Source organism: Anomaloglossus baeobatrachus, chromosome 3, assembly GCF_048569485.1.
Source record: "Anomaloglossus baeobatrachus isolate aAnoBae1 chromosome 3, aAnoBae1.hap1, whole genome shotgun sequence".
Lineage (NCBI taxonomy): Eukaryota > Metazoa > Chordata > Amphibia > Anura > Aromobatidae > Anomaloglossus > Anomaloglossus baeobatrachus.
The window spans coordinates 325266447-325405642 of record NC_134355.1 but is presented as its reverse complement, the minus strand read 5'-3'; the positions used below and the strand labels follow the sequence as shown (position 1 = coordinate 325405642).

The 139196-nt window shown below is 45.1% G+C and overlaps 1 protein-coding gene across 1 annotated transcript; it reads right to left on the bottom strand.

Moving 5' to 3' along the window:
* Window positions 1-19141: 19141 nt before the first annotated feature.
* Window positions 19142-103479, bottom strand: SLC22A16 (solute carrier family 22 member 16). Its single transcript, XM_075340050.1, has 8 exons — window positions 103164-103479; window positions 63816-64292; window positions 37971-38088; window positions 36022-36559; window positions 35334-35461; window positions 27898-28007; window positions 25966-26065; window positions 19142-21488 (listed from the first exon to the last, which is right to left on the bottom strand). The coding sequence occupies exons 1-8, from the start codon at window positions 103199-103201 to the stop codon at window positions 21267-21269; spliced, it is 1731 nt and encodes a 576-aa protein (XP_075196165.1). The 5' UTR covers window positions 103202-103479; the 3' UTR covers window positions 19142-21266.
* Between the last annotated feature and the right edge of the window lie 35717 nt (window positions 103480-139196).

Here is a 139196-nt window from a genome sequence, read left to right as displayed (position 1 = left end):
GTCCAGGCATGGTGACTAGAACAGGCAGGTAGACTGGAACTTACTGGTACAGCAGGTAGTGGCAGGTTCGGTAGGTACAACAGGTACTGACAGGTATGGCAAGTTGGCAAATACTGGCGGGTATACGACAGGTACAGCAGGTACATCAGATACTGATAGGTACGGCAGGTACTGGTGGGTACAGCAGGTATAGCAGGTGGCAGGTACAGCAGGTATGGCAAGTATTGGTAGGTACGACAGGTACAGCAGGAATGGTAGGTACTAGAACACAGATACGGGTTAGCAGACACAGGGAATGGGACCCAGAATATAGTGAACAGGACCCAGGTTTGGGCACACTGGCCCTTTAATCGCAGGGAGGAGTGTGACCACATGGCATAAGTGCACTCCTGGGAGACCTGTGTGGCGTGCGCAGGCACCGGGAGCCGGCCGCCATAACAGGGGCAGGAACTACCGCTGAGCAGCTGGGAAGATGAGTGTGCAGGTGTCCCTTAAGTGAGGAGGAAGCAGGACAAAGCAGGGCATTACAGTACCCCCCCTTACACTCCATCTTTTCCAAGCCTGAAAGGAATCTCTTCAGGAGAAGAGGGGCCATAATATTCTCCTCAGGCTCCCACTACCACTCCTCAGGACCAAAACTCCTCCAAGCTACTAGGAGAAGGGTTTTACCTCTCACTTTTTTCATCGCCAACATGTTTATTACCTTGAAGATGTGCGTCCAAGCTGATTGGTGAGGGCAGGGTACCGGGATTCTTAAAGTAGCAGCTCAAGACGACAGGCTTGAGGAGAAACACGTGGAAGGAATTAAGGATATGCAAGGAGACAGAAAGCTTAAGATTGTAGGATACGACATTAATCTGGTGGAGTACTTCGAAGGGAGCTATAAAGCGGGGACCCAACTTGTAGGAAGGCTTCTTGGGGTGAACATACTTGTAAGAGAGCCATACCTTGTTTCCAGGCCAGAAAGAGGATCCGTGCATCTCTTATCCTCATGCCTTTTCATCCACACAGAGGACCACTCCAGAGTGGTCTTGGTATCCACCCAGATTTTGGAGAAACTCTTGGTGAGATCATTGGCTATAGATTTGCCAGAGGTGATAGTCACAGGGATAAGAATATTGGGTTGTTGTCCATATACTATATACATTGGAGATTTTATGGAAGACTCACTCAGATGATTGTTGTAGGAGAATTCAACCCAAGGTGCAAGTTTCACCCAGTTGCTTTGGTGTGCATTGAAAAATTGCCACAGTAAGTATGTCAAAATTTGATTAACCTGCTCCACTTTGTGATTGGACTGAGGATGATAGGCCGAAGAGAAGTCCAGAGATACATTCAGCAGTTTGCAGGTGACCCTCCAGAACTAAATGTCTATATCAGAAACTACGTGGAGGAGTAGACCGTGAAGGCGGAAGTGATAGTGAAGGAACTGCTTAGCAAACATGGGAGCAGAAGGAAGGACAGACAAAGGAGTGACGGGGGCCATTTTGGAGAATCGGTCCACTACACCCCATATGGCGGAAAGTGATGTGTTGCCAGGCAGCAGAAGGCACAGGAAGTGGTAGTGACTGATCTGATGGAAGCTGTTTGGGAGTCTTATTCTGGGCACACGAAGGCCAGGCAGAAATAAAGTCCACAATGACTTTACTCAGTGATTGCCGCCAGTAATGTCATGGGATTAGAAGTGCTGTCTTCTTTTGACCGCGATGGCTGGCCAACATGGAAGAGTGACTCTACTGTAAAACTAGCTTACTGTTGGCTTCTGCGACAAAGGTCGTTTTGGGTAGTACCTGAGATAGGCTTACTGGAGCTAACAAGAGCATTCTGGAGGGCTCGAAGAGGTGTTGAGACTCCTCTTCTTGGTCGGAAGACAAAAAGAGAGCATGTGCACCTTGACAATGTTGTCAGCTGGACAGAAATGGAGAACAAAGTTGAAGCATGCAAAGAACAGCAACCAACGGGCTTGGCAAGGGTTCAGCCTCTGCAGGTAGGCAAAGACTGCAGGTAGGCCAAGTTCTTGAAGTTGGTGTAGATAACAACAGGATGCACAGACCCTTCAAGTAGATACCACCACTCCTATAAAGCTGATTGCCAACAACTTTCAGTCGCTGATTGAGTAGTTGTGCTCTGGAGCAGAGAGTGCCTTGGAAAAGAAGCCACAGATTACATATTGGCTGGTTGGGGCTTTCAGCTTGAGAACCTAACTGACCTCTGAGAATGAAGCATCCACTTCTAAGAACAACTGTTTGTTGATCTAAGGTCTATGCAGTGCAAGAGCCAATTAGAAAGCTTGCTTAAGGTAGATAACAGCGCTCTATGCTTCTGGAGACTACATTTTAGGTTTCACCCCCTTATGGATCATGGCAGTGACAGGAACTGTATGGAATGAAAATGTGGAATAAATTGACAGTAGTAATTGGGGAATCCCAGAAACCACTGTATTTCCCTCACACTGTCAGGATGAGGCGACTTCAGGACCACTGACACCTTCTCCAGATCCATCCTTAATCTGGTGTTGAAGATTATGTAGCCCAGGAAGGGAAGGGAGGTCTGTTCAAAGATGCACTTCTCAAACTTGGCGTACAGACGGTTCTCCCTCGGTCTCTGCAAGACCTTATGAACATTCTTCCTGTTTATTGGCAGGTCGGGAGAGAACACCAAGATGTTGTCCAGGTACATGACCACACATCAGTAGACAAGATCCCAAAAAAAAATATAATTTATAAAATCTTGGAAGAACACAGGACCATTGCTAAACCAGAATGGCATTACTCGATACTTGTGGCCGCCGCTAGTGTTAAAGGCTATCTTCCATTTGTCCCCCAACCATATACAGAGCTCAATAAATGCTCCACAGAAAATTATCTGCCTACCAACCAACCGAAAACCTTTTGGCACTGTTCAGCCTTCAGGAGTGTTATCTCCCGCCACCCTGCTAAGTGGTACAGTAAGGTTGGTCTGAGGTATGAGAGATTTTGTTCCGCTCATGCATCAGGTACAATTTCCCTTGTCTGACTATTGTGACCTGTGCTTGTGCCATCAGCAGCACATCCATTTCTCCATCCCTTACCGCACAGCCAGGGCATATTAAATTATGGAGGCAGCTAACAGTGGTATTAATAGATAAACTGGTAAGGATTTGCAGTCAGTGCAAGTCCTAGCCAAAATAACTATGAGGCACAGGTGATATTATGGGACACGAAGTTGTGTAAGGCGGGGACAACACACCTTAAGAAATAGTGAGGGCTGGGGATCAGGTACTGAAGGATGGTCATCAGGTTGCGGAAATCTGTGTCCACAAGCCTAAACACCACAATTTGCAGGGAAAGCAGTCTGGAAATGTAGCCATTTATTTATTGCCTACTCTGGATCATCCAGATGGACTTTGCATGCCCTGCAGGATTTTAATCCATGATGGCGTATTTTGTTACTAATGGTAATTTTTGAGACTGTATTCCCAGCTCTCTTCAGGTCATTGACCAGGTCATCCCATGAAGTTTTGAGCTGATTCCTGTCTTTTCTAAGAATCATCCTTACCCCACACGGCAAAATCTTGTGTGGAGCCCTAGACCAAGTGAGATTAACAGTCATCTTGTGTTTCTTCCATTTTCTAATAATTGCATCAACGTTGTTCAGTTGTGGCCATCTCACCAAACTGCTTGCATATTGTCCTAAAGCGCATCCCAGCCTTGTGCAGGTCTACAATTTTGTCCCTGGAGTCCTTAGTAACCTCTTTGGTCTTGGCAATGGTGGAGAGGTTGAAGTTTGATAGTTTATGTGGACAAGTGTCTTATATACAGTTAATGAGTTCAAACAGGTGCAATGAATACAGATAATGAGTGCAGAGTAGGAGGGTTTCTTAAAGAAAAAATAACAGGTGTGTGAGAACCAGAATTTTTGCTGGTTGCTAGCTGATCAAATACTTATTTCATGCAATAAAATGCAAATTAACTATTTAAAAAATCATACAATGTAATATTCTGCATTTTTTAATCTGTCTGTCACAGTTGAAGTGTAAAAATTACAGACCTCTCCATTCTTTGTAGGTTGGAAAACTTGAAAAATCAGCAGTGTATCAAATACTTATTCTCCCACTGTATTTGTTCCACATTTTTTTTATGACCTGTTTTGAATATTCTTATTTTTTGTGCTAATTTAATATACAAATGTATTCAGAGATGTTCCCTACTTCATGCCAAATGGTTAACAATGACACTTGTATTTGTAATTTTCTAGTTTTGACATAGGTACTCAAAACTATGCATTTAGTGGAGTAAATGATTAAAAAATGTAGTGTACACATTTATGACAAGAATGCAAATTGTGCAGTATTTATCCCACCTCAGAAAAGTTCCAGCTGTAACTCAAGATTTGTACAAGTTAATAGATGAAAATACATTTCTGTACATTTATAGTATGTAAAGATAAGTAACTGTTAAACAGTTTAAGTTGTTAAAGTAATAGTTTCAGTGTGTGTTAACCTATGAGGTGTTTATGTTGTAAAGGTTGACGGAAATATAAATCATTGTTTAACCGTGACTAAAAAATAAACTAACTTTTCCTAACTAACAAGTCCATTAAGGCCGGTTTCACACATCCGGCTTTTCGCCGGTTTGCCGGATCCGGCGCTCTCCCGTACAGACAATACAGTACAGTGACAGCGCTGTAACTTCCGGGTCACATGCGCCGGTCACATGACAGCATGTGACCGGCGCTTCTTGCGCTGTCACTGTACTGTAGTCACTGTATGGGAGAGCGCCGGATCCGGCAAACCGGCGAAAAGCCGGATGTGTGAAACCGGCCTTAGACTTTAGACAATATTGAGTACTGTTAAAATGCTACTAATTAAATGGGAAAAAAGTGTCAGATTTATTGAATTTTTTATTTGTACTAAGACACAATAGTAATGCTATGTTCTGTGGACATAATTCAAATAACCTTATGTAAATTAGGCGTAGCAAAGTAATGTGCAAGGACAAAAAAAGCTAAAAATGTAGCATCAATAATGAAAGCAAATATGCAAATTGTCTCTTTAGAGAGGAAGAAAACTTGAACATTATTGCCACCTATTCTCACATGGCGTTTTGCACAAACTTTACCGACTGTCATGGCGGCATTGGAATATGTTCAGATTGCAGATTCTGACACTCCCCCAATGCTTTCTCTGGTGTATTAGATCAACATGCGCTAGAGTTTGTCTCCATTCCTGGAGAGATAATTTGGATCAACATAGGCAGACTCGGGCGTTGACCTTCTGTGTGCTGATTTATAGGCAGGTTAAGTAACCTCTGCTAGTCTGCATGTGTGACCCCAAGGGTCACAGGTCACAACACTCACCACATACACCCCCACACTAGAAAGGTACCATCAGTCAACCACAAAGACCTGATTGCCTCCCTCAGTGTTAGACAGGCACACCAGGTGGGTGGAGTCAGAAAGAAAGACACACACCCCGAGGAGTCTGCTGGCCTGAGGCAGGGAAAACACAAAGAGTTGAGTCGAGTCAGTGAAGGACAGTGGAGTGGAGAGTGAGTCCAAAACAGTCAGGCAGGCAGACGGCAGTGACCGCCTGCAGGAATCCGGGAACACGACCAGCGGAACCGTAAGGGACCGGGACAGGGTAGTGGCCCACCGGAACCGAACCGGGGAGCTAACAGGATACCAGAGCACCAGGCAGGATACTCAGACCCCGAACTAGGCTATATGCCACCACCATAGTCGAATTAACTGATTGCAGTCTGGACCTCAGGGGTTCATTCCCACCAGGAGCAGGCATGTGTTTCTGTGTACATGCACGCTCATGTTCAGAGAGCGCAGGCTGTGCCTACTGATGTCATGTCAGACTTGTGCAAGTCTGACAGCGCATCACCGGCACAGCCACGCACACTTGTGACAGTAGCGTGCATGTGTTTCTGTGTACATGCTTGCTCATGCTCAGAGAACGACAGGCCGTGTCGCGTGATGTCATGTCACACTTGTATGAATCTGACATCGCATCACCGGCATAGCCGCGCACACTTCTGACAGGAGCGTGTATGTGTTTCTGTGTACATGCATGCTCATGCTCAGAGAACGATTGGCCGTGTTGGGTGATGTCATGTCATACTTGTACGAGTCTGACATCGCATCACCGACACAACTGTGCACACTTCTGACAGGAGCGTGCATGTGTTTCTGTTTACAGGCACGCTCATGTTCAGAGAGCACATACACTTGCACTGCTTTCCCCGCCCACTGGCCGTCCTGCCGCCTGCGTTTGGTTGCAGTCAGCTGACATGCTGCCACTCAGGGTGGGGGCGTGTCTAGCTGCAACCAATTACATGCGCCGGTGGGCAGGCAAAACAATGAATATTGAATTATCGGCTCTGGAAGGGAGAAGCGTGACCCGGAAGGAGTTTGCAGCCATGACACAGCCTCGGATGAGTACACCACGTGCGCTCCTACCCCCAATCCCTTCCACAAACGTTTTTAATTTCCGGATTCTGGTCCTTATAGACTTATAGGGGCACCGGAATCCGGCGCGGATCTGGATTTTTTTTTCAATCCGCCAGTGATCTGCCAGTCCCGGATTTTGGCGGATTCGATCAACTCTAGAAATGTATGAAACTACTATCTACTTCTCTTAAGTGTGCCACATCTCTAGTAATATGTATTGATTGCTATTTTTGGTAGAGGTCTCGAGAAATCTAAGACTCTATGGGAGGTGGTTAGTGTACCAACATTACCTCTGGAGGCCTCACCCAGGCCCAGGCAGCTTGGCATGACATCCTGGGGGGGAAGAAACTCCTCTACTCCTAAAATGGGAGGAGTTTGTGTTTATCTGTGGCTAAAAGGGGCACTTTCTTAGTACCTTTCCCCTGCTTGCCCAAGGAAAAACGTCAGTCAGAAAACCTTTAGACCCAGGCCAGTTGGGGGATTCGTATTTCCTCCACTATGGTGTCTCAATGTTTATTACTTGCAGGGTTAAGGTTGGGGGCGAAGATATCTCTATTACAGTTTTTCTGGATAGTGGTTCAGGGGAAAACAATATTGATGAACAGTTTTCTCATTTTTCTGGGTTAGAGGTGAAGGAGTTAAATCCAATAGGGCTTTTTGCCATTGATTCATCCCTTCTTTCCCAGGGGGGTTTTGTTGAGTGTGTACAGGGGCCGGAACTCCATATAGGGGTACTCTATTCGGAGCTCATTTCTTGTTATGTGCTTAAGGACCTCCCTGTAGAAATTGTATTAGGGTTCCCCTGGTTTGCATTATATAACCTCACTGTTGACTAGAAAACCCAAAACATAATTAAATGGAGCACATATTGTAAAGAACACTGTCTAGGAACCTATATCCCGGTGTTTACCTCTAGGCTGCCGGATCCTCTACAGAATTTTGTGACATGTTTTCTGAGAAGGGTTTTCAGGAGTTGCCACCATAGAGACTTTATAACTGCACCATAAGGTTGAGGGCAGGGGAAAAATTGCCCAAGTGCAGATATACCGCCCCGCGCTCGGCCGCAGCCGAGCCGCTCGGGTCCGGGCTCGTTCGGTGGGTGGCTCAAGCCACCGGCACCCGGGGGTCACGTCGCTCTGAAGGGAAGCTGGCGCTACGTGAAGGAGGGTGATCTTCGGTGGGGATGTTCACGGCCGGGGCCGTGGGGTTTAGAGATGTGAGTTTGTGACGCCACCCACGGTTTGTGGTGAATGTGGACACCACCGCTGCCGTTAACTAGGCTCCTGGGGACGGTGTTGTGCAGCCTGGTGTTGTTGACCCCTCCGTGGGCAGGGGGTGATGGTCCCGGGGCCCGGTGGTTGTGAGGTGCGGGCGTGTTGGTGCGGCGTGGTGCGCGGCCCGAGGGCACTGTTGTACTCACTATGACAGATACACCGGAGTCTCTGGTAAACCAAAAGGATTAAGTGGAGTAAATGATTAAAAAATGTAGTGTACACATTTATGACAAGAATGCAAATCGTGCAGTATTTATCCCACCTATCCCAAAAGGATGGTGGTCGGTGCCCGCAGCCGGCTGCGCTTGGTCCCCCACCCGGTTCGGTGGTTCCCGCCTTTCTCCTGCACCTCGTTTTGTAGAACTTGATTGCCTATGCTTCAGCAACGGTAGTCCGCTCCCCGGCTTTATGTGTGTCGGGGAACCCATTTGCCAGCAGGCGCTGGCCCGTGGGATCTCTCTGCCTGTGCGGTGGCTTTCTATCCCCCTCGATAGGCTGTTGCCATCTTTCGAGGCTTGGGACGGGAAAGGACCTAAGGTCCAGACCTCAATCAGTAAATTCGACGTGGTCCAGTGGCTTCTGCACCTCGTTCTGGGTCTGAGTACCCCTCCTGGTGCTCTGGTTTCCAGTTGGTTCCCCGGTTCGATACCGGCGGGCCACTACCCTGTCCCAGTCCCTTACGGTTCCACCAGCTGTCTTCCCGGCTCCTGCAGGCGGCAACCACCGTCTGCCTCCTGATCACAGGGTATCTGGGCTACGACCCAGACCCCTGACAGACGTTTACTCTCCACTACTACACTCTTTCACCTCCAAAACTGATCTGTTTGTGCTTTTCCCACCTCAGGCTATCCGAACTCCTCGGTGGGCGTGGTTAACCGCCTGGCTACGCCCCCTGGTGTGAACATCAAGACCTGAGAGGGGTGACTCAGGGTTTTTCAGGTTGGCTGCTGTTACCTTGTTAGGGGACGGGTGTTTGTGCAAGGGCCTACCTGTGACTACCTGGCTAGTCCAGGGCGTCACACAGACAGTGTAACTTGTCGGGCCCTGAGAGATTAGCTCTTAAGGAGAATATAATAAAGAGTTTGGGACTCAGTAAGTATAACCCTCCTGCTTTATTCCTTATTTTCTTTCTTTTTCTTTCATTTGTTTTTTAATTATCCAGATGGCCAGATCGCCAAATCTGAACAGTTACACGGAGTTCCCTGAGAACTCCGTGTTTGAGATCTGTACACGGACACTAGGTATCCGGTACGGACCACTAACTTTACAGTTCGGGTTCGCCCATTACTAATAGGCAATGATTTTAATATTTATCTTGTGTGATATGATATGTTGAGTTTAGAATCTTTGATATATGATCCTGGACTCCTGGAGTGCATGTAGGACACACATTCACTGAGCTCCTGCAGGAGAGCTAAAAAACAGCAGCTAACATTTACAGGAAAGAGGACCAAATTACTCTAAGCCAAAATTACTCATTAAGGCTACTCCGCTGCACAGGAATTGTAGCCCTACTCGTGTCTCCCAGTCCCTGCCCCAACCACAAAGAGCTTCCCATTGGGTTGAGGCTGCAGCCAAGTGCCTGACCCTGCCATGCCCCACGGAGGTGGCCGAGGCTTCCTTTGACCTGGGAGCTTCTGCAGGGGTGGAAACATATCGAGACACTTGGCCATGATTAGAAGATGAGATCCGCTGCCTCCCTGACCTCCAAGACGTCGTCAAGCAGTGAGAAAGGTGCAGGAGATCCCAGGGCCGCCGCAATCTGCATCATGTACTGAAGTCTCCACGGCTCAGGGAGACCTGCGCATGGAAGGGACAGTGAACAGACCCCTGAGCAGTGTATTGGGGTAGGGATTGGCTCCCTCTTAACCTTTCAAAGTGGGGCAACTGACCCAAAGCATCTTGTGAGGGATCCTGGGGCTTCCCTTTCTCTGGGAGCTTCAGGCATGATGGAGGGCATGATCAGACTTCCTGGCATTCATATGAGAGTGAGATCAGTCTACTCCAATCCCTCCAAAATAGGACATAGGGCGGATGGAGTCAATGTGACAGGTGGAGATAATGCTGTAATAGCACCAGCAGCTGCAGAGGATGTATGTGGAGAGAAGTCATCCTCTGCAGTAAAAAGCATAGCAAAGCCCAGTGTGTGCAGTTAAGTTAAATGAGACAGCACCACAGGTTATCTGCAACAGCTCTATATGGCTCCTAAAAGTTAAAAGTGATCCAATAACAAGGCTTGCCACATAACTTAGGATACAAAACCAAACCAGAATCTCCATTTGTAGACACATTTTTTGGGGTGTTGCCTCACCTGCGTGCAAAGCAGATCTGACTTGGCTAGATGAGAGGCCTCTGACTGTGGGTCTAGAGGGAACATTTCTCCTACTGGAGAGTGACATGCCTGATATGCTAATGTAAGGAATGATTAAATATGTAAATAGTCTTTTCTGAAGGAAGAGGATTTGATCTCTAGCGCCATCTATTGACTTATAGGTCATACAATGACGTAGGGTAAGAAAACAAATCAGAAACTCCATTTTGGGGTTTTGCCCCCCCCTTCCCCCCACACTCAAAGTACTCTCATGTAACCAAATCAGATCTCCTGCTTTGCAATAAAGAGGGGAAACACCCCAAAACATGTGCCTGGAAATAGAATTTCTGGTTTGACACCTTATCCTAAGTCTAAGGCAAGGCTTTTTAAAGGGTCAGTATTGAGCTTTTGGATTTCTATATCCAATAGATGGCATCAGAGATCACATCCTCTTCCTTCTGAAAAGGCAATTTACTTGTTTAATTTCCCAGAGGAGCATTGCATGGCCTTTAAGCCTCCTTATACTGGCATGTCACTCTCCACAAGGAGAAACATTCCTTTTAGACTCTCATTGTTTTTCATGAAATGCTGCATCTCTCTCTAATGTGCGAGCCTTTCTAAAGTATGTTCTGCCTGTGGTTCAAGCAGGATAAACCTCCTGACAGTGTGAGGCTCCTTTTATACCGTTTTTTTCTACTTTGTTATATTGTAAACCTTCCTCACTGTCTTCACTTCATTGTTTCTGATAGTAGTAGCATCAGTTGGCATTATTTAGCTTCAATTTTGTTATATTCTCCTTTGATCAAATATAAAACTTAAAAACTGAATCTATGATGACAGTTTGAGCATTTTGTGAACTGGACATGCCACTAACTTTCAATTAAAATTACTTTAGCAAATATTATTGGGGTTTATTATTTATATAGCGACCATACTAATTGCAGTGTTTTACAGTATGCTGCAAAGCAAACCTGTCAGAAATTTTTACCAACCCAAACTATTTACAGCCATGGCCAAAAGTGTTGTCACCCATGAAATTGTTCCAGAAAATTAAGTATTCCTCCCAAAAAAATTGCAATTACACATGTTTTGATATGCACATGTTTATTTCCTTTGTGTGTATTGGAACACACAAAAAAAATGAAAAATGCCAAATAGGACATAATTTCACACAAAACTCAAAAATGGACAGGACAAAATTATTGTCACTACTACAAAATTGTGGCTAACCAACTTTATTTCAAGCATGTGATGCTCGTTCAAACTCACCTGTGGCAAGTAACAGGTATGGGAAACATGAAATCACACCTAAAACCTGATAAAAAGAGAAGTTGACTCAATCTTTGCATTGTGTGACTGTGTGTGCCACAATAACCATGTAGAATAGAAAGAGAAGATAACTGTCTGAGGGCTTGATACCAAACTTGTTGAAAAATATCAACAATCTGAAGGTTAGAAGTCCATCTCCAGAGATCTTGATGTTCTTTTGTCCATGGTGTACAACATAAACAAGAAGTTTACAACTCGTGGCACTTTAGCTAATCTCCCTGGACGTTGTCAGCAGAGAAAAATTGATAAAAGGTTGCATCGCAGGCTAGTTCAGATGGTGGATAAGCAACCCTAATCAAATTCCAAAGAATTTTAAGCTGTCCTGCCGGCTCAGGGTGCATCAGTGTCTGAACAAACTATCCGTCAACATTTGAATGTACTGAAATGCTGTGGCAGGAGACCCAGGAGGATCCTACTTCTGACACAGAAACATAAAAAGCTTGACTGCAGTATGACAAAATGTTTGTGAGTAATCCAAAATCCTTCTGGGAAAGTGTCTTGTGGACAGAGGATACCAAGATAGAGCTTTTTGGTAAAGCACATCATTCTACTTTTTTAATGAAAACTAAATGAGGCCTACAAAGAAAATAACACAGTACCTACAGTCAAATATGGTGGCGCTTCATAGATATTTTGGTGTTGCTTTGCTGCCTCTGGCAAGTCTTCATGAAATCTGAAGATTTTCAGAGGATTTTGAGTCGCAATGTAGTGCCCAGTGTACAAAAGCTGGGTTTGTGTCCTAGGTCATCGATCTTTCAGCAGGACAATGACCCAAACATACTTCAAGAAGCACCCAGAAATGGATGGAAACAAATTGTTTTAGAGTTTTGATTTGGCCAGTAATGAGTCTGGATCAAAATCCCATTGAACACCTGGGGAGACATCTTAAAATTGCTTTTGGATGAAGGTACCTTTCAAATGAGAGACAGAGCAGTTTGCAATATAATGGACAAACAAAACTTTTAAAAAGGATTATAAATAAATATTGGCATTTATTAAAGTAGACAAGTTTTTAGGTGACCTCATACCCCCCCATAATTCATGTAGCATTGGGGATCTTACTAGTATTAAAGGGTTCTACCCATGTTGGAAATTAATTATTTGCAAAAATATATCTAACAAATGAAGAAAATCATTTATAAAAGGGAATAAGATAGTTCACATCAGAGACCCCATTACATGCCGTACAAAGGGGGTTATTTACTACTTACAGTGCCCTTATAAAAAGAAATACATAGGGAGAACTATTGAACCCCTCTACCAAAAGTGGAGGAAGATTGGAGGGGGGCAAGTTTTATTAAAAAAATGTCCAGAACAGAAAGTGAATAGATATTCAAATTAAGTTCATTATATCCTAATGGGTTAAATAATGAAATTGAATTGTTTGCATTTAATTAATCAATTTTGACATACCCTAAAAATCCCAAGATTATTTTAAGAAATAATAATTTGTTTTTTTGTTTTTTTTCTTCTTTATACATCGGCATATTTTAAATGCTTATTGGATTTAGTTTTTATGTTGTAAAATTCATATGTAAAAAAATGAAAAAAATCGTAAAGAAATTTTCCTTCCCTTCTTTTGTTCTTAGGATAGGCATTTATTTATGTATTTATCCATACATCGGCATATTTTAAATGTCTTTTGGATATTATGCTGAGTTTTTATGTATATTTCTTGATAAAACTTATATACACAATGTAGTTAGTAGTTCTAAATAATAATGATTATATACCCATGCGTTTCAGCAAATTATGTATGCAGTCATATATCTAGGCATAGAAGGTGCCTTGTGAAATTATAAACAGAAGAGGACCCTATAAAAGAGGCCAATTTTTTAAAGCTGAGCTATTCTTGAGGAAGGAAACCGATAAAGTCCCCGAAACGTGCGTCGGAGTACAGCCTAGTTTTATCTACCCTCCTTGAGACAACTCGCTAATAGTTTTATTTAACTAACGGACATTAATCCAGCAGACAATCCAGCAGATACTCTGCCCAGAATCATCCACGCCCTGAGTGGTGACGAGATCCACCTAATCCTATTCCAGGAGTATGATCCTCAATCCTTAGCCTGCAGACAAGCAGTTTACTCAGCAGCAAGGGTCCAGGGAGTGAACTGAATATTCAAACCGGGGAGCAAGCAGTGTGGAGCAGCTGGACGCCCTGTGGCCATAACAATACCAGATAGCTGTTTGATTTAATCCTCTCTTATACCAGGAGCACTCCGGTGTGGGCCTGGAGGACATTACACAGTAGAGTGCGGACATACGAGATTACAGCAGTAGAGACACGGAGGACAACGCATTGCCCAGGGTAAGCGCTCGCAATATTCACCCTATTCACCTGACTTGACTAGAATGCAGTCTCCATGATTTAAGGAGCAGAAAGGATAATGCCAATCTATTAAAATGTAAAAAATTATTACAGCTTCCTCTAACCGCAGAGAATCACTATTAGACTTATGTTTTATATTTTAGTTTTTGGTCAGCTACTGGCCGAAGCGACCCTCAGAGTGTAATATAATTAGCTCAATTGTGAGTGATTTATTTTTTTCCTTTGTCTGTACTATACATTAGACAATATGCAATGATCAAAGACCTGTGCAGACTAACCAGACATCTAGGCGCACAGAACATCATTGCACTTCTGTTTTTACACTCTACTGCTAGTAACATTCATTTTAATGCATGAATTATCTAATCACCTGCTCGTTTGTGTAATCGTTCGATTACACAGGCTGATAGAATCGGATGTCATGAAATCTTCTGAAGATGCCCAAATATTATTGTTCATATAGATTAGCAAATATAACATTCAGACTGAAGTTAACTTACATTGAAATTCACCAAATAGAATTGACCGTGCAATATTATAGATTAGGCCTAAGACACACGGCGAGAAAAACGGTGTAAGTGGAGTGCATTCCACTCGGACCAGTATTAGCCTGTGTGTCAGCACACACGAGCGATTATTTTGTCAGCCCTAATCGGACCGAGAAAACAATCGCAGCATGCTGCACTTGTAATGCGAGACTCTTTCTCTCGCACCCATTTAAGTGAATGTGGCGAGAAAAAAAAAATCGCACTGCGCTCCCGGTACACCGGTGTACCGCGAGTGCAGTGCGAGAATGGCAATAGCCAGCTACGGCGAACAGAGGGAGATAAATCCCTCCCTCCCCTCCTCAGAGCCGGCCTGTCCCCCGCAGCTGAGGTCCGCTCGCACATTCGGACCTCAGTCGCAGGGACACTAGCATGACACTCGGCTCTGCTGTACTGCCAGCGTGAGCCGAGTGTCATGCGTGGGGATCGCAGTAATCCCCGTGTGGCCCCATCCTATACATGGGATATAGGGGTGTATTATACATGGAGGAGTATGGGGCTGTATAATACAATATGAAGGACACCTTATACATGGACTATAGGCGTGCATTATACATGGACGACTATGGTTCTGCATAATACAATATGAAGGTCTATTGGGCTGCATTATAATACATATAGGACTATGGGAGCTGCATTATTATAATATATGGAGTACTATGGGGTCTACCTTATACATGGTGCAATATAAAACATGGAGGACTATGGGGATGTATCATAATACATGCAAGGCTATGGGGGCTGCATTATAATATATGGAGGACTATGTGGTGCAGTATAATATATGGAGCACTATAGGATGCAGTATAATATATGGAGCACTATGGGTTGAATTATAATACATGGATGACTATGGGAGTTGCATTATAATATGGAGGGCTATGAGGGCTACTTTATAATACATGGAGGACTATAGGGATGCATTCTAATATATGAAAGGTTATATGGGACCCTTTATACTATATGGAAGGCTTTGTGGGGCCATTACTGTATTTGGAGAACTATATATGAGGGGGGACAAAGATACAAACATGGGATGGGAAAGTTTTGTGCTGAGGGAAAGAGGTTCTTTCCCTCAGCACCCAGCTTTCCCTTGCTCTGCTATACATCTTCCCTCAGCACCCAGCTTTCCCATGCTCTAATATGGGAAAGCTGGGTGCTGAGGGAAAGATGTATAGCAGATCATGGGGAAGCTGGGTGCTAAGGACAAGGTGGATATCAGGAGATAGGAAAGCTGGGTGCTGATAGAAAAAGGGATTTCAGATCACGGAAAACCTGGGTGCCGAGGGAAAGAGCCAAGTGTGAGCATCATTATCCCGTACCCCGAGTGTCGGTGTCATTATCCTGTACCCCGAGTGTCTGTGTACATGGAGGGGGTGCTCCATGTCCATACTTTGCATTGGGCCCATCAAACTCTAGTTATACCACTGCCTTTTAGCTGACTTAACCTATGCATTTGAGTGTTGTAAACAAGTTAGTCAACAAGAAAGCACAAATGGTAATATATAAGTACTTTAGTAAAGTGCAGAGCTCCAGTTTTATTTTAACGTCCCAATATCTGCTGACTGTCATATTATGCACAGAATATATGAGTACAACTATCAGGGTAGAATGCATAATTACTGCCATTAGGTCCTGTTAAGTGGAGAGAGGGTCACATTCCATGTAAAAATGCTCACAAATAGCTTTTGTCTGTCTTTTTTGATACGTTTTTGGGTTTTTTTCATGCATGTTTGGTTCTACTCATTTTGTGGAAAAACTGCATTAAAAACAATGAAAGAATTGATTTTTGAAAAAAGCACCACAGGTGAAAAAAAAATTCAAGGAAAAATATGCACTGCATGAATAAAACTTGAGAAATCTCATTCATTTTGGCTGTATTTTTGTCTGCATGACAAAGTAAGTAGAAAAAAAATAGTCAAAAACACTATGGTGATGAAGGAAGCAAAGATATTTTTGTTATGCCAGAGAAGGCAGTGAATGTAGCTGCCATGCCGGGAATGAGAGAACCTCCGGCAAGTGACGCAAAACAAAGGTTACATCTGGGGAACAATACAATGGATGGCCTCCGCACTAGGGAGAGGTGTCACCTCCTAATAGGGGAAAGACACAGCAATAAGTTCTCCACAGGTACTTAAGAAGGCAGCTTCTCAGCTGCAACAGTAACATCTCAGCTGCTCCAAGGCCAGGCTCCTTCAAAGTGGTCAGTTATAGAATAAGCTATAGCCGGCATAGTAGAGAGTAAGGAGTGAGTTTATATAGCGGATGACCGTGGCTGCAGCTGAGATTAAAGTTACAAGTCAATCTCATCAAGACAGAAAAGAGAACTTAACCCCTTCAACGTCAAATGGAATTAAATATGCTCCTACTTAGGATAAGAGATGAGCGAATTCTAAAATGGATCTGCAATAAACCAAACGCTCAGACCTTCTGATCCCTGATCCCCCAGAGGTCTCAGCACGGCGTTACACACTCGTGACAGTAGGATAGAGAGATCTAGGAAGGAAAAAAGCACAAGCCATTTTTTTGCCTCCATTCCATCTAAGAATTATCAGTTAAACTTATGCAAGAATGTTTTCTTTTCAGTTAATGGTGGGTATATGCAGACATATAGACGAACTCACATGCACTAAATGCAAAATGATGGTGGATATGTGTAAATGAAGCCTAAAATGGTTAGTAGTTGAGCTTGTAGTTTCAGAGAATTTTTTAAAGAGTGCAACAATAATTTTATAATATTTTATTACTATTAACAGAAGCTGGTTTATATAGGCACAGTTTGGCAGTCATATTCCTTTTTAAACCTTCCAAATTATTTCACATTACACAAATTATGATATAGTTGAACAAAAAAAATGTCAAAACTTGAATATCCTAAAGGTTTTTTAGCTAAATCAAATTGCTCTTAGTATTTGACTGTCTTACTATATGGTATAGCTTAGAGATGCTTTGCGCCAAACTAATCTGGAATTATAGGCTCTGGAAAATTGGTAGTTTGTCTAGCAGACAATTTGCAGATAAATTAGAGATCAAAGATTTTTACAAGTGCAGTACACCGAAGTGTGGTTTAATCAATGGATAAGAGAACAATTGAGGAGTGTTATAAACCCCACTACTTGAACTGCTACGTCCCAACATTTTGCCCAACAACACAATGGTAAACTTGATAATTTCACAATCATTGACATAGAAAACATTCTATTAAATACCTTGTTTTTCTAAAAATAAGACTTCCCCCAAAAATAAGCCCTAGCAGGAATTTTCAGCATTTTTGTGTAAAGCTTAAATATAAGCCCTAGCAAGAAAATAAGCCCTAGTCGCAGTTCAATAATGAAGTATCCATGCAGCATGCAGCTAAAAAAAGTTAAGGATACTGCAGACACTTCATTATAGAAAGCGGACACCCCAAAAGAGAAAGGATAGAAGCCCCCGCAATTATACTCACCAGACGTCGAATGGGAGGACCCACAGTGGAACACACCCACACACATCAGATCGCACATACAATCAGATCACACACACATCAAATTGCACACACACATCAGATCGCTACAGAGACACTCATACACACACACACATCAGATCACGTACACAATCACACATCAGATTGCACACACACTCACCAGATTGCTTCTGGCCGTCAGGGGAACCTGGGATGCAGTACAGTGGAACGCATAGAGGACCTGTGGTGGAACGCATGGATGTGTTCCACCTCCGAGTCCTCCATGCTTTCCACCACACTGCATCCTCGCGCTCCACTACACTGCGTCCCATCTTCCTTTGCTGGCCGGAAGCAATTGGTATTGCCAGATGTGGTGAGTGAGTGTGTGTGCGATTTGATGTGTGATTGTGTGTGCAACCTGATGTGTATGGGTGTATGGGTGTGTGTGCGATCTAATGTATGTGGGTGTGTTAGCCAGAAGCAGGGGAGGACTGCTGTGGAGCACACCTGCAGGGAGCATCCGCCAAAGATTGCAGAAGGACCTAGGAGCCATGAAAACGTCTGGGGTCTGGTAAGTATAATTCTCCTGGGAAGAGGTGTCTGCTTTTTTGGGGGATAAACTTACCCTGAACAATAAGCCCTACTTTATAATAAGCCCTTGTTCTTTTTTCGGGGCAAAAAAAGACAGTGTTTTATTTTTCGAAAAACACGGTAGTAGCGGGGGAGACTGGCAAAAGAAAGAGAGGCATGAAATGCTGTAAAGATCTTACTTATATTTATTGAAGATATATTTTACTAATTCCATTTCATTATTTTGTATTTTTAGTGCTATACTCTAAAGTGTTTCCCACTATATAGTGGGATTGTAGCAAACCTTTTTCGATTTGCTACTTATGAACTTGTTAATTAACTGAACATGCTTATGCCCATATTGTATCGGGCTCCCTAGCTAATTTACTGAGTTCAGATACATATAGAAAACAGAATATCGCTTACTCATCTAGGTTCAAAACGCGTAGGATCTCAGGAGATTTTTTTTGAGGATGTACTGTTTTTAAACTTGTATGTTTTTCTATTTTTTTTAAATGGACCAATAAGATGTCTACTTATTTTTATCTGGAGATTCAGTGCTGGACAGATTACCAATTTTTCATAGACTTCGTATCCATCCTTCCCAGGATTCATTGTTCAAGAACAAGTTTGTCTTTTTTCAATATTTTTTATGAATGAGGTGAGATGAACAAAGCCTATCTTTGTGGATTAATTATAGACTGTGCATTTTTTACATACATTTCATTTCACACTATAAGACGCGCTAACGCAAACCCCCTCCACAGTCTAATCTATGTCCCTCACAGAATGACCTGCAAGACATTCTAAACTTGTACTTGTTAAAAAAACATTTATTAACTTATCTCCATTCTACTGATCTTTGCCACTATTAAAAAAAAAACCAAAACGTTAAAAGCTAAATAAATTTGAAACAAATTTTAGATCATAAAACTAAAAATGTTTGTCTTATAGACATTGTGGTTCAGAGTTTATTAGTCCATTAGTTCAAGAAATAATAGAATGATCCCATTAATAATTAGTTACAGCTATAAAGTAACTATCAGAATATACATCAAGTGTTACGGTATGAGTTTGTCCTTATGGTACTCAGGTGAGAGGCATTAAAGGCTATGAACACCTTTGCCTTGCCTTAGTGGCTACCTTTAGTAAAAAAAAAAAAACTAAAATCTTAATTCCTTCATTCATTTTCAACCCTGCCAACCCAACCATATCCAGTTTACAACCTGCTCAAAGTTACTATTGTGGGAGTTTCCCTCCCAGGAGTACATGCTGGACATGAACTCTGTGTATATACTGGTTACTTCTGTCTTCACTAGCTCAAATATCAGCATAAGGGCTCTTTTTCACTTGCGTACCACTACCGATGCGAGTGCGAGCATCAGAAGCGATATGCTAATGACTCTCTGCTGCATGAGTCAGCCGAGGGTCATGCAACTGTGATGCGATCTTGTGATCGTATCACAGCCTCAGAGAAGATGGAGGGAACACTTTCTCCCCATCTCATCTGCTGTCTGTCTCTGTATATATCGCACTGCATCGCATTACATGTGAGTGCAGTGCGATGTTTCACATGCTCCCATAGGCTTGTATGGGGGTGCGTGAGCCGAGACTCGCTGTAAAACGCAGCATGCTGCGATTGCACCAAGAGCACGATTCGTGTCAAGAAATAAAAGGCAAGAGGACACTGCCTCATTGATTAACACTGGTGTGAGTGCGATCCGATGTTTTATCGGATCGCACTCGCACATGAAAATCGCAAGTGGAAAAGAACTCTATCTCTAATAGTGTGCATATTTCCTCTTTGTGTGCTTTCCTCCTTATTTTATTTTTTCTTTCCCCTCCCTCTACTTTATCCAGGAAACCATAGATACTTTCTCCTCTCTACACATTTGCGGAGACATGAAAATAATCACCTTACCTAGTCAACTCTCTAAGACCACCTTCACACTTCCATGAAAAATGTTCATGTTTTGCACAGCTGTGTTGAAGGTGCATATGGCGCATCCGGGTACCATGATTTTGGAACACGTGTGTTCACCATGTGCTATCCGTGATAGCAAACCAAGAACAGGAACTTTTTACTGCTGCTGTCCCCGGTGCTGATGTCTCTGGCGCTTCTGCTTCCGGGTCCATGGTGCAGAGAATGTTCAAGAGCATAATGAGCGGGCCCAGAAGCAAGTGACAGCAGTGCCGAAGACAGACGAGTAGCGCTGGAGACAGACGAGTATAGAAAATAATATTATTTCAAAGACACCTGTTTGTACGTGTCACACTGATGTCACACAAATCACATCAGAGCTGCCAGAGAAAAACGGACTTGTCTCTGTGCGGAATACATGGACACGCGTGTGCTCTAAAAGGACACAAGGACCCTCTGAAAACACTGATGTGTATGCAGACACATTGATTTTAATGGGTCTATGTATTTCCATGTCTCCGATACGTATGAAAACGGACGTCATACGAACCGGAATCACTGACCTGTGAAGGGGGCCTAAGGCAGGTTTCACAAATCCAACATATGGACCACAATGTCTGGACCGACCGCAGTCTCATAGGTACCGTATATATGAATCTGACGAGTGTGGATCAGGAGACATTTGGCTGGTCCAGACTTCCAAGTCAGCACCCGGAAGACATAGATAGCCATCAAAACTGGTTGCAGGAGCTCTGATTTAAAACAGTTTTGAAAACCAGGCCACTAGATAAAGGACTAGCAGATAAAATAACAAAACAATCATGAAGACTTTGGAACGTTACCTCATTTTACATGTAGGAAGCAAATGAAAAATAACATTCTGTGTGGAAGTGTTCATAGCCTTTAACCATTTCTCTTTTGCAGATTCAAACACCGCAAGTACTTGAGTTCTATCACAAAACCTGATTTTTTTTTTCACTTTAATTTTGACTGTTATATAGAATGTTTCAGTCTGTCCTGCAAACTTTTTACGCCATACAAAAAAGAACATTGGTTTCCAGGAAGATAATTGTGTATGTGAGAATGTATATGACATGGTCAGAAGATTTAGAATTTGTGCATCAGAGATTCATCAGAGATATCTGCGCCGGAAGATTCTAGTTTTTCCATCACAACGCCATTAGGTTCCAATAATGATTTCTGTTTGCTTTCTTCCATTTTCTCTACTTCTGTAGCGTCTTCCATAGTGTTCATAAGTGGTTTTCCAAGTGTTTCCGGCAGCATAAGAGTTAAAATACCAGTAACTAACGCCATAATGCCTACAAGTAGCTGAGAAAACACAAATTCAAAATGTTACTTTTGGCTAATAAAGCATGAAAAATCACTATAAAGTTACAAGGGCACAATTATTAAGGCTGATATCTCATGTGCAAGTCTAAAGAGTGCTTTACACGCTGCGACATCGCTAACGATATATCGTCGGGGTCACGTCGTTAGTGACGCACATCCGGCACAGTTAGCGACATCGCAGCATGTGACACCAAGGAGCAACGATCAACGTGCACAAAAACGTGAAAAATCGTTGCTCGTTGACACGTCACTCCTTTCCCAAATATCGTTGTTGCTGCAGGTACGATGTTGTTCGTCGTCCCTGCGGCAGCACACATCGCTATGTGTGACACCGCAGGAACGACGAACATCTCCTTACCTGCGTCCACCGGCAATGAGGAAGGAAGGAGGTGGGCGGCATGTTCCGGCCGCTCATCTCCGCCCCTCCTCTGCTATTGGATGGCTGCCGTGTGACGTCGCTGTGACGCCGCACAAACCGCCCCCTTAGAAAGGAGGCGGTTCGCCGGACAGAGCGACGTCGCAGGGAAGGTAATTCCATGTGACGGGTGTTAGCGATGTTGTGCGCCATGGGCAGCGATTTGCCTGTGACGCACAACCGAAGGGGGCGGGTACGCTCGCTAGCGATATTGGTACCAATATCGCAGCGTGTAAAGTACCCTTTACACTATCCCTCAGTGGATTATAATGTTCCAAATCTATTACGAGGTGCACACCTTGAAATGTTAAGACAACAAAATGAAATGTATGCCTTTAAAAACCAGGCACACTTTTACACATTTTGGCAAACACATCACAAGCAGTATTGACACAACCCATAATTTACATGAATTTTTAGCTCAGTTTAAACTAAAAGTGGACAAATTGATTGATGGCTTTCCTCAATAAAATAAATTGTGACTGTGTAAGGAAGTGAAGTGAGATGCTGCCCATACCCACCTTGAAGAAAATGTGGAATTATGTAAAGTATTGCACAGTTTTAAATATGTTTTTTATCTGTATGGTGATTTGCATGCACATGGTTGAGTCCACATAGGGTTCATAGTTGGGAATAGCCCAGGATGAGAGGAGCTGCATGGGCCTGTAGGATGTAACTTCCTGGTAGTGGGGCAGTTGGAGTTTTTAGCATTGAGAAGTGACAGACTTTTAGGGGTGCTTCACACATAGCGAGATCGCTACCGAAATCGCTGCTACGGCACGGTTTTGGTGACGCAACAGTGACCTCATTAGCGATCTCGCTGTGTGTGACACTGAGCAGCAATCTGGCCCCTGCTGCGAGATCGCTGCTCGTTACACACAGCCCTGGTTCGTTTTCTTCAAAGGCGCTCTCCCGCTGTGACACACAGAGCGACGAAATGAAGCGAGCAGGGAGCAGGAGCCGGCATCTGCGGTAAGCTGTAACCAGGGTAAATATCGGGTAACCAAGGTGGTTACCCGATATTTACCTTAGTTACCAGCCTCCGCAGCTCTCACGCTGCCTGTGTTGCCGGCTCCGGCTCTCTGCACATGTAGCTGCTGTACACATCGGGTTAATTAACCCGATGTGTACTGTAGCTAGGAGAGCAAGGAGCCAGCGCTAAGCAGTGTGCGCGGCTCCCTGCTCTCTGCACATGTAGCTGCAGTACACATCGGGTTAATTAACCCGATGTGTACTGTAGCTAGGAGAGCAAGGAGCCAGCACTAAGCAGTGTGCGCGGCTCCCTGCTCTCTGCACATGTAGCGATGTTATGATCGCTGCTGCGTCGCTGTGTTTGACAGCTAAGCAGTGATCATAACAGCGACTTACCAGGTCGCTGTTACGTCACAGAAAATGGTGACGTAACAGCGACGTCGCTGTCGCTATGTGTGAAGCACCCCTTAGTCTAACTACTTGCAGACCTGTATCTAAAAGGGTTCATGTTCATATGCAAAGATAGGAGAGCACAATGTATCAGATAGTACGTCTTAAGGAATAAAAAATGAGATTGGCAAAAGTGGATTTCAGGCATGAAGCCAAGAGGAGATTCAAGGGAAGGATGAGGTCCTGAGTGCAGGCCATTGAGGCCATTGAAAAGGTTAAGAACTTTGCTCAGGTGAAGCAGAAGGCCCAACTAAAGAGAATTGAATGGACGTAATTGGATAAATAGGATTTTAGCAAACGATTGTCTATACTATAGATGATGCTACATGGTCACCATATTGAAACATACAAGTGCATTTCAATAAATTAGAATATATTCAAAAAGTTAATTTATTTCAGTAATTCAATACAAAAAAGGAAAAACATATTATATAGAGTCATTACAAACAGAGTGATGTATTTCAAGTGTTTATTGCTGTTAATGTTGATGATTATGGCTTACAGCCAATGAAAACCCAAAAGTCATTATCTCAGAAAATTAGAATAATTACCACAAAACACCTCCTAAGCATTTAAAATGGTCCCTTAGTCCGGTATAGTAGGCTACACAATCATGTGGAAGAATGCTGATGTGACGCCCTGGCAAAAACCAGGTAATCACACAGATTAGGCCCCCTCACAACACCGCACCCACACAGGGTTAAATCAGCCGACCTGAAACCCTAGTCACCCCCCAGGGAAGGACAGGCACACCAGTGGGCGGGACCAGGCGGAAAGAAAACGCCCACCTAGGGGTCTGTAGAGCCCGGGGCGGGAAAAAGGTCAGATAAGTTTAGACAGAGTGGAGTGTGGAGTTAAGTTTGGAGGAGTGAAAGGAGAAACTGACAGGTGTCAGGGTCGGAGCCCTGACACATTGGCTAGGTGGCAGACGGTAGTCACCGCCAGCAGGAGACGGGAAGACGGCTCGGCAGATCCGAGGTGGACTGGGGCAGGGTTGTAGCCCGCTGGTACCGACACCAGAAAACTGACCCGGAAACCGTGCACACCAGGGGGTACTCGGACCCTGAAGCTAGGACCGTCACCGACGGCCTAGCTAATTAACCGATTGAGGGCAGGATTCTAGGTCCTGTCCCAACCTAAGTCCTAAAAAGTAGACATGCACCCGCAGAGATGGATAGGGTATCCGCCAGGGCACGGTAGATCCCACGGGTCAGCATGTGACGGGCACGGCTCTCAACCATAGGACCGGCAGCAAACTCCTGCGTTACACACCGGGAAGTCTACACAAGGAAACACAAAGTGCAAAGGAAAGGGGCAGTGACCATCAGCCCGGGTGTGGGACCAGATACACCCATCTGCGGCAGCCGGCACCATCACCTTGGTTTACCAAAAGACTTGTGTGATTGATTCAACAGTGAGTAACTTTCCCGGCCTGACCGGGTGCGCCAGCCCCTGCCATTATCATCCCCTGCACAGAGACATTGGTCCCCGGGGCATCCATCCCTGCCCACGCAGGGGTTAACATCCAGCTGCCAGCCCATGACCCCCGGGAGCCCCACAACAGCAGTGGTGGTGCTACATCTCACCACACACCGTGGGTGGCGTCACAGACAGTTTTCAACAACCCCCGTACAAATACGACCCCCTTTTATTCGGAGTGTCCGCGTGACCCCCGGGTCCGGTAGAGTCCCTCGAGCCATACCGCAGATCTGGATCCGAGCAGCGCGGCTGCTGGCACGGGGGTGGCACACTGACTTGACAGATGTACAGAAGGCAGTCATTGACACACTCCACAAGGAGGATAAGCTACAAAAGGTCATTGCTAAAGAAGCTGGCTGTTCACAGACTGCTGTATCCAAGCATATTAATGGAAAGTTGAGTGGAAAGAAAAAGTGTGGTATAAAGAAGTGCAATAGATCCCTCTGTGTGTAATGACTCTATATAGTATACAGTATATGTTTCCTTCTTGTATTGAATTACAGAAATATATAAACTTTTTGATGATATTCTAATTTATTGAGATGCACATGTAAGTTCTCCTATCTGAGGGTGCATTACATCCAGTAGTCTGTAGGGGCCTTACAATTCATCTGGGTACTGTGAGTAGCATTACACCTCACCCATGCGGTCCTCACAGTGAGAGATGGAGCTTCCCTTAATGGTTTACTGGACTTTTGTTAATTGTACGAAAAGTAACGTATCATTATATGTAACTGGAAAGTTCGTACATCAGCATACAGCAAATTAAGCATTTGTGAAGTAAGTGTTGTGCCTACAATCTGAAGTACATAGTGTTTATCATGGTATTGTTGTGTAAAGAGAAGTTTTTTCAGACTTTGGTCTCCCTAAATTTGTTCTATTCCGTCTGGTCTTGGCCTGCCAGAACAATGGCAGCATGCAGTCTACAGAGGTGTATCGCCCAGGTAAAACCAACAGCACACACACCCAGGCAGGACCCCCATTTTTACATAGCAGGGTTTGGAAGACGAGTAACCTTGTGCACGAATGCAACCCCCGACCACATTACAACTGTTACATAAAATTTTGAATCCATAGAAATATAGTAGAGTTATTATGACACATAAGACAGAAAGGTTAGAGATGTCTAAGAGCCAGTACCTGTGGCATGAATATCCATACTTCTGTCAGGTAGACACAGAATGGAGCAACCACACTGCCAATACGACACATCATGCTCCCGCTACCAACAGCCAAGGATCTAGAAATGTAACAAAAAGAACTCAAAATGACACCTGATAACTGTTGTAAATAACATCTTAAATTAAGTCTTTCACCCTCAAAATGTCTATTAGACTAAATATACAGTGATATTCAGTAGAGGACTTCACCCCTATAAAAATGAAACTAGCACTGTGCCTGTTACTAGTACCATGCTTGTGAAAATAAATATTAACCCATATAATAATAACTTTTATTTCTATAGCGCCAATATATTCTGCAGCACTTTACAATTCATAGGGTACTTGTACAGACAATAAAGACATTACAGAGTAAACACATAATTCAGATACCAGAGGAGAAAGGATCCTACTCGAAAGCTTACGATCTGTTAGGAAATAGTGGAGACACAATAACTCAATGGTAAAAGTATCTGTCATGTATGGTCCAGCTATTAATATAATAAATATGGTATTCAACAACGCTGCATGAACCGGTCACCATCCAGTATCTTTATAAGTATAGATACAGGTGCTATTAAGCATGGAGCGTGTGTAAACAGATGCTATAAGGGACCAAATTTGAAGGAAAATTTTGTAGGGGCAAAATGGGAAAAGTTAGATAAGTGAGGTCAGGCAATAAGCCAGGCTAAAGAAATGCATTTTTAGGGCACTCTTAAAACTGTGGGTATTGAGAGTTAATTAAATGGTCATGGGTAGTGTATTCCACAAAATTGACACAGTTTGCGAGAAATCTTGGCGATGAGAGTGGGAGGTTCGGATTATTGAGGATGTTACTCAGGTTATCAGCAGAATGAAGTACAGTACATGGATATTGTGATAGGCAGAGATGGGGACGAGATGTAGAATGGTGCAGACCTGTGGAGGGCTTTGTGGGTGAGAGTGATACGTTTATAATGGACTCTGTAGCATATAGGCAACCAATGCAATGACTGGCACAGGGTAGAGGCATCAGTGTAGCAGTTGGACAGGAATATGATCATGGCTATTGCATTCAGGAAGAATTGTAGAGGGAAGTGTTTAGTAAGAGAGAGGCAGATTAGTAAAGAGTTCCAATAGTCCAGGTTAGTGGAGGGAGGAAACACAAGGAGTTCTGTTTCAGATAGGAGGGAGGACACAATGTTAAGGACAGCAGTCAATCACTTATATTTGTAGTAATGCAGGGATGATATCAAGAGATTATATATTGAACGTTTTCAGCAGAGAGATGGTACTGAAAACCAAATATACTGATGGTTTGTCCATATGTAATAAGAGGACTTCGGTGCATCTATAGTATGTCCATGAGCTGGGTGCACTGTTACACCCCCTTGAAATTGCACCATGGGGCCTGCCCTAGCTTGTAATGGAAAACGCTCACTCCTTGAGCAAACGGTACCCTGCTTGTATATGTGTATGCACGGATACTGTCTTTAAAGGCCAGATTTCCTTCCTGGTTTTTCTCTAGTGATGCTGCTCGTACACCAGGAAGTGTAGTGAGCATCATCTGCAGAGAATGTAGGTAGGAGAATGTGCTCAGCCGCTGTGTGCATGTATAGTCGGCACAGCTAGTAATACTGTGCATGCGCACTTACATAAGGCATTATTCACTGTAGGAGTGAACGTTGTTCATCACAAACTAATGTAGGCCCCAATTAAGAGGGCATAAGGTGCATCCAGCTCAAGTCACGTCATGGGTGCACTAAAGCCCTCTGATTTGCATATGGATTTAAAATAATTTTCACAAGCACTGTACCAGTAACAGGTACAGGGCTAGTATCACTGTATAGATAGTCTAAAAGGCATTTTGGCAGACTCCTTTTAAATACAAGTTATAATTCATAAGTCATAACAATACAGCACATCTTCTTACCGTATGACTGTTGGATACAGTTCAGCTGTATATAGGTAAATTAATCCAAAAGCAATACCTATTGAAAACTTTCCTGCCATGCTCATAACAATGGTTATTGTATTGTATTCCTGTAATACAAACAAATGTGTTAGTCTCACGGGTAGGTGTTAAGATGTGGAGATGTGTGATATATATAATAAGGATATTCTGTAAAAATACTCAAGACTTCCATTATACTTTGTAAATGAGTACAGAGCACCCGAGTATCAATATGCTTGCTTCCCTACCGAGTACCAAGCCGTTCGCTCATTCCTAGTCAGATCACTTGTTTTAACTGATTGATGTCTTTGGAAACCTGTAGCAGTTAGAGGATGCACAAAAGACTGAACAGATGAACAGCAAGCCATTTTTACATAGAAATGCATGTTCATTCTTATAGGCAATGACTTTTTCAGGATGTTTTTAGAACGGCTTCACCTGAAAAAACCTTGTGCGCATATAAACTAAGCAGCATATTCAGCCATTTGTATATGTTATAATCTAGCTCTACATATTAGTTTCTTTGATTTGTTTTTTTTTTCAAATTTAATTTACTTATCATGAGAACCTAATTTATATAGAGCCATAACAATTAATAATGTTCTACATATGGATTCCTCAATGATTGAGAGGTAAAGTAATAGCTTTTACACATTGCCTCAAATTTTACTATGTAGAATCCACGTGGCCTTGATTTTACTATTTTAGGGCCTTTTCTGGGATTCATTTATTTTTTTTAATAAAATCAACCCATATGCACTCATCCTCAACATTTTAAAGTAACTCTGGCTAAATAAACTATCCCCAGATTTTCAATGGCGTTGCCTGTCTCACTTCCTGTAGTTCCTTTCTCACTGGTTATTAAACACTATTTATTGCACATTTGATATATCCAGGCTTACGCTATACTGACTGTACTTGTCGTCAATAGCCATGACAGGTACATGGGTCAACTCTGTTGATGTTTGGCACTACATATGTATTAGAAACCAGGTAGGAGAGAGAACAAGACACTGTTCAAATTGTAATACAGAGACTGTTAGTTATGGATATCAGCTCTGGAAAAATAAGAAACAAACTAATCAACACATAGTCGATATTTATTTAAATAGGACAACTAATTTTACAGTAAGTTTTCCATTTTTAAATCCTGTAAAAGCCTCTTAAAGACTATGAACTCCTTTGGTATGGGACTAATAATTTTTCTATGTGTTAACAGGTGTTACTTTCTGTTTAAAATAAAGTTGTACTACGTTTTAGGCTGCAATCTCAACTGCTTAATTAATTTTTAAACTCTTGTTATGCAATGTACAACCTGCATCGTGTTTCAGATAAGTATATTACACCCCAATGAGGACCTGTCCATTCTAGTAATAAGTTCTGAATGTGAGGTCTTTGGGCTCAATTATTCAAGAATGTCATTTTTCATGTCAGTCTTGATGATGGATGATTAGGTACTTGACTCATTGAGAGGTGCACGCCCAGTGGCTTAACTAGAGTCCAATGGGCCCCGGAGCAAAATGCGGACCTGGCCCACCACATGTTGGTCAGATGCATGGGCCCTTACAGCATTCTAAATTCTATAAAGAGATAAGTGTTGTTCCACCTCTCTCTTAATTATGTAGTAATACCCCCATCCTGGTCTATATGTCCCCCATCCTGGGTCCCTTCCTAGTAAATATGTCCCCCATTCTGATATATGTCCCTAGCCTGCGTGTCATCCTGGTAAATATGTCCCCCATCCTGGTGTACATGTCCCTATTCTGTTATAAATGTCCCCATCCTGGTAAATAGGTATCCCATCCTGGTACATATGTCTCCAATCCTGGGCACCTTCCTGGTAAATATGTCCCCCATCTTGGTCTATTTGTCTCCCATCCTGGGGCCCTGCCTGTTATATAAGTCCCCCATCCTGATATATATGTCTCCAATCCTGGCATATATGTCCTTATCCTGGGCCACTTCCTGGTAAAATGTCCCTCATCCTGGACTATATGTCCCCCATCCAGGTCTATATGTTCCCCATCCTGGTCCCCTTCATGGTAAGCATATCCCCTATCCTGGTATATATGCAGTGTGCCCCCTCTACCCCCAGGCCGAGTTGCAGCCTCTGCAACCACTATCATTACGCCCCTGCGCATGTCTCTTAAAGAATCAGGCCAGACATGAAATCACAAGCTCCTTCGTGTGCGCTTTGCATAAATCTTATTTTAATGAGGGAATAGAGTAAGATTTGTGGCATAAGATTTGTCACTGCTCGTCATGGGTTTGATGAGCAGGAGTCAACAGTAGTGTCCAGGGCTCAAACCTGTCCAAGTTCAGAGTTTGGGTGCTGTTCAATACTAATAAAGTTTGCTACAAGGCTTCAGTGCAGTGAATCAACAAGCTTTTCATCATGGGAAAGATGCCTATATGCTGCTACGAACAATAAACAAAACATGGGGTCCCGTCTATTTTTGATAAACAATGCAGATAAAGTAAACAGCTAAGGGCTGCAGCCCTCTACTGTGTGCTTTGCCTTAGCTGGTTAACAAAACTAGAGGGGACCCCAAGCCATTTTTTTTAAATTATTTAAATAAATAATTTTTAAAAAATTATGTAGAATCCCCCCTATTTTTGATAACCAGCTAAGGTAAATCAGATAGCTGGGGGCTGGTGTTATCAGTCTGCGAAAGCCCATGATTATTTGGCCCTTCACTGCATAAAAATAGCAGCCTGCAGCTGCCCCAGAAGTGGCACATTCATAAGATGTGCCAAGTCTGGCGCTTTGCTTGGTTCTTCCCAATTGCCCTGGTGCAGTGGCAATTGGAGTAATATTTTTGGGGTTGAGGTCAGCTGTGAACTGACAGCTGGCATCAAGTCCAGAGTTAGAAAAGGGGAGGCGTCAATAAGACACCCTAATTACTAATCTGGTAAGAGTTAAAAAACACATAAACAGTAAAACATTTTTTTTTTAATAAAGACTCCCTCATTCACCAAATTATTAATTAAAAAGAAATCCTTCAACTTCTGACATAATCCGGAGGTGTAATGCCCCACGATGCTCATTGATTCCTATTGAGCTTCATTCTCAGAATGTTCTCAGAATGAGGCTCTAGAGGTCACAGCCAGTCAGCAGCAGACCCAGAATTTCTCTTGATCGTGCTAAATTCCATGCCTACCACTGACTGGGAGTGACCTATGTTGCCTCATTCTTAGAACGTTTTCAGAACGAAGCTCCTTAGGAATCTATGGTTATCGTGGGACATTAAACCACTGGATTATAACAGAATTTTGAGTATTTTTTTCATTATTATATTGTTGAAAAATGTAGTGTGGGAGTCTTTATTCACGATTGGATAATGTTAGAACTTTGGATTTATTAAAAATTAATACATTGTTGAATGAGAGAGTGTGGGGGAGTCTTTATTCACATAAACTATTTTTTTCCTGTATGTGTGTGTTTTTTTAACTCTACACTTACTGGGTTAGTAATGGGGGTGTCTTTTAGATGCCCATCCATTGGTAACCCAGGGGCATGATGCCAGCTGTCAATTCACAGCTGTCCTCAATCCCAAAAGTATTACCTCAATTGCCACTGCACCAGGGCAATCGGGAAGTGTTTGTCAAAGCACCAGAATTTGCACATCTACAGTCATATGAAAAAGTTTGGGCACCCCTATTAATGTTAACCTTTTTTCTTTATAACAATTTGGGTTTTTGAAACAGCTATTTCAGTTTCATATATCTAATAACTGATGGACTGAGTAAAACTTCTGGATTGAAATGAGGTTTATTGTACTAACAGAAAATGTGCAATCCGCATTTAAACAAAATTTGACCGGTGCAAAAGTATGGGCACCCTTATTAATTTCTTGATTTGAACACTCCTAACTACTTTTTACTGACTTACTAAAGCACTAAATTGGATTTGTAACCTCATTGAACTTTGAACTTCATAGGCAGGTGTATCCAATCATGAGAAAAGGTATTTAAGGTGGTCACTTGCAAGTTGGTCTCCTATTTGAATCTCCTATGAAGAGTGGCATCATGGTCTCCTCAAAACAACTCTCAAATGATCTGAAAACAAAGATTATTCAACATAGTTGTTCAGGGGAAGGATACAAAAAGTTGTCTCAGAGATTTAAACTGTCAGTTTCCACTGTGAGGAACATAGTAAGGAAATGGAAGAACACAGGTACAGTTCTTGTTAAGCCCAGAAGTGGCAGGCCAAGAAAAATATCAGAAAGGCAGAGAAGAAGAATGGTGAGAACAGTCAAAGACAATACACAGACCACCTCCAAAGACCTGCAGCTTCATCTTGCTGCAGATGGTGTCAATGTGCATCGGTCAACAATACAGCGCACTTTGCACAAGGAGAAGCTGTATGGGAGAGTGATGCGAAAGAAGCCGTTTCTGCAAGCACACCACAAACAGAGTCGCCTGAGGTATGCAAAAGCACATTTGGACAAGCCAGTTACATTTTGGAAGAAGGTGCTGTGGACTGATGAAACAAAGATTGAGTTGTTTGGTCATACAAAAAGGCATTATGCATGGAGGCAAAAAACCACGGCATTCCAAGAAAAGCACTTGCTACCCACAGTAAAATTTGGTGGAGGTTCCATCATGCTTTGGGGCTGTGTGGCCAATACCGGCACCGGGAATCTTGTTAAAGTTGAGGGTCACATGGATTCAACTCAGTATCAGCAGATTCTTGACAATAATGTGCAAGAATGAGTGACGAAGTTGAAGTTACGCAGGGGATGGATATTTCAGCAAGACAACGATCCAAAACACCGCTCCAAATCTACTCAGGCATTCATGCAGAGGAACAATTACAATGTTCTGGAATGGCTATCCCAGTCCCCAGACCTGAATATCATTGAACATCTGTGGGATGATTTGAAGCGTGCTGTCCATGCTCGGCGACCATTAAACTTAACTGAACTGGAATTGTTTTGTAAACAGGAATGGTCAAATATACCTTCATCCAGGATCCAGGAACTCATTAAAACTACAGGAAGTGACTAGAGGCTATTTTTGCAAAAGGAGGATCTACAAAATATTAATGTCACTTTTATGTTGAGGTGCCCATACGTTTGCACCGGTCAAATTTTGTTTAAATGCGGATTGAACATATTCTGTTAGTACAATAAACCTAATTTCAATCCAGAAATATTACTCAGTACATCAGTTATTAGCTATATGAAACTGAAATAGCTGTTGCAAAAACCCAAATTGTTATAAAGAAAAAAGGTTAACATCAATAGGGGTGACCAAACGTTTTCATATGACTGTAATAAATATAAAGTATACAGCTGACTACATGGAACCAAGAAGCAAGCCACTTGTGAGATGCTCATCTTTGGAGGAAGATGGTGGCAGACCTGTATATACACAGCGTACAAGAGAATTCTTCTTCTACCATCTTTGCCAGTGCAAGAGAAACATCCTGGAGCTGGCAGGGATGAAAATAGAGTAAAAGCGACTGTTATACTTAAGGGGTTGTCTACCACTAAAAACCCAGGCTAATCAATTTAGAGCCCAAATTTAATAAAAAACAGTCAATACCTGTTCCCTGCAGTAGTGCCTTTCCAGCTATGTTGGCACACTGAGAGAGTAAGTGACTTGGCTTTGGCTGCAGTTCATTAATTTAATTATCAGGACAGATCTCCAATCTGACAAAAAGGTAAAGCAGATGATAATTGGCTGCAGCATGCGCATGACACAACAAGTTACGTCACTCTCCAGGAATAGCGGTGGTTATATCACTGGAACGGTGTTACTTGAGGAAGTGACTATACCCTTTTTTGTTTTAACTGATGTACTGAGTTGATTAAGTGGAGGTTGTCCAGTAGTAGACCCCTTCAGAAAGAAATCTGAAGCACTTTTTTTAGTTTCAACATGTAGTCACTTCTGAAGAAAATAAATATATAGCTTATAGAACTCATGCGTGTTAGTAACAACTTCAATGAGCCACAATCTGACAGCTGATACAAGCTGCTTGAACCATGGACAGCATGTGTAAGACTGGCTGTATGATCTCAGCTAAGGTGGTTGCGACCGCTGCTACTGTTTTATGCTAATTGTCTTTGTTGTAAAGATAATGTACTTTAGATACCAAGTACACTGTTAATGTATGTGATAAAATTACGTGGTAAGATGCAGCATGAAGTAAGGGCCAGTCAGGGAACCCTGAGGTAGCCTCCTAAAGGTCCGGAGCCTATGGCTCACCTTAACGGGCTCAGAGAAGCCACCAGACTAGACATTCATTTGGGCCCAGAAGTGGACAGCAGTAAGAAGAAGATCGGGGAATGGAGACACATGTGCCCAGCAGCAGGACTAGTGATAGTTAGAATGAGAGTACCCCAAAGAAATAGTAACTGCAAAACTGTAAGGAGTGAGGCCATGTCATAGTGGTGGAAAGGAAAAAAAAAGTATTCAAGTTTTAGTTGCCAAGAATACTCCAGTGTCACATGTTTGTCTACTGTGTCTACGATGGGGACCAGCTGTGGGATGATGGACACTAACCTGAAGACAATAGTAAGTGTAGCACACCCCTCCCGAAGACATACACATACACTGTCTCTCTCTGGTGAAGGAGTGCAGAGACCCTATAGCCCTGCATCCGTACCATCCTTCATATCTTTGACTCTGAATGGCTGCAGGATTTCAGAGAAGAACATACTTTAAAAGCCACTGGGGACAAAGCCATACACGAGACTAGGTGGGTTTAAACCGTGGCTTTGCTGACTTACTAGTTGTATGGTGGCAGGGAAAAAAATAAGTTTTATTCTTCCTGCAGCCACTCGTATCCAGTCATCAGGGTGGTGCAGAGAATAATTACAGGCTATACTATGAGCGGGACTGTAATCACTCCCCTGCACTTTGTTTGACAGCCCATCATGAACACACTATACTGCACATACACGCTACAGAGCAGGCTGTCAATCAAAGTATCGGGGAGTGAATACAGCCCCGCTCATAGTACAGTCAACAATGACTATAATTGTTTTCTGCACCACAATGACTGAAATTGAGCTGCCATAGGAAGAATAAAACTTAATACTCTCTCTCTGCTAACCGGATGTTAAACGCTATTTAGCTGCCGCTTAACCGTATATTGGCAGATATATAGTTGCTCAATGTGACAGGTTCCCTTTAGGCAGTAATGATAACTGTATACTGTGTTAAGGTGAAGAATAATTTACAAATTCTTATAAATACATCTATATGCTGGAAAGCTGCTGAAAACCTGAACCATTCTGGAGAGAGTATGTATTGGTCGTGAGGGACACTTCACAAAAACACAGTGCAAAAGATAAATTAATTATGGGTAGATAACTGATCATAACAATATGAATCAGATGTTTTTCAATAATGAAAAAAATTATACCGTAACTTTTACATAGCGCAAGACAGAATAGTATGTATACCTCTGGAATGACCATAATCGCTACACAAATGGCAGTACTCAGTAAAAGGAATGGAGCCAGCGTATTTCTTCTGCCAAGTTTGTCCATACTAAGACAACAGACAATATAGGATGGGATTTCCACAGCACCTACAAAATAATGTTAGCCAATTAGTTAATTTCTGAATTGAATGTGCAGAAATGATAATTAGGAATTACAATGGACATAGACATTACAGTTTAGTCATGTTGATGTCGGTTGTTGGTTAACACCAGAACTTTACTTAGTAGGGTCAGGATATTCGGTGGTATAGTTAACCCCAGAACTCTACGTTGTAGGTCAGGATATTCGGTGGTATAGTTAACCCCAGAACTCTACATAGTAGGGTAACGACATTCAGTGGTATAGTTAACCCCAGAATTCTACATAGTGGGGTCAGGATATTCGGTGGTATAGTCAACTCTAGAACTCTACATAGTAGGGTCAGGATATTCGGTGGTATAGTTAACTCCAGAACTCTACATAGTAGGGTCAGGATATTCGGTGGTATAGTTGGGTGCTACATAAAGTTTGTACATGCAAGAAGGACAATTGTGGAATCCACCTTCCTATAATATGCAATTATTACATTAGTATTGTTATATTGTGTGCATGTGGTATACAGTATATGGCAGCTTATAATTTGATTTCTATGACAAACTGTCAATACCTGAAAGAAAAAGGTTTAAATATTCATTTCCTCCTAAGTTGACTGAGTTTAAAGCGAATACATAGTATCCCAAGCTTCCAGTAAACCAGATGAGCCACACAGAAATGGTCCTTCTTGCAAAAGTGCAGTTGTGAAAGAGGGCAAGCACATTGTGTCTTTTGGGAGGCTGAGTATCGTTTCCACTAAGCTCCCCGGCCTCCTCCACGGGGCATATTTCGGACAGCTTGCATGGAGTGCTCACTTTGTTCCACTTTTCCATTGTCGTGATTATCTTTTCTACTTCTTTATATCTTCCCTGGGCGTGTAGCCAGAATGTAGTCTCAGGAAGCATCCAGCAGCAGAGGATGAATGGCAGCGTGATGACAGACAGAACTATTTGATATATCCACCAGGTACGCACCAAATAACCGACAAGAGCCACAACCATAACACCAACGGCAAAGAAAGCATGAATGTGTATGGATGCCCAAGTGCGAGCCTTAATTCCTACATATTCTGTCACATAAACAAACACCACAACTAGGTATCCACTGGACGCCTGAAAAGATAAAGAACATGATTATTGATTATATACAGCCAATTCTAAATAAAAATAAGTATACACAAATTAAGCAAATTAAGTTATTTGTTAGAATAAAGGATTATCAGAGTATTACAGCTCTACAACGTCTCAGTTGCATCAGCTAATTGACTTTTATAAGGGTCATTGTTGGAAAATAAATGTTTCGGTGTCTGGATTCAAATATCCCTCTCTCTGAAAATAATCTGCCGTGAAAGTGTCAGGAAGCCCCAATAATACACATCAGATTGTTGGCCCTACACACTATATCCAGTTTATTTCTTGGATGTCGACATTGTGGACTTCAGTTATCTAATTTAGCCTCACGAGGAACCTCATTATTGCAGGGGGAAACGCATTGCGGCAGAAGAATACGGAGTGAGGCCACAATATATGCACAGTAAGGTGATCCGGACAAATATTGAATTCACTGACTGAACTGTGGGCTAAGGAGCACCTAAAGAGACATCGGACTGTACTGATATAATCTTTGGCCTTTAATAATATTTTGGGGAAGTCATTTATGGATACAAATACCAATAAGTAATGGAAAGAATAATGCAGGTGGACTGTCTGGTACACTATTGATAAGATTACTCTGACAGGGGTCTTGCTTAAAACAATCTTATGTTTATCTTGGGGTTAGTGAACATTTATAACCCTATTAAGGTCATTACTAAAACCTGTTCCTGTTATCCTGTCCATAATCATTTTTGTGTCATACATACGGGTTCATCATCGAAGGGCGTTTTAAGAAGTGATAGGAAGACGGATCCGTCAGTTAGGCAATGATAAATAATTATATTTCTTCCCTATCTTATGTAGAAGGGTACGTGAGGATAAGTGAAGGGAGAGCCACCGTGGAGCAGGGGCATCAAGTAACATTAGGTTGTCTATCTCTGCTGGCAGGCAGCAATATCAGTGTTAGGGAATTCATTAGGGACAGCTTTAGAGCCAACCATAAGGATACTTATCTCTAAGACTATTGGTATTTTTATATTTCTGATTTATATGTGTTTTGATATGGGTGTTTTTTATCTTTACTTAATAAAAGTTAATTTTTAATTCTGGGATAAAATCATTTTCTTTATCTGATTTTAAAAGGACTCTGGACAGATTATCTGTTTAAATATTTTGTTGATCCTGTAAAAATCAGACTATAAATGCTGATAATAAATGGAGATAAATTTGCACCAACCTTTCAATACATCACTCATTGCTGTCTATGGTAAAAAAAAATATACACCATGATGGATTATGGGATATATAATTTGTGATAAAGTAATTTCTAACAAAACATACAAAGTCTAAAATATTTCCCATCTCCAATTACCTAGGTTTTTTTTGTAGAACTTGATATACTGTTACATATAATAAAATAGAAACAAACCATAGCCAGGAAAAAACGGACAATGACAAAGCTGTAGTAGTTGAAAGTAAATGCCACCGCAACACCGAATATAAACTGGCATGTGCTTGTGATCCACATTATTGGTCGTCTTCCCACTCTGGAGATAATGAGAAAAACAATCATTTTGGTATAGAAACATTAAATAAACTGAACCCTACATTATAATAGAAAAAAGTCCAAAAAGATAACTTAGATGACTTAACAAAAAGGTAACTTAGATGACTTGCTTTCCACATTCTCTTACATAGATTATAAAGAGGTTTTCCACTACTAATTTAACCCATTTCCATTTTTTTCTAATGTACTTCTAGCATCTGCCCTCCTTCTGTATGCTCATCTCTGTGTGGGTCATATAGTTCTCTGTTGTGATGCAGTCACTGCTAATCCCGATCTGGGGAATCAGATGAACTGAGTAGCGCTCGTCATTGGTGGTGGGCAGGGCTGCCTCTCAGTGAGTGACAGCAATCTGAACACACATGCTCAGATCAGACTTCATGCTCCTCTGCCTGGATCCTGGCAATTCTTTAGAGAGCCCTCTCTTTTGCTGACAAGCTCTGGGATATGCTTTCTAATGATCAACAGCGCTTGTCAGCTGAAGAGACATTACTCCAAAGGATCGCCAGGATCCAGGCAGAGGAGGAGCGTGAAGTCTGATCTGAGCATGTGTGTTCAGATTGCTGTCACTCACTGAGAGGTAGCCCTGCCCCCATTAATGATGTGCACTACTCAGAGTTCATCTGATTCCCCGGATCGGAAGAAGAAGTGGCTGCAACACAACAGAGATCTACATGACCCACACAGAGATGAGTGTACAGTAGCAGGAGCAAAATACTCAAAAAGGATAATCAAACGGCAGTAAATCAAAGGCTAACAGAATCTACCCAAATACAGATATATTAATACACAAGTTTATTAAATAAATCTAAAAAACTAGCTACCATATATCCCACATTTAATAAGACACACAGTGATACAAACATAGACTACCTCAATTATAGCAAAGGACTTATCAAAAAAACCCTACTAGATAATATAGCAGGGTCACCGATGATCCTAGAAAATGTGATAATATAGGGGTAATAATATACTAAATGTCCCTAGGAGAACGCTGTCCACTACCTATCAATGGAGATATAACATGAATGGGTTCAAGTGGTGCCCCCATTCCACGATTCCCTGATTAATATCCCTAAACTCCCTCTTCAACTTCAGACAAGATAAACTATGACACAGATACAAACAACCTATTCCATCTTGTCCAGTAATATAAGTAAGGCAAAAATGCCAAAAAAAAATTATCTTAGGAGTAATCCGGAGAGCATTGTCATGGATATCTTTCATATGGCACAGTAAACAAACCAGGGCATTCCTAGATGGGTATCAAACAAGAGGATTCTCCCAAGCTCGACATGTTTCCCCCCACTTATATATTGGGGTTCATCAGGAGTCCAGGATATAGCACAATCACTGTTATTCCCAGGAACTGCATGCGTAGCAGAAGGAGTCCCCCAGTGCTGCATGTGCGGCAAACAAGCACGTGCAGTACGGGGAGAAGGGCAGGTAATAGCAGTATGATAGAAAACTGATTAGTAGGAAGAGTTAAGAACTTAGGACATATGAAAGAGGGTTAATTAGTGGAAAACCCCTTTAGCTACATTTACACTTTAATTATGGACCATTGTCCATGATATTCTTATATTGTAAACAGAACCGATTAACAAGCAAAACACTTATTCATTGAGTGAAATTATCTTTCGTGTAAAGATCTTCTGCGCAGCGCAAAAGATCATCGTACTCTGTAGTGCAGCATCCCATGTAAACAGCACCTGTGCTGCCGAGAACAATGGCAGACGCCTGTGCACATTAAATGATTGACTATACATTGTTCAATGTGCATCATTAATCGAGGTCCGGCTGTGTAAACAGGCTTTTCAATGCCAATTGGTTGTTTAGTGCTGCTGGTTGGTCCGTATAAAAGGACCAATAGATATGCCCAACAGTTAGGTATATATCAATGCCTAAGACCTATCTCCTATTGCTTTCTTCCTTGGAAATAAACTTTCTATCCTTATTTGAGGTCATTTAAAGCAACAATAAGGTTATCTTATTTGATAAAATTATTGTCTTATTTCAGACACCTGGGATCACGTCTCTAAAGTATGAAACCCACTGATTGATAGGAATCAGTCCCCAAGTGCCTCAAACTCTGTGGTTGGGCATGAACAGAAGTAAGGGCTCATACAGACAACCGTATTCTTGGACAATTGCACTGCCTCATTGGAAAATAAAAAATCACAACATGCACGATTTGCCTTCGAGAATTGGATGGCATTCGACCATTCAACTATATGAAAAAAATTGGACCACATTGAGATGACCCCCAAGTGCAGTCCAATTTTCACAAACTGACAGAATGGAGAATATGGGGAAACTTTTTATTTTTTTATTCTCCACCTCCGAGAAAAACGGATCCCACTCTGATCTGAGTCCATTTACCGTATCTAGGATGGAGAAAATACAGTAGTGTGAACCCAGCCTCACTGAGACCACTTTAAATGTCTTCAAACTGTAAACTTCCATTAATAAAATAGTATCCAGAAGAACTTGTGCAACTCGCACTCAGAATGTCACAGTAAATTAATTCCACCAACATTCTTAATTTGCCAGTTCTAAGAAAAACCTTTGCACTTTTGTACTCTTGTCTTATGCGAGTCATAAGATGTTGGCTTCACTTGGTTTGCTAGTGTACCTGAGACGGCCTCATTAAGTTCTGGCAAACACATCAAGGGTAGCTTATATTTATATATAAGCATGTTTCTACCATTAGTATGAACTTGCGTGTGACTCTGCTTCCTTGTTTCTTGGCGGCAATCCAAATCTTATTTTTTATAAGAAGACCCTTAAAATCCTTCATAGCAATTGGTTTACCACATACTGTACTGAATGTTCACACACAGCTGGATCTCCTGATTTTCTGCCTGCAGTCTTGTTCATATTTTAATGTTCATATTCCACCTTTGTTTTACCCTTTAATGACCAGGTTATTTTCCATTTTTGTGCTTCTATTGAATCCTTGTACCAAAAGACAACTTTTTTCTTATTTTTCCGCTGATATGGCTGCATTAGGGCCTATTTTTTGCAGAACAAGTTATAGTTTTGAATGACACCATTTATTTTACCATGCAATATACTGGAAAAAGGTGAACACAATTCAAAGTGCAGTGAAATGATTAAAAACCCTACAATGTTGTCATGTTATTGTTTTTTGTTTTTGTTTTGTTGATATGGAGTTTTGTATATGGACTTTTCAAAGCATTTGATACGGTGCCACATAAAAGGTTGGTACATAAAATGAGAATAATGGTATAAATATGTGTAACTGGGTTAACAACTAGTTCAGTAATAGGAAACAAAGAATGGTTATGATTGGATACATTTGGACTGGGTAACAGTTAACAGTGGGGTACCACAGGGGTCAGTTTTGGGCTCTCTTCTTTTTAAAGTATTTATCAATGAGTAGAATTTCCATATTTTCAGATGATACTAAATCTGTAAGTAATCAACACAAAAAGATTACAGAAGGATTTATGTAAAGCTCCGCACTCGCACCAGTGTTAAACAATGAGGCAGTGTCTAGCTACAATTTGTTTACCAAATCGGCATGAGAAAAAAATTGCAGCATATTGCATTTTGCAGCGATTCTTGCACACATGCACCCATACAAATCTATGGGTGCGTGTGTAACATTGGACTGCACTCGGATGACATCTGAGTGCAGTGTGATATGCGTACAGACAGGCAGCATAGAACATAGAGAGATTAATTTCTCCCTCTTCTCTGCACCTGTGATCCCATTGCAAAATCAGATTGCAGTTGCATGACACTCTGCTCACACTTGCAGCAGAGCCTAAGCAGAGGGTCATTAGCATATCGCTTCCGATGCTCTCACAACAGATGTCATATGCAAGTGGGAGCAAGATCTAAACTGGAGGCTTGGGACAAGAAATAAAAATTAAAGTTTAATGTAGATAAATGTAAGGTTATGCACTTGGGCAGAGGGAATAAAATGTATAATTATATAGTAAATGTACTATTTATCCACAGTTTAAATGTGGCCTAAAAACACCTTTCTTTAGACTGGCTTACCACCTCAATAATCTAACTATTCCCTGTTCTCTCTTCTTACATTTTTTTCAGAATTTGGTCCCACTATCATCTGTTTCCTCACTCTCCATTCACTCAGTAGCACTTAACCCCTTCACAACATATAATGTATATTTACGTCATATGTGATGTCCCTACCTTTGATGTGGCTCAAACACCGAGCTCACATCTTTCCCAACACCGTCAGCTGATTTAATCAGCCAATATTTGTCTCTAACAGCCAGTTTAAGCAGTTAAATCCCGCTATAAATCTCTAACATACCCAAAAAAACATTTTGGAATTGCCCTATTTTTAAAAAATCACTGCACTTGGAATGTTTTCCCATTTTGCAGTACACTATGTGACAGAATGAATGATGTTATACAAAAGTTCATCCTGTCTCGCAAAAATCAAGCCCCCATACTCTAGGTGACTGCAGAATTGTGAATCCTCACATTGCATGCACTCTGTGCTGTTAGGGTTTTCTGGTGTCAGAGCCAAGATCATCTGTCATTGAGTGCAAGCAAGTATGCCATATGTATACTTTTGGACAGAATCCGACTAGATGGTTGCAAACTTGCTCAATGCACTTGGACCATAGTTTACATTCAGAAGAAGTAAGAAAAAGTTTTCCTCATGCCCCAACCATTAAGGAATGTAATAAAATAGCACCCATCACATAATTCTAATGGCGGCCTGATGTAGCCACATGTCAGGACAGGCTGCAGTTTGAAGAAACACTGCTCATAAGACCTGTGACTGAGACCCAGTTATCTACACTATGAAAGCAGAAGGCTTAATTTCCCCTGTAACTGGGGCTAATATGCCAAGCCTCAGTTACAGTCACAATCAAAAAGAAAAAGAATATATTAATAAGTTAAAATGCCCCTAAAGATCTTATAATATCTTATGAGGGCACAGTGTGTGATAGAAATTAAAAAAGTAAATAAGTTAAAACTTACAAAAAAGACACACTGCTAGTTCCAAATCACTGTTTCTAGTCCTGTCCCAGTGAAAAAAAACCCCAATATATAAAATAGAATTTCTATGAAAAAAGGCGCGTAATTTGAAAATGTTCTAAAAAATAAAAAAAGTATGTGAACGTATTTCTTATTTTTCTTAACATTATCTCTGATATCAAGGAAAAAAGGAAACTACAAATTACATAATAATGAAGCCCGTTATATTGCATAAAAGAGGCAAAATTATATTTGAATATCAGAACAAGAAAACCTTAAACATAAATGTCTGATAAAATCCGACCTGTGTCTTGTCAGGAAAGGAGGAAAGTGTTCCGCACCTTTACTGGTTAAACTACAGCAAATGGAGCCGACTGATGGTTACAGGCAGATAACACATGTCGCTTACAGTAGTTATCAGAAAAAGTGACACACTTTATTTTTACTTTGTAATCATAAGATTGGCATAATTGCTTAAATAAATATTGGTCATGTTGTCCTTTAAATTAAATTACTAATGAACATTACTAGATTGACAAATTAGTGACATCACTGTGTGCATTACACAGAAGTGCCTATGACATCAGAGGGTTTATTCACCAGGTGTAAAGATATCACTTTTATTTGTCGGTGTATTGTGGAATACTGAGAGATATGACAAGATAAATTCTCTAGAATTGTGGCACAATTTGAAACAAAAAATGTCCTTCATGACATGCCCCATATTTCTTGTGTGTTTTATTTATTATGTATACATAACACTCAACCGTCCCGGATTCAGCAGGACTGTCCCGATTTGAGGAAAAAATAGGAAAAAATAGCGGAAAACCTCGGCACATCCAATCCAGGGTGGATATTAAAAATTAGTAACTTAAATTCAAAAACATATTACAAACACAATACCCGCTGGACAGGGTACACCTTATGTGAGGGGTACCCTGTTCAGCAAGTCTTCTGTTTTTAATATGTTTTTTTAATTACTGTTAAAAAATTAATAATATTCACCATGGATTGGATGTGCCGAGATTTTCCTCTATCCTTTTTCTAATCTGCTGTGCCACATCAGTATCATCAGCACCTGTCCAGGAAAATTCAACATGAACTTGGTATTGACAGTGCGACAAGCCTACTTCGTTTGCTTTTCTAGATTAACAATTCTCTTCTTCTCTTGAGATCTGGTGTCTTCCAGGAATCAAACCCACTGCTAAATATTTGAACCATAGCCAGCATTGAAGAATATTGGTATACATAAAGCTACATTGCAAGCAGTGAACGCAGAAGCAGATTATACTGGTGCAAAGAAATACATCTGTACATAGCAGTGTATTTCTATGTACTTGTATTTTAGAGATGAAGAAAAACTCAGATTTTGTTATGTTATAAAACTACTAAATATAATGAAAAACAATTACAAAAATGTAATTTTCTCTTTTTTTGCGAACATGGTAAAAATGATAAAAAAATGTTGTGATTGATTTATTTTTCGATTAAAACCATAAAAAAGTACTAAAGATGTTGCGCTGAGGCCAGGTTCACATGTATTGTGAAAGCTGTGTTTTTCTACTGATTTTTTTTTCTATGTTATATATGGTTATATGGTGTCCGCACCACAGAACGCAATAACAATCGTCCATGATTATTGCGTGTTTGCAGCGTTTCTTTTGTGCATTTTCCCTGGTATTTGATGTGTTTTTGCTGCAGATGTGAAGAGTTTTTAATGCTTTTTTACAGTACAGTAAAGGTTTGATTCTGCCTTAAAAATGAAACTGCCTTTTTTAACATGTGCTTTTTTCATTCTCCACATAGAAGGCTATTTACGAAATAAGCACCAAAACCGCACAGTTCAGCAGCATCGTTAGATGCACCAAAACACAAGTTTTCATTAACTCACATCCACTTGAGAAATTTAGGCCGTGTTCACATGTAGTGTAAATGCTGCATATTTTCTATTGCTTTTTTGCACTAGAAATTCTGCTGTGTTTAACTGTTCAAGCAAAGTTGATGTGTTTTCATGAAAACTGTGCCCACTCTGCATTTAAAGATGCTGCTGAACTGTGTGGTGTGGTTTTTTTTTCTAGAGGTTTCTATATGGATATTAAAAACAAGCATGTAAAAAACTGCAGTTACTTCAAAGCTTTTCTGTAATAAAAAAAAACACATTAAAATGCTGCTTTACATCTGCACCAAAAAAGCATCAAATAAAGGTGAAAAGGCATAAAAAATGCAGAAAACAAAAAAACACATCCTTTTTGACACGTGTGAACACGGCCTTACAGACGCACATATGGAAAATGTCATATAGTGAAGCTTAATATAAATGAGAAAGTTCTGGATGCTACAACTATGAATGAATGAACTAAAAAATAAATCCACAGGTCCAACTAGAGATGAGCACGACACACAGATGATGTTGCACCAGCCCTGACTAATCAAACGTTGCGTTGAGGACTCCAGAAGGTAAGAAATCTGCAAGCCTCCCTTCCAACCACTAGGTACCTCTGACCTGGATGGTGGGCCAGAGTCCTGTGCATCAATCCACTCATCTTTAGTCCCAACCGTTCCGTATTTGAATCTACACCCTGCAGTCTCGAGTGTCTGCTGAATGTCCCTCAATGACACCTTCCCTCTGACATCTCTCCCGGCCAGGATAGAAAGAAATGGCAAATGGGTGTGGCTTGAAGTTTGGCTAGGGATGTAGTTAGAATGTGTATGATCTGTCCCTCTTTCCGTTCTTCAAAAGTTGGGAAGTATGGATAAGTATGCCCCATTGTGCTTATTGTTCCTGTAAAGTAACATAGAGATGTGTTCTTCTTTATCTATATAGAGACCAAGTCTGTCAAAGTTTTTGCTAGGATATATTAAGCAATTGGGGTCCTCAACAGAATTTACAAGAAAGGTAAAGGTGGACACATCTAAATCTGTGTGTGTGGAAGGAAAACTTGTGTAAGGGGTTCTTTGAGTAGAAGCTCAGCTCAGGTTGTCCTCTGTTCCTCAAAGATTTTGCCAGTCATAGACCGTTTTATCTACCAAGCCACTGCAACCAGGGTTGCTTTCTATAATACCAGGCTCTTAGGGCCGCTTTACACACTGTGACATCGCTAGCATTTGCTGGCATGTGGAGCGCGATAGCACCTGCCCCCGTCGTACGGCCGATATGTGGTGATCGCTGATGTAGCGAACATTATCACTACGGTAGCGTCACACGCACATACCTGTTCAGCGATGTCGCTGTGACTGCCGAACAATCCCTCCCTCAAGGGGGAGGTGCGTTCGGCGTCACCGCGACGTCACTAAGCGGCCGGCCAATAGCAGCGGAGGGGCGGAGATGTGCGGGACGTAACATCCCGCCCACCTCTTTCCTTCCTCATTGCCGGCGGACGCAGGTAAGGTGAGGTTCCTCGTTCCTGCAGTGTCACACATAGCGATGTGTGCTGCCGCAGGAACGGCGAACAACATCGTACCTGCAGCTGCAACGATAATTGGGAATGGACCCCCATGTCACCGATTAGCGATTTTGAACGTTTTTGCAACTATTCAAAATAGCTCATAGGTGTCACACACAACGACATCGCTAACAAGGCCGGATGTGCGTCACAAATTCTGTGACCCCAACAACATCGCTTTAGCGATGTCGTAGCGTGTAAAGCGGCTCTTAGTCCCCCCTTCACATGTCCATGATAAAAATGCACGTTTTCATGGTCCATGGTGTGGATGCATATGTGTGCGTGTTCCGTGTGTGTCTTCAGCGTGTGTTGTCAGTGTACGCTCTGTGTGCTATCTGTGATAGCACACGGACAGCAGGAACTTCTATACTCTCCTGTCACCATCGCTGCTGTCGCCGGCGCTGCTTTGCTTCCAGGTCCGGGGTGCAGTGAATATTCATGAGCATAATGAGCGGGCCTGGAAGCAAGTGACAGCAGTACCGAAGACAGCAGGGCTAGAGACAAGTGAGTATAGAAAATCATTTTATTTCAAAGATATGTGTTTTCTTCGGTATGTGTCACACTGATGTCACACGAATTATATCAGTGTGTGGTCCATGGGACACCCGTGCTGCTGAAGAAAAACAGACACTCCTGTGCGCCACACGGACACATGTCCATGAGAAAACAGGGATGTGTGTACAGATCCATTGATTTTAATGCGTCTGCATATGTCCGTGTCTTCGGTACATATGAAAATGGATGTCATAATTACCGGAATCATGGACGTATAAAGGAGGCCTTATACAGACAAATGGTTAGGGCACCTTAAGTGTTCTTTCCCCTCTCCTTTATTTCAGACAAAGTGTTTACTTTTGGAGGACACTTGGATTAAATATTAATCAGCATAATTCTTACCACATATTTGATAAGTCTCTGTAGAAGGGAAAAATAGACTGATTTTGCACAGTTTTATGTAGCTGAAAAAAATGGGCTTACTTTTTAGAATTTACTAATAGGACCACATTAATAATAGAACCATAATAAAGGTGCCATTAGGCAAGCAAGCGATGATGGTCAGAGTGGAACCATTTTTAAACTTCTTTACAGTAACAGATTACCAATTGAGCATAGTAGGCACCAGGTGGAGGAGCTTCAAGATTTCAACTGCTTAGTGGTCTCCACAGAGTTTAATCGAGCACTACTTATTTGCAATGGTTTTGAGTATAGATTGGTCAGCTCACCAGTTATACAAATCTGTTGGTGCTGCCTGATTAAAAAGTCTTCAAGGCAAGTACTGAGAAGCAGGGCTGGTACCCCAGGCAGACAATAGGATAATAAAGATCCAGTACTTGAGCAAACCCGATAAAAACATTTATTTTATTTTTTTTAAATAGTCCACAAAAAGCAATTTGCTTTAAATGGATATACCACCCTTACTCATGGTTACATACAAGTATACAGTAACATGCATAAGTTTGGGCACCCCTGGTCAAAATTACTGTTATTGTGAACAGTCAAGCGATAGAGGCATAGAATTTTACAGTGGGTATGAAAAGTATTAAGACCCCTTTAAAGTTTTCACTCTTTGTTTCATTGAAGCCATTTGGTAAATTCAAAAAAAATCATTTTTTACCATTAATGTACACTCTGCACCCCATGTTGACAGAAAAAAAACAGAAATGCAGATATTTTTGCAAATTTATTAAACAAGAAAAACTGAAATATCACATGGTCACAAGTATTCTGACCCTTTGCTCAGACACTCATATTTAAGTCACATGATGTCCATATCCTTGTGGTCCTCCTTGAGATGGTTCTACTCCTTCATTGGAGTTTAGTTGTGTTTAATTAAAACAATAAGACTTGATTTGGAAAGGCACACATGTGTCTATATATAGTCTTGAGGCTGCAATTCACATGCTTGTAATGTTGCATGTTTATTGAACATTTGTCACAGCTCAGTTTTTTGTTTTTTTTGTCTGTTATCTTGCTTTAATGCAAGTTGGGGGTGCAGCCCTCCTGATACTGAGGCTGAACAATTACCTGCTTCTCACTTTTTGCTGTGTATTTATTCTGGGACCCAGCTAACCACTTTACCATCCATATTGAAGTTTTGACATGACACTAGTCAGGTACAGAATATGTTTTTAACTTTAGTAGGTTAGGGACTGTCTCAGATGGGTACACTGTGACGAGGTGAGACAGCTTCTTACCTTTTTGCAAAAATGTATATACTAAGTACCCTGTTTATTAAGCACTTGCAATTTATTTATTTATAGTCAGGGTATTTTTTCTACAATTTTCTCCTTGTTTTTTTCTAGTCTTGAGGCTGCAATTCACATGCTTGTAATGTTGCATGTTTATTGAACATTTGTCACAGCTCAGTTTTTTGTTTTTTTTGTCTGTTATCTTGCTTTAATGCAAGTTGGGGGTGCAGCCCTCCTGATACTGAGGCTGAACAATTACCTGCTTCTCACTTTTTGCTGTGTATTTATTCTGGGACCCAGCTAACCACTTTACCATCCATATTGAAGTTTTGACATGACACTAGTCAGGTACAGAATATGTTTTTAACTTTAGTAGGTTAGGGACTGTCTCAGATGGGTACACTGTGACGAGGTGAGACAGCTTCTTACCTTTTTGCAAAAATGTATATACTAAGTACCCTGTTTATTAAGCACTTGCAATTTATTTATTTATAGTCAGGGTATTTTTTCTACAATTTTCTCCTTGTTTTTTTCTAGTCTTGAGGCTGCAATTCACATGCTTGTAATGTTGCATGTTTATTGAACATTTGTCACACCTCAGTTTTTTGGTTTTTTTGTCTGTTATCTTGCTTTAATGCAAGTTGGGGGTGCAGCCCTCCTGATACTGAGGCTGAACAATTACCTGCTTCTCACTTTTTGCTGTGTATTTATTCTGGGACCCAGCTAACCACTTTACCATCCATATTAAAGTTTTGACATGACACTAGTCAGGTACAGAATATGTTTTTAACTTTAGTAGGTTAGGGACTGTCTCAGATGGGTACACCGTGACGAGGTGAGACAGCTTCTTACCTTTTTGCAAAAATGTATATACTAAGTACCCTGTTTATTAAGCACTTGCAATTTATTTATTTATAGTCAGGGTATTTTTTCTACAATTTTCTCCTTGTTTTTTTTTCTAGTCTTGAGGCTGCAATTCACATGCTTGTAATGTTGCATGTTTATTGAACATTTGTTACAGCTCAGTTTTTTTTTGTTTTTTGTCTGTTATCTTGCTTTAAAGCAAGTTGGGGGTGCAGCCCTCCTGATACTGAGGCTGAACAATTACCTGCTTCTCACTTTTTGCTGTGTATTTAATCTGGGACCCAGCTAACCACTTTACCATCCATATTGAAGTTTTGACATGACACTAGTCAGGTACAGAATATGTTTTTAACTTTAGTAGGTTAGGGACTGTCTCAGATGGGTACACCGTGACGAGGTGAGACAGCTTCTTACCTTTTTGCAAAAATGTATATACTAAGTACCCTGTTTATTAAGCACTTGCAATTTATTTATTTATAGTCAGGGTATTTTTTCTACAATTTTCTCCTTGTTTTTTTTTCTAGTCTTGAGGCTGCAATTCACATGCTTGTAATGTTGCATGTTTATTGAACATTTGTCACAGCTCAGTTTTTTGGTTTTTACGTGTCTATATAAGACCTTGCAGCTCACAGTGCATGTCAGAACAAAGGAGAATCATGAGGTCAAAGGAACTGCCCAAAGAACTCAGAGACAGAATTGTGCCAAGGCACAATCTGGCCAAGGTTACAAATTAATTTTTGCAGTCCTCAAGGTTCCTTAAATGCCAGAAGTTTGAGACCACCAAAACTCTTCCTAGACCTGGCCGTCCAGCCAAACTGAGCAATCGTGGGAGAAGAGACTTGGTGAGAGAGTTAAAGAAGAACCCCAAGATCACTGTCGCTGAGCTCCAGAGATGCAGTAGGGAGATCAAAGAAAGTTTCACAAAGTCAACTATTACTGCAGCCCTCTACCAGTTGAGCCTTTATGGCAGAGTGGCCTGACAGACGCCTCTCCTCAGTGTAAGACATATGAAAGCCCGCATAGATTTTGCAAAAAAACCACATGAAGGACTCCGAGACTATGAGAAATAAGGTTCTCTGGTCTGATGAGATGAAGATAGAACTTTTTGGTGATAATTCTAAGCAGTATGTATGGAGAAAACCAAGCACTGTTCATCACCTGCCCAATACAAACCCAACAGTGAAACATGGTGGTGGCAGCATTATGCTATGGGGGTGTTTTTGCAGGGACAGGACGACTGGTTGCAATTGATGGAAAGATGAATGTGGCCAAGTACAGAGATATCCTGGCTGGCCCAGCCAGAGCCCTGACCTAAACCCAATTGAGCATCTCTGGAGAGACCTGAAAATGGCTGTCCACCAACGTTCACCATCCAACCTGATGGAACTGGATAGCATCTGCAAGGAAGAATGGCAGAGAATCCTCAAATCCAGGTATGGAAAACCTTGTTGCATCATTCCCAAGAAGACTCATGGCTGTACTAGCTCAAAAGGGTGCTTCCACTCAATACTGAGCAACGGGTCTGAATACTTATGACTATGTGATATTTCAGTTTTTCTTGTTTGATAAATTTGCAAACATTTCTACATTTCTGGGTTTTTCTGTCTAGATGGGGCGCAGTGTAAATTAATGAGAAAAAAATGAACTTTTTTGAATTTACCAGATGGCTGCAATGAAACAGAGTGGAGAAAATATATATATATATACTAGAAGGTGGCCCGATTCTACGCATCGGTTATTCTAGAATTTACGTATTGTGTAGTTCATGTATGATTTTTGTTATATATATATATATATAGATGTTGTTGTGTGTAGTTACCAAGTGTTTGTGTAGGGCGCTGTACATGTTCTGGATGTTGTCTGGGTGTGATGGGGGGTGAGAGGGGTGTTGTTTGTGTGTTGTGTTGTTTGGGGAGCGCTGTGTGTCTGTAGCGTTGTGTGTGTGTTGCGCGGTTTGTGTGTGTGTGGTGTGTTTTGGGGGGAGGTATGTTTTGTGCAATGTGTGTGTTGTGCGGTATGTGCGTATATTTGTGTGTGCAGCTTTGTCTGTGTGTGTGGGTGTCTGTGTAGGGCAGTTGTTTGTGGTTCCCAGTGTGTGTGTGGTGTGTTGTGCAGTGCGCGCGCGTGTGTGTGTGTGTGTTGGGGGTAGGTGTGCACTTCCCATCATGCTCCATCCCCCATGCAGCGCACTCCCCATCGTGCTCCATCCCCCATGCTGCGCACCCCCCCATCGTGCTCCATCTCCCATCCTGCGCACTCCCAAACGTGCTCCATCCGCCATGCTGCGCACTACCAAACGTGCTCCATCCGCCATGCTGCGCACTCCCAAACGTGCTCCATCCGCCATACTCCGCACTCCCCATCGTGCTCCATCCCCCATGCAGCGCACTCCCCATCGTGCTCCATCCCCTATGCTGCGCACCCCCCATCGTGCTCCATCTCCCATGCTGCGCACTCCCAAACGTGCTCCATCCGCCATGCTGCGCACTCCCAAACGTGGTCCATCCGCCATGCTGCGCACTCCCAAACGTGCTCCATCCGCCATACTCCGCACTCCCCATCGTGCTGCATCCCCCATGCTGCGCTCTCCCAAACGTGCTCCATCCGCCATGCTGCGCACTCCCAAACGTGCTCCATCCCCTATGCTGCGCACCCCCCATCGTGCTCCATCTCCCATCCTGCGCACTCCAAAACGTGCTCCATTCGCCATGCTGCGCACTCCGACACGTGCTCCATTCGCCATGCTGCGCACTCCCAAACGTGCTCCATCCGCCATGCTGCGCACTCCCCATCGTGCTCCATCCCCCATGCTGCGCACTCCCAAACGTGCTCCATCCGCCATGCTGCGCACTCCCCATCGTGCTCCATCCGCCATGCTGCGCACTCCCAAACGTGCTCCATCCGCCATGCTGCGCACTCCCAAACGTGGTCCATCCGCCATGCTGCGCACTCCCAAACGTGCTCCATCCGCCATACTCCGCACTCCCCATCGTGCTGCATACCCCATGCTGCGCACTCCCAAACGTGCTCCATCCGCAATGCTGCGCACTCCCAAACGTGCTCCAGCCGCCATGCTGCGCACTCCCAAACGTGCTCCATCCGCCATGCTGCGCACTCCCAAACGTGCTCCATCCGCCATGCTGCGCACTCCCAAACGTGCTCCATCCGCTATGCTGCGCACTCCCAAACGTGCTCCATCCGCCATGCTGCGCACTCCCAAACGTGCTCCATCCGCCATGCTGCGCACTCCCAAACGTGCTCCATCCGCCATGCTGCGCACTCCCAAACGTGCACCATCCGCCATGCTGCGCCAGCATCAGCCTCTCTGTCCCCAGCATCAGCCTCTCTGTCCCCAGCATCAGCCTCTCTGTCTCCAGCATCAGCCTCTCTGTCTCCAGCATCAGCCTCTCTCCTCCCAGCATCAGCCTCTCTGTCCCCAGCATCAGCCTCTCTGTCCCCAGCATCAGCCTCTCTGTCCCCAGCATCAGCCTCTCTGTCTCCAGCATCAGCCTCTCTGTCCCCAGCATCAGCCTCTCTGTCCCCAGCCTCAGCCTCTCTGTCCCCAGCATCAGCCTCTCTGTCCCCAGCATCAGCTTCTCTGTCCCCAGCATCAGCCTCTCTGTCCCCAGCATCAGCCTCTCTGTCTCCAGCATCAGCCTCTCTGTCTCCAGCATCAGCCTCTCTGTCCCCAGCATCAGCCTCTCTGTCCCCAGCATCAGCCTCTCTGTCTCCAGCATCAGCCTCTCTGTCCCCAGCATCAGCCTCTCTGTCCCCAGCATCAGCCTCTCTGTCTCCAGCATCAGCCTCTCTGTCTCCAGCATCAGCCTCTCTGTCCCCAGCATCAGCCTCTCTGTCTCCAGCATCAGCCTCTCTGTCTCCAGCATCAGCCTCTCTGTCCCCAGCATCAGCCTCTCTCATCCCAGCATCAGCCTCTCTGTCTCCAGCATCAGCCTCCCTGTCCCCAGCATCAGCCTCTCTGTCCCCAGCATCAGCCTCTCTGTCTCCAGCATCAGCCTCCCTGTCCCCAGCATCAGCCTCTCTGTCTCCAGCATCAGCCTCTCTCTCCCCAGCATCAGCCTCTCTGTCTCCAGCATCAGCCTCTCTGTCCCCAGCATCAGCCTCTCTGTCTCCAGCATCAGCCTCCCTGTCCCCAGCATCAGCCTCTCTGTCCCCAGTATCAGCCTCTCTGTCTCCAGCATCAGCCTCTCTGTCCCCAGCATCAGCCTCTCTGTCTCCAGCATCAGCCTCTCTGTCCCCAGCATCAGCCTCTCTGTCTCCAGCATCAGCCTCTCTGTCTCCAGCATCAGCCTCTCTGTCCCCAGCATCAGCCTCTCTGTCCCCAGCATCAGCCTCTGTGTCCCCAGCATCAGCCTCTCTGTCCCCAGCATCAGCCTCTCTGTCTCCAGCATCAGCCTCTCTGTCCCCAGCATCAGCCTCTCTGTCTCCAGCATCAGCCTCTCCGTCTCCAGCATCAGCCTCCCCATCCCAGCCTTCCCCAGGATCAGCCTCTCTCCTCCCAGCCTCCTCCAGCACGCCGTGCTCCTCTGCCGACACTCACAGATCCGATCGCATACACTCACACCCACACCCACACACACACACCCACACACACACACACACCCGATCGCATACACTCACACACATCCGATCGCATACACTCACACACACCTGATCGCATACACTCACGCACACACACACTGACGATATTGCACATACGCGCTCATACTCACAACATCCGGAGATACCACATGCTTCTGGCCATGTGATCCTCCGGCAGGTCCTGGAAGCTCACAGCACAGTATCGCCGCCGAGAAGCAAGCGATATCTCCGGATGCTGTGAGTATGTGGATGCGATGTGATGTATGTGTGATGTGTGTGTGTGTGAGAGTGAGTGTGAGCCGGTGTACACTGGTAACTATGATACACATCGGGTAACTAAGGGACCTTAGTTACCCGATGTGTATAATGGTTACCAGCGTTCACGGGCTCCGTCAAGATCCCAGCATCGCAAGGTTATGTCTGGCGCTGCTGGGATCGTGACGGAGCCGGTGTAGAAGCAAGCGATATCCCAGGATGTTGTGAGTGTGTGGATGTGATGTGTGAGGTGTGTGTGAGAGTGAGTGTGATCTGATGTGTGTGTGTGTACTCACCTGGGAGTCGGAGCTACGTGTCAGTTGGGCCAGAGCGAGCGTGCATTGCGTGAGGGGGGCGGGGCCTGCAGAGAGCCGGGGCGAGAGGCCAATCCGTGTGGGGGGGCGGGGCCATGGCGAGCCCAGCGGCCAATCAGCTTTGTGTCACCGTAAGGACACAATGTCACCGTAAGGACACAATTTTGAAGCATGACAGACAGACAGACAGACAGACAGAATAAGGCAATTATATATATATATATATATATATTAATCTTTTACATTTTAAAAATTTCAAGAAGGAAAATGATGGGCTGATGCAAAAGTAAGGACACCCTTGGAGATTTGTGTGCTCAGATAGCTTTGACCAAGATTTCAGACCTTAGTTACCCTGTGAGGGTTATGGCTTGTTCACTATTTTCCTTAGGAAAGGCCAGGTAATGCAAATTTTACAGCCTTCTAAAAATACAGGCTCCTTTAACTTTGTGCCAAAAAAACAACAGCCAATGTTTTTCTAACCAGCTGCCTAGCACTCCGAAAATTAAAATGATGAATGATGGAGGTCCACAGAGCAGAAGAAGGCTTAAGAAGATAGCAAAGTGTTTTCAAATTGCCCTTTCCTCAGTTCAAAATATAATTAAGGACTGGCAGTTAACAGGAACAGTGGAGCTCAAGTTAAGGCCTGGAAGACCAATCACAATTTCTGTGAGAGCTGCTTGTAGGATTGCTAGAGAAGCAAATCGAAACCCTCGCTTGACTGAAAAAAACCTTCAATATGATTTAGCAGATTCTGGAGTTGTGGTACATTATGTCCCACTCTTGGGAGACCTCTGGCCGGTCTGGGACCAGAGGGTTACAGTACCTTATTGTTCGCAGGTCTACAATTTGTATTTGAGTGAATCTGCTTTGTTTTAGTGCTGTAGGGGTTAAGGATTATTTCAATCTGGTTGTCCTCTGTAGCCTTAATCTCAGGTGCAGCTCTATTGTGACCACTCCCCTTCACTATAAAAAGTCACGTGTCTTACCATCTGACACTGGTTATAGATTTTAAATCTATTGCTGACCACTTTGGAAGAAGCCTGTCTCTGAAAGAAGCTGAGGAGCATGACTTGGAGCTATGGTGTTTAGCTGCATTGGAGGAGCTTGAAGTGTTTTTCCTTTTTGCTTCTATTTTCTCTTTGTATGTCTCCCTTACCTTGTGTTGTATTATTGCAGTGGTGATATTAGTGTTCTTGCTGGCCTGCTCACTAGCCAGGGTGAGTTCATGGCGAGCGAGGGCCTAGGCATGTGATGGCGATGGGGTAAAGCACCAGTATAGATATGTTAGGGAGCGCAGGGTACAGACTCAGGTGAGGAGCAGGAAGTGTCCCCTCCCCCCTCTCCCTATCACCAGGGCCTTCCTTCTATATCATTCCCATTGTTACCCCTGTATTGCGCTGCAAGCTAAGCATCTGTACGATTTGATGTGACAACATTGTTCTACTGTTCAAAGACCTGGAAATGTTTTGCTATGGGCCAAAAGCAAAACATTTCCGGAGGTGTGTGGCCGGTGTTTGATATTTTTTTTATTCTCCATGAACAAAACATCTGAGAATGCTGAATGTAAGCTAAATTTGAGCTAAACAAACACTAACCGCAGCGCGCACAATATAGGCTATCACTCACACACAAGCACAGCGCTATACTCACCTTGGTGATTTTCATGTCATTTTCCAAGCCCGAACACCGAGCCTCGAGCCCAAAGGCTGCTTTACACACAGCGACATCACTAGCGATGTCGCTGCAGATCGCACCAGCCCCCGTTGTTTGTGCGTCACGGGCAAATCGCTGCCCGTGGCGCACAATATCGTCCGTCACACATACTTACCTGCCTAGCGACGTCGCTGTGGCCGGCAAACTGCCTCTTTTCTCGGTGGGCGGTTCGTGCGGCATCACAGTGACGTCACACGACAGGCGGCCAATAGAAGCAGAGGGGCGGAGAGCAGCCGAAGGAAAAAAACGCCCACCTCGTTGCCGAAGGACGCAGGTACGGTGTTGTTCGCTGTTCCTGGGGTGTCACACGTAGCGATGTGTGCTGCCTCAGGAACGACGAACAACCTGCGTCCACAACGAGCAACGATATTATGAAAATGAACGACGTGTCAACGATAAGGTGAGTATTTTTGATCGTTGGCGGTCGCTTGTACGTGTCACACGCAACGACGTCGCTAACAAGGCCGGATGTGCGTCACGAATTCCGTGACCCCCAACGACAACCTTAAGGTTCGCTCATCTCTATTTACAAGCTGTCATACTTGTCAAAGGGGTTGTTACTACCGTAGGTACTAACCATACTGGATACCCAAACTTTTCCATCGGCTCATTTTCATTTTTTGTTAATTTTAACATTTCAAAGTATTTTTTTTGCCTAAAGGAAATGTGTCATTTTTACCTTTAGAGATCATTTCATCTTAAAATTGCTTAACTGAACTGTTCACAATAACATTAATTTTTACCAGGGGTGCCCAAAGTTTGACATGACAATATATATTAATGATTAAGGATGGTGTATTTACTTATTTCTTCTTGGATTTCAACCTTTTTCTTGTCATGTGCTTTTTGTGGACTAATTAAGGCCTCCGCCACACATCCGTGAAAACCACGTCCGTGTAAAACGGGCCGTTTTTCGGGTCCGTTTTCCGTTTTTTAGTTCCGTTTTTATGGTATGTATGGCCTGCGTGTGTATCCCGTATGCTAGCCGTATGTGCGTGTGGAATGTCCGTGTGTGCGTGAGTGAAATAACTGACATGTGTGTGTGTTGTCCGTGTGAAATGTACGTGTGTGATGCAAAATGTCGTTACTACATGTCGGAAGACAGAGTAGCCATTCTCATGCCGCGGCTCTGTCTTTGTGCCGTGTACTGATTAGCGGTCACCTGTGAAGGATTCACCGGTGACCGCTAATCCCCCGAGTGTCTGAAGTGTCCCCCCCTCTCTCATACCACACCGTTCCCCGATCACCGGCACTGCACGGCATTCACACTGTTCCGGCGGCTTTTTCTAATTTGAAAAAGCCGGCCGCTCATTAATCAATCTCGTATTCCCTGCTTTCCCCGCCCACCGGCGCCTGTGATTGGTTGCAGTCACACACGCCCACCACGCTGAGTGACAGCTGTCTCACTGCACCCAATCACAGCAGCCTGTGGGCGTGTCTATACTGTGCAGTGAAATAAATAAATAAATAATTAAAAAAAACGGCGTGCGGTCCCCCCCCCATTTTAATACCAGCCAGATAAAGCCATACGGCTGAAGGCTGGTATTCTCAGGATGGGGAGCTCCACGTTATGGGGAGCCCCCCACCCTAACAATATCAGTCAGCAGCCGCCCAGAATTGCCGCATACATTATATGCGACAGTTCTGGGGCTGTACCCGGCTCTTCCCGATTTACCCTGGTGTGTTGGCAAATCGGGGTAATAAGGAGTTATTGGCAGCCCATAGCTGCCAATAAGTCCTAGATTAATCATGTCAGGCGTCTATGAGACACCCTCCATGATTAATCTGTAAGTGACAGTAAAAAAACACACACACCCGAAAAAATCCTTTATTAGAAATAAAAAACACAAACAAATTCCCTCATTACCAATTTATTAACCCCGACAAACCCTCCATGTCCGGCGTAATCCACGGACTCCAGCGTCGCTTCCAGCTCTGCTGCATGGAGGTGACACTGAGGTTACCCGCGGCCACCGCTGGATCCAGCGGTGGCCGCGAGTTACCTGACTGACAGCAGCTGATCGCGCTACTCATCTCATTAGCTGCGTGGAGGTGACCGGAGCGGCGGTGTCTTCTGCTGCTCCTGTCACCTCCATGCAGCAGAGCTGGAAGCGACGCTGGAGTCCGTGGATTACGCCGGACATGGAGGGTTTGTCGGGGTTAATAAATTGGTAATGAGGGAATTTGTTTGTGTTTTTTATTTCTAATAAAGGATTTTTTCGGGTGTGTGTGTTTTTTTACTGTCACTTACAGATTAATCATGGAGGGTGTCTCATAGACGCCTGACATGATTAATCTAGGACTTATTGGCAGCTATGGGCTGCCAATAACTCCTTATTACCCCGATTTGCCAACGCACCAGGGTAAATCGGGAAGAGCCGGGTACAGCCCCAGAACTGTCGCATATAATGTATGCGGCAATTCTAGGCGGCTGCTGACTGATATTGTTAGGGTGGGGGGCTCCCCATAACGTGGGGCTCCCCATCCTGAGAATACCAGCCTTCAGCCGTATGGCTTTATCTGGCTGGTATTAAAATGGGGGGGGACCGCACGCCGTTTTTTTAAATTATTTATTTATTTATTTCACTGCACAGTATAGACACGCCCACCGGCTGCTGTGATTGGGTGCAGTGAGACAGCTGTCACTCAGCGTGGTGGGCGTGTGTGACTGCAACCAATCACAGGCGCCGGTGGGCGGGGAAAGCAGGGAATACGAGATTGATTAATGGGCGGCCGGCTTTTTCAAAATAGTAAAAGCCGCCGGAGTTATTATAACAGCCGTGCAGCGCCGCGCCGGAGATCGGGGAATGGTAAGTATGAGAGAGGGGGGGGAACTGACCGACAGACAGCTAGAGGGACAGATAAGACACAGAGACCGACCGACAGACATAGAGACCGACCGACGGGCTGAGGGAGAGAACGAAACAGAAAAAGAAAAAAGACCGACATCACATGAAAAAAGCACAAAATGTACAGGGAGCAAACAGAGATGCGTCTGTGTCACTCGGACGTGCGCACAGACCCATTGACTTTCATTGGGTCCGTGCTGCGTGTTGCGTGCAGAAAACGGACATGCTGGCGTGAGACACGGACCAAAAAACGCATCACGGAGACGGACTCACGGAGATAACCAAAAACGCAATTGTAACCGCTGAGATATAGTAACATTGGTGCACGTTTGGCCGTGTCTCCAGTATACACGGAAACGGACCAAACACGCACGTGTTTCACGAATGTGTGTTTCAGGCCTAAAAGAAGATGTGAAAATGGTTTTATAAGATTTGCTTGAACGTTGGAATACACCTCTATTATCTTATTTGCATTGGACCTGACAGCAGCACCACATTTATTGCCATGGCTCTAGGACATTACTGGGCATACTGGGATAGGGTTCATTATTCATGCACAGTCACTCCACTGTAAATTTGATTCCCATTCATTGACATATCTACGAGCATTGTCCACTTACTGTGAGAACGGTGTATCAATTATTCCTGTACAGCAGCCTCATTGTGTGCATGGTTTTAGTGCAATGACGTAACTGTCCTACCAATGTCCTCCTATTATGATACTGCTTAGTGTAATATTACTTGACTGTGAAATTACTGAATTCATCCCTCTTTTATGATCTCAGCTATGGTTACTGGGAAGAATGAAATAGGTTATAGTTAATACTGATGTTGAGCATTCTGTGCTACTTTGTAGACAATCATGATCTCAGTAAACTTTAATGCACCACTGGCTCTTTTCCAGAGTAATGTTTTTTGAGTTCAATGAAAATCAAATAAAACAAAAGAACACATAATCCCAGGCTTCCATGAGCTGACAGTGCGTGCAAAGTTCTGCAGAATGGTTGTGAAAGAGAATGTTGTAAATGGTAAACATCCCATTACTTTCTCCTTTTTTCTTTAATACAGTATCATACTTAACAACTTTTATAGATCGTCACCAGGGACAAACCGTAAACCCAGCAGGACTGTACCACTGTATCTGAAATGGCTGGGACTAGAGATGGGTGGATCTATTCACAGGACTCTGGTCCAGAGTCCAAGTTTGTGGTACCTGGTGGCTGGACAGAGGGCCCAAATACTTTTACCTTCGGTGTCCTCAGCACAGCTATTGATTATCCAGGGCTGGCACAACGGCATCTCTACATCCTGCTCATCTCTAGTTCGGTCCTATGGATTTATTTTTTGTTCATTAATTCATAGTCGTAGAAGCCAGAACCTAATTTTATTTACATAAGCTTCACTATATGACTAGTGATGGGCGAACTTGCAGATATCGGAGATTGGCGGGACTAACCCGACTTAAAAAAATCTGTTCAGGCCCAGAATTCAGGTCACTACCGTGACATTCCCAATAAAGACTCTGCCCGGAACCGAGTACCCCATATCCCTGGGAGCTACAACCCTTTTTCCTGGCGTCACGAACAGGATTGAACTGGACCCAGTCAAACCGGGTGACGTGTGCCCTAAACATCGTATCATATGGACTGAACTTTATTGTTTGATAAACCACCGCCATTTTGCTCTGAAAAATAACTGCGCCACAGAAGACTAAAAGACGCGAAAAGAAAGCCCTGCCCCCTGGGAGTATCCGGAATGTAAAACTAAACCGGAAGCAGGGAGCCTAGAGGCCCTGCACCAAAATGCCTCTAGGTGCCAGTGTCCCAGTTCAACCAGGGACATGGACCACGGAGAGGCTAGAGGCAGGGGTACAGCGGCTGTGCTGGACTCTGCGAGCAGGACACTTGCAGCGAGTCGTCTGATCCAGTGATGGCAGCCCAGGCGATGACATCATCAAGAGCCGCGGAGGAGGCCGCCACCAGTGCTGACAACTGTCCTCAGGTACTGTGCCCGGTGGCTGTAGGGGGCCCAGCTGACGAGCTGCCCGCAGTGGAGTGGATCCCACCTGCAGATAGTGAGGTTGCGAGGTTGTTAGTGTCATGCTAAAAAGCTACAAAACCCGGAACTGAATACCCCATATCCCTGGGTGCTACACACCGGAGGTCGGAGTAGACCACCAGGGGAGAAAGATGTTGTTTTGTTTTTGGTTTTTTTTTCGTGTGTGGGATGTTTGTTTATATGTAGAAGGCTGTGTGAGTGCTCTAAATGTATATAGGATACTAAGTAGGGCCCATCTATATATATAATTGCCTTATTCTGTCTGTCTGTCTTGGTCCAAAATGACGTCATTACAGTGACAACCGTCGCATTGGCCGCTCGGCTCGGCCTGGCCCTGCCCCCCTCACGCATTGGACACTCGGCCTGGCCCCGCCCCCCGCACGCATTTCCCGAATCCACACGGAGCCCCGACTCCCAGGTGACTGCTGCACCCCCACGAGCCCACACCGGCAACCCAGCCGAGACATACCCTTGCATTGCTGGGATCGTGCCGGAGCCGGCGTACGCTGGTAACCATAGTACACATCGGGTAACCATGGAAACCACTTTGCTTAATTACCCGATTGTGTACCATGGTTACCAGCGTATGCCAGCTCCCTGCCCATTCAGATCATTGGTCTCCCGCTGTCAAACCCGCCGATGCGTGCTGCACAGCAGGAGACCAACAAACAAAAAATGAACCAGCACTGTTGCTTTAAATAGTTACCTGATGTTTACCATGGTTAGTAGCTTACCCCGGCTCCCGGCACACGTGTGACGGAGCCGGCATATGCTGGTAACCATGGTACACCTCCTCCTATTATACTCCTCCCCCCCAGGACTACTCCTCCTATTATCCTCCTCTCCCCCCAGGACTACTCCTCCTATTATACTGCTTTCCCCCCAGGACTACTCCTATTATCCTCCTCTCTCCCCAGGACTACTTCTCCTATTATACTCCTCTCCCCCCAGGACTACTCCTCCTATTATCCTCCTCTCTCCCCAGGACTACTCCTCCTATTATATTCCTCACCTCCTGGACTACTCCTCCTATTATCCTCCTCTCCCCCCAGGACTACTCCTCCAACACACACACACACTGCATAAAACATACCTCCCCCAAAACACACGCACACACCTACACAAACCGCGCAACACACACACAGCACCACACACACAATGCTGCAGACACACAGAGATCCACAAACAACGCAACACACACAATGCAACACACAAACAACACCGCTCTCACACACCCCACACCCAGACAACACCCAGAACATTTACAGCGCCCTACACAAACACTTGGCAACTACACACAACAACATCTATATATATATATATATATATATATATAACAAAAATCATACATTAACTACATAATAAATTCTAGAATACCCGATGCCTTAGAATCGGGCCACCTTCTAGTAATGTATATAATAGGCTATGTGGGGCTCAATGTATTTACGAGGCTATGTCGGCTCATAATATATGTAAGAGACTATGTGGGTGCTCATACTGCATAGGAGGCTATGTAGGGGCTCACACTGCATATAGAGAGCTATGTGGGGCTCATAATGTATTCAGAAATCTATGTGAGGGCTTATGTTGTATGTTGTATTTAAGAGGCTATGTGGGGCACACTAGTCACAGTCTCTTACGTGGCCCCTCGAAAAAATTAATTGTCCACTCCTAAAGTAGGGTATACTTTACACATTGCACAATAGACCTTATTCTCACCAATGTTTTACAATGTCAACTGCCTGTTGCTTCAGAGAGCTATGTTTTTTTTGTTTTAATATTTACTTTACATGAATAATTTATAGTTTAACCATCATTTTAATCTTCATTTCATAAATCAATAGTACACATGAAAATAAACAACTTTGTACTTTATCTTATCAGACAAATCTGCTTTTTCTCTACTGGAATTGATCGGTCATTATCAAAATTCTGAAATCTAAGGTAAAATCTGTATTCAGTGAAGACTTTCCCATTACTGAGATAGGAGATGGCAGCTGTTACTGATAAGATAATATGTAGATAGAAGAGGCAGGAGCTAGAGGGTGGTGCTAGAGACAAAGGGAGGAGCTAGAGACAAAGAGAGGAGCTAGAGGCAGAAGGAAGAAATAGAATCAGAGGGAGGAGCTGAAGGCAGGGCGTGGAGCTAGAGCCAGAACTCCGCCCCCTTATATAGAATCTCATCAGTAACATCTCCTATCTCACTAATGGGAAAGTCTTCACTGAATTCAGATTTTACCTCAGAATTGAAAATTTTGATAATGACTGTTCAATTTTGACAGAGAAAGAAGCAAATTTGTCTGATAAAAAAATATTACAGAGTTGTTTATTTTCTTGTGTACTATTGATTAATTAAATCAAAATTAAAACGACATTAACACTTTTGCATTTGCATTATCACTGTGTGTCAATTACATTTCTTTCATAAATAAATTACCTGTCTGCGATATCACCGAAAACTACTGCACCGATAAGTACTCCAATCATGAAAGTTGGTTGAGCCAATTTAGCAAGCCATTCATGGTCACATACCAGATCCCAGTCCGTTACTATGCTGCTTTCCAAATTTCTGTGATCATACTGATATCCATCAGAACAAGAATATAAAGTTTTATTTCCATGATATGTATATGTTGGAGTAAATATACCCTCACGCTTAAACCGGTTGCAGCGATTTAGTTCCCAAATTTCCCCATTTTCTTGTTGTACAACAAGGTGATCTTTTGGTGATGTCCATAAATCCCAAACTTGATTAATCTGAGATAGAGTTTCATTATGAAGCAGCAGCAGGCTCACATTTCCTGGGGGTCGGCAAATATACTTCGGAGTAACAGCAATGAACACTGAAGCCAAGTAGTGGATGCCACAAGAGGTAGCTTGAAAAGCACATGTAAAATATACATATGCTTGGAATCTGTGGAAAATACAAAACAAAGCATTAGACTATTCACAGAAATGTAAAATATAATGAGAAAGAAACAAAGATAGAAACAAAGAAAGACACAAAGAGCAGGAAAGAAGGATAGAGCAAGAGAGAAAGAAAGAAAACGCAAGAATGAGAGAAAGAGCAAGAAAGCAAGAAAAAAAAGAGCAAGAATGGAAGACAGAAAGAGAGAAAGAAAAAAAGAGAAAGAAAGAAAAAGAGGGAGGAAAAGAAAGAAAAAGAGAGAGAAAGAAAGAAAGAGAGAGAAAAAGAGAAAGAAAAAGAGCAAGAACGAAAGAGAAAGAAAGAGCAAGAATTAGAGAAAGAGAAAGAAAGAGAAGAAAGTAAGAAAGAAAGAAAGCAAAAAAATAAAAAGCAAGCAAGAAAAATAAGAAGCAAGAAAGAAAAAGAGAAAACAAGAAAGAGAGAAAGTAAGAAAGAAAGAGAAGGAAAGAGGTAAATATCAAGAAAAAGCAAGAAAGAAAGAGAAAGAGCAAGAGAGAAAGAAAGAGAGAAGGCAAGAAAGAGAGAAAGAAATAGAAAGCGAGAATGAGAGAAAGAAATAGAAAGCAAGAATGAGAGAAAGAAAGCGTAAAAGAAAGAGCAAGAATCAGAGAGAGCAAGAAAGCAAGAGAGAAAGCAAGAAAGAGAGAGAGAAAGAAAGAGAAAGCAAGAAAGAAAGAGAGAAACAAAGAAAGAGAGGAAGGTTGAAGTCCAACAAGTGGTGAGAACAAACAATGTTGTGTATTTTGAAGAGGTAAATAAAACATATATTTCTTTATTGGGGTCCATCCTAACATACAGGCAGTTTGGACTCTGCAGGGTGCGGCCAGAAGACGGTGTTATAGGTAATAATGTTTTAATGGACTTCAATAAAAATAATACTTTATATTTATGGTGAGTGTCCCTTATTTTGTCAAGGTACAATTTGAAAAATAAAGGTGGGCCTCTTGCTTTGGCCCACCAGAACAGTCACGGTCTCTCATTTGGTCCCTTGGGAAAATGAATTGCCCACCCCTGCACAAGAGTAATAAGCAGCAAAAGGAATATTATGAAACACTTCACCCCACAGTGCAAGTAAAATGGACAACTGAAGCAAACTGTCTATTTGACACAAACTCATTTTTGTCTTGGCATCTGAGAACAGTTGCAATGCTGTGAAAATAGATAAAAGTAGGCAGTTGGTTTCCATGAGCAATTGCTTTTTATAAAGCTCATGTAAAAATACATTTAAGATTACGACTACTGCTAGAGCCGCGCCCTTCCTCAGCCTACATGATCCTATAAGGATTAAAATTCTAAAAGAATATTTAATAATATGCATAAAATCTAGTTCAGACAAGAACTGGAGGAACTGGAGCTGTTAGTAATCCCAAACTATCTAGCCAACACATTTACCTTCAGTATTATCAATATAACAAGTACATTTTAGAGGGTTTGTCCACTACTGCGATACTGATGGCCTATCCTTAGGATATTCCAACACAAAACAGAAGGAAAAGATTAGATGGCCTATCCTTAGGATATACTTTGGAGTAACAGTAATGAACACTGAAGACAATTAGTGGATGGCACAAGCAATAGCATCAAAGGTAGACATAAAGTATATACACATTTGGAATCTGTAGACAGCATAAGGCATGACATCAGGCTGCACACAAAATGTAAAACATAATGAGTAAAAAAAATAGGATAGATCATTAATATCAAATCAGTGGAAGTCTGGTCTTCCACCAGTCACCCCAACAATCAGCAGTTATTACTGCTGGCGGTAAACGGTGTGTAGAGCGGATCAGCACAGCTCCACACACAGCTTAGTGACCGTTCCTGAGAACTACAGATCACTTTCCATACATAGTCTACATCTGGCCACCATTGGAGCTGATCACAAATGATCAGTGGTGATTTAAGGGGGTGGTCGGTGTGTGAAGAAGCCCCCTCTTAAGACCCCAACCAAGATTTTTTATTATATTTTAGGCTGGTATTTTATAAGGACATTACTGTAGGTGCGGCCGGTGCCATCTAGTGGCCGAATGGGTACATTGTCATATGTAATGCTAAATGTGTGTTTCAAGCCTTAAATCTGTAATGTCTTTTGTATCTTTTATATTTGAATACTGCATTGTGTAAAGAATAAGGATGTTTTAGATAGAACAGATGTAGCAGAGTTATATAAGTGCAGGTAGATACCGTAATCGTGCTGGTGGGGTGCAGTATATCCGGGTAGCTCGGTGGAATTTACACAGCAAGAACAACAGCGGTTAAGGAAAGGTTTAGCCCCTGGGAGGAGCTTGGGAACTAGGTCCCTGGGATGAAGGAAATGTTTAAGGCGAAGATGGCTGCCTGAAGGGCAGGGTGTGCATGGTGCCAGGGTTCAATCGGTCCCCCTAAGAGCAGGTCTGTTGTTGGCGGCCTGCTGGGCGGCATAGGGGTTTCATAGGACGCACCAGGCACAAGGAAAAGAGCCAAGCTAGGACCTCAGGTGTTGGACGGGGTTAGACTAGTCAGCTCGTAACAGAACGTAGCCAAGAGAAGAGACAGTATTCGAGACAGTCAGAAGAAGTGCAGTATAGTGCTAGTGTGCACAGGAAAAAAGGAACAGCTTGAAAGTAACTACTAAAGGGACATATATAGGAATTGATAGAGGAAATAATTTAAAGTGACTGTATCTTGTATGAGAACCCTGCCACAAAAGTACAGTAAAGTTGTGTTAAAGAAAAAAGAATTTGATTGTTGTCATCCTTTTGATTGACCCTGAACTATAAGACAGAAGGAGCCAAAGAGTCCCCAGGTGGCAAGTAAGTAGATGAACCCCAGACATCTACTGGGCCCTCAATCTGCCTGTAGTAGGGCCAGGGGGTTACACGACATACTGACCATGACTACAGCGCCCCCTGTGCCCCTGTTTACAGTGATGCCGGACCTCATTGATCTAACATTGATGACTCATCCTAAGAATAAACCACAATATCAAAATAGAGAATATTTCCTTTAATGGGGAAACTAAGGGCAACACAATCCATGTTATGGGGCCATTGGAGTGAAAATCCCTCCACTAGAGTAAAGCGATAAATATGTAAGTAGGAAAAAAAATGATTCACCTTTGTTTTGCATCATAGTACACCAAGTATCTATAGTCATCAGTTGCTTAGAAAGACAAACAGTTGAATACTTTTGGCATTCACTTATTGGCTTAGGTTGCTACTAAGAAATGTATTCTCTGCCAAGATACTGTCTATTCCTACTTGAAAACAAATGACCATACCTCCAAGGTGCAAGTCTTCAATTACACTGGCTAGTATTTTCCCATTTCCAACTTTAAAACATCCAAAGGGGAGTTAGAACTCTATAAAAACATTTTCGTGCATCATTCTCTACCTTTGTCACTTTAATGTGTACATGTTTTCAACTTCTTATTACATAATATCATTTTCAAACTAATTTCATTTTGTACTATTCCACTATCTGGAAACCATTACAATAAAAAGACATAACACATGATAACCATACAGCACTTTGTTATAGGTGAGATAGAAGTGGGAACTTATCTGTTACAGTTTAGTCACTGTGTAGGATAGTGGAGAGGATTTCTTGTAAATATCATCTAGTCAACGCATCTTTAATAATGATCCTTAAGTCGTGATTAAAGAATACTATTCAAAACGCGTTGACTACAGCTTGTTTTCCATTCACTGTGCAATTGTTATGTGCGTTTTTACCGTTAGGTCCAGAAATACTTGGACAGTGACACAAATTTTGGCATTTTACCTGTTTACCAAAACATACACAATATACAGTTATGTAGTCAATATGCATTTTTAAGTGCATATTCTTAGCTCTAATTTGAGGGGATTCACATCCTAATTGGTGTAAGGGGTTAGAGCTCTTCAACATTTAGCTGCCTCTTTTTCAAGGGACCAAAAGTAATTGAACATTTATCTCAAAAGCTCTTTAATGGGTTGCATTAACTATTCCCTCATTAATCCATCATCAATTAAGCAGTTAAAAGGTCTGGAGCTGTTTCTAGGTGTGACATTTGTATTTAGAAGCTGTTCTTGTGAACCCATAACATGCGGTCAAAGGATCTCTCAATGGAGGAGAAACAGAACATCATTGGGCTGGGTAAAAAAAAAGAAAAAAACATCAGAGAGATAGCAGCAATGTTAGGGATTGCCAAATCAAGAGTTTAGTATATTCTGGGGAAAAAATAAGCACACTGGAGAGATTGGAAACTCAAAGAGGCCTAGATGTCCAAGAAGATAATAGTGGTGGATGATCACAGAATCCTTTGATTAGTGAAGGAAACTCAATCACAACATCCACCCAAGAGAAGAACACTCTCCGGGTAGTAGGTGTTTAGTATCTAAGTCTACCATAAAGAGAAGACATGATGAGAGCAAATACAAAGGGTTCACCCCAAGGTGCAAACCATTAATCAGCCCTAAAAATAGAAAGGTCAGATTAGACTTTGTCAAAAAACATCTAAAGCCAGCCCAGTTATAGAAAAGCATTGTATGGACCGTGAAACTAAGTTAACCTGTATCAGAATGATGGGAAGAAGAAAGTATGGAGAAGGCTTGGAACAGCTCATGATCCATGATGCCAATGTATGTAAAGCGCTTTGGAATTAATAGCGCTATATAAATGAATAAATATTATTATTATTATCCAAAGCACACCACATCCTCTGTAAAACATGGTGGAAGCAATGTGATGGCATGGCTATGTATGGCTTATAATGGCCCTGGGTCACTAGTGTTTATTGATGTGACTAAAGACAGAAGCAGACAGATTAATTCTGAAGTGTACAGGAGTATATTTTCTGCTCAGATTCCACCAAATGCAGCAAGGTTCATTGGACGGTGCTTCACATTACAGATGGATAATGACCAAAACATACTGCATAAGCAATCCAGGATTTTTTTAAGCAAAGAAGGCAAAGAAGTGGAATATTCTGCAATGGCCAAGTCAATCACAAGCCCATTGAGCATGTATTTCACATGCTTAAGACAAAACTGAAGGCAGAAAGACCCACAGACAAGCATCAACTGAAGTCAGCTGCAGTAAAGACCTGGCAAAGCATCACAAAGGAGGAAACCCAATGTTTAGTGATGTTGTCATGATTCGCCTCCCTATCCACATGGCTAGGGGGCGGAGCCTTCTCTCGGGCCTCACTTCCGGCCCCTGGATGCCTTAAAAGCTGACACTTCCAGTGACCCAGCTCCGGCTATAAGCTTAGCTCTGCTTTGCCTGTGATTGCTGGTCCTGTGAGTGATATCCTGATCTGTCTGTTCCTGTGCCCCCGTGCCCTTGTCTGTGTTCTGTCCCCTGGTCGTCCCTCCTGTCCTGTGTCCCCCCTCCTATTCCCCACTCGGCTGCTTCCTCCGGTACTGACCTTAGCCTGACTTTGACTTCGCTTCTGCTTGCTCCTCCGGTCCTGCTTTTGCCCGTACGGTGTTTGACCCAGCCTGTCTGACTATTCCTCACAAACCCTGCAGTTCTGCCTCTCAGCTGTGCTGATTAGGCAGTGCATGAGAACACTGTGCATTTCCTTCCTGGTTCTCATTGCTCTGTGTAGTGTCGTCTGCTGCAGAGCTCTGGCTCCCCCTGGTGGCAGCATTACAGTATAGCCGGCCCCAATAGGCTTTATCTCCCATAGGAAAAAAAAAAAGCCATTTAATTCTTGGTAGTGGGATCCAACTTTGCAGGATAACAAACTGTTATGGATCCACTCAGTACTTTATGCAAGCAAGTAGCCAACCTTACGCAGCTGGTGCAGGATTTGGCTGCAGAGCATCGCACCCTGGTAGCTTCACACAACATTCTGCAGAGTGAGGTTTCTGCTTCTGCAAGGGCCACCTCAGTGGCAGTTACCTCACAAACCGTAGGACAGCATAGTCCCACTGATGTCCAACTGACCTCCCCCGAACCCACGGTGATGCTCCCCGATAAATTCTCGGGGGAGAAAAACCTATTATGGACATTTAGGGAGAGTTGCAGGCTTCTTTTCACTCTCCGGCCTCGGTCCTCGGGGAATGAGACCCAGCGGGTGGGGATCATCATGTCGTTACTTAGAGGGGGTCCCCTGACCTGGGCGTTTTCCCTACCCCCTTCGGCCCCGGAACGGCGTTCGGTTGACCTCTTCTTTGACTCCCTCGGGGTGATATATGACGAACCAGACTGTGTACGGGTGGCTGAGGACAGGATCATGTGTCTCACTCAGGGAAACCACACTGCTGAGCTATATTGTTCTGAGTTTCGGCAGTGGTCCACTGAGGTACGATGGAATGATTCTGCACTCAGGTGCCAATTCCGGAGAGGTCTTTCAGACTCCCTGAAAGACGCTTTGGCTCTGCACCCTCCTCCCAGCACCTTGGATGATGCGATGACGGAGGCAGTTCGTATGGACCGCAGATTACGGGAAAGAAGGGGAACCATGCGTGAGATTCTGCCCCCTCTACCTAGGGCACCTTCTTTGCCGGCTATGGAACAGATGGAAGTTGGAGCCATCAGTCCAGATGAGAAGGAGAGGAGAAGACGCCGGGATTTCAAGCTGTACTTCTATTGTGGACACCATGGACACTGGAGGAAAGACTGCCCGGCTTGCCCCTCCGCTAAACAGTCGTCGGGAAACTTCTAAGTCTGGGTAATGGTCGAGGAGGTTGCCCAGACTATCAGGTACCTTTCCTCTCCTTAACAACCAAACAAAATAAGACTAGGAGTGTACGTGCAGAAAAACCAAAAAGAAAAAAAAATCCTAAAATCAATGTTTATTAAGGTAAAATATTAAAATTGCTCAAAGATACAGAGCATAATAACTCTCATATTTATAAGGTAGTAAATTGGTCACGTGAAGTGAGTGGGAAAACAAGAAATGTACAAACCAGCTGGTGAGGGAAGGGGCTCTGATTATCTCAACGTTAATAGGTAAGCCCTAGGTAACATGGCTCCAAATTTATTTATTTTTTTCAAAGATGAAGAAGTGAATAGCCTATTATCCTTAGGGATATATCGGGGATAGTCTCTCCCTCCCTTATAGCTACCTACCAGCGGAGGTGCACCTTAAGGAATTGGGTACCCCCCGCTCCTCGTCGGCTTTCCCTAAGCTGTCCCTTTGACCCGCAAGTCGCAAAAAGACCCACCACCAAGAGTAAGAGTGCCAAGTAGTCAATAGGTCATTGTCAAAAATATGGTTACTTATAAAAATTGGCAACCATAATACGTCTTATCCTTAAATAAGGAAAAGAAAAGGGCAAAACAACCAACTATATAGTATATTTTTTGCCTCAAAAATGGGAATCCATACACAGTTTTTATCGTATGCTCTTAATGCAATAATAGCCAATTTTCACTGTACATGTATACATTCATGCGCAGTAAAATAGGATGATATTAAGATACCAATGTACCGATGATGCATAAATATAACAAATGTAATCCCAGCAGGGAACTTATCTGCTGAGGTCACTGGTGACAATCCAACATCCCGACGCGTTTCCCCCCTAAAATTCTTATCCTAGGGGTTCATCAGGGGAAGAAGAACCAAGGATTTCATCATATCCAATTACATCAATTTCATCAGTTTTTGTATCTAAACAAAGAAGAGACATGTTTTCCAGAAATTAGGGCATACAATAACATCCAAAGAATAAACATACATTCTCCATAGGATAATGTATAAAGGATTATCATTTTAAATACCTTGGTGAATTTGGCTTTCTGAATGTAAGCAGACCGACCTCAATGGCCAAAAATGAAGGGCAAGTCGTCTGGCAGATGTTCCCAGTTCATATTCTAGGTACAGTGACCATGGTGTACTGAGACGCAAAAGCAGTGCAGCCATCTCTATAGTGTCTATTTATATATGAGAGCCAGCTACTACCACAAAGGTACTTCCTGTCCTCGTGGCAGTAAACCAGAAATGGCCGCTATGCAAACTATACGTCGTACCAAAAACCACATGGCAGAGCCGGAAGTGACAACAGAATAGTAAATCGTCACTTCCGCTCCCACGCGCAGGGATATGAGCAAACTGATGCCAAAAATCCTCGCGGTCAATCCCGCCATCTAGACCTGTGATAGGTGGACCGCGCGCCAACCGGAAGTAACATAAGCGGTGTAAGTCGTCACCTCCGCTCCTGCGCGGCAAAGCAACAGCCAAACAGGAAGCGGCATCAGGGTCATCAGACGCCACTTCCGCTCCTGCGCGAGACAGCATCGGCCAGACCGGAAGTGACATCGGAGTTACCAGACGTCACTTCCGTTCCTGCGCAAAACGGACCCAATATTGACGCGGTAAATATCGCTATCTGTACTATAGTGGGCAGAACCGGAAATAGCAAAAAGCGAGCCACCAGTCAAACCCGCTCACATGCGCAGCGACTCCACATGGCTAGTACAAAAAAACCAGCCACTGTGAACAAGAACTGCAAAACCGTTGCCATCAATTATAGAGAATGATAACAACATCAATCAAAAATATGTCTCGTACCACCATAGGAATTAGTATTTAAAAATGGGGCTTAAAGAAAGAAAAAATAGTAATAATAGTAACAAAAGCCAATATAATGACCACCTCGCCAAAAAATGTTAGAAAAGTGATCAAATGGAGAATGCATGTTGACTATATGACCGCACTAGAAATGAACTTAATAGAGTAAATACTCCAAAAGTACTGAACTCGAACCTGGCTATATAGATAACCTCTCAGAAGATAAGCAATGGCTATGGTATGTTTATTCTTTGGATGTTATTGTATGCCCTAATTTCTGGGAAACATGTCTCTTCTTTGTTTAGATACAAAAACTGATGAAATTGATGTAATTGGATATGATGAAATCCTTGGTTCTTCTTCCCCTGATGAACCCCTAGAATAAGAATTTTAGGGGGGAAACGCGTCGGGATGTTGGATTGTCACCAGTGACCTCAGCAGATAAGTTCCCTGCTGGGATTACATTTGTTATATTTATGCATCATCGGTACATTGGTATCTTAATATCATCCTATTTTACTGCGCATGAATGTATACATGTACAGTGAAAATTGGCTATTATTGCATTAAGAGCATACGATAAAAACTGTGTATGGATTCCCATTTTTGAGGCAAAAAATATACTATATAGTTGGTTGTTTTGCCCTTTTCTTTTCCTTATTTAAGGATAAGACGTATTATGGTTGCCAATTTTTATAAGTAACCATATTTTTGACAATGACCTATTGACTACTTGGCACTCTTACTCTTGGTGGTGGGTCTTTTTGCGACTTGCGGGTCAAAGGGACAGCTTAGGGAAAGCCGACGAGGAGCGGGGGGTACCCAATACCTTAAGGTGCACCTCCGCTGGTAGGTAGCTATAAGGGAGGGAGAGACTATCCCCGATATATCCCTAAGGATAATAGGCTATTCACTTCTTCATCTTTGAAAAAAAAAAAAAAAATTTGGAGCCATGTTACCTAGGGCTTACCTATTAACGTTGAGATAATCAGAGCCCCTTCCCTCACCAGCTGGTTTGTACATTTCTTGTTTTCCCACTCACTTCACGTGACCAATTTACTACCTTATAAATATGAGAGTTATTATGCTCTGTATCTTTGAGCAATTTTAATATTTTACCTTAATAAACATTGATTTTAGGAGTATTTTTTCTTTTTGGTTTTTTTACCTTTCCTCTCCTCCAATAAGATACTTCTGAATGTCGACCTCCGGGTCAAGGAGTCGGTCTGGTCTGCTACTGCCTTTGTTGACTGTGGGTCCGCTATGAACTTCATTGACTCTGAGTTGGTCCAAAGATTAGAGTTAGGGACAGTGAGGTTAGAAGGACCCATTCAACTCCTGGCAATTGATAAAACACCGCTGCCTCAAAACCTCATTCGGTTTGCTACAGAAAAATTGACTCTGGTGATCGGGTCTCTGCATTCTGAAACTATTTCTTGTTTTGTAATGCCCAATCTCCCTGCTGGATTAGTGTTGGGGTATCCATGGTTAAGGTTACATAATCCCGTTATTGATTGGGAGTGTCGTACCATAGTCAAATGGAGTCCTGCTTGTCATGAAAGGTGTTTACAATCTGTACCTGTGTTCTCCGTAAGTCCTGAGGGTCTTCCGGAATACCTGAGGGACTACGGAGACGTATTCTCGGAAACAGAGGCCGAGGTTTTGCCGCCTCATCACCCATATGACTGTGCCATTGATTTACTTCCCAATACCAAATTGCCCAAGGCCCGTTTATATCACCTCTCGGGTCCAGAAAGGGCTGCTATGAAATCATACATATCTGATAGTATACGTAAAGGGCATATCCGTCCTTCTTCTTCCCCTGTGGCTGCTGGGTTCTTTTTTGTAAAGAAGAAGGACGGAGGATTAAGGCCATGTCTCGATTTCCGAGAATTAATCAAAATTACTGTGAAAAACACGTATCCGCTTCCACTCATCCCTGATCTCTACAACCAACTCTCTGAAGCCCGGTGGTTTACCAAACTAGATCTCAGGGGGGCCTATAATCTTATCCGTATTAGAGAAGGGGATGAGTGGAAAACGGCCTTTCTGACGTCAGAGGGGTTATTCGAGAATTTGGTGATGCCTTTTGGTCTAACAAATGCCCCTGCGGTGTTTCAAAAGTTCATCAACGATATCATCTCTGATTTTCTTGGTCGTTTTGTGGTCATCTATCTCGATGACATTTTGATTTATTCTGCCGATAGAGATACGCATATTATGCATGTTCGCTCAGTATTACAGAGATTACGTGATAACCATCTGTTTGCCAAGCTTGAAAAATGTGTTTTCTCTGTTCAGGAAATAGCCTTTCTTGGGTTATTCCTTTCTCGTCATGGGATTAAAATGGATCCAGGAAAGGTGCAGGCTATCGTGGATTGGGTGCAACCCAGGGATATCAAGGCGCTACAACGCTTTTTGGGTTTCAGTAATTATTATCGAAGGTTCATTAAGGGGTTTTCTCAAATTGCCAAGCCATTGACTGACCTTACACGGAAAGGGGCGGATCTGCAGAACTGGTCGCAAATGGCTGTCCAGGCCTTTCTTGAGTTAAAGGACCGGTTCATGTCCGCCCCAGTCCTGGTACAGCCTGACCTCGAGGCGCCGTTTGTTGTTGAGGTGGACGCCTCAGAGGTGGGGGTGGGAGCTGTTCTCTCTCAGGGCCCTGCCACTCTGACTAATCTGCGACCATGTGCGTTCTTCTCCAAGAAATTCACTCCAGCTGAGAGGAACTATCATGTGGGTAACCGTGAATTATTGGCGGTAAAGTTGGCATTCGAAGAATGGAGGCATTTTTTGGAGGGTGCTGTTTACCGTATTACTGTCATCACTGATCATAAAAACCTTGCGTATATCGAGTCCGCCAAGAGATTGACACCTCGACAAGCGAGGTGGGCTCTTTTCTTTTCTAGATTTCATTTTTGTATTACTTTTCGGCCGGTGTCTAAAAACGTGAGGGCAGATGCACTGTCCCGTAGTTTGGACCCAGTGTCACCTCCAGAGCCTCCTTCCTCCATTCTTCCACGAGGGGTGGTGGTCGCTGCCTTGTCGTCCGAGTTAGAGGCTGAGGTCAGGGAGGCCCAGTCCTCAGCGCCATCTTCCGCTCCAGACACTAAACTGTTTGTCCCTTTGCACCTCCGGTTACGAGTACTTCAAGAGTTCCATGAGTCCGTACTTAGTGGCCATCCTGGAGTTAAAGCCACTCGCAGGGCTGTTGCTCGACTGTTTTGGTGTCCGTCTCTTCACTCAGATGTTGCTCGATTTGTGTCTGACTGTGCTACATGTGCCCGTGCTAAGGTATGTCGTAACCGGCCGGCCGGGGAACTGGTTCCATTACCTGTTCCTGAAAGACCATGGACCCACTTGTCCATGGATTTCATTACGGACCTCCCTGTCTCAAATGGTATGACTGTAATCTGGGTGGTGGTGGATCGTTTTAGTAAACAGGCACATTTTGTTCCCCTCTCCAGTCTACCTTCTGCTGCGACCCTTGCCAACCACTTAATTGACCAGGTGGTTCGGTTACATGGGTTGCCCCTGAATATTGTGTCTGACAGGGGGGTAAAATTCATTTCTCGGTTTTGGAGGGCCTTGTGCAGGCGGTTGGGAATTGAGTTGTCCTTCTCGTCCGCCTATCATCCCGAGTCTAATGGGCAGACGGAAAGGACGAATCAGACCCTTGAGCAAATCCTGCGGTGCTTGGTTTCTGCTCAGCAGGAGGATTGGTGTACGTTTTTGCCCCTTGCGGAGTTTGCATTCAATAGCAGAGTCCATCAGTCTACGGGAACTTCTCCCTTCTTCTGTAATTACGGGTTTCACCCTCACTTCGGGACCTTCTCTAGAGTGGATTCGGGGTGTCCAGGGGCCGACTCCATCGTTCAGCATCTGGGGGCGGTGTGGAAGGAGGTACGGCGGTGCATCGTGATGGCGCAACAGTCCCAGAAACGCCAAGCGGACAATTGCCGTTCTCTGGGACCCCCCTTTCAGGTGGGGGACAAAGTGTGGCTGTCCACTCAGACACTCAGAATATCAGGCTCAGGGTTCCGTCTGCTAAGTTGGGTCCTAAGTTTATAGGGCCCTATGAGATCATCGAAGTGATCAACCCGGTGGCCTTTCGGTTGCAACTGCCCCAGACCTTGCGTATTCCCAATGTATTTCATACCTCCTTGCTTAAGCCATTTGTCCCTTCAGTGGTGGATTCTCAGATCCCTCCGGATCCGATACTGGTGGACGGTGAGGAGAACGAAATTCAGCGTATTATCGACTCTCGTTGGGTTCGTAGTTCCCTCCAGTATCTGATTCATTGGAAGGGTTATGGTCCGGAGGACCGGTCCTGGGTGCCGGCTTGCTCCGTGCGGGCCGATTGGTTAATTGCGGCTTTCCACCGTAAGTATCCTGGGAAGCCTGCGGGTCCGGTGGCCCCCCCCCTTGAGGAGGGGGTTCTGTCATGATTCGCCTCCCTATCCACATGGCTAGGGGGCGGAGCCTTCTCTCGGGCCTCACTTCCGGCCCCTCGATGCCTTAAAAGCTGACACTTCCAGTGAACCAGCTCCGGCTATAAGCTTAGCTCTGCTTTGCCTGTGATTGCTGGTCCTGTGAGTGATATCCTGATCTGTCTGTTCCTGTGCCCCTGTGCCCTTGTCTGTGTTCTGTCCCCTGGTCGTCCCTTCTGTCCTGTGTCCCCCCTCCTATTCCCCACTCGGTTGCTTCCTCCGGTACTGACCTTAGCCTGACTTTGACTTCGCTTCTGCTTGCTCCTCCGGTCCTGCTTCTGCCCGTACGGTGTTTGGCCCAGCCTGTCTGACTATTCCTCACAAACCCTGCAGTTCTGCCTTTCAGCTGTGCTGATTAGGCAGTGCATGAGAACACTGTGCATTTCCTTCCTGGTTCTCATTGCTCTGTGTAGTGTCGTCTGCTGCAGAGCTCTGGCTCCCCCTGGTGGCAGCATTACAGATGTCCATGGCTTCCAGACATCACTCAGTCATTGCCTGCAAAGGATTCTTTACTAAGAATTAAAAATGATTATTTTATTTATGGTAAACTAAATTTGTCCAATTAGTTTTGAGCCCCTGACATGAGGAGGCTTTATAGAAAAATGGTTACAATTCCTAAAAGTTTCACAGGATGTTGTTGTTCAACCTCTTTCATCAAACCTGAAAGACTCCAATTGCATCTCAGTTTCATATTAAATAAAAAATAGTGGCATGCAGAGGCCAAATCATCAAGATTCAGTCACTGTACAAATATTTGTGGAACAAACTGTATAGTGGTTGTTTTTATGGAATTTTCCTATAAAAGAAGAAATCTTTTATCAAGAATTGTGGTGCTGGAAGTATTTTCCGCATTTACTGACCAATGACACCAGGTGTGGGTAAGCTGCATTAACTTCAGAGAGGATTTCCTGATCTAGGAAAATCTAGATAGTTGCCAGCCAGATTGTTGTCTTTGTCAATGTAATGAGTGAATAAAGCTTGGTCAAATGTAAGCAAGATGGCTGAAGTCTGAGAAATCCAGTATGACTGCGATCAACTGGAATTTTCAATTGGGAGAGTGTCCTCACAGCCAGCACACATGCTATTTTAGTACTTTTTAGAGATATATCATTGTTACTTTTTAAGCAGCATACTGCCCACCTTCCTGTACCCTTAATGTTATATTCAGCCCAACCCATATGGCCGCGTAAAACGTCCGACACTCATCATGGCAAGTCACTGGGTGCGAAAAAAAAACCGGACGTCACACGGACCATTCGTATGCCATCCGATTACTGATACATTTCCATTCTGTAACATAGAACACAATTAATGGTCCTGTAAATAATTGTAGAATAATAGCTGCTGAGAAAAAAACATATTGCATACAGATGGCATATGGATGTCACATGGACGCTAGGCAAGAAAAATATCACACCCTCGTATAGCACTCGCATGACCTATCAAATACCAAACGGATTTCACTCGCCCCACTTTTCTGGATGAGAATCGGAACGATGAGCGAACCCTTACTGAGATGATTAACTTGCAGTTATGCAGAGGATTTAGGATATGTTCACACTGTATCTTTTTTCTATTTTTTTTTTAATAGAAAATGCTGCTACAAAAGCCTCTCAAAAGCATGAATATATATATTTCTATACAAACACAACATCTTGTTCACATGTCCAGTCTTGAGCTTTTTTAAACGCTTCATCCTTTCAAAAAACGACAAGTACATTCTTCTGGCTTAAAGAGAATGGCTAAAAAAGAAAAAGAACACTCAGGAAATACTCAGGTGGTTTTTTGAGTATCATTTTTAGTGTTTCCTCATTAAAAAAAAAGATTTTTTTTTTTAATCCATTTCTTTATGAATTTTAAAAACATCATGAAAAAACATTCCGGAAAAATGCTAGCAAACGTCAGTAAAAAATGCTCAGGAAATTACTAAAACAATATGCTAGCAAACCACTCTTCAGGTTTACAAAACTCCTAAATAGTCTTGTGCTTGAAAAATGGACGTTTTAGCCTCTGTGCAAACGCTGTGGATTTACCGCGAATTTTGCAGTGGATTTTGCTGCGGATTTGCAGCGGATTTGCTGCAGAAAATGTGTCTAACATTGCTGCAGTCGTTTCCCAGCAAATCCTATGGGTTTTAAAAAATGCTGTGCGCACACTGCATTTTTTTTATACCCGCGGATTTGCCCGTGGATTTTGCGCTGCGGAATTAATGAGCATATCACTTCTTTTTCGCAGGTACCTGCGGTTTTTGTCATAGATAATAGTAAAAATCCCCAGGAACCAACCTGAAGAAAATCTGCGGCAAACCACGGTAAAACCGCATGCGGATTTTGTTGCAGTTTTGGTGCATTTTTTACCGCGGATGTGGGATTCTTTAAGAGGGTCTGGATTTTTCTTAAGAAAAAGGCACTTTCTAGTGCGCACATAGCCTTAAGGGTGCTTTACACGCTGCGACATCGCTAGCGATAGCTAGCGATGTCGTGCGCAATAGCACCCGCCCACGTCGCTGTTTCGTCATGGGGTGATCGCTGCAGTAGCGAACAATATCGCTACGGCAGCATCACACGTACATACCTGCTTAGCGACGTCGCTGGAGACACCGAACAATCTCACCTTTAAGGGGGCGGTTCGTTCGGCATCACAGCGGCGACACTAAGCGGCCGCCCAATAGTAGAGGAGGGGCGGAGATGAGCGGCCGGAACATGCCGCCCACCTCCTTCCTTCCTCATTGCCGGTGGACGCAGGTAAGGAGATGCTCGTCATTCCTGCGGTGTCACACATAGCGATGTGTGATGCCGCAGGAACCGCGAACAACCAGCGGCATGCACCACCAACGATATTATGAAAAGGAGCGACGTGTCAACGATCAACGATTTTAGACGTTTTTGCGATCATTGATCGTCACTCCTTTTAGTCACACACAATGATATCGCTAACGGCGCCGGATGTGCGTCACAAACACCGTGACCCCAACGATATATCGTTAGAGATATCGTTGTGTGTAAAGTACCCTTTAGACTGCCAGAAAAAGGCGTAGTGTGAACATACCCTTTATCTCTGTACACTGAAAATGTACATGGCATGCAGCCTGTGGATGAGTTTTGTAAAAACTCATCCACTTCTCTGGCAGTATAATCTGCAATGCACAAATCCACAGGTAAAATCTACAGAAATTGCATCACGTGTGGCCTTGGCTTTAGTTTATTAGAAACGTCCATGTTTCGCAGCTTGACAATTTCCTTAGAGAACCCTGAGAACTGCTGCAGCTTGGAATACTCCGGATTGCTCAAACAGTTGGACATAAGCAAATACAGTTCCCTTCCAGCTGTTAGCTCAGAATTTAAGCCGAGGGTCTAAATTTCATCATAAATAATGTGCATTACACAGTTAGAGCTGGCTTATTGCTTAGTTGACATTAATATGTTGAAATGTTTTAAATAAAGTGTTATTATCATTATACTGGAGGATGTTTTGTTAGACTTGGTTTTGAAAGCCTTATTGCCCCCTCAACTCTTACATTTAGGCCACAGATTTTGTAGAAATCACAAATATTTATTTTTTTTAAATATATAAATTTGGTATCACTGCGTTTGTAAAAGTATGATGTGTCTGTGCCGCCCCCGTGCCAGCAGCCGGCGCTGCTCGGATCTGGACCCGCTGCCAGGCCGTGATGTCATCAGGGTCGCGGCCTTGCTCGGGGCCGGACGGGGTGTCTTCCAAGCTTTGGTCTGGCGTGGAGCTGGTACGAGGGCCGGAGCGGTGACGTGCTCGCGGCCTGAGGGTTATTATAAATTGCTCATAAATTGCTATGTCAAGAGACCAAACAGATCCCACTGCTGACACAGTGGCATAAAGAAAGCTAAACTGCAGTTTGCCAAAATGTACATGAGTAAGCCAAAATCCGTCTGGGAAATTGTCTTGTGGACAGATGAGACCAAGATAGAGTTTTTTGGTAAAGCATATCATTTTACTGTTTACTGAAAATGGAATGAGGCCTACAAAGAAAAAAACTCAGTACCTACAGTCAAATATGGTGGAGGTTCAAAGATATGTTGGGGTTGTTTTGTTGCCTCAGGAACTGCGTGCCTTGACTGAGTGCAAGAAATCGTGAAATCTCAAAATTACCAAAAAATTTAGGGATGCAATGTAGAGCCAGTGTCAGAAAGCTGAATTTGCATCCTAGGTCATAGGTCTTCCAGCAGGACAATGACCCCAAACATACTTCAAGAAGCATCTAGAAATGGATGGAATCAAAGCACTGAAGAGTTCAGAAGTAGCCAGGATATAAATCCCATTGAATACCTGTGGAGAATTCCTAAAATAGCTGTTGGGAGAAGGCACCCTTCAAATATGAGAGACCTTGCAGTTATTTATTCCAAAAGGTGTACAAACAATTATTAAGTTCAGGGTGCCAACAATTTTGTCAGACCCCTTTTTGGAGTTTTGTGGGAAATTATGTCCAATTTGCATTTTTTTCTTATTTTCTTTTGTGTTGTTCCAATACACACAAAGGAAATAAATGTGTATAACAAAACATTTGTTTTCTGGGAGAAATGTCATTTTCTGGATCAATTTCAAGGGTGCCATCACTAAATAAATATATATATATATATATATATATATATATATACAGTATATACACATGCACACACTGATGAGCAAAAGGTTAAGGCCTCTGTCACACGCCCGTGAAAATCACGCACATGTTTCATGGACATGCCAAAGATGCGTTTTCCCCTCCGTGAGCCGTGTTTATGGCACTACATGTGTTCTCCGTGTGTTATCCGTGATAACACACGGAGAACGAGACCTTTCAACTCACCTGTCCCTGGCGTCGCTGTCCGTGGTGCTGAACTTCGGTCTCCAGCCCTGCAGACTCCCCGCTGCTGCTGCTTCCGGCCACAGTGAAGTGAATATTAAATGAGCATAATGAGTGGCGGTCGGCAGCAAGTGACAGCAGCGGCAGAGACAGCAGGGCTGGAGAAGGTGAGTAAAGATTTGTTATTTTTTTCTCTGACACCGTGAGTTTTCTCCGGCGCGTGTCACACGGGACCGCATCCACACTACATCCGTGTGGTCCGTATGCGGGCCATGTGACACCTGCGATGCCGGAGAAAATGTGGACATGTCTACGTGTGGAACACACGGACACGCGTATGCTCCACACGTACACACGTTCCATGGCAAAACACGCACGTGTGCGCAGACTCATTGATTTTAATGGGTCTACGTGTGCCCGTGTCTCCGGTACGTAAGAAAACGGACCAAACACATACCAGAGACACAGATGTGTGAAGGGGGCCTAAGAATGTATTAAACTTTTGAGTTTCAGGCGCCATATCTCAGCATCCACTACAACTTCGACCGTGAGATTACCTTAATTTTATAGACAATCATCTTGGCTATCTCATAAATACATTTAACATACATTTAGCATATGATTAATTATGCAGATTCTTGTCATGTCACTGATCTGTTATTGCTTTGCTTTCTGGAGGTAGAAAAATCTTTTTTCTCCTGTATACTACAAATCACATTCCCTGATAGTGTGTTATTAGGTTGATTTCTAAGCGAAAGGTCACTAGTTTGAATCTGGAGCAGCCATGAAAAAAGATTTCCCAAGAAAAGTGAAACATCTCCAGTTCATCGATAGCAGTCTCTCAACCAAGATAATTGACAAACTGCATCATGAGTGTGCCATGACAGTTGGAAAAATACTAAACGAAGTCCGTACATACAATAAAAAGCAAAGGAAAAATACAGTTAGGTCCAGAAATATTTGGACAGTGACACAAGTTTTGTTATTTTAGCTGTTTACAAAAACATGTTCAGAAATACAATTATATATATATAATATGGGCTGAAAGTGCACACTCCCAGCTGCAATATGAGAGTTTTCACATCCAAATCGGAGAAAGGGTTTAGGAATCATAGCTCTGTAATGCATAGCCTCCTCTTTTTCAAGGGACCAAAAGTAATTGGACAAGGGACTCTAAGGGCTGCAATTAACTCTGAAGGCGTCTCCCTCGTTAACCTGTAATCAATGAAGTAGTTAAAAGGTCTGGGGTTGATTACAGGTGTGTGGTTTTGCATTTGGAAGCTGTTGCTGTGACCAGACAACATGCGGTCTAAGGAACTCTCAATTGAGGTGAAGCAGAACATCCTGAGGCTGAAAAAAAAAGAAAAAATCCATCAGAGAGATAGCAGACATGCTTGGAGTAGCAAAATCCACAGTAGGGTACATTCTGAGAAAAAAGGAATTGATTGGTGAGCTTGGGAACTCAAAAAGGCCTGGGCATCCACGGATGACAACAGTGGTGGATGATCGCCGCATACTTTCTTTGGTGAAGAAGAACCCGTTCACAACATCAACTGAAGTCCAGAACACTCTCAGTGAAGTAGGTGTATCTGTCTCTAAGTCAACAGTAAAGAGAAGACTCCATGAAAATAAATACAAAGGGTTCACATCTAGATGCAAACCATTCATCAATTCCAAAAATAGACAGGCCAGAGTTAAATTTGCTGAAAAACACCTCATGAAGCCAGCTCAGTTCTGGAAAAGTATTCTATGGACAGATGAGACCAAGATCAACCTGTACCAGAATGATGGGAAGAAAAAAGTTTGGAGAAGAAAGGGAACGGCACATGATCCATGGCACACCACATCCTCTGTAAAACATGGTGGAGGCAACGTGATGGCATGGGCATGCATGGCTTTCAATGGCACTGGATCACTTGTGTTTATTGATGACATAACAGCAGACAAGAGTAGCCGGATGAATTCTGAAGTGTACCGGGATATACTTTCAGCCCAGATTCAGCCAAATGCCGCAAAGTTGATCGGACGGCGCTTCATAGTACAGATGGACAATGACCCCAAGCATACAGCCAAAGCTACCCAGGAGTTCATGAGTGCAAAAAAGTGGAACATTCTGCAATGGCCAAGTCAATCACCAGATCTTAACCCAATTGAGCATGCATTTCACTTGTTCAAATCCAGACTTAACACGGAAAGACCCACAAACAAGCAAGACCTGAAGGCTGCGGCTGTAAAGGCCTGGCAAAGCATTAAGAAGGAGGAAACCCAGCGTTTGGTGATGTCCATGGGTTCCAGACTTAAGGTAGTGATTGCCTCCAAAGGATTCGCAACAAAATATTGAAAATAAAAATATTTTTTTTGGGTTTGATTTATTTGTCCAATTACTTTTGACCTCCTAAAATGTGGAGTGTTTGTAAAGAAATGTGTACAATTCCTACAATTTCTATCAGATATTTTTGTTCAAACCTTCAAATTAAACGTTACAATCTGCACTTGAATTCTGTTGTAGAGGTTTCATTTCAAATCCAATGTGGTGGCATGCAGAGCCCAACTCGCGAAAATTGTGTCACTGTCCAAATATTTCTGGACCTAACTGTATTGGTGTCAACAAGTCAGTTAATCACAATGTCTTAGTTCTTGCGTATCAAACACGGCAGTGGAGGTGGCTCCTATGCTTCATAATAATAACATAATAGACATCCATGCAAGCAGCGTGTGATGCACATCTGGAATGGTGGCCGAAAAGAAGGTGAAAAAGCCTTGACTTCAATATCGTTATAAGAAGCGTCGTCTCAAGTTTGCAAAAAAGTACGAAAAGTGGACAGTATAAGATTGGAAATGAGTTATTTTGAGCAATTAGTTGAAAGAACAGAAAAATAAAATAAATGTAGCGCTGGCTTCCCTAGTGTGCTAATATACCACGGCGCCATAGTGTCATTGTCCCTGCACTCCACTCTTCCCTGCATGGCTATCGTCATGCTGCGCAGTCCTCTGCTTACCTGCATGGTCGCCCATGTGTCGCGTGGTCCACTGCACTCCCATACGGCCATCCTCGTGTTTAGTGGTCCCTAGCTAGCCCCCCTCCTCCCTCCCCCCATGGCCAGCGACATGTTGCATGGTCCTCTTAATCCCTTTGTTGCAGCCCATGAGTAGTTATAAGTCCCCCCCCCGCACAGATAGCCACAAGTGTGTTAGTCTCCAGCTCATGCTTTGGCCCCAGGCCCTGTACATGCTGTGCGGGGTTTCCTGATTGCCAGGCTAAGGGGTCTATGCACAGCCTTCTGTCCCTTTAAGAGGAAGCATGCGCACCTTGCTAAGGTGTTACCAGCCTGGGATGCACCAGGTATTTAAGGCTCTCTCCCCCTTATGCATTAAGATTTGATCCAAGCTATGTTTTGGTTCTGCCTGTCAACTCTGGTCCTACAGCCTCCAGCCCCAGTCCTACATGCTACTGTACCGCCCCAGCAGTGGTCGAACCGCTCGGATCTGGGTGTCGCTGCTCGTGGCTCGAGGGTCTCCGGACCCAGGGGCGCAGGGTCACTCTAAAACGTGATGGCGAGTTATTTACAGGGGATTTAGATAGTTCGTGACACCACCCATGGTGTGCGGTAATAGGGAGTACCGCCGCTGCCGTTGGGAGTACCCGGGGTGATGGAACGGGGGCAGCCAGATGACATTACCCTCCACGAGTAGGGAAGGCTCCGGGACTCTGGACGGTGGGATGGGTTGCAGGGGAGCACAGGGGAGCTGGGGCAAGGGGTGATCAGGTACTCACTCAGGAGGAAAGCAGACGCTGACAACATAGTAAACCAAGTCTCTGGGTGCCGCTGCCCTCTTGGGGGAGCTTGTCTGGGTTCCATCCCCTGCAGTACTGCCTGATGGTCTGGAGCCTGCCTCCGTGCACAGATTTTAGTAGTGTCCAAGTGGCCCGTAAGCTTGAAGCTGTCCGGGCCCCGCTCCCCACTTTTTGATGTGAAGGAGCTGTGCTCTCAGGAGCTCACGCTTGGATTTCAGTGGGATGCTTTGGTTGGAAAGCCCTATCCCCCTCGTTGCACTAGTGCCCCCGATCTCTGAGCTTCGTGAGGACAGTCCATAAAGGTTAATTGCCGGGTTGCATGAAGCCTCTCCCCGACCTAGGGTCCAGTACCCCAACGTGCTTTCAGTCGCAGGCCGGCTATTGTACTTGCTGCTGGCTGTCCTCCTAGATTAAGCCAGGCACACAGTCCCAATATACCGTGACCGGGTCTCCGACTACTCTGGGTCCACTGTCTGTAACCCAATCTACTTCTCCCCTGGGAGCTCCAACTCCCAGCTTCTTCAAACTTTTCTCCCCTGGAACCGACTGATTTGTCACCTCCCACCTCCCTGCCTGACCCCTAGGTGGGCGGCACTATTCCAGCTTAGCAGCCCACTGGTGTGCCTGACAGGGTGTGGTGCGAGGTGTGATTGGGATTTTGGATGCTGATGGAGGCAGTGCTGCAGGTTGGTAAACCAGAACCAAGAGGGGTTGAGTCCTGCACTGAGAGATAAAGAGCGTGCAGTACCCTGTGACGACCTGACTAGTCCAGGGGCGTCACACTATGAGTTCTGCTTTGCTGTGTCTGTCCTTTCTGTTTCCTTGGATCTGTCCTGTCTGTTCCCTGATACCACCTTTTGTTCTTTGCATACCTGCCTGCACCTGCCGCCCTGTGTACTTCAGCAATCCCGATGTCCCATGACGTCCTATGCCTGGTGATCCATGCCTCTTGACCTGGACCCTGACAAAAGCAGTTCTGTGTCTGATAACCTGGACCCTGATGACCAGAGTTCCTCCAGATGTCCTGTCAAGGCTGCACCTGTGTCCCATGTGTTGTGCCTGATGTCCCTTGCTCGGTGACCTGAGCCTGATGGCTAGTGCCGGAAGTTCCTTACCAGCCTCTGTCTACTCAGCCGTTCCCCATTCAGACCGTGCCTCTTGTCCTTCTCTGTTGTGTTTGTCTTACCTATACTGGTGTCTTCCTGCAGCGCTCAGCTGCCACAGTCCTGGCTATTGCCCTGGGAGTGGCACCTGGCGTTCTGCCTCATGGCAGACGCTTAGGCAAGCCCCTCTCACTAAAGGGTAAGCCGTGGTTCCCCCTGTGGTCCAGTGGGTACACTCCGCTTGTCGCCTTCATCAGTGGTGAGCATTACAATAAGTTATTGCTCTTGGAAGAAGGGAGGAAAAAAACAAAAGCGAAAAAATTAACAATGATCAAGTTCTTAAAGAGTACCTATCACTAGTCTGAGGCTGCCCCTTTAATTTAAGGATGCAAAAGTGGTTAGAAAAGTCCGTAATGCATATTAAATAACCTGATTTTTAGCACGTTCGTGTCTGAACTTCCAGGTTGTTGGGTCATAGCATGCAGACTAGAATCCTACAACCCTCCATGGCTCTCCTCACAATGAAACAGTGAGAGCTCACTCTTTGAAGTAAACCAGCGCTGCTGCATACTTTACTAAGCTGCTACACAATGTTAACATCATTAGAGCGATTATCGTTTAGTAGCCGCTTAGTAAAGTACATGGCAGTACTAGGTTCATGCAAAGAGCAAGAGCGCGCTCCTTCATAGCAAAGATAGTCAAGTAGTGCTGTTGGATTCTACTCTGAATGCTGAGATATGTAGAAAAATTGCTGGAAAAGACAAAAAGGCACAAATAAGGTTTATTCCTGGTGGTACCAAAATAAAATGATTACAGGGAATCACTCACATGGGGTAGTTGTGAGAGTCGGACTGACAAGAAATCCTCAAACCCTTATTAAAATGTAAATTTTATTTGTAATATTAAAATAATCCCACAAACACACAAACACGTCGGCTAACCCTCTCCACTCACCCTAAAATAAAGGGGAAGAAGGGAGGAGAGGGTAAAGAAAAATGGTCCCAACTAGCTAAAGGAGGGGAAATTTTATGGCTTAGAGCCATGGATCACCACCTTACAGGATTTGCTGTGTCTCCCTAAGCCTCCTGAGGAACCTTTTGATGGGAAAGGAGAAATGCGTTGAGGCTGGGCAGGGATGAAGACCTGTTACTTCAGGGAAGTAATTATCTATTTATTCCCTTTTTTGTCCTAAGCTGTTTAATGGCATCTATAACGGGGGATATTGGCACCTACTTAAAGGACATTGATACTAGTGGGTGGTAGAAACTTTATTTGCCGTTTATCCAGTCCTGTTATATTTATACAAGGATTGTGAGGGCTCTTTCTGTGACATATTTCAACATCACGGATTAATATATGAGCTCAATTGTGCAGTACTTTTCATCTTATTGTGTGGCTGTATAATTGAATTGTTTTGGATCAGGGAGTATAAAGGATGGATATGTTTATGTCCTCCTTTAAGACATAAAATTTCCTCTCCTTTATCTAGTTGGGACAGTTTTTCTTTACCCTCTCCTCCCCTTCTTCCCCTTTATTTTAGGGTGAGTGAAGAGGGTTAGCCGACGTGGAACGGGGGTGCCCGGTAACTTAAGGTGTCACACCCTCCGTTGTTAGGTAGGGACATCAATACTATTGAGGGTCATCTGAGGTTCCCCCCTCCCACCATCCCTTTGCTAGTTGTAATCATTACCTGAGGGGTAACCTGACCCCGGGTATTATCTGTTTGTGTGTTTGTGGGATTATTTTAATATTACAAATAAAATTTACATTTTAATAAGGGTTTGAGGATTTCTTGTCAGTCCGCTTTGTACTCTACCTGCATTTTGGATTTGTTCTTGTTAAACCTTTTGGTAGTTGTGAGAGTCAAAACTATTGAAAGGGCAAGAAATGAAAACCAAAATGGCTGCTGCAGACCCTGAAGATAGATCAATATGCCAAGTGATTTTGAGTCCTGAAGGAGTTTTCGAGACTCTGAAATGCATTGAATAATAAATCCCGATTTTATCCACGAGTGATCATCTTCTTATTCCACCAGCATGGGTTAACCATTTTCCTTCTTCCCTTCACATACTGAATGCTCAGATCTCACGAACCAGACCTCAGACCCAAGTTTTGTCCTTCAGGAATTCTGACAATTTATGCAAATTAATCTTATTTAAAAAATTCATCAGCCTGTTGCTGTCCAGTTTTATTTTAAATAAGCCCAATTCTTGGTTGTCAGAACTCTTTAAGGGGCTAAACTAGGTAACAGGCAACAATTAGTATTAGAGTAGGCAAGACAAGGTATGGGGCATATGCCCAATGTTCTGAAAGCCAAGGTGGGGGTGGCAACAAACTACTTTGCCTTGGTTAGTTTGATAGGTACTGGGCTAGAGCAGCAGAATATCTGATACTCAGTGTGATAATTTAAATGGACCCAGGGCAGTAGCTATGGGCGAGTACTGCCTTTTTTGTGCCCTGGCACACCACATTTGGCGCAGTCGTTAGGATGTGAGTCTCTCCCATGAAAACAGGTAAATCGGAAACCAAGAAGTAAGAGGCATGAGCCCTGAAGTTTGGGGACCTAAGATGGTGGCCTAATGCACGGACTCTGAGATGGTGATGGCTTGTGGAAGGAAAAAATTAGTATCCACCTCTAATGGGAGTGGATGACTCTTGAAGGTGCGAAAAGGTGCCGAATATACAACACTAGCCTACGGCTACCTCCCTGCGCCATGTTGCAATGCCACTGAAGGTATACAGTCACTGTGTGTTTTATAAACTGGTAGAGTAAAATCTTTCCAAGGGGACATCTCTTTGGGAAGACCACCTCCTTATCCAGATTTACTATGAATTTATGTTTGACTATGTATTATGTATATAGCTCTTCTTCTTGTGGAAGAGCCGCTTTCAATGCTCTTTAGGGTGGTCATTTTAGAGACGTTTAAATTACAACAAGCATATCAGAGTTAATGGGGGTTAATGTCTAGAGGTATGAGTTCTTGGTCTAAATTACTCAATAACATGTATACTTAGGCATAGGACTGAATACCAACTGATATATTAAACTGTACAAGTTTTGGCCAATAACTGTCTGCATCTTGGCCCATGGAGCACAGCATGAACAAAGCCAAGAAAAAGGGGGATGAAACGGGGCACAACCATCCAGTAAAAATAAAAGTTAAATAGCCATTAAAACAAGTATGTCCACAAGAATTGTATAAGAACTGATGTACTCTAAAGGCCCATTTACACACAGCGACATCGCTAGCGATGTCGCTAGCGATCGCACCCTCCCCTGTTGTTTGTGTGTCAAGGGCATATCGCTGCCTGTGACGCACAATATCGTTAGTCCCCATCACACATAGTTACCTGCTAAGCGACGTCGCTGTGGCTGGCGAACTGCTTCTTTTCTAAGGGGGCGGTTTGTGTGGCGTCACAGCGACGTAACATGGCAGGCGACAAATAGAAGCGGAGGGGCGGAAAGCAGCCGAAGGAAAGACACGCCCACCTCATTGCTGGAGGACGCAGGTACGGTGTTGTTCGTCGTTCCAGGGGTGTCCCACATAGCGATATGTGCTGCCTCAGGAACGACGAACAACCTGCGTCCAGCACTAGCAACGATATTATGAAAAGGAACAACGTGTCAACAATCAGCGATTAGGTGAGTAATTTTGATCGTTAGCGGTCGTTTGTACTTTTCACACGCAACGACATCGCTAACGAGGCCAGATGTGCGTCACGAATTCCGTGACCCCAACGACATCTCGTTAGCGATATCGTTGCATGTAAATGGGCCTTTAGTCATAGTCCAATGCATAATGTTTGTGGAAAGTCTGCTTTTGTATTTGCATTGACTAATCACATACTGCCAATTACCTACATATTCAAATTAACTATACCTATTAATTTCAGAATCTATATAAATAATATGTTTACCATAAACAATATAATAATTAATTCCCGGTAAAAAAAAATACATCAATATGTTACTATCAATAAATATATAATAAATCGCTTTTGTAATTCATGCAGTTTAGATATTTGGTATCTAGTGTGAAGATCCGGAAGGCCTCACCATGAAGAGTTAATTTCTGTCAATTACCTCCTCTTGTGGGACAAGTTACTTTCTAAATGAAAAAAACCCTGAAATCAGTGACATCTCCTTTATGTATACTGACAAAATGTTTCACGGCTCTTGAATAGGAACTATTCTTATTATAGACGTTGGTTAACCCCTTGATTACCTTGGGTGTACCAGTACATCCTATTTTGCTGTGAATTCCCGACCTTGGATGTATCGGTGTGCCCTGGCAATTGCGCGGGCACAGTAGCTGTGCTAGCACGATTGCCACCGGGAGATCGGTTTACATGACAGTAGAGTCCGACTCTCACAGACAGGAGCGGTGCATGCACTGCCCTCAGCTTTTTAACCTCCTAAATGCCACAATCGATATCGAACGCAACGTTTAAAAGGCTGGGAGAGGGAGGGAGCTCTCTTTCCCATTTGTTCGGCGCCCCACAATGTCATTGCAAGGTCCCAATTGTTGCCATGACAACCTCCGGGTCAGCCAGCTACATGTAGCAAATCTGTTAGACCATGCCAGCAGCATAGTCTAAAAGACTTCTGTCAGTGCACATGTGTAATATATTGCTATGCTGGTGCATGGCAATGCTTTATATTAGCGATCAAAGTAATGAAAGTTAAAGTCCCATAAAAGAAGTACCGTAAGTAAAAAAGTTTTAAGAAAAGATTTTAAAATAAATTTGAAACATATTTTGAAAAAAAAAAATCACAAAATAAAGAAAAAATATTAAATATGATATCATTAAATATGTATCTTGATGTAAAAATAAACAAAAAAGTAAACACATTTGGTATCATTGCAGCAGAAAAAAACACATCTATAAAACTGTCACACTATTTAACTCCTTCAATAAACATTATAAAAAGTAACATAAAACTATGCTTTTTCATAAAACTGCCAAACAAAAAGTGAAATAAAACCAATAAAAAAGAAGAATGTGAATAAAAACAAGTATAGCTGGAAACGTCATCTTGTCCTGCAAAAAAGCAAGCTACCAAACTGCTCCATCAGCAAAAAAAATAAAAAATGTATAGCTCTCAGAATATAGCACTGCAAAACCAATTCTTTTTTCTATAAAAAGAAAAAATTAAATAAATAAGGTATCACTGAAATCATACTACCCCGAAGAATAAAGCTGTCTTACCACTTTTACCACAAGCGGAATGGCATGAAAAAAAAATATTCCAGAATTGAAGGTTTTTGTTCCTTCTCCCTACTAAAAATTAGAAAAAAAATAGTGATAAAAAAAATGGTATGTGCCCAAAAATTATACCAATCAACTCGTCTTGCGAAAATAAGCTGTAACATGACTCTTTTGGCAGAAATACAGAAAAATTATACGAGGGGCTGCTGATAAGTCTTTGGCTTTGTGATCTTTTTTTGTTTCTATGGTAACGAATGTTACATCACATTGAAGCATTATGTGTCTAATATATGTTTTCTAAAATGTTGTGTTTGTTGCTTATGGCAACATCATTCTATGCACGTGGAAAAACAAAATGGCGGCACCTAATGCGATATGCACAGTAACTGAGAGCAGAGCAGCAGTTAAAACAGTGGAGGCACTCTGGTTCTCCTCATCCAAAGAAATTAAAAAATCAGCCAATAATGTGATGGCGTCTGTGTTCTGGGATAAGGAGGGCATGCTGCTAGTGAACTACCTTCAAAGGGGTTCCACTATCAATGCAAGGTATTACATGGAACTTCTTGACCAATTGAAGGCAGATCTGAAGGCTAAAAGGTGCGGCAAGCTGTCCAAAAGAATCTTGATTGTGCAAGACAACGCCTCCGCTCACACTGCACAAGTGACTACGGCAAAATTGACAGAGCTGGGCTTCCAGCTGGTTGACCACCCACCTTATTCACCAGATCTAGGTCCCTCCGACTATCATCTGTTTCCAAACCTGAAAAAACACTTCAAGGGTACCAAATTTCACACCATTTCTGATGCCATGGCTGCTACAGATGCTTGGTTTGAGGCACAACTGAAATCCCTCTTTTTGCTAGGCTTAGAGAACTTGGAATACCGATGTAAGAAGTGTGTTGACATCAGTGGAGAGTATGTGGAATAAGTGTAAAGTTTCATCATCCTATCTCGTTTCTTTCTGGGTAAAGTCAAAGCAGCCCTTCGTAGCTCTCAAAATATGGCAATGCAAAACTTTTTTTTTACAAATAAAGCATTTCTTAGTGTGATAGAAGCTAGAGATGAGTGAACCTGAGGTTCGGTTTTTGAAACCGACAGCAACTAAAAAACACAGGGCTCAGGTTCGGAGTTCGAATGCTTTACGTGCGAACTTAACTTTCGCAAGCAACGCTGTGCTCAGGTACGCTCTGCACTGTGTGAGCTGCTTGCAGTGTTTGAATGGCTTGCAATGGGGGTAACAACAGCGTGATAACATGTAGTGTGCAAAAAAAGTTTGAAAAATCCTGCCCATTCTCTCTTATTGACGTACTGTACAACCTTATATGGGGTATTGCCACTTTCAGCAGAAATTGTTTAACAAATTATGGGTCCTTTTTTAGTCATTTCCCCATTTGAAATTAAAATATCTTTGGCTAAAACATTATTTTAGTGATGAAAATGCAATAATTATCTCTTCACCACAGAATGGTATACAATTCTTTGACACACCTGTGGTGTCAATATCCTCACTGCATCACTATATGTTTACACTGAATGGTGCAGTTTGTAAAATGTGGTCACTTATAAAGGATCTTGATGTTCTGGCACCTCAGAGGCTCTGCAAATGTGACATGACCATTGTAGCAAAATCCACACTTCAATATGATGCTCCTTCACTTCTGAGCTTTGCACTGTGCCTGAAAAGTAGTTTGTAATCACATATAAGATATTGTCAAACTTGGGAGAAATTTTTGAAAAAATGTGGATCTAAAGGCCCCTTTACACACTGCAACATCGCTAGCGATATCGCTGTAACGTCACCGGTTTTGTGATATAATAGGGACATTGCAGTGTGTGACACGCATCAGCGACCTGGCCCCCGCTGTGAGGTCGCTGATCGCTACAAATCTTTCAGGACCATTATTTGGTCCTTTGTTTCCCGCTGCACAGCATGCACCGGTGTGTTTGACACCGTTACAACGACATAGCGACTTAGAAAACAGCGTGCTATAGCGTCCCCTGCTGTGTGACATCCCCAACGACCAGCGAGGTCGATCTGCAGGTCCATATCGCTGCTGCGTCGTTGGCCAGATTTGCCTGTTTGACAGCTCACCAGCGACTTTCCAGCGATCCCAGCCAGGTCGGGATCGCTGGTGGGATCGCTAGAAAGTCTCAGTGTGTAAAGGGGCCTTAAGGAAGTATTCCCCAACTCAAGCCCTCAAGTTTGCATGTTTTCAGGATTTCCTTAGTATTGCACAAGTGATAATTTAATCATCAGAACAGGTGATGATAATGTGACGCCCTGGACCCCAGGGGTCACAGGTCACTACATAACACCATACACACCCCCTTCCCTGGACAGGTCACACCAGTCAAACACTAAACCCTTGTTGCCACTCTCCAAGGTTGATGTCCACACCAGGTGGGGCGGAGCCAGGCAGTTGGCCCTGCCCACCGAGGAGTTCACAGACTGGAGGCGGGAAAAACACAGTAGTCAGTCCAGTTGTGGGCAGTAGTGTGTGAGGAGTGAAAACTGTTGGTGTCTGGGTGAGAGCCCAGGCACATCCAGCAAGATCGGCAGACGGTGGTGACCGTCTGCAGGAGTTGGTGAAGGTCAGCGGAACCGTAGGACCGGGGTCAGGCGGTGGCCCGCCGGTACCGAACCGGGGAGCCGATTGGAGCCAAGCACCAGGCAGGGTACTCAGACCCCAACTAGGCTTAAAGCCAACCTCTAGTCAAATTCTCTGATTGAGGTCTGGACCTCAGGGATACATTCCCACCCAAGTCCCGATTGAAGGCAACAGCCCAACCGTTCCGGATAAGTGCCACCGCCAAGGGCCAGAGATCCAAAGGGCCAGCATTTGCGGGCAAAGGGGCTCCTCCGGCACGTACACGTCAGGGAGCGGACTCCCGGTGCCAAGGCATTGCAGTCAAGACACAAAACACAGGTGCAGGGAAACGACAGACACCAACAACCCATCCAGGGAGAACACCGCAGCCGGCTGCGGGCCCCGTCCATCCAGCCATTTGGTTTACCAGAGACTCTGTCCATCTGTGTCTGAGTGAGTACACCAGTGCCATCCGGCACCACGCTGCGCTGCACCGCAACCCTGCACCCTGCGAACCTCATCCTTCGGGAACCCAATATCCCACCAGGCTCCGGGACCAACAGCCCCTACCCCTGAGGGGTCAACACCTAGCTGCTCCCCGCCATCGCTCCCGGGAACCCCGTCACCAGCAGCGGTGGTGCCCACCATCACCACAACCCGTGGATGGCGTCACGAACTCTATCCATCCCAAAATCAATCCCAAATCCCTTTTTCCCTCGTGGGCGAGGAGCGCTGCTCGAGCCCCGGGTCCGGCCCGCTCGAGCCACCGAGGATTAAGGCACCGAATTTGAGCGCGATCTCCCCCAAGCAGCCCCCGCGACGGGGAAAGCTGGCCCCCGCCCCCGAAAACTCCAACACCTGTGAAATGCTAAGAAAATCCTAGGACTGGAGTTAGGGAACACTGATCTAATTTAGTTTTCTCCATGTGGAGAGTGACATGCTAGGTCTGTCATGCCAGTATGGGGAAACTTCAATACCTTGCATGGTCCTCTTGGAAATTAAATATACAAATTTCCTCTTCAAAGAGGAAGAGATCTTGAATTCTTAGGATATGGTTCTAGACTTAAGTTCTCTAACTCTCTGAAGAGGCAATATGCATATTTAATTTCACAGATGAGCATGGAAGGCATTTAAGTCTCCTCATACTGGAATACCAGACCTGATGTGTCACTATCCACAAGGAGAATACTTGCCCCTTAGATCCCAGTGTTAACCTCTCACCTAGCCAAATCAGATCTCATACTTTGCACTGATGAGGGGCAATACCCTGAAACACGGTGTCTGGAATTTGAGATTCTGGTTTGGTTTATATATCCTAAGTCACATGGCAGGGCTCATTAAAGGGTCGATATTGACTTTTAGGATTCTTCCTACTTCCAATAGGTGGTACTAGAGATCAAGTTCTCTTCCTTTTTGAAGAGGCAATATGCATGTTGGGAAACATTAGACATTTTTGGTAAATTTTAACCCTTCTAACTTCCTAACAAAAAAAAAATGTATATGTTTAAAATAAAAAATGATGGTGATGTAAAGTAGACAAATGTTATTTGCTAATTATTTTCTGTGACATAACGCCCTGGTTTAAAGACACAAAAATGTCAAAGTTTGAAAATTGCAACATTTTCGCCAAATTTCAGATATTTTCAGAAATACACGCAAAAAATATTGTACTAAATTTATCATTAAGTATAATGTGTCTCAAGAAAACAGTCTCATAATCACTGGGATCCATTGAAGCGTTCTAAACTTATAAAGTGACACTGGTCAGAATTGCAAAAATTCGTTTGGTCAGGAATGTGAAAACAGGCTGAGTAATGAAAGGGTTAAATGTTTGGAAATGCGTTTTTTTAATATACGGTTCATAGAGTCAATATAGCGCATGTTGTAAGTCCTGAACTCAATGGAATATACAATATAATGTGAGTCAGTTTTTGTTGGGCAACACTTTTATTGAAAGCCAATAAGGAGTGAGAGTTTTAGGTGAAGAAACACTAGAAGATAATATATTACCTGATTTTCGTCTTCTTTTAGGGAACGTATCTGCAATCTCTTCCAATATTTTTTTAAGGATATCACCACGATTTACGACAAATATTTAGAAACAATGTGTTTTATTTTATCAAATTGTAAGCTGTAGGTTGTGCTGAAAGTTTCTGGAAAAGTATTTTGATATACTTTTTATTATTACTTTGTTGTAAATATATATTTTGGGGTTTATTATGAATTTTATTAAATACAGACTGTATAAGTTGTTTATTATAACCTCACGCAGAAAGTCTGCTACAAATTGTAATACTTTCAGTCTGGAAGGTGTAGTCATCAGAGCAAATACGTTTGGCGCTGACAAATTCCGCGAAATGGATGGCTTTTATGATGTGGTACAGATAACAGCTTGACTGTAAAGGCCCCGTCACACTAAGCAACATCGCTAGCAACATCGCTGGTAACGAACAACTTTTGTGACGTTGCTAGCGATGTTGCTGTGTGTGACATCCAGCAACAACCTGGCCCCTGCTGTGAGGTCGTTGGTTGTTGCTGAATGTCCTGGGCCATTTTTTAGTTGTTGCTGTCCTGCTGTGAAGCACAGATCGCTGTGTGTGACAGCGAGACAGCAACAACTAATGTGCAGTGAGCAGGAGCCGGCTTCTGCTGAGGCTGGTAACCAATGTAAACATCGGGTAACCAAGAAGCCCTGTCCTTGGTTACCCGATATTTACCTTTGATACCAGCCTCCTCCGCTCTCACTGCCTGTGCTGCCGGCTCCAGCTCTGTGCACATGTAGCTGCAGGACACATCAGGTAATTAACCCGATGTGTGCTGTAACTAGGAGAGCAAGGAGCCAGCACTAAGCAGTGTGCGCTGCTCCCTGCTCTGTGCACATTTAGCTGCAGCACACATCAGGCAATTAACCCGATGTGTGCTGTAACTAGGAGAGCAAGGAGCCAGCGCTAAGCATTGTGCGCTGCTCCCTGCTCTGTGCACATTTAGCTGCAGCACACATCGGGTTAATTAACCTGATGTGTGCTGTAACTAGGAGACTGGGGGCTGGTCACTGGTTGCTGGTGAGCTCACCAGCAACTCGTGTAGCCACGCTCCAGCGATCCCTGCCAGGTCAGGTTGCTGGTGGGATCGCTGGAGCGTCGCAGTGTGACAGCTCACCAGCAACCTCCTAGCAACTTACCAGCGATCCCTATCGTTGTTGGGATCGCTGGTAAGTTGCTTAGTGTGACTGGACCTTAAGGCTATGTGCCCACGGGGACATTGTCCTGTGGATATATCCGCAAGACATTCCGCAGGTGCTCCCAGAAATCCGCAACAGAACTTTCTCTGTTTCAATGCTGCGGATATACAGCGGAATGTCGTGCGGATATGGTGCGGACATTCTGCATTGAGGATACAGTACCATGGCTTCGGCACTGCATCCTCAATGCAGAACAAGTGCTGCACTGATCGGGGTGCTCATACTTACCTCCATCATGCAGCACCTCGCTTTCTGTCGGCCGGGTCACTGTCAGGCAATGTCTGGTTCACTGTGCTGGAGGTGGGCGGGCCTGAACTAGCTCCGGCTGTCACATGACCGGAGCTCGTGCAGGCCCCGCCCACCTCTTCCTTCCTGTACCTGGCTGGATCCACCGCGCTGCTGTACACCGGACGGAGAAAGTGACTCGGGTCTCTATCAAGGCAGGTAAGTATATGGGACCCTGCGGAGAAATCCACAACAATAATTGACATGCTGCAGATTTTTCCGCACGAAAATCCACACGATTTCCGCTGCGGAAAATTCCGCAGCGTGGGCACAGCATTTCCCAAGTGCCATAGAAATGGCTGGGGAGTAGCTGTGCTGCAGATTTCTGGAAAATCCGCTGCTTTTCCGCGAGAAATCCAGGCAAAATCCGCGCATTTTCCGCAGCGTGGGCACATAGCCAAAGAGTGGTTTAGTTCCTGATACTTCTTTTGTGTGAATAGATGTTGTTACCTTCAGTGTATCTGGATTTCCCGATAAATGAATATCAAGAAATTAAATCAAGGAACTTGGAGTGGAAAAAGTAAAGTTTAAAGTCAAATTGTTGGTGTTTAAATAAGTAACAAAGGCTGGTATCACCGCTGCATACAGAGACCACACCAGTAGCACGTTGTCCACATAGGGGTTAGTTACACAGATATACTTTTCCTCCCACCAAGCCATACACAAAATTGCTAAATAAGGTGAAAATTTTGAGCCCATTGAGGTACCCAGAATCTGCAAATAAAATTGAAAATCAAACATAAAATATTTATGACTTATTAAATATTTTAGCACAATAATGATGAATTGTTTTAGCGCATTAGACTAAACACTGTATTGATTAAAATTAAAAGTTATGTTTTCAAGGCATTTTGTGAGGAATCTAATATATAAAGCTGAGTGCATGTATGAATGTATGTATGTATGTATGAATGTATATATGTTTGTATGTATGTCCGCTAAAGGAATCCGCACCGTCACATTTACATTCATGAAATTTTGCACAGACGCCTAATTTGACTCAGGGAACATCATAGAGTACGGCAAGCAGTTCTGGGTGCAAATTCCTAATCCCTGCCTAACTGTCCCTGTATCTAGTAGCAGAAATAAACAGAGCTTTAGAAAAAGTATTTCTAAAGATGGTTTACTATATACTAATGAAGCCAGCGACTAGTCACAAGAACATTAGTTCCCCTTGTCAGTCGTCCCACATAGCATGTTGGCACGCCCCTGTGGGTGAACTAACATGCCAATGAATACACAGCGACACAGAACATACATCACTCTTGATGGCGTCTGGTGGAGGATGGATGCACACTGGGCATGATCCAGAGTCCCCGGGACTTTCAATCATGCAGACTAAGCTGATTCTGGGTGTAAGCTTCTTGGCTTACAAGCTATAGTGCGTATGACAGGGAGTGCTGGGGTCTCCGGATCATGCACAGTGCGCATCCATCCTCCGCCGGCCGCCATCAAGAGTGAGGTATGTGTGGCGTCGCTGTGCATCATTAGCATGTTAGTACACCCACAGGGGCGTGCTAGCATGCTATGTGGGCTAACTGACCAAGGGAGCTAATGCACTTGTGACTAGTCGCTGGCCTCATTAGCACGTAATAAACAATCTTTAGAAATATTTTTTCTAAAGATCCCTTTATTTATGCTAATGTATAGAGGGACAGTTAGGCAGGGATTAGCAATATGCACCCAGAACTGCATATTGCACCTGACAGGTTCCCTTTAAATATCCAGGTACTCTAGTAACTTAATGTGGCAAATGCTTATCAAGACATTCACTTGGTCTTTTATTAAAGGGTTTATCCCATGAACAAAATTAATTTTAAACTTGATTTTAATCAATAGATCTTTGAATAAAAATTACGGTAATACTTTACACAATTGGATGTGTTCAAAAAAGATGTCCCTGTGCTGAGATAACTTTGGATATGTGCCCCTACTATGTACTGTGTAATTGCAGTGTCTCACCGTCCAATTACATGGTCTGGTCATACCACATCTCCTAGGCAAGGGAAGACGCAAGGGTACACAGACATTACAGCATGGGATCACAGCTGATTCTTTTTATGAGGTAAAGCATTTCCAGCCTTTTTTTAAAACAAAATGTTTCACCTCAAAGACTACGGTAATTTGTGATCCCATGTTGTCCTGTCTGCATACTCTCTTTTGCATCCTCCCCGCCTCACAAGATGTAGTGTATTCAGACCATGTTCCTGTCAGACATTACCATTGCAGAGTACATAGCAGGGTCAGATGTATAAGATTATCTCAGCACAGGAACATCTTTTTTTGAAAACACATCTCTAGGTGTGGTCAAGCCCCCTACAATGTAAAGTGTATGGTAATGTAAGGCATAGGAATGTTATGTAGATAAATTTTGTTTGTAACAGAAACAGTTCATGTGATATTTGGTTCACTGGGGGTGGAACTAGTGTTGAGCAGTGAATCACTTCCTGGTTAGAGCTGAGAGCGAGTTCTGCAGTGGGCTTCCTGGAATGAGGATGTGGCCTAGTAACTTGGGTCAGTTGGGTATCCCAGAGGTATTCTACAAGGTTCCGGAGCCAACGGCTCACCTCGGGGTGTGCTTAGAAGAATCCAGGGACTAGACAGCCATCGAGGCAGAGAACCTTGGATGGGCCAAAGGAAATCGAGTGACAAGAAGCCGTTAGAGGCAGTGAGAGGACCACAGGTAGCCAAAGAAAGAAGAGGGGAAAGAAAAGGCATAGGCCCAGCAGCTGGAAACCTAGGTCCTAGATAGCAGGATAGGACAGAGTGCGTTCCCCAGGATAAAGCAGCAGCAAGACTAGAAATATGGTCATGTCTGTCAGATGGTGGAAGATCAAATAAACCATTCTATGTTCTTTTGCCATGAGCACTACAAGAGTACAATGTCATGTATCTATCTACTACGTCTCCATTGGTGACTGGCTGCGGGGTCATGGACACTGCACTGAAGCGAACCGGAAGTATCTCACACCCCTCCTGAAGTGGTTTACAAACACAGAGTCCCTCTGGCGAAGCAATGCAGAGGCCTCACGGCCCAGCGTTCGCACCTTCCTTCACATCCAATTGTGGAAATTATTATTCCAAGATCTATTGATTAAAATGAACTTTGCTCATGGGGCAAACCCTTTACATCAATTCAATCAATACTGGAAATAATGTATCTCAAATGAGGAGGAAAACTGGTTTTGGCCCTGTGGGCACACTGCTATTTTCGCAGCGATTGCCTCGTTTTGGTGCAGAATTGGTTCAGTTTTTGTTCATAAACTTCATACAGTCCTTCCTCAGCAATGTCTTTGAGAAATCAATGCTGTGCGCACATTGCTTCTTTTTTCCTTACAGGTTTTGCTGCAGTTGTTCTGCAGCAAAAAGAAGCAGCATGTGTCTTCTTGTCTGCAGGTCCCTGCATTTTTCCCTATGTTTTGTCATTGATAATGCTTTAAAAATGCTGGGACAAAAACGCAGGCAAAAACACACCAATAACGCACCATAATGCAGTAAAAACGCATGCGTTTTTTGGGTGCATTTTTATGCCAGAGGTGCGTTTTTCTGCCAGAGGGTGCGTTTTTTCGCTAGAGAAACAAATCTGCAGTGTGCGTACATAGGCTTTGTGTGTTTTTGGTAAACCATGAAAAATTGGGATTATGGGATGTTTCTTAAGAAGATATTGTTTTATTTTATCATTGATGACTCCTAATGCCGTCCCCTCTTCAAGACATTTGGACAAAGAAAGTTGAAATATAAGAGTGCGGTTAGAGATGCAGGGTAGAATCCATCACCACTACACGACCTGCCGTGTCCGATTGTCGAACAATAAGGTTGTGATTTTTATTTTGGCTGCTGGAATTAACCTGATTGTTGTTTTTGAAATCCACAACATTGCAATCTGTTTTGCGATAAATACGCGTTTTATTTGTGGATTTCCCAAATAGACTTTAATGAGTTGTGAAAAATCTGCACATAAAAACAACAAATGCGTTTTTACAGTAGAAGTACAGCAAAAACATATGTAATCCGCTGATGACTTCATTGATAAAGTTTTACCAAAGCCAAAGATCAGAAGGAATCCAAAGCACACCAGTTTTAAACAAAAATGACATACCAAAAAGAGATAAGAGAAACATTATAAAAATGAATATTAAAAAATTCTCTAAAATTAACTAATTGGTGCTGCCACAAAGTCTGCTACATCAAAATTGCAAATACTCATCATGGGAACTTAGCCTAAAACAATCATCCAGCTCGAGATGACGTAACGTTGCCCGTCTATATCACAATTTTAGCAATTCCGTAATGTGATTCTTAGCCACATCTGGCTTTAAAGCTTACCCTTAAAAATAATGTTTATATAAAAGACTAACGGAGAAAAGATTTTTGGAAAGAAAGCTATGCATGTCCCTCCTGTATACGCATGCCTTCTGCAACCAGAACAGCATGTCCTGTAACATAATCTACTTTTACACAGTGTACAATACAGTCTGAAGCTGGTGAATAAGTATTATTTCTGGAGACACAATGATGTAAAATAGCAGGGTTCCTGTACAGTTCTGCAGCATACACATATGGTGATTTCTTCAGTAGTTCCCCGGCTTGACTTGTTTTCAGGTTCTGTTCTCATGCTACTCACTCAGCTCACCAACTACTTATAGCCTGGATCCCTGGTCTAACAATAGCCCACTCTTCTCATATAAACTGAGAATACAGCACTGCCTTCTGCCATAATCAGCTCTTCCTATGAAGCATTTTCTACCCTTCTGTTCCATACATGACCCCAGATTTTGTTTCCTCACTTTCAGCTCATACTTTAATATACTAAGCATGATATAAAGTCCGCTTACCTTCCAAAGTGGCCCACATAGTCAAACAGCCCCTCCATGCCCTGGCAGCTGCGGCTCTGGTGTGGTGTAGAGCTTGAGATTTGACCCTGGATTCTTGTGCTTATTCAGCTGGGCATAATTCTACAGCCAAGTTGTTTTGTAACTTGTGTATTTCAGTTGATTGTGGTGTTGTCGGTTTGCTCTGCTTTTACAGATATTAAGTGCATCCTCATAAGAGATACTTTTATCAGTCTGTCATTTTTGTAAGGTGTGAAAAATGTGGAGTAATATAGAGTTCCCGCAGTGTGTTTTCGAGCTGGTGCAGACTCAGACGTGTCTGTGATGAGAGGCTTTGTAGAGACAGCAGCTCCTCCTTCACTTCCTTACTTCGTGAAAAGTTCCAGTGGGAAAATTTAAAGAATTACTCCAAACTTTTTTTTCACGGATACCACACGTAGCCATTATAACCATGGTGATCTTCACATGTCCGTGTTTTCACTGTCCATGTGACCCACACGGAGACATGTCCGATTTTTTCCGGCTGCGCGGATAACAAAGACCAATGGAAAACACGTACAGCACACGGATGACATCCATGTGCCATCCATGTGCATCGATGCTATATGTGTTTAACATTGCAAAGTATAGAAGAAGCTCTGTAATTTCATTCTTTCTTTATACCGCAAAAACACAGATATACACTGATGGAAAACACCGATGACACCAGTACCGATTTTTCACATACGTGTTTTATACAGTATGCATGTGTAAAGGAGGCCTCACAGAAAGTAGTACCACTACATATAACAGTCAATGCATGTACCAAAAAGGAGGAGGTGTCACGCGACCTAGGAAGGGATCACAGTGGCGCTGGAAGATGGTGATCAGTCAGTATTGTAACAGACCTACACTGCATTACATAGATAGGATTAGGGGAAAAAAATGGATTAATTCCTAACAGAGCAATTCTACCTTATTTTAAAATTCTTGTGAATCTTAAACATAGCTTACTAAATAATGACTTTCGACATCGTCCGGGGTGTTGATTAGATGGGAAAAATACCGAAGTTCTTTTGAGCAAACAGAAGCAAAGACTAATGCCGGCGTCACACAGTACGATATATCGGGCGATATGTCGGCAGGGTCACGTCGTAAGTGACGCACATCCGGCATTGTTTGATATATCGTAGCGTGTGACAGCTACGAGCGACAGTGAACGAGCAAAAATACTCGTTGACACGTCGCTCATTTTCAAAAAGTCGGGTCTTTTTCGGTGCTCCGGTTGTTCATCGTTCCCAGGGCAGCACATGTCGCTCCGTGTGACACCTCGGGAACAACGAACACAGCTTACCTGCGTGCCGCCGGCAATGCGGAAGGAAGGAGGTGGGCGGGATGTTTACGTCCCGCTCATCTCCGCCCCTCCGCTTCTATTGGGCGGCCGCTGTGTGACGTCTCTGTGACGCCGAACGTCCCTCCCCCTTCAGGAAGAGGATGTTCGCCGCCCACAGCGAGGTCATCTAGGAGGTAAGTGTGTGTGACAGGGGGTTAACGACTTTGTGCGACACGGGCAACAAATTGCCCGTGACGCACAAACGACAGGTACGATCGCTCATGCAATCGCACGATAGATCGTCCCATGTGACGCTGGCATAAGGACCTGTGTCCAAATCTAAGCACGACTGCGGTTTTTATCAGGTATTGAATGCTGGTACGACTTTAAAATGTTGTTTAAAAAATCTATTTTAATCAAATGGATTCGGTGGTGGATATACAGTGAGGAAAATAAGTATTTCATACACTGCCGATTTTACAAGTTTTCCCACCTACATACATTACATTGTATGTAATTTTTATGGCTTGATTAAGGCCCTGTGTGCTGCCCCTGCAGCGGATCGAACCGCTCGGATCCGGGGGTGATGATTACTTGTGGCTCGAGAGTCTCCGGACCAGGGGTCTAGGGGCCACACTCAAATGGAAAAGGGTAATATTTACAGGGAATTTGGTATAGTTCGTGACGCCACCCGTGGTGTACAGTAATTGGGAGTACCGCTGCTGCTGTTGGGAGTACCCGGGGTGATGGAGTGGGGCAGCAAGATGACGTTACCCTCCACGAGTAGGGGTAGGCCCCGAGACTCTGGTTGGTGATGCGGGGATGCACTGCAGGGGTCAGTCGGGTACTCACTCAGCAATGAAGCAGACGCTGACAACAGGGTAAACCAAGTCTCTGAACGCCGTTGCCTCTCGAGGGGAGCTCGTCCAGGTCCCGTCCCCTACAGTACTGCCGGTGATCCGTAACCTGCCTCCTGGCACAAAGGTTTTAGATTGACCATTGTGGCACGGCAGCTTGGAGCTTTCCGGGCCCCGCCCCCCACTATGGCTAAGTGAAAGTGCCTGCTCTCAGGAGCTCACACTTGGGATTTCAGTAGGCTGCTTGCTAGGAAAACCCTATCTCTCTCATTGCGCTAGTGCCCCCGATCTCTGAGCTGGTGGGAACAGTCCATAAAGGCCCTGTCCTCCGCAGGTTACTTGCCGGGTTGCCTGAAGCTTCTCCCTGACCTAGGGTCCTTGTACCCCGTCGTGCCTTCGGTCCCAGACCAGTGATAGGATCACTAGAAATATCATTTTTGGCTTTTTTCATTGTGCAACCGTTTGCATTTATAGTTACTATGTTTTTTCAGTTAGCACCTGTTCACATTTGTTGGATGTGCGGGTCAGTTTTTTGATATTTCTAGTGAGTCTCTTTTTCTGACTGGGCACTCCGCCCTAAGACCTGGCTGTTCATAACCATTATAGCAGGAGCCTAGCTGCCCATACATGGAGGTTTGCAGTCCAAATAGTGGCATTTTTTCCCAGATATGGATGTTTTTAACCTAGATGGTGGCATTTAAGTTAGGTTCCCGGAATACAGAGATATACCTTGCCGTTTGGTTTACGGGCTTACATGCATTGGCCAATACATAAACTAAATATCTCTCTTTTGCAGTAATGCAGTGCCATATTTTTCCTAGTACATTTTTGTCTTTTTCAGTGTGCAACTGTTTGCATTTATAGTTACAGTGATAGGATCAGGCTGCTGACCATCCTACTTGACGGGTTCCAGGCACCTAGCCTCAATCCCCTGTGACCGGGGGGTCCGACTCCTCTTGGTCCAGACCACCGTCTGCAACCTAGTTTACTTCTCCCCTGGGAGCTCAAACTCCTAGCTTCCTCAGAGCTCCTCTCAGCTCGAGGGCTACCATAGAACTAACTTGACACCTCCCACCTCCCTGTTTGACCCGTAGGTGGGCGGCCTGATTCCTGCTTAAGCAGCCCACTGGTGTGCCTGACAGGTGTGGTGCAAGGTGTATCTAGGATTTGTGAATGCTGTTGGAGGCAATGCTGCAGGATGGAGACCCAGAACCATGGGGGGGTTGAATCCTGCACAGGTAGGGCAGATTGTGCAGAATCCTGTGATGACCCGAATAGTCCAGGGTGTCACACCTGCATCTGCCAAAACATCGCTATTGCATTTTTTTTCTTTGTATGCTGGGACAAATAAAGGTTTTTCAAACTGAGAGGAATTTTTGATGCCTTGGATTCCATTGTATTTCCCTAGTAAAGTTGCAGCTAATGGAGGGCTGTACCAAGCAACATGAATAGTGGAGTGGTGCATGGGACATTGTTGACTCAATTAACTTCACTGATAGCACTTCAGTTTCCATGCATGACTTCTAGTATCAACATCAAATTACATCTAATTGGTGAGCCGACTAGCTTCCTTTTTTCTTTTTTAGGGTGCGCTCACACGAGCGTATGACTCTCACGATTAGCGAATTACATCACCCGGCACGGCCGCACACTCTCTTAACAGGAGCGGATAGGCTGCATGTATTTCTATGCAGTTGACACGCTCCTGTCCAAAGAGTGTGCGGCCGTACAGGGTGATACGATCCGATAGTCATGCGAGTCATATGCTCGTTTGAGCGCACCCTTATGATGACTTTACCCTCAGATTTTAATGTGCTTTTATTAAAATGGGAGCTTTACATTTCAGCATGGATACATCTGGGTCTCTTTCCTTGTGACGTATCAGTAACTTCATAGATACTGATCATAAATAGAAACAGCCCCACAGCATGATGCTGCCACCACCATGCTTGACTGTAGGAATGGTATTCTTGGGGTCGTATCCAGTGCCTTCAAGTCCCCAAACGTCACGTGTGTGGTTGGCACCAAAGATCTCGATCTTGGTCTCATCAGACCAGAGAACCTTGAACCAGTCTGTCTCAGAGTCCTCCAAGTGATCATGAGCAAACTGTAGACGAGCCTTGACATGACGCTTTGAAAGTAAAGGTACCTTACGGGCTCGTCTGGAACGGAGACCATTGCGGTGGAGTACGTTACTTATGGTATTGACTGAAACCAATGTCCCCACTGCCATGAGATCTTCCCGGAGCTCCTTCCTTGTTGTCCTTGGGTTAGCCTTGACTCTTCGGACAAGCCTGGCCTCGGCACGGGTGGAAACTTTCAAAGGCTGTCCAGGCCGTGGAAGGCTAACAGTAGTTCCATAAGCCTTCCACTTCCGGATGATACTCCCAACAGTGGAGACAGGTAGGCCCAACTCCTTGGAAAGGGTTTTGTACCCCTTTCCAGACCCTCCACGATCTTGTCTCTGATGGCCTTGGAATGCTCCTTTGTCTTTCTCATGTTGACCAAGTATGAGTGCTGTTCACAAGTTTGGGGAGGGTCTTAATTAGTCAGAAAAGGCTGGAAAAAGAGATAATTAATCCAAACATGTGAAGCTCATTGTTCTTTGTGCCTGAAATACTTCTTAATACTTTAGGGGAACCAAACAGAATTCTTGTAGTTTGAGGGGTTGAATAATAAATGACCCTCTGAATAAACTTTTCACAATTTAAAAAAAAAAAAAAATAATAACATTCTTTTTTGCTGCAGTGCATTTCACACTTCCAGGCTGATCTACAGTCCAAATGTCACAATGCCAAGTTAATTCTGAATGTGTAAACCTACTAAATCTGCAGGGGGTTGAATACTACTTGTAGGCACTGTATATACCTTACCGGCAATGTGTAAAAACAGGCATTCTATAAAATAACTAGTCAATTTATACAATGCCGGAAATTGGTCGTCAAATTATGAAATACATTTCCTAGTCATTCTAAAACACTCGGAGTGTAGAATACTATAGGGGAATACTACAGGGGTGGTCCGTCCAAAAGTAGGTGGATAGAGCAGGCAGCAGCAGATATGTGAAACTGGCTCAGTTGCCCTTAGCATCCAAAAGTAGGTGGACAGATCAGGCAGCAGCAGATCTGTGAAACTGGCTCAGTTGCCCTTAGCATCCAAAAGTAAGTGGACAGAGTAGGCAGCAGCAGATCTGTGAAACTGGCTCAGTTGCCCTTAGCATCCAAAAGTACATGGACAGAGCAGGCAGCAGCAGATCTGTGAAACTGGCTCAGTTGCCCTTAGCATTAAAATGCCATTCTAGCCTCCCGTGCTGCAACAAATAGTCAGGAATGACACTTCTGATTCCTTTTTTTTTCCCCGGCAAAGATATAGTGTTGTTCATGTTTCATTTCTTCTTTCATGTTTTTGACTGTTACTAAAGGCTAATTACCTATTAAGTCAGGAATTACACTTCTGTTTCTTTGTGTTTTCCCCAGTAAAGATATCCTGTTGTTCATTTAGGATTTTTTCTTTCATTAGTTTTTTGACTATTTGTTACTTCTTTCATTAGTTTTTTGACTGTTTGTTACTAAAGACTTTTCCAATCTGGGCATTATATCAGACTTTGCCCTGAGCAGTTCTTGTCATTCTTTATAATACCTAGACATTTTATGTAATGGCTAACTTTTCCAATCTGGGCACCTAGACATTTTATGTAATGGCTAACTTTTCCAATATGGGCACCTAGACATTTTATGTAATGGCTAACTTTTCCACTATGGGCACCTAGACATTTTATGTCTCAAAACAAAATTCAATACTTTCCAGGTGCAAACTACAGAATAACCTATTCAGAACAACACCTTCTAAAAAATACTTTTATTAACAACCTAAAAAGTAGTCATACAAATATGAATACAAGTAAATTACAAAACGTGCCACGTGCATATATAAAATATCCCATCTAATGGAGTACAGAGGCAATTAGGTTGTTTTGTTCAGTTTTAGATAATATCAATGAAAGGGACAGTGTGTCATCTAGATGTATCCTAAGTTATCCCTTCCTATCAGCGGAGCAAAAAGGAGGAAGAGGAGTGCACTACAACAGCATATTTATATAAGAAGGGTGCTTGTAATGCAATGATTACAGCCATGGATTACCACCATACAGGATCTGCTGCTGTCTCCCCAAGCCTCCTGATGAACCTTTAATGGGAAAGGAGAAACGCATAGAGGCTAGGCAGGGATGAGGACCTGCTTTTTTCAGTGAATCATCTTCTTTTTCCCTTTTTTTGTCTTATGCAAAGTATCTGTGTGGGGTTAATTGCACCCTGGTAGGACATTATTTATGTGTGGTAGTGAATTTTTCTGCTAAATTCCTGGTCTTTTTCTATTTGTGGAGAGACTATGGTGGCTCCTTTTGTGACACATTGTGGTGCAATTGATTATTATATGAGCTAATTTCTGCAGACACTTTTGTTTGTGTATCACCTCCTGTGGTTGTATATCGTGTTACCTTGAGTCAGGTAGTGTATTGGACCCTATTGTATCTTTGGGAACGGCATTCCTTTTTCCTCCCCTCTATTTGGTTTATCTTCCCTATCTTTAGGGCAAGGAAAAGGGAAAGTCGACATGGAACGGGGGCGCCCGGTAACTTAAGGTGTCACACCCTCTGTTGTCAGGTAGGGACACCTGATTGTTGAGAGTCATTAGGGTTTTTCCCTTCCCTCCCTTCTCCTCCACCCCTAATAATTTGCCGTCCTCCTGTATTGATATAGGGGTCACCTGACCTCGGTATTCTGTGTTTGTGTGTCCTTGGGATTTTTTTTAATGAATTTATTAATAAACATACATTTTATTAAGGGTTGAGGAAATTTGTGAGCCTGCTTGTATTATACTCTACCTGATCAATTTCTTTTGTAAACCCTTTAACTTCAATAGAGAAAAATTGAATTTCAACGATCCCTTGTCACGCTAAGGGTAATGCTAATAGAGTGGAAAGCCTACACATGCAGTAATACATAGAAAACCTGCACAAATCTATATATATAATTGCCTTATTCTGTCTGTCTGTCTGTCTGTCTGTCTGTCTGTCTATCTGTCTGTCTGTCATGCTCCGAAATTGTGTCCTTATGGTGACACAAAGCTGATTGGCCGCTGGGCTCGCCATGGCCCCGCCCCCCCACACGGATTGGCCTCTCGCCCCGGCTCTCTGCAGGCCCCGCCCCCCTCACGCAATGCACGCTCGCTCTGGCCCAACTGACACGGAGCTCCGATTCCCAGGTGAGTACACACACACATCAGATCACACTCACTCTCACACTCACTCTCACACACACCTCACACATCACAACATGCTGGGATATCGCTTACTTCTACACCGGCTCCGTCAGGATCCCGGCAGCGCCAGACATAACCTTGCGATGCTGGGATCTTGACGGAGGCCGTGAAAGCTGGTAACCATTATACACATCGGGTAACTAAGGTCCCTTGGTTACCCGATGTGTATCATAGTTACCAGTGTACACCGGCTCACACTCACTCTCACACACACCTCACACACACATCACATCGCATCCACACATCAAGATCCTGCAGCTGCGGAACATACACACACATAACAGCACACACACACACACAAATCAGATCACACTCACACACACCTCACACATCACATCGCATCCACATACTCACAACATCCTGGGATATCGCTTGCTTCTCGTATGTGCAATATCGTCAGTGTGTGTGTGTTTGTGTGTGAGTGTATGCGATCGGGTGTGTGTGAGTGTATGCGATCGGGTGTGTGTGAGTGTATGCGATCGGGTGTGTGTGAGTGTATGCGATCGGGTGTGTGTGAGTGTATGCGATCGGGTGTGTGTGAGTGTATGCGATCGGGTGTGTGAGTGTCGGCAGAGGAGCACGGCGTGCTGGAGGAGGCTGAGAGGAGAGAGGCTGATCCTGGGGAAGGCTGGGAGGGGGAGGGGGGAGGCTAAAAGAAGAGAGGCTGATGCTGGAGACGGAGAGGCTGATGCTGGGGACAGAGAAGCTGATGCTGGGGACAGAGAGGCTGATGCTGGGGACAGAGAAGCTGATGCTGGGGACAGAGAGGCTGATGCTGCGGGAGGCTGATGCTGGGGACAGAGAGGCTGATGCTGGGGACAGAGAGGCTGATGCTGGGGACAGAGAGGCTGATGCTGGAGACAGAGAGGCTGATGCTGGGGACAGAGAGGCTGATGCTGGAGACAGAGAGGCTGATGCTGGGGACAGAGAGGCTGATGCTGGGGACAGAGAAGCTGATGCTGGGGACAGAGAAGCTGATGCTGGGGACAGAGAGGCTGATGCTGGAGACAGAGAGGCTGATGCTGGGGACAGAGAGGCTGATGCTGGGGACAGAGAGGCTGATGCTGGGGACAGAGAGGCTGATGCTGGAGACAGAGAGGCTGATGCTGGGGACAGAGAGGCTGATGCTGGGGACAGAGAGGCTGATGCTGGGGACAGAGTCTGATGCTGGGGACAGAGAGGCTGATGCTGGCGACAGAGAGGCTGATGCTGGCGACAGAGAGGCTGATGCTGGCGACAGAGAGGCTGATGCTGGAGACAGAGAGGCTGATGCTGGGGACAGAGAGGCTGATGCTCGGGACAGAGAGGCTGATGCTGGGGACTGAGAGGCTGATGCTGGGAGGAGAGAGGCTGATGCTGCTGGTAGAGAGGCTGATGCTGGCGCAGCATGGTGGATGGAGCACCTTTGGGAGTGCGCAGCATGGCGGATGGAGCACGTTTGGGAGTGCGCAGCATGGCGGATGGAGCACGTTTGGGAGTGCGCAGCATGGCGGATGGAGCACGTTTGGAAATGCGCAGCATGGCGGATGGAGCACGTTTGGGAGTGCGCAGCATGGGGGATGCAGCACGATGGGGAGTGCGGAGTATGGCGGATGGAGCACGTTTGGGAGTACGCAGCATGGGGGATGCAGCACGATGGGGAGTGCGGAGTATGGCGGATGGAGCATGTTTGGGAGTGCGCAGCATGGCGGATGGACCACGTTTGGGAGTGCGCAGCATGGCGGATGGAGCACGTTTGGGAGTGCGCAGCATGGGAGATGGAGCACGATGGGGAGTGTGCAGCATGGCGGATGGAGCACGTTTGGGAGTGCGCAGCATGGCGGATGGAGCACGTTTGGGAGTGCGCAGCATGGCGAATGGAGCACGTTTGGGAGTGCGCAGCATGGCGAATGGAGCACGTTTGGGAGTGCGCAGGATGGGAGATGGAGCACGATGGGGGGTGCGCAGCATAGGGGATGGAGCACGTTTGGGAGTGCGCAGCATGGCGGATGGAGCACGTTTGGGAGTGCGCAGCATGGGGGATGCAGCACGATGGGGAGTGCGGAGTATGGCGGATGGAGCATGTTTGGGAGTGCGCAGCATGGCGGATGGACCACGTTTGGGAGTGCGCAGCATGGCTGATAGAGCACATTTGGGAGTGCGCAGCATGGGAGATGGAGCACGATGGGGGGTGCGCAGCATAGGGGATGGAGCACGATGGGGAGTGCGCTGCATGGGGGATGGAGCACGATGGGGAGTGCGGAGTATGGCGGATGGAGCACGTTTGGGAGTGCTCAGCATGGTGGATGGAGCACGTTTGGGAGTGCGCAGCATGGCGGATGGAGCACGTTTGGGAGTGTGCAGCATGGGAGATGGAGCACGATGGGGAGTGCGCAGCATGGCGGATGGAGCACGTTTGGGAGTGTGCAGCATGGGGGATGGAGCACGATAGGGAGTGCGCAGCATGGCGGATGGAGCACGTTTGGGAGTGTGCAGCATGGCGGATGGAGCACGTTTGGGAGTGCGCAGCATGGCGGATGGAGCACGTTTGGGAGTGCGCAGGATGGGAGATGGAGCACGATGGGGGGTGCGCAGCATGGGGGATGGAGCACGATGGGAAGTGCACACCTCCCCCCAACACACACACATACGCGCGCGCGCGCACTGCACAACACACCACACCACACACACACACTGGGAACCACAAACAACTGCCCTACACAGACACCCACACACACAGACAACGCTGCACACACAAATATACGCACATACCGCACAACACGCACATTGCACAAAACATACCTCCCCCAAAACACACCACACACACACAAACTGCGCAACACACACACAACGCTACAGACACACAGCGCTCCACAAACAACGCAACACACAAACAACACCCCTCTCACCCCCCATCACACCCAGACAACATCCAGAACATGTACAGCGCCCTACACAAACACTTGGTAACTACACACAACAACATCTATATATATATATATAGATATATATATATATATAACAAAAATCAGACATGAACTACACAACACGTAAATTCTAGAATACCCGATGCGTAGAATCGGGCCACCTTCTAGTAATAAATATTCACATATATAAGTGATAACCGTACAGGTGATAAAGCAGCAATATGTGATTGAAACCAGCAGACTCTGCACTATGTAAAGGAAGCTGATGCACCCAAGCACAGTAAGAGCATGTATACAAGAATGGCAGCAAATACTGATATTACAAAGAAGATCAACATAAATGCTCTACATAGCCGACTAGAGCCCAGGCAAGGATATGCCTATACCATGGCTGTGAAGCAATGCAAAAGGTAAGGCTCAACCAGTAGCAGTAGCCCAGCTCAAGCTGGCGTAGCCAGAAGTGAGGCAAAAGCAATAACCTGCAGCAGAGACTGGTGGGAACAGGGCATCCACAGAACGTGACAGGGGAGAGAAAGTGGGTGCGCAGGTAACCCAAATATCAGCGGAGGACGTCATAAATTATTGGATATCCCCCGCTCTACGATGGCTAACCCTGTTTAACACTCTACTGCATTAGTTGGAACCATTACCATAATACTCCATGTGCTATAATGAAGTGACAGACAGGACAAACATACAGACACTAGACAAGTGCAGAACTGTGATACAGATAAACAGTCCAAAAAATATTTTACAAGTTATTTAACCTACTATTTACTATTTGTTTTATAAACCGTAGGATAATGCATAATAACTTATCTGTTTTACATAGGTCACTGAGAGAGGGTGTCTTTACTGTACACTCCTCACTACTCACAGAAATGTGAAGGTGCCTTGTTCATCTTTACTAACAATTATACACAAGCACTAACAAGAAAGTAATGTCCAACCATCATACTGCTTAGGAAGGAGATGGGTTCTGTGTACCAGAGATGAACATGATATTGTGAGACATGTGCCTATTAACCCAAGAACATAATCAAAAGACCTTGTGAAGATGCTAGTGGAAGCTGGTAAGATTGTGCCATTATGCACAATGGAACAAGTACTGTGTCAACATGTGCTGAAAGACCACTTTGCCAGGAAGAAGCCATTACTCCAAAAGAAACAAAAGAGACAAATTAATGTTTGCAAATGCATACAGGAACAAAGACTTCAATTTATGGAGACATGTCCTGTGGTCTGATGAAACTAAAATTGAACTGTTTGGCCATAATGACCATCATTACTGTGACGCCCTGGGCAAGCCAGGGGTCACAGGTCATAACACCACCACACCCTACACCCCGGATAGGTACACCGAAGCTACACCAAAAATCCTTGTTGCCTTCCTCCAGGGGCTGATGTTCACACCAGGGGGTGGGCCAGGCGGTTGGCTCCGCCCACCGAGGAGTTCACAGTCCTGGAGGCGGGAAACCAGACAGATGAGTTTGGAGTTTGAGAGTGAAGTGGTAGAGGAGCAAGTGAGAGGAGTTGAAGTGGAAGAGAAAGTGACAGTTGAGGAAGCCTGAAGTTGGTCCGGGTGTGTGCCCCGGACTGAGACAGCAAGGTCAGCAGACGGCGGTGACCGTCTGCAGGAGAGGCTGATCGGAGGTTGCCGAAAGGACCGTGGACGGGTGGTGGCCCGGCGGTACCGGAGCGGTATACGAAGAGAAGCCAGCACCATTGGCAGGGGCCTTTCGGATCCCGGCAAGGCTAGGAGTCGCCGTGAATTTGCCAAATCCGTCAGTGAAGGGGACCTCCTGGGTCTCCAAACAACTAAGTCCCGATTGAAGGCAACAGTCCAACCGTGAAGGAGAGAGACCGCCACCGCCAAGGCACCAGTTTATCAGGGCCAGCGCCTGTGGGCAAAGTGGGGCTCCTCCAGCCCATATCCAGGTCGGGGAGCGGGTAACCGGTGGGAATCCATCGCTACCAACATTGAACTTAGGTGCAGGAAAAGTGACAGTCACCGTCAACTACCGGGGAAAAGCAACAGCAGCCGTCCGTGGGAACCGTCTTTCCAGCCGTGTGTTTTACCGAGAACTGTGTCACCGTCTCAGGCTGAGTGAGTACCACCGTGCCGTGTGGCACAGTGCTGCCCCCGTGACCCTGCACCTCACCAGGCCCTGCACCGGCCCTGCCATCCCTCATCCCCCCACCTCATCACTGGGCCCGGGACAACCACCCCCCTACCCACGGAGGGGAGAACTAACAACTTTGCTGCTCCCTGTCACCGCTCCCGGGATCCCCATATAGAGCAGTGGTGGTGTCCACACAATCACCACAACCGTGGGTGGCGTCATGGACAATAAATCCCCAAAACCAAACCCCTTTTCACTCACGGGCGAGGAGCGCCGCTCGAGTCCCCGGGATCCAGCACAACGCTCGAGCCGACGAGCAGCAGAGGCCGCAGCAGCAGCGGCAGCCGGACCCGAGCAGAGGGAGAGCGCAGCGTCCCCTCCTCCGCCCGCGACAACTTGGCGTCACGAACAGGATCTTACCGCTCTGCCGTTGGGTAGAGGTGCGCCTTGTTACCGCCGGAGGTGTCCGGCCGAAAAATTTCAGAAGCCGCCATCCCGCTCGAGCGTCTTCTCGAGTAGTGGAGGCGCGAAGGCCAAAACCCCGCCCCGATAGAGGAGGGGCCGGAAAGAGGCTAACGGGGACGAAATGGCGACTGGTCGCATGTAGCCGCGGCTATAAAAGCAGGGACGCCAGGACTCTGGAGCCATCTTGTTCCTGGGAGAAGCCGCCAGCAACATGTGGATGCCGTCCCGAAGCACCGTAGCCCCCGCGCCTGGGACCGCGGCGTGGGTGGAGATCCGGACCGCGCAGCTCTACCAGAGGCTGCAGGTCAAAATGCAGCTCCTTATGGAGGAGTGGGAGACCGACATGGCGGAGGTTATAGCGGCCGTGCGGAGACGCAAGGAGGAAGCTGAGGAAGGGAGGGTGAGTGACCCACGCCCCGATGCCCTTGAAGGGCCGGTCATCGCGGCTGTGGGACCCGGTCTAAACCCTCTCACCCTGCTGCCTCCCTCGCCACCCGTCTCGGAAGCTGTGACCCCGCCACTAGGCCCGCTATCACCGCAACCGGTAGCGATACCCAGCATGCCCGCCCCAGCGGGCCGACCTGTAGCCGGAGCCCGTAGTCGACCGGAGGTGCTGCCGTGGAAAGCCCCGAGGTCTGAACCGGAGGCATTCCCCGAGAAGTCCCCCGAGCTGGAGCCGACAGCCCGCTCTGTGCTGAAGGCCCAGCCGCGGAAAGCCCCTGTGCCCATCCCCCACACCTCGGCTGAGGTTGCGCCGGGTTGCCGCTGCAAGGCGGCACCCAAGGCCAAGACACCGCGGGGCCTGCCGCTCAGATCACCAGCAGTGGGCAGTGTCTAGCAGGTCCCGCGGGGCCCGACCCGTACGCCGGAGCTCGCAGCAGCGCCGTACTGGGACAGGGAGCCGGTACCGTTGGGCCTGGAAATCGGTGAGAGAGAAAGAAAGAAGGCGGAGATGGTGGCCCGTACGATCCGGGAGAAGGAGAGCCTGAGACAAGCTACCTTCCGGGTCCGGGGCCCGCTGTATGAGGGGCAGGTGAGGTGGTTTGATGTCCGCCGGGGCTCTGGATTTATTTATGAACCGGGCCTGGAGGCCGAAGTGTTTATAGCCCGGCGGGATGTGAATGCTCACCTGCCAGAGGAGCATCCCGGTCGTAACCTGATGCCGGGCGACATAGTTCAGTACACCCGGCACTGTGGGGAGAGGTAGTGGTTCGCGCTGGATGCCAAGTTAAGGGGCAGCCAGGAGGCCCGTGTGAGCGCCGTGCCCCCTCCCTCAGGTGATGTCGAGGACTCTGAGTGATGGCAGCAGAGCACCGTTGCACCGTCCCCGTTGGGACCACAAGTGTGTGTGTGTTTAAAAGTTTGAAAAGTTTAAAGAATGAAAAGAAATGAAACCGTGAAAAGTCACCTGATTTGAACCGTGATTGGAACCGGCCGTTGCCGGCATTGTTGTCCCCGTGGGGACCATCCACAGTGTCTTGCATAGGAACTCCTATGAACAGGCCCGAGAACTTGCAGGGCACCCACAAACGTTAAGTGTCATGTAAATAAATATGTTTGTTGCTTCTACCGTTACCGCCTCCGGAGAGGCAGGTTGGAGGGAGGGCCCGCAGTGGAGCAGGCTTGGGCCCAGCCACCACCGGAACCAGTGGCTACCCTCTGGAGGGGAAGGACAGATCCCGCCCGGGTGATTTGGTTCAGGACTGGGGTCAAGGGGTGCTGCCTGTTTCTTAGAGGCAGCATCGGGGCCAGGTTACTTGGGTGGGAGAGAGCGGCAGCAGCCACCGTTTAAATGTTACCGTAACGTTTAAGTACAGTACCTCCCGCTGTGGGATGAAGTTATTATACTTGTTTATGTTTTTATCTTTTTTCAGAAAACTAAAACCGGTGTTGGACGGGCAGCCCGCGGACGGTCTGCATTTTGCTAAGGGGGAATGTGACGCCCTGGGCAAGCCAGGGGTCACAGGTCATAACACCACCACACCCTACACCCCGGATAGGTACACCGAAGCTACACCAAAAATCCTTGTTGCCTTCCTCCAGGGGCTGATGTTCACACCAGGGGGTGGGCCAGGTGGTTGGCTCCGCCCACCGAGGAGTTCACAGTCCTGGAGGCGGGAAACCAGGCAGATGAGTTTGGAGTTTGAGAGTGAAGTGGTAGAGGAGCAAGTGAGAGGAGTTGAAGTGGAAGAGAAAGTGACAGTTGAAGCCTGAAGTTGGTCCGGGTGTGTGCCCCGGACTGAGACAGCAAGGCCAGCAGACGGCGGTGACCGTCTGCAGGAGAGGCTGATCGGAGGTTGCCGAAAGGACCGTGGACGGGTGGTGGCCCGGCGGTACCGGAGCGGTATACGAAGAGAAGCCAGCACCATTGGCAGGGGCCTTTCGGATCCCGGCAAGGCTAGGAGTCGCCGTGAATTTGCCAAATCCGTCAGTGAAGGGGACCTCCTGGGTCTCCAAACAACTAAGTCCCGATTGAAGGCAACAGTCCAACCGTGAAGGAGAGACACCGCCACAGCCAAGGCACCAGCTTCTCAGGGCCAGCGCCTGCGGGCAAAGTGGGGCTCCTCCGGCCCATATCCACGTCGGGGAGCGGGTAACCGGTGGGAATCCATCGCTACCAACATTGAACTTAGGTGCAGGAAAAGTGACAGTCACCGTCAACTACCGGGGAAAAGCAACAGCAGCCGTCCGTGGGAACCGTCTTTCCAGCCGTGTGTTTTACCGAGAACTGTGTCACCGTCTCAGGCTGAGTGAGTACCACCGTGCCGTGTGGCACAGCGCTGCCCCCGCGACCCTGCTCCTCACCAGGCCCTGCACCGGCCCTGCCATCCCCCATCCCCCACCTCATCACTGGGCCCCGGGACAACCACCCCCCTACCCATGGAGGGAAGAACTAACAACTTTGCTGCTCCCTGTCACCGCTCACGGGATCCCCATATAGAGCAGCGGTGGTGTCCACACAATCACCACAACCGTGGGTGGCGTCACGGACAATAAATCCCCAAAACCAATCCCCTTTTCACTCACGGGCGAGGAGCGCCGCTCGAGTCCCCGGGATCCGGCACAACGCTCGAGCCACTGAGCAGCAGAGGCTGCAGCAGCAGCGGCAGCCGGACCCGAGCAGAGGGAGAGCGCAGCGTCCCCTCCTCCGCCCGCGACATTACATTTAGAGGAAAAAGGGAGAAGCTTAAAGCCTAAGGGCGGCTTTGCACACTACGACATCGCAGGTGCGATGTCGGTGGGGTCAAATCGAAAGTGACGCACATCCGGCGTCACTTGCGATGTCGTAGTGTGTAAATCCTAGATGATACGATGAACGAGCGCAAAAGTGTCGTTATCGTATCATTGCTGCAGCCTCCGACATTTCCAAAATGCCGGTGCAGCGACAGGTGCGATGTTGTTCCTCGCTCCTGCGGCAGCACACATCGCTGTGTATGAAGCCGCAGGAGCGAGGAACTTCACCTTACCTGCCGCCGGCTGCAATGAGAAGGACGGAGGTGGGCGGGATGTTTACATCATGCTCATCTCCGCCCCTCCACTTCAATTGGCCGCCTGCCGTGTGACGTCGCTGTGATGCCGCACGACCCGCCCCCTTAGGAAGGAGGCGGGTCGCCGGCCAGAGGGACGTCGCACGGCAGGTATGTGCGTGTGAAACTGCCGTAGCGATAATAATTGCTACGGCAGCTTTCACTAGATATTGCACGTGCGACGGGGGCGGGACTATCACTGCAGCATCGGTAACACATTGTTACCAATGTCGCAGCGTGCAAAGCCCGCCTAAGAACATCATCCCAAATATGAAAAACACTGGTGGCAGTATCATGTTGTGGGATTGTTTTACTGCAGGAGAAACTGATGTACATCACAAAATAGATGGCATCATGAGGAAAGAAGATTATGTGGTAATACTAAAGCAACATTTCAAAACATCAGCCAAGATCTTAATGCTTGGGTGGAAATGGGTCTTCCAAATGGACAATGATCCAAAGCATACTGCCAAACTGTTTACAAAGTGGCTTAAGGATAACAATCTTAATGTTTTGGAGTGGCCATCACAAAACCCTAACCTCAATCCTATTAAAAATTGATGGGCAAAGCTGAAAAGGCAGGTGCAAGCAAGGCAACCTACAAACATGGCTCAGTTACACCAGTTCTGTCAGGAGGAATGGGCCCAAATTCCTACCAACTATTGCGAGAAGCTTGTGGAAGGATATTCAAAACATATAACCAAAGTCATACAGTTTAATGGCAATGGTACCAAATACTAATGAAATATATGTAAATTTTTGACTTTGCAGAAAGTAAGAAAAATGCCCTAAAACATTCTTTCTCTCTCATTATTCTGGCATATGGCAATTATAAATAATTCTGGTAATCCTAATTGACCTAAAATGGGAAAGGTTTATTCTGATTTAATGTCAGATAGTGAGAAAATCATACATATATGTCTTTTTAGATAGTATATGTAAACTTCTGGTTTCAACTGAATATCCTAACATGAGTAAACTAGTAGTATTTTAAGCTTATTTCATGAATAGACATTATTCCAAAGCACATGCTAATAAGATAAATTCGAAAGAACACTGAATAAATTAAAGAACATTTTCAGATACTTGCAAGTTATTGGTGTAAAGCGGGCTTTACACGCTACAATAAATCTTACGATGTCGTGAGTGACGCACATCCGGCATTGTAAGTAATATTGTAGCGTGTAAAAGATACGTGCGATTGCAATTGAACGAAAAAATGTTCATCGCATTCACGTTGTTCAAAAGCTAAAAATTGTACGTTGGTTGTTCAATGTTCCCGAGGTAGCACACATCGCAGTGTGTGACACCCCGGAAACGATAAACAGATATTACCTGCATCCCGCGACTCCCACCGGCAATGCGGAAGGAAGGAGGTGGGCGGGGTGTTTACATCCCGCTCATCTCCGCCCCTCTGCTTCTATTGGCTGGCTGCTGCGTGACGTCGCTGCGATGCCGAACGTCCCTCCCACTCCAGGAAGTGGATGTTCGCCGCCCACATCGAGGTCGTATGCAATGGTAAGTACATGTGACAGGAAATAATCGTTTGTGCGACACGGTCAACAAATTGAACGTGCCACACATACGATGGGGGCGGGTACGATCGCATACGATATCGTATGTGATATCGTAAGGTGTAAAGCAGGCTTTAGTCTGGCACCTGGTGCTAATTTCCTAAATTATCTGACCATTCCTATTTAACCGGCAGCCTAACTTTCCAAGTTGCACTGAATTTGCGAATATGGTGTGCCGTTCAAAAGTGACGAAACCCTCTGGCAGCAGGTTGTCCAAATGAAAGCCAAAGGGGTGAGCCTATCAGCCATAGCAAGGGAAGTTGGTCGTTCCAAGTCTGTGATTTCAAGAATATTGCATCTTTACAACATCACAAACTCTTTCAAGTCCCCCAAGACGGGTGGTCGCCCTTGAAAGGCAAATGCAAGAGAGGACAGGATAATGCAGTGAATCGCCATGGGTAATCGTTTCAACACTGCAGCTGGAATTGCTCTCCAGTTCAGCCCTGAAGAGGGTAAGGATCTGTCTCATCATACAGTGTCATGACATTTAAAAGGTAACCTCAGTGGCAGCTCAGCCGATCGCGCGGCTGTCTTCAATAGCTGCGTGGAGCTGACAGGGGAGCGGTGTATTCTGCTGCTCCTGTCACCTGCATGCAGCAAAGCTGGAAGCAATGCTGGAGGTCCGTGGATTACGCCGTACAAGGAGGGCTTTTTGGGGCTTATTAAATTGGTGATGAGGGAATGTGTTTGTGTTTTTTATTTCTAATAAAGGATTTTTTCGGGTGTGTTTGTTTATTTACTTTAATTTACAGATTAATCATGGAAGGAATCTCGGGGAGACGCCTGACATGATTAATCTAAGATTTATTGGCAGCTATGGGCTGCCAATAACTCCTTATTACCCCGATTTGCCAACGCACCAGGGCAAATCGGGAAGAGCCGGGTACAGTCCCAGAACTGTCGCATCTAATGTATGCGGCAATTCTTGGCGGCTGCTGACTGATATTATTAGGCTGGGGGGCTCCCCATAACATGGAGCTCCCCATCCTGAGAATACCAGCCTTCAGCCGTATGGCTTTATCTGGCTGGTATTAAAATTGGGGGGGGACCACACGCCGTTTTTTTTTAATTATTTAATTATTTATTTCACTGCACAGTATAGACCCGCCCACCGGCTGCTGTGATTGGGTGCAGTGAGACACCTGTCACTCAGCGTGGGGGCGTGTCTCACTGCAACCAATCATAGGCGCCTGTGGGCGGGGAAAGTAGGGAATACGAAATTGTGTAATGAGCGGCCGGCTTTTTCAAAAGAGGAAAAGCCGCCGCAGCAGTGTGAATGCCGTGCAGTGCCGCATCGGGGATCGGTGAGTATGAGAGAGGAGGGGAAAATGACCGACAGATTGTGAGAGAGGGACAGAGATAGTGACGGACCGACAGAGAGAGAATAGAGACCGAGAAGGAGAGACCGACTGACAGAGAATAGTGATTGACAGATATTGTGACACATCACTCGTTTCCAGTGTTTTAAGTCCCCTTTACACACTGAGACTTTGCTGCACAGTGGGAAACAAAGGACCAAAGAATGGTCCTGAACGATTTGTAGCGATCAGCAACTTCACAGCAGGGGCCAGATCGATGATGTGTTTCACACACTGCAATGTCGCTGGGGAGGTCGCTATTACGTCACAAAACCGGTGACGTTACAGCGATGTCGTTTGAGATGTTGCAGTGTGTAAAGCCACCTTTACTTGCGTTCGTCACTCAATCAGCCAGCAATTTTCATCAGGATAATGCCCCCCTGTCAAACAGCAAAATGGATAAAGCAGTTCTTTGAAAAATAATTGAAACAATGAAATGGCCAGCCCAGAGTCCTTATCTAAACCCAATAGAAAACCTCTGGAAAATCCTTGGTGACAAAGTTATTGTCAAGAAACCCACAACAGTCAAAGAACTGTGGAAAAGACTGGAAAAAGAGTGAATCAAACTCACACCAGAGCAGTGTGAGAGACTAGTGATCTCCTGTGGCCACAGATGTACTGACATCATTCAAAGGAAAGGCCTGTACATGTCCTATTGATCACTATTGTTACCTTCAGAAAATGTAGTTATAATCTTTCTCTGTGCTACAGTCATTGCCTTTCTCTAATTATGATCATCACGTTTTGGGAAAAATAAACTTTGTATGTTTATAAAACACTGTTATAGTGGCATGGTGTACATGACTCGCCCACCCCAGGGCTATGGGACACCCGGTGCCGGGCCGGACTAGTCCGGTGGTAGTCAGTGGTGGCTGGGCCCGGCTCCGTGGCCCTGGTGGGTGTCAGTAGAATATGTGGCTTGCTTGTTAATGGTTGTGTTCGTGACGCCACCTGTGGTATGCGGCTATTAAGCCGCCGCTGCTGTGTGAGGCCTCCGGGATGATGATATAGCAGCTATGGTAGTACTGCTCCCCACAGGTGGAGCAATGCCCGGGGCACAGTTGGTGCTTGTGGAAGTCTATGGTGCTGTGTGACTAACACGGTGCAGGGCCGACAAGCAATGAAAGAAACAGGCACAAACAGTAGTCTCTTTACCTTCTCCTCTTTTACTCGGCAGAAACTTAGTCCAGGGAGACCGTCACAGATGGTAAAGGTGGTCCGGCCGGCCTGGAAGTGCCTGGGGTGATCTTTGGCCAGTTGAGTATGAGGCCTACTCCTTAATCTTTCTCTGCTGTTTTAGGACACTGCACTTTGGGTTTGCAATTGCCCTCTTGCTGCTGGGACTTGTTGTTCGTCCCCTTTTCTGTGTGGTAGACTGCGCAGGCCCTCTCTGGTGCTTCTCTGCTGGAGCCCACACCAGGCCCTTGGGATGCAGCTGTACCTTCAGATTGCTTCTGGGACAGGGGGCTTACAGCTCTCCTGCCCTCCGGATTCAGCTACCAGGGATGGATTTTATGCCCTGGCAACTACAGACTCCGATGTCCGAGTCTCTGCTGTGCCTCTCTGCTCCCCTTGCTTCCCTGGGCCAAGCTATCCAAGCTCTAGGCCCCAGTTTCACAAGGCAGCACTACTCTGCGTCTGCACTCTTTCACTCCTGTCTCCAGACTCACCCCCACTTCCTCCTTCCAGCCAGACTTAAGGAATGCTCCCTGAAGTTACAGGGTCAGAGCTCCCCCTGCTGGCCGGAGGGAGAACTGCGGTTGGTGTTACACTTACTGGCCAATAGATCTCCCAATTACCTCCAGGCTCAGCATTAACCCTTTGGGAGGGCAATGCTGTTGTGGCGACCAGGTCCTGGGGCGCCACACTCCCCCTTAGTTAAATTCAGTACTCCCGGACTGTAGAAACAAACATGACATGTTAAAACATTTCATCCCATTATGGGAGGCGCATTACTTTAACGTTACAACCTTAAACATTACTATAAGAGTCCAGTGTGGCTCCCTGCCGGGTGTCCATTACACTGCTCCATGGGGGACCCGCCGCGTTCAAACCCCCAACGTAGGCTCTGGGCGTGCGTCAGAGCATTGATGACCCCACTCTATGCACGCCGGACGGGTTTTTCTTCAGGGGTGTTAAGCACACTGGTGCTAACTATGAACAATTTAGGTGTTGGCCACCCATAGTCCAGTGGCCCAATTGTCCATTTTCGCAATCAAAGAAAAAGAAAACATTTTGTACACAACATGACAGACATTTTGCATAACTATTTACATTCTAATAAGTACTCTTTCCCTTATACAGTTGACTCTCTATACCTTAGAGGGGGTTGTCCCCGAGTGCTGCGCTGGGACCTACGTAGCTCTGGTGTTTGCCCCTGACTACGTGGTGTGTCTTCTATCTCAGCACTACAGGTGGGCCTAACCCCAATAGGTAAGCGTGATGGTTGCCTTTGTGATCTAAGAGTCGCCAAGGGTATGACAGGTTCACCACTGACAGGGGGTTGATCCTCCTGTTCCACTGCTGGCGTGTCATCTCGTGCTGGAGCGGACGGTTCTTTAGGTGGATCCGGAACCTTTTCTGTTTCTGGCTCGACCAACTGCGGAAACGTCAAAACTGGTACCACTATGGCATTGTTTATTCGGGTCCAAGTTTTGGGGAATTTTCCAAGGATGGTTTGAATCATCTCCCCTTCTTTCTCTTGACTTTGGGGACTTCCTTGTACTCCTTCCATTTCTCTTTGGATTCTGCACCGTTCAGGACACGCTGCTGCCCGGAGCTGGCAGTTTCAGACGCCTGTTGCAACAAAATTATCACTTCGGCAATACAATTTTCTATCACATTTGTACCAATGGTTAGCAGTGGGTCAGATTCTTTGCGATCAATATCTACAATTATCATCCCCTGACATGGCAATTCCACCCGCCCCACTTTAATGGTTACTTCTTTGTACCCAATTTGAGGTAAGGGCTGACCATTACTGGCCACAATTGTTAAATCATCATCTGGGCCATGGTCAATGTCTGAATCAGCCCAATATCTTTTGTACAGTTTGTGGGGGATGGTTGTTACCTGGGACCCCGTATCCAGAAGGGCATTCAAAGGGATCCCATCCAGCACAATGGGAAGGACCGGTCGTCCTCCCACGTACTTGCTGCGGCTGGGGTTTGAGCCGGGCTTCCTTACACCTGGGGGTTGGCTCCTGGCCCCAGGCTCAGCCCGTTTAAAGGACAGCGTCGTGCAATGTGGCCCGCCTGGTTGCAGTGGCGGCAGATCGGTTGTCCTGTTGAATCATACCGGTCTGTGTCTCTGCCTCGGGTCGGCGGAATCCTCCTCTGTCGCATCCATGGGACGTCATCTGGGCTGGAGGCCAACTCGATTTTTGCAGGCGAGGGGGTCATTTGTAGAGACTGCACGGTCTTGGCAAGGGCAGCCACAGTCTTGGTCAGCTCCTGGAACTGCTGTCTGAGCTCTGCAGTGGGATCCTTATCCAGGGACTGCGCCTCAGCCCCTGCAGTGGCTCGGGTTGCAGGCACCACCCCGGGGTACGTGATAGCAAGAGGCCGGAGGGGTACTGGGTCATTCGGTGTAGATTCTCTCAGTACCCTGATGGCCTGGTCCTTAAACTTGGCAAAGTCCAGAGCAGGGTTCTGCAGGACCAGGATACGCAGCTGGGTCCTGTGGGCATCTGACAGGAGCCCCTCTATGAACTGCTCAGTTAGGAGTTTGTGTTCTTCACGTACACTCTCTGGGTCCACCTGTTTAACTGCTTTCAGGGCCTCCTGCAAGTTTAAGGCATAGTCCCTTATGCTGTCCGTGGCCCGTTGCTTGCACCCAAAGAATCTCATCTTTATCTCTGCTGCGGTGCGGGTGTCAAACGTACTCTTTAGCTTGGCCAGTATCTGGGCTGCTGTCCCTTTATCTGTATCAGGCCAGGACTTCGCTTCACGCTGGGCTGCGCCGGCTAGCTGTCCCATTACTATGCCCACCTTCTGGCTCTCAGTCAGAGGATACACCCGGAACAAGCTGTGCAGGCTTTCTCTGAAGTCACTCAAGGTATGGGACTCCCCGGAGTACTGCGGCAGCCATTCTGCTCCCGGTATGTACGGCATGGTGATCGGCATTACCGGCGCTACAGTGGGGGCTGGGGCGACGGCGACTGGGACTACTTCGGCCGGTGCTGCGGCGCCTTGGGCGATGGCAGCCACCTGCTCTCCCTCGGAGTCGGACATCTTCCTCCCCCTTAGTGAACCTTACCAGGCTCCGTTCACTTTTCAAATTTTCCTCTGGGTCGCGCGGGGTTAACAGCGCTCTGCTCTGATGGCGCGCTCCCTTCGCGCTCTTTGTCGGGCACGCCCCCCTTCTTTCTGCGCTCAGCGAGGCTAATGGCGGCGGCAGTTTTCAAACAATGAAACACGCAGTAACACAGTCTTTTAAGCGCAATTCTTCAGGCGCACAGTACCCGGTGTGACCGGGCACGAAATCCTGTTCGTGACGCCAAAGTTGACTCGCCCACCCCAGGGCTATGGGACACCCGGTGCCGGGCCGGACTAGTCCGGTGGTAGTCAGTGGTGGCTGGGCCCGGCTCCGTGGCCCTGGTGGGTGTCAGTAGAATATGTGGCTTGCTTGTTAATGGTTGTGTTCGTGACGCCACCTGTGGTATGCGGCTATTAAGCCGCCGCTGCTGTGTGAGGCCTCCGGGATGATGATATAGCAGCTATGGTAGTACTGCTCCCCACAGGTGGAGCAATGCCCGGGGCACAGTTGGTGCTTGTGGAAGTCTATGGTGCTGTGTGACTAACACGGTGCAGGGCCGACAAGCAATGAAAGAAACAGGCACAAACAGTAGTCTCTTTACCTTCTCCTCTTTTACTCGGCAGAAACTTAGTCCAGGGAGACCGTCACAGATGGTAAAGGTGGTCCGGCCGGCCTGGAAGTGCCTGGGGTGATCTTTGGCCAGTTGAGTATGAGGCCTACTCCTTAATCTTTCTCTGCTGTTTTAGGACACTGCACTTTGGGTTTGCAATTGCCCTCTTGCTGCTGGGACTTGTTGTTCGTCCCCTTTTCTGTGTGGTAGACTGCGCAGGCCCTCTCTGGTGCTTCTCTGCTGGAGCCCACACCAGGCCCTTGGGATGCAGCTGTACCTTCAGATTGCTTCTGGGACAGGGGGCTTACAGCTCTCCTGCCCTCCGGATTCAGCTACCAGGGATGGATTTTATGCCCTGGCAACTACAGACTCCGATGTCCGAGTCTCTGCTGTGCCTCTCTGCTCCCCTTGCTTCCCTGGGCCAAGCTATCCAAGCTCTAGGCCCCAGTTTCACAAGGCAGCACTACTCTGCGTCTGCACTCTTTCACTCCTGTCTCCAGACTCACCCCCACTTCCTCCTTCCAGCCAGACTTAAGGAATGCTCCCTGAAGTTACAGGGTCAGAGCTCCCCCTGCTGGCCGGAGGGAGAACTGCGGTTGGTGTTACACTTACTGGCCAATAGATCTCCCAATTACCTCCAGGCTCAGCATTAACCCTTTGGGAGGGCAATGCTGTTGTGGCGACCAGGTCCTGGGGCGCCACATACACCTTACAAAAAACCTTCAAATGTTGATCAACATAGATTACATTATTTCTGAAAAAAGCAAGTGATCATACATTGTTCTCTAATATCTCCAGTATACATCAAGGCACCTATAATAATCAAGAAAAGGTATATATGTGGAAAGTCAAGTCCACCTCAGATCATAAATTTACCCACACCCCCACCCTTTTTCAAAAACTTTTTCAAAAACTTTTTCATGAAAGGGTAAAAGTACAAGGGTTGAATGAAAAGTAATGCCTCCACCTTTGTAACTCCTCAGCAGATGGCAGCACTAGTATAAGGCAGGTACTAGAATGTTCAGTAGACTCTCCTGTACAGCTCCAGTTGGTGGGAAGCCTCAGCAATGAACAGCTGTGTTGTTACAGTGTGAAGAATGATACCCTGTGCAGATGGTCGGTCAATGCGATTTAAGCAATGTGCTGTCATTGAATTCTTGACATCAGAAGATGTCACCCCAAAGGAAATTCATCAGAGAATGCAAGCCATTTATGGTGATTGTGTTGATGTAAGCACTGTGCATCATTGGGCCAGTAAGTTTAAAGATGGTGAGGTGGGAACATCTGACTTGCATGACAAAGAAAGAGTTGGACGTCCTGTGACAGCAACCACTAAGTTAAACATGCAAAACGTTGACAGACAGATTCAGGATGATCGTCATATCAGTTAGAGAGAATTACAAGCATAATCGGCAATTCACATGAAACAGTGTCAACTTCTGTGTCAGTTTCAGAAAACTTGTTCATTGTTAGCAGGAGTGTAAACGATTGTCTGGTGATTATGTAGACAAGTGAATATCGATAATTAAAGAGCAAATTCTAAAGATTATTTATGCGTTTGATTTATTAAAATATTCCCATCGAAAGCCAAGTTATGAAGGTGAAGGCATTACTTTTCATTGAATCCTTGTACCTGATGGAGGTACAGAAGGTAATGTGTCTCTGTGAGGGGACTCATGTAGCTATCAATGATCTACAACAAGATATCATCTCAAAAAAACAAAAACCTCTACCTAGCCACCTGGTGGTGAATGTCAAAATTGTATCTTATATAGTACTTGTCGCATTGGATCAAAGTAGTAAGATAATTCTCAGAGCTAAGAATAAACAAGAGGAGTCAAACAGATAGGTCTGCATTTATAGGTGCCTATAGACCTCTGTGTCATATAGAAGCATACTTGGGATAAAGCCTGAGGTGTCCCGATTAGTAAGCGTCCTTCTCATGGTCTGTGTACACAGACTATGCCAAGATACCAAGATTATAAATGGTGTGTAGCATGTGATTACTCTCACAGGCGCTACTCTCGCCCTCTTACAGGTATCTGTGATATAATAAATATGCGCCATAGGACTGCGCCTAGAATAGAATACCAGGGATTAAGCTTCATTTCAGGAAGACATAAGAAGCTTCAGCAGCAACTGTACCCTCTGCCCCCTTACGATGCTGCGTTTGAGCATTCAAGCATGCACTGAGATTCCCTAACAAAGAGTCACCAAAAAGTAAGTGAAAAAATAAATAGAAAAACAGATTAGTAAAAGAAGGATAGAACATTTTTATTTCAGGTATATTAGAAAATAGTTTAGATTATGGAACTAAATAGATAAGAGATTTAGAAGGAAAATTACTATGGACTTCAGACCACCCCTTTAACATTGGGTTGTAGCAGCAGTGTCAGCACTGATTCAAGTAGCGTGTAGAGGTAATAGAGAAAGGGGAAAGAGCGAGGGTGTCACTAATGGAGTGCAGAGGATCTAGTCATTATTGGGCCCAAAGCCTTGTGGAGGTGTAACACTCAAGTAGCAATGAGCTGACTAGACTGTGAGCCAGCAACAGCGCATACCAGACACATTTGGGGCAAGCCATCCTGCAGAAGTACACCCTTTGGGACCCAGAAAACTCTTCAGCCACTCCCACGGAAAGGTGGTGTTGTGCAGAGCCCTTCCAAAATGCAAAAAATGGGGTGACTGGGCACCCGGCACACTGGCCACAGATAGGTCAAACTCACCAGTAACAATACAGATATGGACAGAGTAACAACTAACAAATAAACAAATAAGGTAAGGGAGAATTAGTAAGAGACAAAATTACCAGAGAACGCCAAAGCCCATGAAACTCTACCCTAAAAGCTACAAACCAGACCACTATAGTGCAACGTAAGTACTCAGTGGTAAACAAGAGGAAAGGGCTAGTTTAAATATCCCTCTCACAGATTACATAACACTGCTAAGGTAACACCCAATCTCCACCCTCAACCCAGAGAGATAGGGAGCCTGGAAAGGAGGCTGGAGAAGACGGAATCATCCACCATACACATATGCTAGGAGACACAGCGTCCAAAGTTCTCTGGCCAGAACTGATACTGGTTAACCCGGCGTTCCAGAACCCCAGAACAGCGTCACACCAAGACCTGAGGCAGAACACCAAGAATGAAGGGCATGGGTATGGCAGGACCCCCTAGCCACCCCCTGACATGGGACACCATTCCCCTACAACCAGAAAGCAATGGGAGACGCCCTGCCGGAGAGGCGGAGCACCACCAGAAACACGAGGGACAGACCTGCCTGAAGAAACACAGTAAGACCGCGCTCGTCCTCTCAGCTGTCTGGATAGGAGACCTAAATGTCACTTTAAAGACAAGACTATTCTCTATACTGTGATGTCACTTTAGTTTATTACCCAGTGAAACCAAGAGGTTACTCCCAGGATACAGCGGGTCACAAAACAAGGAACGAGACCAGACTAAGTTTAACTGCAAACTCTTTATACAACGGTAAGGGAAACAGGAGGTGAACCTCAATATGCAAAGTGAATATAGACATCAATAGATGTACAAACACCTGGTTACCAAACCAGGATCATATTGCTGAGCCAGGGATCTATTCCAGTGGGACAGGAATCAGCAGGAACAATTTACCTAACCAGGAACTTCTGGAAGCACTAGATGGTGTAAATCTCTGGGTGTATTAAGGAGCTGTGTTATGGTCAGGAGACCACAAAAGATCTTGCAAAAATCCATAAAAAAAGGTTGATGATAATACAAGAGTAGTTGGAAACTTAGCTGGCTGCAATCCACTGACTACACAAGCACAACTAGAAGTAGTGGTGGAGCGTTCCTAACAAGCCTAAATGCCTCGTCACCGTCGGAGAACTAACTAACCTCAAAGATGAAATGAGGAATCCTGACTTGCCTCAGAGTAGGCCCAAAGGAAAGTCCAAGCCCACAACATATAATGACTGTGATGTAAGAAAAAAACAACACACAGGTGGTAGATATCGAAATAAGCAAAGTGAGGCCCTGCTAGCTAGATACAAAAGTATAGGATAGATTACTGGTTGCAGCCAGTTAAAACCCTGAATGATATCAACACCTGATAATCAAAAATTCCCTTAAAAATCACACGATCTTTTCTCCCACTATATCAGAACTCTTATGCGAATACATTTTCATAGCAAATTCAAATATAATAGAAAAGATCATAACTACAATAACACATGAGATACAAAACTCCTGATCAAACAGGGTGTAAAATATCCCTTTCTTGCTGGGATTCCTGGGAATAAATCACCCTACAAAAATAGTGCAGGAAGAGCACTTATTCACTTGCAAGAAACAAAAGGGAATATTCTCAAACACTGATTTAGAAAAAGACATAGATTAAGCAGAAATGCCCTTCAGTGCAAATTCAGCCTTTAACCAAGCCCAGACTAAGTGAACGAAATACTTATCAGGCATAGCTGCAGACTAAGGATGACATGGGAACAAAACCGATGCAAAGGAACGAAAAACCGCTGTAGAAATTATTCCTGGAGAATCCAAAAAGGCACAAAAAGGCAAAACAAAAACCTAAAGGGAAAGGCAAAAGCCTAAAGGCTGGAGGACAGAATTCAGGACATCTTCACATAAAGCAGAAACAATTATCACCGACAAAGGTTAGACAGAGACTGCCTTCCTATATCTCCCCAGGCTAGACTCCATGGGTTTCCTGAAACAGTAATCATCTCCAACACCTGTCTGAGCAACAGATGCAACAGCAGACTCACTACCAGCACTAGCCACCAGAGAGAGTCCAGAAACACTCCCAGGAACAGAACCATCTCTGATGATATTTAAAACAGAGATGTCCCTGGACCAGCACACGAATTAACAATCTTAACAGAAACTCTAATTCCCCGCCCTTTCCCCACACATAAGCAACACAGTAAAGTATCCTGAGAGTTAAACCCCTGCTAGCAGAGATACACAAACAGTAAGATTCAGTACTGCAGCAGTATATAATAGACCTGGTCTGGCGCCAAACCACTTAGTCAGTGTGCACACTTGTCCGCAAAAACAAATAGATATAGGCCAGGCCTAAGCTCAGGACTCACTGTTACCACTTATTTATCCAGGAAGTTCTCCGGGCAAAGAGGTATTCACTCCGCATCTGGCTCCACAACAGTTCTCTGTGGCACTGCAATTACGGGGACAGATAACTTTAGGGCTTCACTGCACAACAGTTCTCTCTGGCAATGACAATCATGGGGACAGTTCTCAGGCTCAAGTCACAGTCTCAACAGGAAAGCCTTAGATGCAGATCAGCTTCAAACACAGTTTTTCCGCTCCCTGTCTATGAACATAGGCACTAAGCTGCGTGGCCTTTCTTCACACAGCAATTAGCAGGCTATCTCCAGCAGTCCAAGGACGACCAATGCAGGGACAGGCAGCCACTACCCTTCAGTGTCTCTCCCAATCTCTCTCTCTCACTGCTTCTCACTTCCTGTATTTTTCTCCTGGCAGAATCCTCCTCTAGAACATCCCACTGGTGGACAGGAGGAGACACTGCAGCTGGAGTATCAGCAATATTAGCAATAGCAACACTCTCACAACTCCTCTGCTGTGACATCACTGCTTTCAATACATACATACTGTAGAACCACTGACTTAATTTTTCATTCATGCATTATACTTGTCTGATTTTGGATTTATGCACAAGTACCCAAGGCGCTCTGCCCAGCAAATAAATGCCCTTATTATATAAAGTAGGTGAGGCAGGAAGCCTAGAATGGCCTTTTCTATGACACGAGCAGCGCAAAGATGTCATCTTTCAGCATGAGCTGGACCAGAAGAGGCCAGAGAAACTGAAGTGAGGAGGTGAATGATATTTTTTTTATTGTCCTGCTTTGGTTCAGCTAATATATGAAAATTTATATATATATTTTCATATATACTACCATACCTCCCAACCGTCCCGGATACAGCGGGACAGTCCCTCTTCTGAGCCTTTGATCCCAAATCCCGCCCGTGAGGCTGTTTGTCCCGGCTCCACCCACCCACTGTAGCCCCGCCTCGCTGTTTCTCCCTTCTACTATTCATTACAGAGCCGAGCGCGCACCTACTCCTGTGACTGCTGCTGAGGTATGAATCACCCCCTGCAGCAGAGCGACCCCCCTGCAGCAGAGCGACCCCCCCCCCTGCAGCAGAGCCCCCCCCCCCCCTGCACCAGAGCCGACCCACCCCAGTCCCGGAGCCTGCGTTTGTCTGCAGCTGTTCTCTGACTCCCCGTGTGCGGCTTCTCACTGCTGCAGACACGCGGGGAATCAGGAAGCTGAGGAGACCGTGCAATCAGCACTTATCTCCTGCAGATAGCAGTGACAATAACCTATGCAGAGTGACATCTGCCCATGCTTCTATTACAGATCAGTGGTCTCCTGCCTGTGGAGCAGAGCTGCTGGGTCCTAGCTTCCCAACAGGTTCATCTCTGCTTTATCCTGGCTCCCCTACCAGTTAAAGGGAACATGTCAGCAGAAATTTCACAATAAAAATAAAAGATTCCCCTCTGCAGCTCCTGGGCTGCTTCTAGAAAGGTTCCTGTTGTTATTGTGCCCCCTTTGAGACCTACAAAAATACTTTATGAAGTCTTACCTTTTTGTATGCAAATGTGTTTTTATGGTCACGGGGGCGGGCTGTCTGGCGTCCGTTATTCCCCCTCCTGCCGCTTTACGCAGTCCCCCATTGCTCATTTACATACACAAGGACGCCTTCCTCATGTAACTGTCCTCCCGAAGTTTTGCGCATGTGAACGCTTTTTCAGGTGATTGCGCAGGCACGAGATTATGGGCGGCGCTGTGATTGTCATCAGCAGCGTTAACCAAGTACCCGCCCATAATCTCGTGCCCGCACTTTTCCCTCTGACTCCACCGTTATGCGCAAGTGCTGGCCATATGAACCATGTTACCTATTACTGCTTGCACGAGATTATGGGCGGGTACTTGGATGACTTTGCTGATGACAATCACAGCGCCGCCCATAATTTCGCGCCCATGGTAATAGGTAACGTGGTTCATATGGCCAGTGCTTGCGCATAACGGTGGAGGCAGAGTGAGAAGCGCGGGCACGAGATTATGGGCAGGTTCTTGGATGACGCTGCTGATGACAATCACAGCGCCGCCCATAATCTCGCGCCCATGGTAATAGGTAACGTGGTTCATATGGCCAGTGCTTGCGCATAACGGTGGAGGCAGAGTGAGAAGCGCGGGCACGAGATTATGGGAAGGTACTTGGATGACGCTGCTGATGACAATCACAGCGCCGCCCATAATCTCGCGCCCATGGTAATAGGTAACGTGGTTCATATGGCCAGTGCTTGCGCATAACGGTGGAGGCAGAGTGAGAAGCGCGGGCACGATATTATGGGCGGGTACTTGGATGACGCTGCTGATGACAATCACAGCGCCGCCCATAATCTCGCGCCTGCGCAATCACCTCAAAAGCGTTCACACTTTGCACAGTGCTTACTCCCGCGAGAGTGGCACTGGGCATGCACAAAACTTCAGGAGGACAGTTACATGAGGAAGGCGTCCTCATGTATGGAAATGAGCAATGGGGGACAGCGTACAACGGCAGGAGGGGGAATAACGGACGCCAGGCAGCCCGCCCCCGTGACCATAAAAACAGATTTGCATACAAAAAGGTAAGACTTCATAAAGTATTATTTTAGGTCTCAAAGGGGGCACAATAACAACAGGAACCTTTCCAGAATTCATCCCAGGAGCTGCAGAGGGGAATCTTTTATTTTTTTTGCTAAATTTCTGGTGACAGGTTCCCTTTAAAGGGAACCTGTCAGGTGCAATCTGCACTCAGAGCCAGGAGCAGTCCTGGGTGCATATTGCTATTCCCTGCCTAACCGTCCCTGTATACACTACCATAGATAAAGGCATCTATAGAAAAAGTATTTTTAAAGAGCTTATATCTTATGCTAATTAGCGCGGGGACTAGTCCCAAGGGCGTTACTTCACTTGGCTAGTCGGCTCATATAGCGTGTTAGTACTCACACAGGGGCGTAATAACATGCTAACATGCTATGCGAGCCGACTAGCCAAGTGAAGTAACGCCCTTGTGACTAGTCCCCGCGCTCATTAGCATAAGATATAAGATCTTTAAAAATATTTGTTCTTGATCTCTTTATCTATGCTAGTGTATACAGGGACGGTTAGGCAGGGATTAGCAATATACACCCAGAACTGCTCCTGGCTCTGAGTGCATATTGCACCTGACAGGTTCACTTTAAAGGGAACCTGTCACCAGATTTGGGGCCTATAAGCTGCGGCCACCACCAGTGGGATCTTATGTACACATTCTAACATGCTGCATACCTCCCAACCGTCCCGGATACAGCGGGACTTTCACGCTTTACGTTGTTTGTCCCGTTGCCACGGGCGGGACGGCCGGCTCCCGGGCTCCGCCCACCCACTCTCTCTCCGCCTCCCTGCTTTTCCCTCCTACCATCCTAGTAGACGTGGCATAGAGAGGAGCGCTGCCTGTGCTGCTGCTGGTACAGTAAACTAATCTCCCCAGCGCTGATTTCCCTCCCTCCCCCCTCACCCCCGGCCGGAGCCTGTCTGTGCGGTCGGCCGGCCGCCTGTCTGTGCGGTCGGCCCGCCACCTGTCTGTGCGGGCGCCCCCCGCCGCCTGTCTGTGCGGGCGCCCCCCGCCGCCTGTCTGTGCGGGCGCCCCCCTGCCGCCTGTCTGTGCGGGCGCCCCCCTGCCGCCTGTCTGTGCGGGCGCCCCCCTGCCGCCTGTCTGTGCGGGCGCCCCCCTGCCGCCTGTCTGTGCGGGCGCCCCCCGCCGCCTGTCTGTGCGGGCGCCCCCCTGCCGCCTGTCTGTGCAGGCGCCCCCCTGCCGCCTGTCTGTGCGGGCGCCCCCCTGCCGCCTGTCTGTGCGGGCGCCCCCCTGCCGCCTGTCTGTGCGGGCGCCCCCCGCCGCCTGTCTGTGCGGGCGGCCAGCCGCCTCATTGTGCGGGCGGCCGGCCGCCTCTCTCTGCGGGCGGCTGGCCGCCTCTCTGTGCGGGCGGCCCGCCGCCTGTCTGTGAAGGCGGCCGGCCGCCTGTCTGTGAAGGCGACTGGCCGCCTCACTGTGGCTGCCTGCGTGTCCGTGCTGGAGGCCCGCCGGCTGCCTGCGTGTCCGTGCTGGAGGCCCGCCGGCTGCCTGCGTGTCCGTGCTGGAGGCCCGCCGGCTGCCTGCGTGTCCGTGCTGGAGGCCCGCCGGCTGCCTGCGTGTCCGTGCTGGAGGCCCGCCGGCTGCCTGCGTGTCCGTGCTGGAGGCCCGCCGGCTGCCTGCGTGTCCGTGCTGGAGGCCCGCCGGCTGCCTGCGTGTCCGTGCTGGAGGCCCGCCGGCTGCCTGCGTGTCCGTGCTGGAGGCCCGCCGGCTGCCTGCGTGTCCGTGCTGGAGGCCCGCCGGCTGCCTGCGTGTCCGTGCTGGAGGCCCGCCGGCTGCCTGCGTGTTTGTGCTGAATGGGTGTGGATGGGGAGTGGATATGGGCGTGACTGTGAAATGGGTGTGGTTAGGGGGCGTGACCTAAAAATTTGCCGCGGCGCGCTACGCGCGCCGCAAACTTTGTCCCTCTTTTCCTTCTTTAAAAGTTGGGAGGTATGTATACTACATGGAAAAAAGATGTGCTGCTTAATATTAGAAAATAAAATGTTTATCCCTTGGTGCTTGGGTCCTGGGTCCTGGAGATAAGTATTATATTTTTCTTATTTTATTACCGGGAATCTGTCAGCACAATCTAAACAACCAAACTCTGTTGTCATTAACATCATATAAATGTAATCCTTGTAGTGGGAGTATGGTGTACAGGAACTGAGACATCTAGGAATAGACCAGGGGTCTCAAACTTGGCTGAGTATATGGGTAGCACATAGAAAAAAATTAGTTTCGGGGCCACATTCTTTGCTGCAGGACAAAGTGACATTTTTAGCAATAGAAAAGTGGGGAGCCAGCATTGCTTGAGAATAGCATGCAAACAAAAGTGAAAATTCACATATTATTCCCACTGTACTATAATGCAAAATGAGATTTTCAGCAAATAATTGATCAATGTTTTGAGCCGACCCTGCCACGTCACTGCAAATCTTGATAGGGGGGTCCTACTCTATATTTAATATTTACAGTACATTGTGCCACACAGCCTCCTAAATTCATTAAAAGCATAACCATATTGAAGCAACACATATACCTGTAACATTTCAGAAACCGCTTCCATGTTTTCAAGGGAAGGCAACTGTGAATGAAGGCAATCCAGGTCCCAGCATTGTGCAGCGAACGCCACACATGCAAGGACAATGTCAGAACTGGCCCTCACAGTGCCAGACCAGGGTCCATGAATGAATGAAGAACAGGTCCAAGTATAAGGTGCTTAATTAACAAAGCATGTGTACAAGGGGGAGGTGGCTGAATGTGACAAGTTACTGGTCCGATGGCTGACTCCCACCATGTCGTGCACACCTGGTTTGGTTTGAAAAATCCTTCTGCTTCTATCAAAATTATACATTGGTGGTTGTTCACATTGCCTTCATTCACAGTTGCCTTTCCTTGAAAACATGGAAGCGGTTTCTGAAATGTTACATGTATATGTGTTGCTTCAATATGGTTATGCTTTTAATGAATTTGGGAGGCCGCGTGGCACAATGTACCGTAAATATTAAATATAGAGTAGGACCCCCCTATCAAGATTTGCCGGGACGTGGCAGGGGCGGCTCAAAAAATTGATCAATTATTTGCTGAAAATCTCATTTTGCATTATAGTACAGTTGGAATAATATGTGAATTTTCACTTTTAATTGTTTGCATGCCATTCTCAAGCAGTGCTGGCTCCCCCCTTTTTTTGTACATTTTTAGCAGTACCATTTTTTTCTATGAAAAAAGTATTTTTTACATTTTATCCTTTTCTTGTAAGTAATATGATCTTACAATTAGCACCATATAGTAATTTTGGCCAACATCTTGTAGTAATCTTTCCATCTTGGTCGTTATCTTGTAGTAATGTGCCCCATCCTGGTCACCATCTTGTAGTAATGTCCCACATCCTGGTCCCCATCTTGTAGTAATGCCTTATCTTGGTCTTCATCTTGTATTAATATGCCCATCTTGTAGTAATGTACCCACCCTTGTCCTCTTGAAGTAATGTGCCCTTCCATGTCATCTTGTAGTAATATGCTCCATCCTGGTCCCCATCTTATAGTAATATCCCCATCTTGAAGTAATGTGCCCTTCCTTGTCCTCTTGTAGTAACGTGCCCCATTCTTGTCTACTTGTAGTTATGTGCCCATCCTTGTCCCCTTGTAGTAATGTGCCCATCCTGTAGTAATGCTCCATTCTTCTCCCCATCCTGTACTAATGTGCCCCATCTTTGTCCCCATCCTGTAGTAATGTGACCATCCTTGTCTCCTTGTAGTATTGTGCCCATGCTAGTCCTCTTAATGTGTCCAAGCTGGTTTTCTTACAGCAATGTGTCCATGCTGGTCCTCTTCATGTAGTATTGTTCCATTTCCAGGTTTCCATCCTGTAGTAATGTGCCAATCCTTGTCTCTATCCTGTAGTAATGTGCCCATGCTAGTCCTCTTCTTGTAGAAATGTCCCATTCTGTAGTAATTTCCCCTTTTGTGCTGTTCGTCACATACACATAAAAAAAAGATTCTTCTCACTTGTCCTCCGTTCCCTTAGTGTCCTCTTTTCTGCTTATTGCAGCC

Coding starts and splice junctions, on each gene's coding strand:
- SLC22A16 (XM_075340050.1), bottom strand. CDS start 103,201: ATGGAGGGGCTGTTTGACTATGTGGGCCACTTTGGAAG. Junction 35,462..36,021: donor TTTAAACCTTTTTCTTTCAG/GTATTGACAGTT, acceptor ATTATTTTGTAG/GTGCTGTGGAAATCCCATCC. Junction 26,066..27,897: donor CTGTATCCAACAGTCATACG/GTAAGAAGATGT, acceptor TTACATTTCTAG/ATCCTTGGCTGTTGGTAGCG.